General features: G+C 51.5%; 4 protein-coding genes, 1 long non-coding RNA gene, 1 other non-coding gene and 1 pseudogene across 14 annotated transcripts; 2 read left to right on the top strand and 5 right to left on the bottom strand.

The window, feature by feature from the left end:
* Window positions 1-4,920: 4,920 nt before the first annotated feature.
* On the bottom strand, window positions 4,921-17,511 carry C19h16orf95 (similar to human chromosome 16 open reading frame 95). Of its 5 annotated transcripts, none has more exons than XM_087595144.1 (9): window positions 17,446-17,511; window positions 17,165-17,317; window positions 15,369-15,420; window positions 13,620-13,671; window positions 12,924-13,064; window positions 10,069-10,215; window positions 9,381-9,417; window positions 5,908-6,127; window positions 4,921-5,187 (listed from the first exon to the last, which is right to left on the bottom strand). In XM_087595144.1, exons 2-9 carry the CDS (start codon window positions 17,196-17,198, stop codon window positions 5,169-5,171), a joined length of 702 nt encoding a protein of 233 aa, XP_087451270.1. In that variant the 5' UTR covers window positions 17,199-17,317; window positions 17,446-17,511; the 3' UTR covers window positions 4,921-5,168. The 5 variants fall into 5 exon arrangements, with proteins under 5 accessions (XP_087451270.1, XP_087451271.1, XP_087451269.1 ...); XM_087595145.1 differs by having other exon boundaries at window positions 17,165-17,284; window positions 17,446-17,509; XM_087595143.1 differs by having other exon boundaries at window positions 17,442-17,507.
* Window positions 17,512-17,523: 12 nt separating this feature from the next.
* LOC120098534 (uncharacterized) lies at window positions 17,524-21,983 on the top strand. The gene is made up of 3 exons (XR_015643646.1): window positions 17,524-17,637; window positions 18,129-18,330; window positions 21,559-21,983. It is a non-coding gene; the product is annotated as an uncharacterized LOC120098534 (long non-coding RNA).
* A 988-nt stretch (window positions 21,984-22,971) lies between these two features.
* Window positions 22,972-23,054, bottom strand: LOC120098740 (U4 spliceosomal RNA; annotated as a pseudogene).
* Window positions 23,055-23,907: 853 nt separating this feature from the next.
* Fbxo31 (F-box protein 31) lies at window positions 23,908-55,148 on the bottom strand. Of its 3 annotated transcripts, NM_001414926.1 has the most exons (10): window positions 54,801-55,148; window positions 41,486-41,557; window positions 39,648-39,734; window positions 35,614-35,690; window positions 35,046-35,213; window positions 33,771-33,845; window positions 30,326-30,435; window positions 29,555-29,708; window positions 28,436-28,782; window positions 23,908-27,207 (listed from the first exon to the last, which is right to left on the bottom strand). In NM_001414926.1, exons 1-10 carry the CDS (start codon window positions 55,096-55,098, stop codon window positions 26,985-26,987), a joined length of 1,611 nt encoding a protein of 536 aa, NP_001401855.1. In that variant the 5' UTR covers window positions 55,099-55,148; the 3' UTR covers window positions 23,908-26,984. The 3 variants fall into 3 exon arrangements, with proteins under 3 accessions (NP_001401855.1, NP_001037724.2, XP_087451172.1); NM_001044259.3 differs by lacking the exon at window positions 39,648-39,734; XM_087595046.1 differs by lacking the exons at window positions 39,648-39,734; window positions 41,486-41,557 and having other exon boundaries at window positions 26,778-27,207; window positions 54,801-55,127.
* A 451-nt stretch (window positions 55,149-55,599) lies between these two features.
* Window positions 55,600-55,672, bottom strand: Trnam-cau13 (transfer RNA methionine (anticodon CAU) 13). Its single transcript has one exon. It is a non-coding gene; the product is annotated as a tRNA-Met (tRNA).
* Window positions 55,673-65,064: 9,392 nt separating this feature from the next.
* On the top strand, window positions 65,065-72,740 carry Map1lc3b (microtubule-associated protein 1 light chain 3 beta). Of its 2 annotated transcripts, none has more exons than NM_022867.2 (4): window positions 65,065-65,180; window positions 68,450-68,505; window positions 70,579-70,685; window positions 71,271-72,735. In NM_022867.2, the coding sequence occupies exons 1-4, from the start codon at window positions 65,141-65,143 to the stop codon at window positions 71,443-71,445; spliced, it is 378 nt and encodes a 125-aa protein (NP_074058.2). In that variant the 5' UTR covers window positions 65,065-65,140; the 3' UTR covers window positions 71,446-72,735. The 2 variants fall into 2 exon arrangements, with proteins under 2 accessions (NP_074058.2, XP_087451231.1); XM_087595105.1 differs by having other exon boundaries at window positions 65,082-65,180; window positions 68,450-69,605; window positions 71,271-72,740.
* A 529-nt stretch (window positions 72,741-73,269) lies between these two features.
* Zcchc14 (zinc finger CCHC-type containing 14) lies at window positions 73,270-117,605 on the bottom strand. Of its 2 annotated transcripts, none has more exons than NM_001427306.1 (13): window positions 116,430-117,605; window positions 96,107-96,230; window positions 90,709-90,782; window positions 85,520-85,591; window positions 84,232-84,341; window positions 83,371-83,465; window positions 83,115-83,169; window positions 82,384-82,666; window positions 81,050-81,141; window positions 80,448-80,575; window positions 79,423-79,563; window positions 77,895-79,340; window positions 73,270-76,839 (listed from the first exon to the last, which is right to left on the bottom strand). In NM_001427306.1, exons 1-13 carry the CDS (start codon window positions 117,015-117,017, stop codon window positions 76,784-76,786), a joined length of 3,264 nt encoding a protein of 1,087 aa, NP_001414235.1. In that variant the 5' UTR covers window positions 117,018-117,605; the 3' UTR covers window positions 73,270-76,783. The 2 variants fall into 2 exon arrangements, with proteins under 2 accessions (NP_001414235.1, XP_087451100.1); XM_087594974.1 differs by having other exon boundaries at window positions 73,273-76,757.
* Between the last annotated feature and the right edge of the window lie 23,593 nt (window positions 117,606-141,198).

Below are 141,198 nucleotides of genomic sequence, written 5' to 3' on the forward strand. Positions count from 1 at the left end.
TCACACACAGACCAAGGGCTCGGTGGCCTTGAGACTGACAACTATACCCCCTCAACAATGGAGGAGAAAGTTGAGTTCTCAGGACCTGAAACCCCGAGGCCCTGGTCCCAGACCATCCTTGAACTTGCCAAGTACCTTCCTGGATTTAGAAGACGGACTATGCTCCTTCTCCAAACATCAGGGCCTGAGGGAAAGTCCCGGACCAGCCTGACCCTCTACAAATGAGTAAATCTCTGGGCCCTCATCTGAGAAGCCTCTTTCAATAGATGGTGATCAGCACAGAGACCTACAATAGGTCGGGGTACAGAGTTAGACGCTGTGGGATGCTTGGCTATGAATGAGACCAAACACACACACACACACACACACACACACACACACACACACACCTACCTCAGGGTTGGGGTATCATGGTGGAACTGAGGGGACAGAAAGCAGAAAGACTGGACGAGCCAGAGGGAGTAGGCACCTGCCCCAAAGCCTACACAAGTTGACACTGACTGTAACTGTGTGCACAGGGCCTGGACCAGATGAGGCCAGCCAACATCCCAGCAAGGATGTGGGAGGGGACCATGGATTCCCGCCCACCTGTATTGAAGGAGCTCTTAACAGATGGCTACAAAAGGAAGGCAGTTTTCTTCAGGGATGCAGCCCCTGAGAGACTGCCCATGATTGCGTAGCTAGCCCCATGCCGATGCACACACAGGCATGGACTCAGTGGGTTTGGGGGTGCGCATAGGATGTTGGGAGGGGAAAGTGTTGATGGAATATGGAAGAAATTAAATGGTTAGGAATGGGGTTAGATTTAATAAAAACATATGTCATCAAGAAATAAAATATTCGGGCTGGAGAGGTGGCTCAGTGGTTAAGAGCACTGAACTGCTCTTCCAGAGGTCCTGAGTTCAATTCCCAGCAACCACATGGTGGCTCACAACCATCTGTAATGGGATCTGATGCCCTCTTCTGGTGTGCCTGAAGACAGTGACAGTGTACTTATATATAATAAATAAATAAATCTTTAAAAAATAATAAAAACATAGACAAGAAAATGTTCTCTGAAGGAATGGGGAGCAGGTACCTTGGAAGGGAGCAGGAGAAGGGGCAGACACTGTGGGACAAAGAAGGAGCCTTTTGTGGGCAAGATGGTGGCTGGGCATTGTGGGTCAGAGCCGGGGACTGTCAAGGGATTGATCGATGTGGAGGCCAAGGCCATAGCTCAAGCAAGAGGCTTCACTTCACAATTATCTCTCATGGGCAGTTCTGCCTGGCCCTGACAAGGCACTCGGAGCTCAGAGCCCCTCTGCCCTACTCCAGGCCACATGCCCTTGGCGAAACCTGAGGGTAAACCCTGCAGCTGAGGCCACTCACAGCTCTGCAGTCCCCGCCAGCTCCCCCGAGTCTGAGCGGAGGGCCGGGATGGCTGGTATTTCCTCCTTCCATGTGGGATGTCTGGAAAGGGCTGGCTTGCTTGGCAGTGCTCGCACACTCAGGAATGCCAGTTTTGGCCTCCTCCAGAATTCCAGCACCTTCCAGAACTCCTGGATCAGCCTGGGGTTTGCCGTTTCAACACACACACACACACACACACACACACACAAATGGTGTCTTAGAAACAGGGCTTTCTCTTAGAAATGGCAGAGGAGAAAACAGGAAGCTCCCATTGCTCCAGGGGGCTCTCAGGACCCCTATCCCAGAGCTCAATAACAGCAGTGAAAGTGCCAGGATCCTTATACGGCAGAGACCCAGCCTGGGCTTGAAGCAGACATCATCAATCGATTGAAGAACTTCCATTTCCCCATCAAGCATCAAGCCAGGCTCCCTAAAATAAACTCACCTGCCATTCCTTTGGCAAGGAGTCTCTAGAGGGGTGGAGGAGGTGTGAGGTGGACAGGAAGCAGAGACTGCAATCAGGCCTTCAGCTGCCAGCAGCTGTGTGACTGTGGATGGGGACAATGTCCTCTCCGGGCCCAGCATCCCTGTGTGTGAATGAGTTGGTTGGGGCTGAAGGTCCCCCAATGGTCCCTTCCAGTCCCTAGTGACTAGGTTACCCTAGCCAGACATATATATATGACCAAACATATACACACATATACACATATGTAAACATATACACATATACACATATATACATATATACACACACACACATACATACATATACATATACAAATGAATTCTGGGAACTAGGCAGTGTATGTCACCCCTGCCACAGCCAGGGTGGTGCAGTCACACACTTCCATGAGTCTACTGGTAAGATTGTTAATATGGAATATACAATATATAATTATATATTATATGGAATATATAATATATTACAGAATATATAATTTATATTATGGAATATATAATATTTATGAAATATATAATATATAATGAATATATACTATTATATATTATAAATAATATACATATACATACATGTATACACACATGAATGAATGAATGAATGAATGAATGAATGTATGTTGGAATCCAGGTCCTGTGTAGTCACATTTGATGCGATCTGGAACTAGGAAGTCACCAGCTGTCAACCTTGGGATTCAGACGCTGTTTCTGACTCAGACCAGCTGTGCTCAGAGAACAAGCCAAGATCCTTCTATCTGCAGATTTCCTCCTTCCCTAAAGGAGATGAGGAGTCAGCAAGGCTCAGTGTCCAGGGTCCTCAGCTGTTCTGTCCTTAGCAGCACGGTGCAAGAGGACCTCCGAATGCTCCCAACCCCTCACTAAGGGCAGCCAGGGACCCAGGATTAAGGGTGTTTTCCAGGGGGCTGGAAAGATGGCTCAGTGGTTAAGAACACTGACTGCTCTTCCAGAGGTCCCGAGTTCAATTCCCAGCAACCACATGGTGACTCACAACCATCTGTAATGGGATCTGATGCCCTCTTCTAGTGTGCATGAAGATAGCTACAGTGTACTTATATTCATAAAATAAATTTAAAGATTGTTTTCCATAAGATGTCTGCATATAAATGCACTATTCAGAACTTAGAACATGGGCGACTAGGAGGGAGTACATCCAGAAGAATGATCACTACCATTCCGCAAAGCTGAGGTCGTGGTGACTCTGAGACCCAGGGAAGGTGGCCACTGGGCAAGTCCTGGGGAAGTTGTGGGTGAGCATCAAGCTCTGGGGAGATTCCCCCATGGGGAGCCTGTGGTGGCACTGCTTGCCTTTGAGCAGCAACTCTGCTATGTTGGGAGCTAGGCGCCATCGACTTGTGCAGTCAAGTACAGTCGGGTAGCATCTGGAGTCTGCGGGAGCCCAACAGCTGCAGACTTGGCAGCTCTTGACCGACCCTCTGCAGGAAGACGGCCCCACTCAAAGACTCCTTCAGCTCTTGGCCCGGAGAACTTTGTTGCCTTCAAGCACAAAAGCTGCCATTGACCTCTGGCCCTGCTGTCTCAGGACAGAAGTCTTACAGCTGCTGTGCACAGCACAGGCTTGGAGGCTGATGCTCCAACCAGCTGCCACCTGCTGAGAGGTAAGGCGGGTCCCCCCCACCCCCGCACACCCCTGATACCAGTGGGGCAGTTGTGTGAGGACCACGAGACGCTGGTATGGTGTGGAAATCTCACCCAGCAGGAAGGTTGGGATCTGGGGCCCTGAGGTCAAAGAGGATTGATTTCCCAGACTTCCGGGACTTTGGCTGGAAGGGGTCCTTGGGTTGAGCGTCTCTTGCAGGAAGCTATGGAACGGCCCCAGGGAGATGACTCGGAGAGGAAAGTGCTTGCATGCAAGCGCTGGGACCTAAGTTCAGATCCCAGCTTTCCCACAAACATTGTGGTACACCAGTGCATGATGGTAGCCACAGCGGTGGGGATGGTGATGGGTGGATCCCCAGAGCCAAATCCTGAGTCCGGGTTCAGTGGATGAATGAACTTTGAGATGCTGACTTTCACATCATGCAAATGATGTCCCCATCCAGATTTCTGTTCATGCATGGTCGGGTGTCATTCACCTGTAAATCCAGCACTTGGGAGGGGGAGGCAGGAGGATCAGGGTTTGAAGCCAGCCTGGTCTACATGCAAACTTTGTCTCAAAAACAAAACAAAAACAACAAAAAAAAATCCTCAAGAGGCTGGAGATGTGAGCAGTTAGAGCCCTGTACGACTCTTGCACATATTTTTTTAAATACACCTTTAATCCCAGCACTCAGAAATCAGAGGTTCAAGGCTAGCCTAGTCTACACAGTGAGTAGGACCCCAGGACAGCCAGGGTCATGTAGAAACCCTGTGTCAAAGATAGATAGATTGATAGATAGATAGATAGATAGATAGATAGATAGATAGATAGATAGATAGCTACATACATACATACATACATACATACATACATACATAGGTACATACATAGGTACATACATACATACGATAGCTAGATACATAGATGATAGATAGGTACATACATACATAAGATAGATAGATACATAGATAGATAGATGATAGATAGGTACATACATACATACATACATAAGATAGATAGATACATAGATACATAGATACATAGATAGATACATAGATACATAGATACATAGATACAGATACATAGATACATAGATAGAAAATAGATACGATAGGTGGGTGGATAGATAGATTGATTCAAATTAACAACAATAAAACTAAATAAAACCTTTTTAATCCTTGAGCAGAGAACAGAGATGTAGAAATGAGTCTCCTCCAGGGACACAGAGGGCAAGATCCTCTGAAAACCATGGGTCACCCTTTAAATGTGGCTACTTGGAGAACAGTGGTTAAGAGCACTGACTCCTCTTCCAAGAGGACCCAGGTTCAATTCCTAGCACCCACACGGTGGTTCACGACCATCTGTAACTCCAGTGCTTCTGGCCCCTGTGCAGCCAGGCATGCATACAGCGCACAGCCACGCAGGCAGGGCACAAAAGTGGTTCCGTAAGCGTCTGGTTTAGAGTTTCACAAATAACATTTATTGGCTGCATTCACAACAGACTCGTGCGGACATTCGTACCAGCCCCCCTTCAACTAGCAGTCACGTGACGGTTCCTAGCTCAGATTGGACCATAGGCGCAGATCTTATCTTGTGTGGAAACAGCAAGTGTCACAGATCCTCCCGAGCTGAGGGCTTCCCTTGAGGACCATGATTTGGACTGACGTTCTTGCGGAGGATCTTGACAGTAGCTGAAGACTTCAATTCAGTCCCAGAACAAATGACTAGAAGCCAAGAGGAAGGCAAGGTCTGAGAGCTATGTCCCAGGCTGAGCCCCTGCTGTGCCCCAGGCTGAGCCCTCACTGTCCCTGGCATGGGCTTGCCAGGAGCCTCCACAGTAAGGATGGCATACAGCAGGGTCAGGAGATTGAAGCTAACGGGCAGGAGGAGACCTCAGTCGTGGAGTCTCCCACTACACCCAGGAACTGAGCAAGTGGACCTGGGTCAGGGCTGCGTCCGATTCCCAGCCGTGAGACCTGGTGAGCCTCTGATGTTCAGTCCTCACTCTCAGGAAGGGAGGGAACACCTAGTTCTGTAGAGCTGCCTAGGCAGTGAAACTGGAGCTACACAGGACGCCAAGGCAAGCGCAGGATAATGGGGTTGGGGGAGGGCACTCCATTGCACCATCATCCCAGGGAAGGCTCTGAGCCGGACTCACTGCCAGCAAGTGTCCACTAGCCCAAAGGGGCAGCCAGGCTGTGATGAGAAGGTTCACGGGGCTTCCCACATCCCAGCTGGACATGGGGACTGGGCCAGCACTGCTGACCCAGAGCAAGCACTTCGAAGTCAGGGGCAGCTCTGGGAAGAGTGCTGCCACCATGGTGTCTAGGGCTTAATGGCCTTTCAGTAAAGGACATAAGACAAGTCTAGGGTAAGGTGCTGGTGGCAGGGACTCTAAGGTAATGAGTGAGTGCGGAGTCCAGGCTCCCCCCTCCTCAACTCACCGAATGGCCATGATGGCCCTCAGGACCGCCTGCAGCAGGGTCAGGAGATTGAAGCTAACGGGTAGGAGGAGACCTAAGCGGCCAGCGTGCGGCTCATCCACCTGAAGAGCAGGCAGCTCCTCTTGATAAAGGGCCTGGAGCCGCTGCCACTTGAGGAGCAGGTGCTGGTCCCCACAGACCCGCCAACAGCCATACCATCTGCTTGAGTCCTGGGGGCAATCTGGAAGCAAGAGGAACATTGAGGAGAGGGTGGGACACCAGCTGGCCCCCAGAGGGTTCTGATCAACAATTTCCTTCCTTCCTTCCTTCCTTCCTTCCTTCCTTCCTTCCTTCCTTCCTTCCTTCCTTCCTTTATTTTTGCAGGGGGGGATTTTGCAGGAGGTTCAAGACAGGGTTTCTCTGTGTACCCCCTGGCCGACCTGAAACTCGCTGTGTAGACCAGACTGGCCTCGAACTCACAGAGATCTGCCTGCATCTGCGTCCACACTACCGGGACTAAAGGCTTGGGCCACCGACACCAAACATCATCACCTAGTTTCTGAGTCTTTACTCTTCAAAGTGGATAACTGGGACATGCAGCCTCGTTTGTTTGTTTGTTAGTTAGTATTTGTCTAGAAAAGAGAGTCCAGTGGAGATGGGTCCTAATTGGGATACCCCAGTCGAGTTACGGGAGCATCGCTGAGTTAACGGTCTCCCCTCCTCCAGCATAGTAGTCAAGCATTGCTTAAGGACTTCCCTACCATGGCTGGAGAAGTGCTCAATGGCTGAGAATACTGGCTGTCCTTTGAGAGGACCTGGGTTCGACTCCCAAAGTGCGTGCGCGTGCGCGCGCGCGCGCACACACACACACACACACACACACACACACACACACACACACAGAGTAGCTAGCAAACAACCCTCTGTACAGCTCCAGGGTCTACACCTCCCCCTTGTGGCTCTCACAGGCACTGCAAGCACAAGGCAGACATACATGCTGGCAAAGCATCCCTGACACTGACACATGCGTACACACATGTACCCACACTCGGAACACTCACACACGTGTGTGCCACGCTCTGCCAGCAGTCTCCAGCATGCAGTGGAGCTTACTGTGCTCCTCCCCCATGCAGACTCGTCTCCTGATCTTTCTTTCTCCTGCCCTGGGAGCGCCCGCACCCTAGAGTACCACACTGTGGGACCTGAGCGTGCGCGTGGCTGGAACAGTGACTATCATGTAAGCCTACCACGCCACTCAGGCTGACTCTGAGCACCTTCTATAACAAAGGCTCCCAACGGGACTTCCTGAACCCCGTTAGTATCTCTCAGGTAAGCTTCAGTCAATGCTGGATCCCCTTGATGCATTTTCCCCACACTATGGATGCACTATTGAGAGAAATATGAGCCCTAATCATATCAATGTGAAAGACACTTAATACGTAGCATAATAAATACAGTTTCCTTCTGAAAAATCCCACCACCAAAGAATGGAATGGGAAAACATGGAAACATCTTTTGCAAGAAAAATGTAAGATCAAAAATGCGTCTGAGGTTGTAACCGGCATGCAAAAGGTACACTGAGCTGGAAGGGGACAGGGAAGGGGACAGAAGAGGGGACAAGCTGTCCTCCTGACCCTGTCTCTGGCCTCCTAGCACAAAGAGGTGAGAGTCTTGCCCAATGGATTCTGTAAGTCATCTGAATTGAGGGCCACAGTGAAGCACCAGCCGTCCCTACTACAGGGAGGCTGAGGAGGGCACAGTTTGAGCCTGAGAGTTCACGCACAGCCGGAGCAACACAGTAAGGTCTTATCTTGAAAACAAGACAAATAAATCAAATAAAACCTCAACTACAAAGGGGTTGGGGATTTAGCTCAGTGGTAGAGTGCTTGCCTAGCAAGCGCAAGGCCCTGGGTTCGGTCCCCAGCTCCGGGGGGGGGGGGGGAAGAACCAAAAAAAAACAAAAACAAGGGGTTGGGGATTTAGCTCAGTGGTAGAGCGCTTACCTAGGAAGCGCAAGGCCCTGGGTTCGGTCCCCAGCTCCGAAAAAAAGAACCAAAAAAAAAAAAAAAAAAAAAAAAAAAAAAAAAAAAAAAAAAAAACAAAAACCTCAACTACAGAGTATGATTGGAGGGGGTGGAGAGACAGCTCAGAGGCGCAAGAGGACCAGGGTTCGAATCTACACTCCAGGTAACAGTGCTGCTTCTGTGGGAATGGGGCATTTTTACGCATTTAAGAATATGTCCGTTGTTGGCTACCCATTTCCCAAGCACTTCTCATCCTTTCCCAGAAAGCCGTCCCCACAGGGGATTTTCTGTGCAGAGCAGGCACAGTGAGGCCCAGAAGAACCTGACACCAGACCAGAGCCTGGAAGCATCTTCAAGATCAAGCCCAGGACACTGGGTACAAAACCATAAGTAATGTAGGAAGTCTTATTCAGAAAATCTGAGCCACACACAGAGTGTGTGTGTGTGTGTGTGTGTGTGTGTATGTGTGTGTGTTTGTATCTGTGTGTGTGTATGTTTCTGTCTGTGTGTGTATGTGTGTGTGAGTGTGTGTGTGTATGTTTGTGTCTGTGTGTGTGTATGTGTCTCTGAGTGTGTGTGTGTGTGTATGTTTGTGTCTGTGTATGTGTGTGTATGTTTGTATCTGTGTGTGTGTATGTTTCTGTCTGTGTGTGTATGTGTATATGTATGTTTGTATCTGTGTGTGTATGTTTGTGTCTGTGTGTGTGTGTATGTGTATGTTTGTATCTGTGTGTGTGTATGTTTGTGTCTGTGTGTGTATGTGTATGTGTATGTTTGTATCTGTGTGTGTGTATGTTTGTGTCTGTGTGTGTATGTGTATGTGTATGTTTGTATCTGTGTGTGTATGTTTGTGTCTGTGCGTGTATGTGTGTGAGTGTGTGTGTGTCTGTATGTATGTGTGTGAGTGTGTGTGTATGTTTGTATCTGTGTGTGTGTATATTTGTGTCTGTGTGTGTATATTTGTGTATGTGTGTGTATGTGTGTCTGAGTGTGTGTGTGTGTGTGTATGTTTGTATCTGTGTGTGTGTGTGCTGCCTGACACGTATGTGCATACAATAAATACATGTTGTCCACCATGAATACAGGAATGCATACATACCAGGTCACATGCATGAGCATCTCAACATACTGTGCAGCACACACAAACACAGGATTGTATCGTATAATGCGCACACAGCAATCGCGTGTTGCAGGTTTATGATTCAGGAGCCATCACACCAGAAATACACACCAGTTCAGAAGTGAACACCTACGTACACCCCAGACTACAAATAACAGAAGCTCATAGCCTAAATAAAACCACTTTAGGTATCATCGGCCCCGGCTTGCCACTGCTAAGACTGGTGACTGGTCTGTCTGGGTCATTTGTAAAAAGGCAGCAGGCAGCTGGTGATGCCTGGCTGGGGGTGGGAGTGGCTGTGTCACCTGTGTGGCCTTGTCCCACCCCCTTCCCACATGGTGTGGAGTTACCTGGAGTGTCTTTCACATTCTCCAGCCTCTTCGCTACCTAGAAGATGACAAAGTAGGTCAGTATGTCACCTAAAAGATGACAAAGTGGGTCAATATGTCATCTAGTGACCCATGTCTGTCTGTGGTGTGTGTGTCTGTTGGGGAGTAATCAGGACTTGAGACCTCAGGGCAGGGGTGCTGTGGCTCCCAACTCAGGACAGAGTTCTTTGTGCTGGAGACAGCTTGCTGCTCAGGGATGGAGAACCCCAAAGTGGAAGGCAGGAGGAGGGGAAGACAAGACTTCTAACTAGTCCCAAACACTGGAAAGGTCCTCTAGGCTGCAAGAAGGCTGGATATGGACAATCCAGGCCTCCTGGTCTGGAACTACCACTGTGGGGATGCAGGTGGTTCTAGAGGAAGGAAACCCAGAGTCACAGCCCCTCTGAGACATCACTGAAGGACCGGACAGGGGCAGAGGAATGGGTACAGGGCATGAAAGAAAGAGGGAGGGAGGGACAGCAAGGAGGAAAAGATGCAGCACCCTGGGTACCAGATGCCTCTCACCCATCCTCAGAGAATGAGGCCCACACTTCCCAGCAGCCTCTAGGAGATACGACCCTCCACTGCCATCATGGTTGTCAGGGAAAAGGCTCTTGGATTCCTTCCCTCTCATTCAACCCTGTCTCTCACACACACACCCACTTCTTACCTTCTTCTGTGACCTCAGCCCCTGGGGCACCCAGTAGGGCATGACGGCCCTGTCCCTGGGCATTGGAAGGCGGCCCCCAAAGCAGTGGCAGGAACACCGGCACGACCTCATGGCTCTGGGGACATAACACCGCATCATCTTCGAGACCTACCAGTGGACAGTGGGAAAGGGTCGAGGGGGCACCAGGTGTGACAGCCCACACCCGTAGTTACAGGACTCGGAAGGCAGGTGGATCTTCGAGAGTTCAAGGACAACCTGGTCTACAAAGCAAGACTGAGTCTTTAGGTGTGTGGGGAAGGGGCGGCTATAGCCCAGCTATTGCAGTCCTGTCCTCGCACACACAAGGACCTGAGTTCTATCTCCAGCACCATCAGGCGTAGGGGCCAGCAGGATGGCTCAGCTGGTAGGGGCACCTGTTGCCTTGCCTGCATACCTGTGATCAAGCCCTGGGACTCACAGTGGAGAGAGAGAAACGACCCCTGTAAACGTTCCTCTCATTTCCACACATGCCCTTGACCTATGTGTGTGCACGCACACACACGCACACACACACACACACACATACACACATATGCACACATACACATACCCAGAAAGAAAGAAAGAAAGAAAGAAAGAAAGAAAGAAAGAAAGAGAGAGAGAGAGAAAGAGAGAGAGAAAGAAAAGAAAGAGAGAAAGAAAGAGATTTCAAAAGAAGCATGGTATTTGTGGTCGTTTGAATGAGAACAGTCTTTACAGGTTCTTCTGTTTGAATGCTTGGTCTGTAGCTGCTGGAACTCTTTGAGAAGAATTAAGGGATGTGTGATCTTTTCCCTTTCTTTCTTTATATTTTATTTGATTTTTTTTTTTGAGACAGAGTCTCTATGTCTCTATGGCTGGCCTTGACCTGCCTTGGCACATTGTCAGTGGTAGTGAACTGTCTAGGAGCCTGTGGCAAGGGTGACTGCCCTTGTTTGGCTCTTTCTGAGTTCCTGTTGCCTTGGAGGAGGAGGATGTGGGCTGATTCAAGGGTGTCAAGGCCCTGTCACTCGGCCAGCTGCTCCCGGTGACCATGATCCCCACAGGAGAGAGGCAGGTACAAGGGATCTTGGAGAACACTCCAGACTTAGCACACAGATCACATAAGTGAAACTCAAAAGACCTATGCAAGCCAAAGCAATGGTTTAGCAGGTCAGGGTACACAGCCACAAAGCCCGATGACATGAGTTTGAATACCTGGTCCTCATGGGATGGAGGGAGAACCAACCCCAGATGTGGTCTTCTGATGGTCACAACTATACTGTGGTACCGCATGTATACACACACATGTATACACACAAGCACACATGCATGCATTCACACACACATATACACACAGACACACATGCACACATGCACCAAAAAATATGTAGAAGAGGAAGGAGGAGGAGGAGGAGGAGGAAGAGGAGGGCAGGAAGAAGAAGAAGGAGCAGGAAGAGGAGGAGTAAGAGGAAGAGGAGGTGGAGGAAGAAGAAGAGGAAGAAGAGGAGGAGGAGGAGGTGGAGGAGGAAGAAGAGGAAGGAGAGGAGGAGGAGGTGGAGGAGGAGGAAGAGGAAGAGGAGGAGGAGGAAGAGGAAGAGGAGAGAGGAGCTAGGGAGCTGGTGGGTCGGTGGGTGAGAACACCTACTGTGTGCCTCTGAGGACCTGCGTTTGGATCCACAACAACCTCACGAAGACAGGCATGGCTGTCTGACTGTAAGCCCAGCATTGGGGTGGAGACCGGCAGGTCCCAGGAGCTTGCGGACAGCTAGCCTAGCAGGAACAGCAAACATCAGGTTCAGGGAGAGGCTGTCTTAAGGGAACAGGACAGAAGACACCTGACAACATGCTCGGCCTCCAGATCTATCTGTGTGGGTGCATGTGTTCCCCCAACACACACAAACAAGCATACAACACATACACTGTACATGAGCACACACACACTACACACACACACACATACTGCACACACACATACTGCACATACACATACACTGCACGCACACACACATACACACACCCTGCACACACATACTGCACACACACATACTGCACACACACATACTGCACACACACATACACATACTGCACACACATATACTGCACACACACATATACTGCACACACACATACACTGCATACACACATATACTGCACACACACACATACTGCACACACATATATATACTGCACATGCACATACTGCACACACACAAAGTGCACACATATATATATACTGCACATACACATACTGCACACACACAAAATGCACACACATATATATACTGCACATACACATACTGCACACCCACATATACATACTGCACACACACTGCACACACACATACACTGCACATACACACATACTGTACACACACATACACTGCACACACACATACTGCACACACACATACTGCACACACATACACATACTGCACACACACATATACTGCACACACACATACTGCACACACACATACTGCACACACATACTGCACACACACATAATGCGCACATACACACTGCACAAACACATATACACTGCATGCACACGCACGTGTGTGCACACACTTTAAAAGAAACAAAGGGGGGTAGAGAGAAGAGGAAGAACGTGGGCGGGGACTGTCACTCAGAGGAGAACACTTGCCTAGTTTGTTCAAGCCCCAGCATAAAATCAATCAATCAATAAAACCAAAACCATATCCCAGAAACGTGGTCATAGAGTGACTGTGACTTTGATGGGCTCTGGACCAGGCCAGAAACTTCAGTCATAGAGTGCCTGTGACTTCGATGGCTGTGGCTCTGGACTGGGACAAGTGTCCTGGCCCTAAGTGACGGCAGTCAAGTCGCTCACTCACCTGCTTTCGTGGTCTCAGGGACAGAGGCACCCAGTAGGGCAGCAGTGCATCAGCCCGGGGCACAGGCAGGTGGCCCCCAAACTTGGCATAGCATTGGCAGCACACGCACTCCTGGAGAACAGTGCGGAGGCCAGGGTACACCTGAGCAAGACACACAGAGTGCACAACTTAGCGGGGTACACCTGACCGAGACACAGACAGAGCAGAACTAAGCAGGGGCACCCGAGAAAGACAACTGAGTGTGACAGGAGTTGGGGGCAGCACCGAGAGGAAGGGGCAGGCACTCAGATCTGCCTGTGACTCAGACCTGTGGCTACACAGCTGTTTGCAGGCATGAATCTGCAAGCCAGGTTGCGGGCAATCCTGGCCACTCACTGTGAGCAAGTCTGTCTATGGAAGACTGAAGCACCTCGAGGCAGGGGGCATCTCCTCCCTGGCAAACCTGTGGTTTTCTGCACGGACCACGTGTTAGGACCACCACCCCCTCTAGGGGCAGAGGAAGATGCTGATGACCGGGGGCAAGTCACTGAAGGGGCTCCTGGAGGGACTAGTTGGGAAGATGTGAGACTACACAGATATCTGGGGACAGAGAAATGACCCATATAACCACATGCTTCTGGGCGGGACCCAGCCTGAGACTCTCCTCTCCCTCCTCTCACCCATAGGAGGGGCAAGAGGCTGAGGGCATTTCCTCACCGACTGACCCGTGATGCACACATCCTTCCCAAAGGTCTGAAACGAACTCTTCCTAGAAAAGACAAACGCGTGGCTGTGAAGGTTCTGAGCTCCGTGCAAACTGCAGGCTGGGCACTGCTGGCCCTTGGCACTACGCTCAGGGTGGAGAGGTCGTCCTTCTGAGCCCGGGAGGTGTTTCAGGGAGACAGAAGGGCAGGCTCGCACACATTATAACTTTCCAACTGACGTGGGACCCTGTGTTCCCAAGCCAACCTGTTTCTTTTTTTTTTTTTTTTTTTTAGGAGCTGGGGACCGAACCCAGGGCCTTGCGCTTGCTAGGCAAGCGCTCTACCACTGAGCTAAATCCCCAGCCCCTCCAACCTGTTTCAATACACTCCAGCTAGAGCCTGGCTTGGCTCTCAGGAGGGTACAAAGGCCTGAACCTCATTGGGTTCAAGGGCTCAAGCCTCAAGGGCTCCATTGATCCCCGTGAGGCTTTGTTGGTTATAGACAGACTTACTGCATTAAGAGGGAGCTCATGTCAAAACTGTCAAAAAAAAAAAAAAAAAAAAAAAACTCAGTAGACCTGGTGACTCTGCCTCAAGGAGGACAGGGCAAGACACAGGGGCACAGAGAATAGATTGGGGGGAGGGAGCGCAGCAAAATAAAGGGGGGCAGAGAGGGCAGAGTGGAACAAAAGGGGACAGAAACGGGGAGGGGGGGAGACACAGCAGGACAGTGTGCTCAGAGTGGCAGTTACTCTTCCCAGCCACATGCTGCCAGAATATTGGCTGTGTGAGAGTCTCTGACACGCAGATGTCAAATGCTGGGCAAAACAGACTTTCTGCAGCAGGTGCCAGTTTGCTCCACGTCAGAAAGTGCTGCCCCCTAGTGGTTTGATACAATAATCCCAATCATTATTGTCCACTTTGTTATCTTGAGGTAACCACAGCAATCCTCCTGCCTCATCCCCCTATGTGCGGGGATCCCAGGAGCGTGCTTGGTGTGCCTTTGCACTCAGTGCTCATGGCTGATAACTGAACATAAGTCAAGGGGGCTGATCGGCCCAACATCTGGTCTGCCCACAGTAGCCCAGCCTGGAGGTGAGGTCCAGCTGGTCTCCGAGTTTAGTCACTACAGTGTCAGAACCCTTGGAACTGCCTGCTGGGACTAGCGAGCGCAGTTGGTCTCCTTCTTTGCTGAAAGAGCTACCCTAGTTACCACAGGAAGTCTGGGTGGTCACCTGGCCTGGGAGAGAAGCCCCCACAAAGGAAAGGAGAGGGCTGAGGGAAACCCATCAGGGACCGCAGTTCGTGCACACCTGGATACAGCCATGCCTGAAGGCCTGCTCCTGACATTTCCAGGGATGGAAAGTGTAGGTCGCCACTGCGCTACCGCTGGACCTGGCAGCCTCGGGGCTCCGGGCACTCACAGGTGAACTCCGAGGTCACCTGTGCAGACTCTGGGATGACCTGATCTGTCATGATGCACTGTGCTGGGCATGTGCTATCCAGCCAGGTCGGACCAGAGCCAGGCGAGGTCCAAGGTCCTCCCTAAGACCGGAGGGTTGCGCTGCTTCCCAACAGCTTCCCGCTTGACCGGCTGATTGGCCCTCGATCAGCCAATCAGAAGCTGTCATATTTGGGTGTGCACTGAGCTGACAGCTGATTGGTTACTGATGGGGGCAGTAGGACAGAGAGGACATTTGTCTCGCGCTCCCTATCCTCTCATCGCCTGGGTGAACTTGAAGACCAGCCCGAGGGCACTCACCATTTCCTGTGGATGGGTCTGTGCGCGCGTGGGACAACCCGGTCCCGATCCCCTGAAAAGAGACAGAGGGAAGTGGGACAAAGCCTAAGGGGTCCCCATGGGCTAAATTCCTTCTGTGGGTCCCAGATACCACCCAGGATCCCCCAAGCCACTCGTTATCAAGTAAAGTAACAGCTTGGAGAACCTGAACGTTGCGCACACGCCTGTCAGACGTGCATGAGTTGTAACTTTAAAAGAAAGGTTTCCATCCAAGACTTTGGTCAGACTAGACTTAGTGTTTGGGGCCCGGTGAGACGGCTTAGCAGGAGAGTGCTTCTGCTGCCTAGCCTGACAACATGAGTTCGATCCCAGGACCCACATGGTGGAAGGCGAGTACTCCCACATATCTCACCTAGCAGTTCCGGAAACAGCCCTCAGCATGGGAGAAAATCCAGCCATACTTCAGGCAGGGGATTAAATTCCGAATTTACAGAGAACTGTGAAAGTTGACTACCAAGGGAACACAGCTGCCAATCAACAAACGGGCTGGTGAAGGGAACAGACTTCTTTCTGCCTCATCCTGGGACTGCCCTTAGCAGAGGAGGGGGATGTGGATACCTGCCCCTGCCATGGCAACACTCCAGATCACATCCCTAGGGCATACCTTCTCATCTGTTTCCTAAGTCACCTCCCTGTGACTACTTTGGATTCCTGTCTTGGGGTCTGCCCCTGGAGGATCCTAAATTGAGGCAAGTTCTTTCCATCACCCCGCTGACAGTCAACACCCACCAAGGGGAACCCCTCTCCCCAGTCCCTGGACCTCATGCAGTTGCAGCTGTGCATGGACAGCAACGGCTCAGAGACCTGGTGGGCTGGGGCGGGCACACCAGTCCCCCTGCACGCAGGGGTGGTGGCTGATGTGGCAGGGTGCTGGACCCCTACTAATAAACAACAGGAACAACTCAATAAATGGAAAGACGAAGAATTGCCACCATGGCCGTGCTGGGAAGCACAGCAAGCCCGCAGCTGAGGTGTCCGCGCTGCAGGAAAGATGCATTCTGGCTGAGCACGGAAACCATTTCAGAGCATAAGGATTGTCAAGACGTCCAGGCCAGCCTAGACTACAGAGTAACCCTGACTCAAAACGCAAAAATAAAATAAAATAAAAAAATAATAAGGGGCTGGAGAGATGGCTCAGCAGTTAAGAGCACTGGCTGCCCTTCTAGAGGTCATGAGTTCAATTCCCAGCAACCACATGGTGGCTCACAACCATCTGTGATGGGATCTGATGCCCTCTTCTGGTGTGTCCGAAGACAGCTACAGTGTACTTAGATAAATAAATCTTTAAAAGAAATAAAAATATAAAATAAAAAAATCAGGCAGGCAGGGGTGGCACAACGCCTTTAGTCCCAGCACTCAGAGAGGCAGAGGCAGGTGGATCTCTTTGAGTTGGAGGTCAGCCTGGTCTACAGGGTATGGTCCAAGGTGGACCAGGCTACACGGAAAAAACATGTCTTGAACAACAACAAAACACACACACACACACACACACACACACACACACACAAACAAACAAACAAAAAAGGAAATTAAAATGCTAAGAACATATTCCCTCCTGGGGACACTTCCCAGGTCTGTCTATCAGACTGGATGTTGGAGGGTTCTAGGACAAGGTCACCCCAGTTACTCCAACTAGAGCCAGTTACATCTCATTCCCTGATTCCCTGGCTACAGGGCTCTTAGCATCTTGCCCAACGGTGGTATTGTGAGCGTCCCCGGGGTAGGCACTCTGTGTGCTCTACCAACTTAGCCGTTACCTTTTCCTCGTAGGCTCGCCGGTATCATGGCCATCCCTTCCCTCTGCCTCCAATGGTGGCACGCCCCAGTTCTTCCTCAGTGGTTGTGCCTGGTCTTCCTTCACTCTGCCCTCCAGGGTGCTGTGGGAGACGGTGTCACCATCATCATCCTCACTGACATCAGAGCGGGAAAGGGAGAAGGCCCACACGGATTCTAATGGCTTGCTACTCCCCAAACGCCTCTGTCAGCCCGCTTCCCCATGGTCCTAGGGCTCCCTGCAAGGAAGCAGCCACCTACTTGCCTGTGCACCGTCTGTGTCCCCCACAACCATGGTACTCCGTGAGAGCCGGACTTCCAATGGAACTATGGAATGCTGGGAACAGAAGCTCCACGGTGATGGTGGGACAGCCATCCCTCTCAGGCAGCCCTTGTCCCCTGCTGGCTCCAGAAGGGTAGCATAGGCCCAGGAGCTGCAGACATGGACAGAAACGAGGTCCACCGGGCTCAGGGTGTGGGAAGCTCTGTGGTAACTTCCTGAGTGGTTGTCTTCAAATGGCCCAGGAAGCGCAGGATCCCAGTGTATGCAGCAGCTGTCCCGACCTGGTGTCCAGAGTGACCCAGCAGCTCCATGCAGCAGGCTCCAGAGTTTAGCCACAGAGTTTAGACCGGTGGGCCCCAGGCAGCGGTTGCATCAGCCTCACTGGTGCACAGGCAAATGGAGTCAGACCCAACACCCAACTGTTCTCTCAGCTCCGCCCCACCTCTGACCCTCCCTAGCTCCTCATCCGTACCTAGACACCCAGGAACCCACATCTTCAACCCTCACAGCAGCTGTTTCAACGCCCTGTAGGCCATTCTTAGCAAGGCAGCCCAAGTATATCCTTGGTCCCTTCAGGAGCTTCTGTGACACTCAGAGAACCACAGTCCTTATCACGGCCTCTGGGGCAGTACTTAATGTGGGCCTGTGTGTCCTTGTCCAAACAGACACACTGACAGACTCCATCCACTCTGCGAGTCAGCCTCCTTCCCTGACACGATGCTCCTTGCTGCTCCACAGTGCCATGTGCTTCCTTTATTAAGCCACCTGTGCCCTCCACCCATAATGCCCTGCCGTCACCAGCCACCCGTAGGCTTCACTACTTGGGTCCACAGAACAGGCTGTACTAAGCAGACTGAGCAAGGCAAGGTGAGTTTCAGATGACAAGATGATACCAGCTAAGCCAGGGTTTGGCAGTGCCGGACTCATGTACTTTCAGCATTTCTTTCCACAGTCACCTCTTCAGGTGACACTGGGGGACAGAGACTTGTAGTCAGGTACGTGAGCTCTCAGCACTCAGGAAGTCCAGCCAGGGACCCATCTGAGGGACCGAGTTTGTGACCAGGTTACTGGGTACATTCTCTGCAGAATGGCAGGGCAATAACCAGCTCTGGCCAGCCACTGGCCCAGATGGACTCGTCCCCAGTCTCCAGCCCAGGTGTCCCCTCCCCAGACGGCTGCTCGTGTCCTTTCTCCCTCCCACGTTTCTCCCCTGGCATTTTCTGCAGGGACAGTGCAGAGACCTTGCACATCTTGTTGTGCATGGCCAGCATCCCGGCGTGCAGACAGAAAGAGGCCACCCTGGCCATTAAGGAGTGGGCATCACTGTGGCCTGTAAGGATGGATGGCTAGGGTAGATATGCCCCGGGACAATGAGGGGCTTCCAGCATACTCTTCATCCTGCGCAGGGGGGAAAGCAAGACGGGGCAGCCACTGTCAAGCCTAAGCAGGGCTGGGTTTGCGTGTTTATGAGTACACGTGTTTGCCTGCATGCTGGGTTTGTGCAGAACATCTGTACAGCACCCACAGTGCCAGAAGAGGGCTCCGGAGCCCCTGTGACTGGAGTTGTAAGATGGTTGTGAGCTGTCGCATGGGCTCTGGAAACAAAACCCAAGTCCTCTGGAAGAGCAGCCAGTTCTCCTACCCAGTGAGTCGTCTCGCCAGCCCCGGGCAGGTTCTAAAGGCCCAGCACACACACACACACACACACACACACACACACACACACACACACACACACACACACACACGGCGTCTCTCTGTACTCTAAAGACCCCATCCACACACAAGATATGCCAGGGTGTGTAGAACTACTCACAAGGCGCCCAACCGCAAACAATCCAAGATCTAGTAGCAGGAGAGAGACGAGCACTAGCCAGCCAGCCAGCCATGCAGGAGTGTGACTGACAGGTGCTGAGGGGTGGGGGAGCCCCAGCATGGGCAGACACATAGTCTCAACAGGGAAATGACCCCCATGGATGGCTGGCTCTATGTGAGCAGCCCAAGTTTGAAGTATAAAACGCAGACGGAAAACAGCAATGTACTATGAGATTCTTTTTTTTTTTTTTTTTTCCAGAGCTGGGGACCGAACCCAGGGCCTTGCACTTGCTAGGCAAGCGCTCTACCACTGAGCTAAATCCCCAACCCCACTATGAGATTCTTGTAGGGTGTGCAGCTGTAGTACCCCCAGCTTGTAATCCCAACACTTGAGAGCCTGAAGCAGCAGGAGCAGGGGCTTCAAGCCAGCCTCATCTAGTTAGAGATACTCAGTCTCTCTTTCTCTCATGTGTGCATGTGCGTGTGCGTGTGCATAATGTATGATGTGTGTGATACGTGTGTGTTGTGTGTGCTGTGTGTTTGTGTGATATGTATGATATGCATATGTGTGTGATGTGTGCATGTGTGTGATGTGTGTGTCATGTATGATATGTGATGTGTGTGTTTGTGTGTGCTTGTGTGATGCATGTGTCATGTATGTGTGATATGTGTGATGGGTGTGTTTGTGTGATGTGTGTGTCACGTATGGTATGTGTGATATTTGTGATGTGTGAGACATGTGTGTGTTTGTGATGTGTGTGTGATGTATGATATGTTTGTGATGTGTGTGTGATGTATGATATGTTTGTGATGTGTGTGATGTGTGTGTGACATGTGTGTGATGCATGTGTGATGTGTACTTGTGATATGTGTGCGTGATGTGTATATATGTGTGATATGTGTGTGATGAGATGTGTGTATGTTTGTGATGTGTATATGATATGTGTGATGTGTGTATATGTGTGTGATGTGAGTGATGTGTGTATGTGTGAGTGTGTGGGATGTTTGTTTGTGTGTGTGTGTGTGTGTGTGTGTGTGTGTGATGAGTATGGGATGTATGTGAAAAGAAGCATTTGAAAAGAGTCTTGAAAGAGACAGTATGGAAACAAGTTGAGAAATGGTCTGAGCTCCCTACTGTGTGCACAGGCGGAACACTCTGGAAGGGGGAAAGGAGTGAACCGTGGGTCAGTTTAGAAAATCTGGAAGGGTGACATCATTCTGTCCCCACTGTGGGGCTTAAGTGGTCCTCAACCCAAAAAGTCCCATGCAGCCACTGGAAACAATACCTCAATGAGTGCCAAAACAGTTGCCCAGTATATTCAAGATCCTGGGTTCAATCCCCAGCACCGCCTGTAAATAAAGCCATTTCTAGCAGGGCAGAAGTGGTTGCACAATGCTGCACTCAAAAGGCAGCAGCAAGAAAGTAAGGAGTCTGGCTGGATGTGGGGGCCCACCACTTTAATCCTAGCACTTGGAAGGCAGAGGCAGGTGGCTCTCTGAGAGTTCAAGACTAGCCTGGTCTACAGAATGAGTACCAAGACAGTTGGGGTTGTTACACAGAAAAACAAATACAAAAAACAAAAAACCCTGTCTTTAAAACAAAAGTACTCACGAGCATGCAGATAATCTTACTATCCAAAAATGTCTGGTTTGACTTGTCTTTTTCTAAGTGTCTCTATCTCTATGGCCTTGGGCAAATGACTCATCCCCTGGGATTCTGCCTCCTCTTCTACCTATATCCACACCCCGCATTGTTAAAGGGGTTTCCTCTACCAAGGATGGGGCTGCAGGGGGGCCTCTCCCCTGGCCAGAGCAACTTCCAGGAGCCCACTGCTTGGAGGACTGCAGACAGACACACCGAGTTACCGGGCAGGAGGTGACAGCTAAGCCACAGGTTGTACCTTCACTTTCCAGATCAAGGAGAAGCAGGACAAGACAAGAGATCTTCCCTATTGGAAGAGCGTTTATGAAGGAATTGTGGGCTGCAGTAACCCTGAGTACCCACTAGAGGTCACACCACAACCTCTTTAAAAGGAATGGTTGGGTGGTCAGCTTGACAAGACTTGGAGACTGGAGGCTACATTGGGGCCAGGTGACAGATCATGACCCTTCCACCAGGCCCCATCTGTAATCTCAGCTCCAGAAAGCATTCACCCCGCCCTCATGGCTGGCTGGCTGCTGTTTCCCATGGGACGAAAAAAAAAAAAAAAAGCCCAAGTTCAGAAAGGAAAGGGAAAAATCTAGTGGGACCCCCTGATATTTTGCTTTAAAATATTTCAGGCCTGGAGCTGCACCTCAGAAGTACTCATCTGCCTGGTGCTGCCCCCAACCATGTGAAAATGAAACTGTCTCAGAGACCTGTGTGGAGACACATCAGTCCATCAGCAGACACACCTTCCCCCTCTGGACCCCAGTGTCTCAATCTGACAGGAAGCCAATGCGCCGCTGGCCACCCTGGGGGAGGGCAGAAGCCCAATGGCGGCCTCAAAGCCTCAGCGTTAACTGCATGCTTTTTAAGTTTTATGTGCTGCATCTGTGTGTGTGTGTGTGTGTGTGTGTGTGTGTGTGTGTGTGTGTCCCTGTGATGTATGCATGCATGGCTATACACGTTTGTGGAGGCCTGAGGTTGACACTGTCTTCTTCAATTGCTCCCCACTTTTTTTATTTAATAATATTATTAATAAATATTATTATTTGTAATAGTATTATAAATATTATTTTATTAATATGAGTACACTGCTGCTCTCTTCAGACACACCAGAAGAGGACATCGGATCCCATTACAGATGGTTGTGAGCCACCATGTGGTTGCTGGGAATTGAACTCAGGACCTCTGGAAGAACAGTTGGTGCTCTTAACCGCTGAGCCATCTCTCCAGCCTGCTCTCCACTTTTTAAAAAAAAAAAAAAAAAAAAAAAGATTTTGAAGACTACTTTGTACGTGTCACAACTGACACATGGTTAAAGGGTCAGATGGTCAGACAGCAGGCACCTTGGCTGAGTAGGTTCTTCCTTTCCACTGCACACGTGAGCTTCCGGCCGATTCTCCCATCAGATGCAATGCCGGGATTCGACTCAAACCATGGCATCTGGGTTTTAAGATGGATTCCAGGAATCAGAACTCAGGTCTCTGACTGCACCAGCCCCCCTATCCACTGAGCCGCCTTCCTGACCCTTCCGCATTACTTAAGTCACTTATCTTGTTGAGCTGACTCACTCACCAGAAGGCCCCTGGGACCGACCCTGCTATTGCCTCCCCAGTCCTGGCATTACCGGCACTTGAGTGCCAGGGATCTGAACTTAAGAGTCTCCTGCTTGCAAAGCAAGAAGCTTATGTGTGCATTGATCAAGTATAGCTCTTCTATTCTTACGTTTTACATAAACATAATACTGTACCTCTTCCAGCATCCCATGGTGCAACACTGATTCGTGCACATTGGCCCCGCTTGCCTGTGCCCTCACTGTAGCTGGACTGGGGCCCTCTGGGCTTCGCTGAGACCCCCAGATAGACATCCGAGTTCTCAAATCTGCCACCTTTGCTGTGGACACCTGGCAGAACGCACACCCATTTCTGTCCTATAGCTGCACAATTGCCCTCCAACACATTGCCATTGTCTCTCGGGGGTGCTGGATGGGGACAAGGACACAAGCCAACACTTTCTTGGGCACTAAGGAGTCACCTTGATCCCTCCTCAACATTTGGGAAAAGTTTTCAATTAGCAATAATAGTGCCTTGGATAAACTTCATTGGCTACGATACTGCAACTGCGCAAAGCTCTCATCCACACTGGGAAAAGCTGAAGGTTCTCTTTGGATCATACAAGGAATGGAGAGATTAGCTCTGCAGCTAAGAGTATGGCAGCTCTTGCAAAGGACCCGAATTTGGGTGCATCTGGAACTCCAGTGCCAGGGAATCTGACATCTTTTGAATTCTCCAGGCACTGGGCATATGTATATGATGCACACGTGCAAGCAAACATACATATAACATGTTAGGGGTGTATGTGGGGTGTGTGTGTGTGTGTGTGTGTGTGTGTGTGTGTGTGTGTGTAGTATGTGGTGTGTAGTGTATGTGTGTGTATATGTATGTGTGTATATGTGTATGTGTATGTACATGTATGTATGTGTGTATGTGTGGTGTGTGGGTGTGGTATGTGTGGTGTGTGTATGTGTGGTGTGTAGATGTGTGGGTGTAGTATGTGTGGTGTGTGTGGTGTGTATATGTGTGGTGTGTGGGTGTGTGGGTGTGGTATGTGTGGTGTATGGGTGTGTGGGTGTGTGGATGTGGTATGTGTGTGTGATGTGTTTGTGTGTGTGGTGTGTGTGTATATGTGTGTATGTGTGTGTATGTGTGTATATGTGTGTGTAGTGTGTGGTGTGTATGTGTGTGTATGTGTGTGTGTGTAGTGTGTGTGGTATGTATGTGTGTAGTGTGTGTGGTATGTATGTGTGTATATGTGTACATGTATGTGTGTATGTGTATATGTATATGTATGTGTGTATATGTGTGGTGTGTGTATGTGTGTATGTGTGTGTGCGCGCGTGTGTGTGTGTGAGACACACAGCCCCAGCCACGCATGCTGGGGACCCTATCTTCATCTTAAGAACATCAGAGAAACAAACCAACAACAAGGCTTCAAAAACAGGTTTACTGAGAACTGAAAGGAGAACCACACACGTCCTGGCGAGAGACACAGGTGACGTCAGGCACCAGGCAAACAGCAGCTACAGTTCCAGGGTCCTTCCCTGACCCTTGGGCAAAGCAGAGCTGACCTGAGAGAGCTTCTAAGAGCCACCCTCTTAAGGGGTTGGGGATTTAGCTCAGTGGTAGAGCGTTTGCCTAGGAAGCGCAAGGCCCTGGGTTCGGTCCCCAGCTCCGAAAAAAAGAACCAAAAAAAAAAAAAAAAAAAAAAAGAGCCACCCTCTGTCCAGAGTTGGGGGGTGGGAGGGCATGCTCCAGACAAACCCCATTCTCCCAACAGGCTCCCGAGCACAAGAAACAGGTTAGAAGAGCACATCTTGTCACTTCGTGCTGGTCTCCGTGCAAACGGAGGATCCAGCCACAGAGAAGCACCCAGCAGGTTCCTTCAGTGTCACTACCCCAGCATTAAACCCTTCTTGGGAGCTAGGCCGGGGGCTGCGACCGCCAGTGCCTCACAGAGTTCTAAACCGTGCCCTACTCCCACCCCATTTACAGTTTCTCCAGGGAGCTAGTCCACTCTCCCCCAGAACCAGACTTGGTCTTCCACAGCCAATGGGAGATGGTGACCTGGGGAGGTGGACCAGGTGAGGGTTACACAGGACACTTCCCCGTCAGGACAAAGGCGGGGAGCAGCGCAAGGGGTGCTGCACAGGCAGCTGTTCCGCCCAGCATCCCATTACAGGCCAAGTGCTTGGTGCTGTCTGCACCCCACTGTCTTGAGAAAAAGACAGTCCCAAACTAGGAAGTGTAGCTGTCCTGGGGTTCACGAAGTCCTGACAGCTGAGCGGGATAGGTCCGCGCCACTAATGGCCACAGGTACCGAAAGGTGAACATACACAAAGGCGGTACACCATTCACAGCGAGCCGGGCAGAGAGAACCGCTGGAGGGCTGGGGTAGGAGTCCCAGCTGGCCAGGCCACAGCATGCTCAGCTCCAAGTTCTCAGTGGAGGAAGAAGGCTAACAGGCGAGTGTACCACCACATGATGTGAGGGGGGCCTGACTGGTACAGCATCTGGACAGAAGCCACTGCCAAGCCCCCAGGTAGACATGCGGGGACAGGGAGGTCCCAAGGGGAAATATAAGAAATGTGCAGTGGGAACGGCCCAGAGTCTGAACTCACAACACAAGGAGCCAGACAGCTGATCTCTAAGGGACACAAGGTGAGTCGGGACCAAGACATGGAGTCCAGCTCTCCCACCACTGACAGACCGTTGATGTCTGAGGTCTGGGTAACAGCAGCCAATGGCCTGACGCGGCCAGGCCTAAACAAATCAGGACATAAACAGACATCAGCGATCACTCAAAAGAATTCAGTCCCCGCTAGAAACTTCCTGAGGCTTGCCTCTGACCTTACCCACACCATCTCCGCACACAGGGCAGGCCGAGTGTGCAAAGCCACAAGGCGCCTTCTCTCCAAAAATCCATGGGCTAGCTATGCAGCCTGAGGAGCAAAATGAGGACCAACCAACGGTGCTGACCTGGTGAGGCCCAGGGACAATGACGTCCACTTGCCTCAGTGGAGTAACAGGACCTAGCTGTTCTCTACACGAGGCCGCACTACATCCAACGGCGATGTTGGCCCTCATCAACCTGCGGCAAACGGGCCCCGTGTTTAGGAAAGCCGGTGTGTGTTTGGCTAATACGGAGTGACTGCCCTGACTTAACTGGCAGCGGCCGAGGACACTTAAGAAAACCCTGAACTAGATGGAGCCTCCCCAAAGCAAGGCTCCGCTTCTGAGTAACACATACTTTTGCTTTTCCCCAGTGACACCTGACGAGAGCCACCTGCGTGCCCAACTGCCTGGACTCCACTGGCCCTGTGGCTTCAGTCACACTCACCACTGTCCAAAGCCTCTCCTGACTAACAGGGGAAGTAACACAAGGCCTGGAGCCCAATTCTACAAAAGAAACTAGAAGTCAGGACCTGTCCTGGCAGCTCACAGCAGGTCTGTTACATACAGCTCCTGACAAATCCTAAAGCTTCCTACACCACACCACCTTTCCTGAGTCTACCAGCCCTTCCAGCTATCAGAATATAGCCATCCTCACATGCCTGTCATCTTCCTAAGGTCCCTCACCAGTAGGATGAGTTCTTAAAACCAGGGCTTGCCGAAGCCACAGAGGATGAACAGCCATAGGGAAAGGGCAGCCTAGAAGCCTGCTAACACTGGAAGCGCTGGCAGACACTCCGAAAGGTCTGAGCTCTTAGCCTCTGCCCTTAGAAGACACTAATGCTGGGCTCAGGTTTCCCAAACACAGATGCTAGCATGGCCCAGCCCTCAGGGTCTGCGAACAGGTAAGCCCTCAGTCAGTAATGCTCTGAATTAATAATGCACACAGAAGTGCAACCGTCTACAGGACTGTCTCTCATTCACCTCCGAAGGGCTTCACAGCGTCCTCCGCTGACACCGTCAACACTGTGGAAGGCACCAGCACAGCTATGAAAGAAAAGCATCAGGAACATGGTGTCCAGCAGGGCAGGCCCTCCAGATAAACACAGAGAGAGGACCAAGGGAGAGCATGTGGCTGCTGGGGACAAGCAAGTAGCTGGCCTCACAGCCTGGCTCTACTGCTAGCGGAGGTGTGGCCCAGAGACCACTAGGGGCCAGAGTAGAGACTCCCTTGCAGTCCTTGGTGGCCCCTAGCAACCAGAACCAGGTCATGGTCGAATGCCCTCGTAAAATCTAAGCAAGCCAGTGAGGAGATGGAAACCCATCAGGGTCCCTGAGCCCGACGCCACCATCCCACGCATCCGTTTGATTCTCTGTGCCACAGGCACCAACCATTCAGATTCATCCTTGCTCAACTCCGTTTATTTTCCCACAGTGCTTCACGTTCACCTTCATAGCTACCAACAAATCAAATGTACAAGAGTATGTTACACACTATACAAGGGCGTCTCAGGGCGACCAGGACCCCGGTGAGGAGGTGTGCGTTCATTTCTAAAGTGCATGCTTCCCCCACCCGGGCGCCGGCGCGGCCTCTCCGCCCGCCCACGAGGAGGTCAGGAGGTGAGAGACTGGATGTTCCTGAGCATCTCATCGAAGGCCTGTGGCGATGGTGCGTCGGCGTTCTGGAAGGTGGCCTGGACTCGGCTGTACAGACTGAAGGACTTCAGTTCCAGCCAGAGAAACCCAAAGCGGTCCTCATCGAACAGGACGAAGACGCCGGGGGTACGCTCGGGGCTCGTAAAGCCATGGCCAGCGATGAGGCCTGTGCCATAGAAACTACAGAGAAGAGAGAGAGCGCCATCAGAAGGGGCCCAGACAGACAGTGCAAGCCCACACCGTACAGGGAATACGCAGTGCACACATCCACAGTGCACGCAGCCATTTCTATAGCTCCCAGCCACACCACAGCAATTCGCAGGTAGGCAGCACCCCAGGAGGGCCTCACCTTACAGGGTCAGGGTTAGGCTCCAAGTTCCTGACTGAATTCGCTAACAAGCACACGGGAGCCCTGGACACAGGTCAGGGCCCTGAGCCACTTAGGTAGTCTGTGCACAGAGCCCAAGGGTTGCCTATCTGTGGCCGAGAAGATAATTGTGGCAACTGAGGTAGGCGTGACAGGCAGGCCCACCAGGGACACTCCCAGGACCCTCCCTGCACCCAGTCACGTATTCATCTATGCAGGACAGCCTGAATGTCAAAGGGAATGGCCAACATAGGCTGAAGGCAGTGGCCAGGGCTAAAGAGGCGAAGGTCAAAAGGGCATGAGCTGGCGCTCCGTATGTCTGGTTGCCCTCCACATGCAGGGGTGGACAGGGGAGGCAGATGGCACCTCTCCCTCAGCAGCCCCATGAACCAAACCCACCAGTGTGAGATGTGTACAGTGACGCCACCCACGGGACACCCAGGCACACTGTAGCACTGGAACCCTCCCCTGCTCCCCTTACTTGCCACATCTGTAGGGCAGTTTCCTTGTCTCTCTCTCTCACCTGGCTAACCAGGTGAGTTATCTGCCGAAGCTTTGCCATCTGCGCCACCTGAAGTGGCCAGTGTCCTGGAACTCCTGGAAATCCCACTGTAGGTCCATCTAGGACCGGGTGTTGTGTTTGGTCTGCAATGGTGTGTGCCCCGCCCCACCCACAGGCTCAGGGTTCGAATGCTGCTGGTACTGCTCTGGAAGACCGGAGCCCTTGGCAGGTGGGGCTGTGCAGCAGGAAGGCATTCACTGGGGACAGCCTCTCACGTGTTAGCTGCATCTGCCGCACACTTAAGGCAGGAGCACAGTCCAGCCCCCACCACCACCACAAAGAGCTGAAACCATGAGCCCAAAACAGACCTTGAGGCAGTGAGGTGGCCCAGTGGGTTAGGGTAACAGCTCTGTGACCTGCCGGCCGCCCTGAAACCAGGCCATGCATGCGCCCTCCTCCCTCCAGGGATCCCTCCACCCTCCTGGGAGTGCTGGAAACTGTGCTGGCTTAGAGCTGGTCCCCGCCCCCAGGGTCCTCACCATAACCGGCAGGTGCGGGGGTAATCCTCATTCCTCGAGCTGACACCCGCAGGAAGCACAAACGGCTGTCCCTGCCCAGACGTGGATGACTGCTCAGCGGCCTCAGCTCCAGGGCCGGCCTCTTTGCTGGCCTTAGCAGGTGGCCCTTCAGGGTCCTTGACTGCAGGCTCCCGGTGTGGAGCGGGGCCCTCGCCAGCCTCCTGCTCCTGCCGCACCTGCTCCCGGACCTCCAGGACGATCCTGGAGAGCTCATTGAAGTTTCGGAGGTTCTCCACGTCTGGCAGCTGGATGCGGCGCTGCAGGTCAATCTCCACAGTCTGCTGCCCCGCGGGGATGTTGGGGTCGCCCTGTGGAAAGGGCATTTGGCAAGAGTCAGGAGGGCCGGGAGACCACAGAGGCCCCCGTGGAGCATGCTCAGGTAGCAGCATCTCACAAGACACGAGAGTCTGAAGACTCTCTCCAGCTCCCAGGACTGGCCAGTGAGTGACAGGGGCGGCCGGCTGGAGCGCAGGCGCACACAGGTGCTCCTGTGCCTAGAGGCCCCCATTTGTGAAGTATGTGGGCCTCCCAGGGCCTGGCTGTTAGCAGCCCGGATGCTCAGCCCGTGCTGGTGGGGTGCTAAAACCCCAAGGGAGGGGCTAGGGGCTGTGCGGCCGCCACACAGCTGAGATCCTGATCTGGATCCTACCAGCATTGCGTGTGGAGGCTCTCCCAGAGCAGAGGGACGTGAAGCCCCGACAGAGACCTAAGACCCTCCTCTCAGAACTCAGTGATGGGAATATGGTGGCAAAGAGGCCTTGGCAAGGAGCAGCCACCTGTGTAGCCAGATACCCAGAGCTCGGAAGAGGGGCTTTATCTGAGGCTCGAGCCCAGCCCAGCCCGCAACAGTAGCCACACCATGAGACACTGCACAAGGGCGTTTGCCAGCCTTGGGCCCCTTAACCCATCCGCAGCTCAGCAGAATCTAGGAAGTCTGGGATATCGGCGCTGGAGAGGGCCTAAAAACCAGCACGCCCAGCAGGACAGGGTGGCTATCCGCTGAAGCCTGTGCCTTTGGAGCACGGTGGACTCATGCCTGCCCACCCACCGGGTGGCCACCGAGGGACTGGGATGGCTCACCGTGATCTTGGTGCCCCTGGCACGAGAGCCGTGGAAGCTAAGCATCACGATTTCCAGCCCATGGCTGCCGTAGGTGCCCTTAAAGAGGCCAGGCTTGATGAGGTCATCGGGGTGGCTGGGAGGGAGGTAGATCCGCCGGTAGGTCAGGCAGTTGCTGTGCGGGGAGGCAGAAGCAGCAAGGGGCTCAACCTGGCTGCACAGGCATCTTCCATGGCTGAGCAGGACTTGGCTAAACCGCTTGCCCCAGACCTTGGGCACAGCCCTCCCACACCCATGTGCATCCCCAGGGCCTAGGAGGGCAAGCCCATGAGCGCAGCACGGCTCAGCATGACCCTCAGAAACAGAGCCCGTTCCCATGGCACTGAGGGGGCACGGCTAGGCATGAAGCCAGAGGCTAAGAAGAGGGACACTTGGCTTCAGCACACACTGGCCACTTGATGGCTGTGCTGGGTGACAACTACCACAAGACAACTACCACAGCAGGGGTGAGAGATGGGGCTGTGCACACAGCACCCACAAAGGGGACCCACACCCACAAAACCCACACTTTCAGAAAGGGGGGACTAAGTCCACAGTACCCACACAGGAAAGGAAGAACGGCATCCAAAAAAGGGGCACAACTGTGTTCATGGTACCCAGAGAGGGGAAAACTGTATTCATAGTTCACATCACCCGGAGAATGGGGACAGCATGGTCCCATAGCCAGGCGTCACTCTCCCACAGAGAGGGGCTGTACTCACAGCTACAGTGAGGTGACCACTTGGCACTCACTCGTACTGACTGGTGTAGATGAACTTCATCAGAATCAGCTCCTGCATGTGCTCGTGGAAGATGTCTTCCAGCGTGCGGCCCCACTCCTCCCTCAGCCACGTCCGAAACTCCTTCAGAGAACAAGGGCATGGGAGTCACCAAGATGAAGGGCAGAGGTTGCTGTGCGGCGCTGAACAGACAAACACTTCCAAGCTGAACGAGCTTCCGGGTGGGCAGGCGTGAGCAGGAGCTGTGAGCCCTTGGGGTTTGGGTCTGAGGGCGGCCCAGCTGGGAAAAACCAGTCCCCCCACCAGGGCGCACAGCCTCAGACTCCCAAGAGGGCTTCTGTCAGGCAAGGCCAGGGCCAGAACCTCTGTCCCAGGCTGCAGCAAGTTGGCCTTGCTATGCCCATGTGGGAAGCAGTGATCCACACTGATCCAGCTCCACCCTGCACAGCCTAGGAGACCTCAGGTACCTGGAAGAGCTCAGGCACAGCAGGGCCCTGCCAACCTAGCCAGTGGGGCCAACCCAGCCAGTGGGGCCAACCCAGCCAGTGGGGCCAATGTCTGGGGCTGCCAATGAGGAACATAGTGGGACCTAGCCTGACAGATGGGTGGATCCTCCTTTCCCACAGCACTTACGAAGCCTGCTGAGCCCATTCAAGGAATATATATAGAGGAAGGGCCTTCGTGAACGCTGCATATGTGAGACACAGTAACTCATGTGTCCTATGCTGTCATGTCCTCAAAGTCCTGCTCACTCTGGACAGCCTCTGATCATGGAGAACAGGTTAATCTACTGATCAGGAACCCAGGAGCCATTGTGGGGGCCCAAAGGAAGCCAGAGAGAGTGCAGAGCAGAACGGGACACAAAATCTTGCAGATTTCTGTTTCCAGGAGCCTGAGAACACAGTGTGTACAGGGCCCACTACTGTGCGAGCCACAGAATGACCGGCGCTGGCTCAAGAAAGGGCATGAAGGGCTACAACCACATGAGTGCTCCACTCCGTAAAGACAAAGATCCTCTGCAAACTGACATGGAGGTCCAACGCCTCACACACACGCTCACCACACACCACATGGAGGAGAGCCCATGCTGGAATGCAGAGTCCAGACGTACGGGTGAAATGGGAAGACGCCACGAGCTCTCTCTACCAACCAGACGCGGTCAGACAGCCACGACGGGAGGACCAGCGGGTGGGTCCCTGGAGCCATAAGACGGACAAAACCAAGACCCGGCCCACTTTCAGCAAGGGTGCCCAAGCCCTGACTGAAGAGAGTCTCCAACCAACAGAGCCATCCCTTACTCACACAACACACACAGCCCACAGACATGACCATGAAGCAAAATCTTTTCTACCCCAATACTGAGGGGAGGAGTCAAGGCACTAACAGGAGACCACCACACCTCTGCTTAAAGGGGGAAGGGAAGGCAGTCTGCAAACTGGAGATGAGGCTTTATAAAACACAGAGTGACCCAAAAGAAAAATGTTTTTTTGTTTTAAAATTAGGCTCCAGGGGCTGGAGAGATGGCTCAGTGGTTAAGAGCACTGACTGCTCTTCTAAAGGTCCTGAGTTCAAATCCCAGCAACCACGTGGTGGCTCACAACCATCTGTAATGGGATCAGATGTCCTCTTCTGGTGTGTGACAGAGTGTGTGTGTGTGTATGTATGTATATATATATATATATATACATATATATATATATATATACACACACACACACATATACACACACACATATATATGGCTCACACACATACATATATACACACACACATATATAATCTTTAAAATAAATCTTTAAAAATAAATAAAATAAAATTAGGCTCTACTTATAAACCCCTCATGCTAACAAGATGGTTCAGTGGCTAAGAGTACTGCTCTTCAGATGACCTGAGTTCCATTCCCAGCATCCACATCTAGCAGCTCACAATGACCGTAACTCCAGCTCCAGGTGATTGGACTCCTCTGACAAATACTCACACAAACACACACACACACACACACACACACACACACACACACACGTATGGACGCATGCAAACACACGCGCACACACACACACATGCACACACACAATTTTAAAAAGGCAGAGGCAGGCATATCATCTGTCCTGGGGTCCAGCCTGATCTACACAGTCAGCTCCAGGACAGCAGCCAAGCCGGCCTAGTGAACTCCACCCCACCCTCAAAATTAGACCTTTCCCAACAGTGGCTGTTCTTGTGGAAGAACACAAGAGCATGTTTTTATTTTAAAAGAACATATTTTTATAAGACTCAAATAGGTAACAGGTGAAATGAAACCAATTGAGAGGGAGAAAGGAAGACTTCAGCATCACGCCGCCAAGCTAACTGGAGCTAACATCACCGGGAGGCTGCCCTGGGGGCGGGTATGTCATTAGGAAGTCTCCAGCAGACCCCTCAGAGTCAAGGTCTGAAGCATTGTAATCACCAGGGCGAGTCCCAGCTACATGAGGACAGCATCCTGGCCTGGAACCCAGCTCAGGAGTGACTTTCATGTCCATCCAGGGGACACACTGTGCCTGGCACTGGGCAACCACCATCATGCACTCCCTACAACCCTGGGAGACGGCCAGTGGTGAGGACAGGGCTGTGCTTCCTCTCCCCCCAACTTACTCCTAAGCAGACACCCAGTCCCCATGAAGTACCCGCTCCTCATTTCAGCCAGGAGCATGCTTCGTGTCAAAGCCCGACAGCCAGGAAGAATCCTCTATCACACCAGGCATCTCCGGAAACTGAGCCCAGGGCCTCCGTCTGAGGTCTAACAGCCGAGGGCCACGAAGGAAAGCCATGAGAACCTCACAGGGCACCAAGTGGAGACTGCAGGAAACCTAAGTTAAACGGCAGTGTCAGAGCCGGGACTCTGCCAGTGCAAGCGTTGTTCACCAGGACACTCCTGTGGGTCTCTCTACAGGCCCTGGAAACTGAGAACGTCGCTACAATGGGGCCATCATACGCAGCTCCCACAGACACCCACACTCGACAATTCCAAGTTCTTCTTCAGATGCTCACAAATCAGACCTCAAAGGCAACGTACTTGTGCAAATGGCCGGAGGCTCAGCACACCCTCATCCACTGTGCTGTCCTGTCCTTTCTAGGCCACCCAGGCCACCAGGTCCCCTGAGTGAAGAGAGCAGCTCTGAACACCCCTCAGAGGCCCCTGACTGCACATGGAGAAGCAGCTTCCCGAAGTTGGAGTGGGAAGGCCCCCAGCGGACAGTGCGGGAAAGCACAGTGCACAACGTCAGCCTGGTCGGAGAACTTAAGTGGTGGACGTTTCTGTAAGGTGGACGGCAGGCACACTGCAGAGACAGAGTTGGGGAGACAGTGCAGCGACTCCAAACGCTGGGCCCTCACAGGAGGCCAGGCCGGTGCCCATAAGAAAAGACAACCAGTCACGCAAATGTCTTTCCCCATCCTCCCTCCCAGACTCCGGGACTCACCTCCTGCCTCCCACCAGACATCCTGTGGTGATCTGTCTGGTTACACTTGGTGGAGAACTCATCCCTCTTCACAATCTTCAGTATGACCATGGAGGGAAAAGGACCAGAAGGAACAATGAGTCCCAGTGTCCACCAAACCCACTGAGACCCAAACGTGCCCAGTCTGGTGGTGCAGGCCTGCAATTCCAGCTACCTGGTGAGCCTCCCAGGACACCCCAGGTTCTGCCTGAGTAAGAGGGTGAACTCCAGGCCAGGCTAGGCAACCCAGTGAACTGCCTCAAAATAAAAGGAGGGCTGGGATACAGAACTCGGCCTCAGTGTTGACAGCACTGACATGCTTGTGGTGACCTGTAAGGACCTGAGTGGTAGTGTGGGGACGCAGGCTTGTGATCTCAGAGCTGGGGAAGTAAAGATGGGCAGATTCCTACGGCTCACTGGCCAGCCTAGCCTAACTGGCCAGCCCAGGTCACAGCAAGAGACCCCAACTCAGGACACAAGAGGATCATGGGTAACAAAGAACACCTGAGGCTGGCCCCACCTCCACGTGGATGCACACACAAACCCGCAAGTATCCAGACACAGGTGAATACATGCACACCTGCATCTTCAAGCAAGCATGCTCACACAGTGAATGCTCGCCCACAGGCACCCTCACAGGTGGGGGCACGCACACCTGCCCGCCCAAATAAATTTTTTTTTCTTTTTTCTTTTTTTTGGAGCTGGGGACTAAACCCAGGGCCTTGCGCTTGCTAGGCAAGCGCTCTACCACTGAGCTAAATCCCCAACCCCAATAAATTTTTTAAGGGGCCAGTAAGATGGCTTGGAAGGTTGAGGCACTTGTCACAATCAACCAAGCCTGAAGATGTGAATTTGATCCCCAAACCTGTCCAGCCAACGGGAAGGAAAGAAGCTACCCTGAGGGGAGAGCAGCAAAGCTCCGAGAGAGAGAGAGAGAGACAGAGAGACAGAGAGACAGAGAGAGAGAGAGAGACAGAGAGACAGAGAGACAGAGACAGAGACAGAGACAATGTTCCCGTGGGCTCTGGCAAACCCCATTTTCACACAGCCTCACACAGTGTGGGGAAGACCCTTCCTCCACCCCACTGAGCTGGACAACCCACAGCCTGCAGCCACAGGATCATGGGAGAGCTGTGACAGGCTGCTGCTGACGGTGCCTGGCACCCAGCAGGATGGCACTAGGGCTGTGACAGCCAAAGGGAGGCAGCCCTTCACCACACATGCACGTCACGCCACAGCGACCCAGCTTTCCTCTACCTGGATATGGCCATTGTGGGGCCCTTTGTGGCCGTACATACACTCCACCGTGGCCGACTTCCTCTCCATCAGATGGATCCTAAATAGGGGCTTGAATCGCATGGGGTCGCCAACGTGGGGGTCATGAGGAGGCAGGTACATCCACCCGATGATGAAGAGTCCATCCACCTGCAGCAGGGAGACAGCTGTCAGGTCAGGAAGGGTGCTCTCTCAGTCAACAAGTGTACATCAAAGCCTGTGTCCTCACACATGAGCCTGCAGCTTCTTCATACAGGAGCTGAGGGCCCCGTGGCTCTTAAACAGACCAGGGGCACAGACAGAAGCCCAGAAGCCTGCTTACAATAAATCTCTGTTCACTTGGAAAGTAATATCTGGCCCTGAAAGGAAACCCTGTCTCCACTGTGGGCACTTCCTTCCTACATAAGAACCACCTCGAGGGGTTGGGTATTTAGCTCAGTGGTAGAGCACTTGCCTAGCAAGCGCAAGGCCCTGGGTTCGGTCCCCAGCTCCAAAAAAAAAGAAAAAGAAAAAAAAAAAAAAAAAGAACCACCGTGAGGTTCCCACTCACCACGACGTTCAGCAATCCTCCATACGGCCCAATATCTGGCTGCCACAGCCCCAAAATGTGTCTGTACCGGTGAAGCACTGTTGGGAGAGGAGGGACACAGTTACCCAGCATGCTCCTGGGGCAGAGGAAACACTTCCACCATGAGCCTGACAGTCCAGCCTGTGCCTGTCACCACGGCCACTGTTTCTGTTTACAGAGTGGCAGATAGGTGAAGCAGGGTGCTCCTGAAGGCCGTGGGGTCACAGACAGGGGCTGAGCACAGCTCACACTCAGGTTAACGAGGCAGGACCACAGAGGGATAGGGACCAGAGGCCTAGGCGTGGGATTCAGGCAGAAGGACAGCACAGCCTTTGGAGACCCTTAAAGAACTGCCACCATCACCCCCAGGTCCAGCCAAAGACCATCACAGGGGTTCTAAAGACAAGGCGTGGGTCACCGGCTCAGGCACAGGCTCTCAGACTTTTAGACACAGTGAAACAGCCGTGACTGATGCTCACACCTGAGCTACTGACAAGCAGCTCGGGGACACGCACAGAACTCACACAGACGACAGCGTAGGGGAGGGCCAGGTGCAAGGAACGCTAATGTGGACATCTTACTCTGAATGCATCAGACACCAGTCACTTTCTCACAGCTCCAGTAAGTGTGGAGCTGGTTTAGCCTGTGATGCCACCAGCCGTTTCCAAAGAACTACAAGGACACACACACACACTGTAGGTGCACTGACCTCAGGGACCACAGCTTCTTAATGCCAGCAATTCCGGTTGAAAAATAATGTAAAAGAGAAACACTGGCGAAATCACCCATCTCAGAATCATTTGAGGAAAAAAAAAAAAACTGCAATCACAAACATTAGTGACTGAGTGTTTCGGGAAGAGGGATGACCTGTAGTGGACGACTCCATCTGGTGAGGCATTAAGTTACCCATAAACCCTGGGAGGAAGAAGCCAGCCCCCTCCCTTCAGCTCACACCAGTGAGAGAGCTAGACACCCAGACAAGAAACAAGCCGCTTCTCCCAGCAGTCAGTCTATAGCCTACAAAGTCCACTGAACCAACCTGCCTCCCAGGGCAAGTCCTGTGCTGTCCAGAGTGTCAGCCCGGGCTCACCCGGAACAAGGCCAGTTCAGCAATATTCAGAAAACCAGCACAACTCCAAAACACGGCTCCCACCCGTGATGGAAAAGACATGAGTTGGGCTGGAGGGATGGCTCAGTGGCTAAGAGCACTGACTGCTCTTCCAGAGGTCCTGAGTTCAATTCCCAGTAACCACATGGTGGCTCACAGCCATCTGTAATGAAATCCAGTGCCCTCTTTCTGGTGTGTCTGAAGATGGTTACAGTGTGCTCACGTTTAAAAAAAAAAAAAAGAACTGAGTGAGCTGTCTTCAGGTCTCTCTGCAGACCCTGGGCGAGCCTGGGAGTGGCCCCACGCTTCCCTCCTGTCCAAAGGAAAAATGTAACCAATAGTCCTGCCTTGTCCTAGTCACTGAGTGGCAGCCAGCAGTCCGTGGTGCACAGAGAGCTCACCCTGAGCGTCTGCAGGCGGCAGTGTTAGTGGCTCCTTGGGGGAGGGGAGGGTCTGGAGCTCTGTAGGGGATTCCCACCACACTCCAATGGGCAGCCCAGGGATCTCCGGGGCCATCACGTCCCATTACCGAGTCCCTCCCTGTCCTCCGTCCGGCCCCTGCCTCAGACCTCTGGAGCATCATCTGACACCCACAGTCACCCCAAGTGACCACAAGGAAGGACAGACAACAGCTCCATCCAAAGATAGAGGTGTCCCTGAATACTCTATTACACCGCCATTCCACAGACCTGTCCTACCCTGAGTCTGCCTGGGACACTCCTAACCTCAGGGCACGTCTCAGTTCTTTTCAACCCATCCAGCTCAGAGGTCTGGGGCCCATAGGCCTGTACGCACAAGTCCCACCTCAGGCAGCAGCCCCTGTGTGTGATGAGAACCCAGGTAGGGCCAGGTCCCAAAGCCTTCCTGTGGCAGGCTGGTGAGAGAGCTCACTGAAAGCCCAGATGCTGTGATGTGCCTGGAAGCCAGAGGTGAGAGGGCAAAGGTCAGGTGTGGGCCTTGTTTTCTTCTTTTCTGGCACGCCATGGGCTACCAGAGGCTCACCACCAGGGATGCCCCTACCACGTGCTTCGTGACTCAAATGTACTCAAACCTTGGCTGGACAGCCACTGCCACCCTGCCACTGACAAGTAACAGGGCCCGCCAAACAGGAGGCTGAAAATCCAGGCACTCGGCACACCTCCCAGTAATGAGGGAGAAGGCTCTACGATCTTCACAGACCCCTGAGAGGGCTGGGTGTCCAGGCAGTTCCAGAAGAATCCCGTGTGGCCCTGCGTGGGGCCCATTGTTCATGGGGCTGGCAGGACCTGCTGCTCTCTGCTCAGAAGGGAGAGCTGCTGCGCCCAGGACACGGTGTTCTAGAAACCCTGCCCAACACCGTGTAGGAAGTGCTCCACTCTGCAAACCACCAGCACTCCCAAGCTCAAGCCATGCCCGGGTCTTCCCGTACCCTGTCATGACCTTGGCAGTCAGTCCATCTGTGTGCCAGCCAGTGTAAGCAAAGGTGCGTGTTAGCAGTTACTCAGAGTGCCCACACACCGCCCTGGAGCACACCAGACAAAGGCAACATGTCACAAAGCTGGGACTGTCCCCATGGGGAGCTGAAACCTGGTGTCCAGACCTTGACAGCGCTCTGGGAAATGTCACGAGTTTGTCATTGCTTTTGTTGGACAGATAGGAAAAGGTCACTCACAACTTGTTTGTTTGGGGGTTGTGGGAAACAGGACTCGTCTCACACTTACGATATAGCCAAAGCCGGCCTTGAACGCAATTCTCCTGCCTCCACCAAGAGCTGGGACGGCAGGCAAGGCCATTCCAGCTCTGATCTTTCTTAACAGCTGAAATCCTCTCTCCCATCCTCACGGCATCAAAGAAAGCCTCTCACTGTCAGAGAGGGAAGGCAGGTGGCTTTTTAAAACTCCATTATTTTTTTACTTGTTTGTGTGCACACACGCCACAATCGGAACCTGGAGGGGACATGACTGGATGGAGTCAGTTCAGGTAACCAAGTGAGTGCAGCGTGGTCATCCACCCCTCATCTGACAGGGGGATGGGGAGGGGAGGCACGGCACACCACACAGGAATTTTCTGTGCGCTCACATAATGAACTGGCAAATGTAGAGATTGGTTTACATTTCTTCTGGGGGTCTTTTCTTGGGGGGGGGTAGATCTTTTTTTGTTTTTGACGGTAGTTCTACTCTATTCCTCAAGCTATCCCAGAACTCACAGCAATCCTCCTGCCTCAGCCTCTTGAGTGCTAGGCTGACAGGCACGTGGCACTGAACCCAGTCACGTGTCCTTTTAAATGGAGGAGCCTTAGAGGCCTCTGCACGGCCTTCTGCTCTCTGCTCTACCTGACTTTTACAGCAAATGCGCTGTGGTGAGAGAGAGAGCACCTTGCAGGTGATGTATGGATGCATCACCTGTCAATCAAAAACCCTACGGCCTAAGGCTTAGGCGGGAAATAAAACTGGAACATCCGGGAGGCAGAAAGGATTCTGGGATAGAGCCAGGCTGAGGAGATTTGTCCTGGAAGATGTGAAGAGACAGACACGCAGTACCTGAGCACAGGTAACCGGCCTCATGACAGAACACAGATCAAAATAAATGGGTTACCCTAAGTTATGATTCTAGTCACAGAAAAGCCTAGCTCTATGCCAAGGTATTTGAAAATATACTTTGAGTCTGGGTCTTATTTCTGGGAGCATGGGGCTGGGGGGCAGAAAGAGCCAGGCCTAACTTCTACAGTGTTGCCCAAGATCCTAGAAGCTACTGTGGAAACGCAGCCCACACACAGAGAGCCTAGGCTACCACTCAGCACGACCACCACAGCTGCAGCAGAGTAAAGAAAAGGCTGGGGACAGCACCTCCCAGGGCTGGGAAGCGAGCTTGCGCACGCTCGCCCATGCAGCGACAGCAGCAGCCATGGCGCAGGGCGTGAGGTACGTACGGCAGGTGTACACATCTCTGTACTCCATGTGTTCGTAATCAGGAAGAATTTTCATGAAGCGTCCTGACTTCACACGAGGGTTTATACCTGAATGGACACAGCAGGAAAGGCTGAGGGTCCCCTCACGTGTGAGCGGTTGCCATGTGACCCGCTGTCCTTGTCCTCCTCCTACTTCTGGGGTCAGCCTGCGCCGGACTGACCAAGGTGGCTGCAGAGCACACTGTGGGGCAAGTCTCCCTGTTTACTGCAGCCATAAACTCAGGTGGCCGCTGGGGCTCCCTCATTCCCTTGTCACAGCTCGCTGGGATCCAGAAGTAGGAAGGCAGTGTGGCTGACAGGCCCCTAGGGTCCTGCAGGGTTCTGTCCCTCCAGAGCCACGGCCTCATGATGTCTATTTTAAGGCATCACAGCTGTCACTGCTGACTTCAGATTGGCCGGCTCACCCACCTGTTCAGGGACTAAGGCTGACTCTCCTCGGCCATCAGTCCCAGGTTTAAGAGTGTTTGCAGACTTTCAAAATCTCAGCTCCCATACTTCAACGAGACTCACCACTGAGGTATGCTCTGGCCAATGCAAAACAAACACCCAGGTGCTAAGAAGCAGGTTCTGCAGCCGCAGCAGTCACAGAGCCAAACACAGAACTCCACTGCCCTCACCGGTCTGCCTCTACCACACGACACCGTCCCCAGGCACTGTAACCAGGGCGGTTCTCCCACAGGACGGAGGTGCACTATCCGTGTGTACTCCGTGAGCTGTCGCAGGACACCTGGCCAATGTCCACAGCTATGTCCCTGTGAGGACGAGGCTGCTGGCGCTCCTAAGGGGCAAGCTGTGCTGTTGGCTTGTAATGACAAGGGTCAGGCAGCCACCTGACCACAGGGTGGGACAATATGAGCCCCACAGGTTCTGGAGAGAGGCTAACAGGGACAAGGATTCTGAGTGCTTGGAGGACAAGACTCTGGGAAGTGAAGGAGCTAACGGGAACCAAGACCAGGGTTGACGATCACAGAAGAGGGAATGGGAACTGCAGAAGGATGGGGAGGGTAAGCAGAGGCAGCCACTCTGTGAACTGAGGGAGCTGATGGGAGAATTCAACCAACTTCTCCATTCCTGCAGGCCCAGCTCAACTCCAGAAGGTGGGCGTGTTCCTACCCAGCCCACACTCTCAGCTCGTCTCTGTAACAGGGGCCGGCTGCCAGTGGGCAGGAGTTACAGCACAGCAGACAACTGTTCACACTGACACAGAACCGCAAATGCTCCCAGCAGGATATAAATGTTTGGGGTAATGGATACGCCGTTCACCCTGACCTGGTCAGTGTACGTTGTGTACGTGTACTGAGGTTGTTGTGTCCCACAGATTCACACAATTGTCATATATGTTACAACAGAATATATGGGCTGGGATGTGGGTCACAAAGAGAGCATTTGCCTAGCACCGAATCCCCGGCAGCACCCAAGTAAAACAGAGGTTAAATAGAAATGCAGGCCCTGGATGCCTTTAACCATTATGAACTTAAAAGGAGCTGGAGAGATGGCTCAGTGGTTAAGAGCACTGACTGCTCTTCCAGAGGTCCTGAGTTCAATTCCCAGCAACCACATGGTGGCTCACACCCATCTTGTAATGGGACCCGATGCCCTCTTCTGGCACACAGGTGTACTTGCAGATACTCATATATTAAATTAAAAAGACAAACAAACAAACAAACTTTAAAGAATGAACTTGAAAGGAGTGTGTCCAGGACAGCAGCAAGCATCAGCCTCACCGACAGTCATGGCTGCTGCCACCTGCTGAGCCCTGGTACTAAGGCAAGGGTGCAGAAGACAGAGGACGGACTCACGCTTGGCATAGACGTCCCGGCAAGACACGCCTGTGATCTCCAGCTTCCGCAGGTTCTCACAAACGCCATACTCTGCAACAAGAAACACACTAGATGTACAACCAAGAAGTCACAAAGCAGCAGAGATGACGACTGTGACAGGTGGGGGACTCGCCGGGCTGACACACCCTCATCAGTAGGAGTCTGCCTCCACTGTGTGACCTCTCCGCTGGCTCACAAATGATGCCCCTACTGGGCTTCAGTGAGGGCCGCCCACCGCTCCCGTGCGCTCTGCTGTGGTCCAGCAACCTAACTGTACAATGAGATGAGGACTCGGAACTCTGGAGACGGTGCCCATTCACACCTTTATGAGGTCTGCGACACTGGTGTTAGGTCCCAGATGGCCAGAGGCCTACTTAATACCTAGTATGGCTGGACCTGTCCTTACCACAGACTCTGGAGAGCAGCCCCCAATGTCCCTCGTCCCACTGAGGGAAGTGCAAGTGGAATGCACTGTCCTTTCTGTCAGGGGGTTACAAAGGTCGTCCCATCTTCAGGGAACTCTGTAAAGAGGTATCTGGCAGAAATCCCTCCCCAGTCTGCACTTTGATCAAAGCAGAGCCAAGGCTGCAGAAGGGCCAGGGAAGGGTGTTCTGCTAATAGATGTCCCTTTAAGTTAGCCAATGGTGTGAGAGGGTGAGGCCGAGCTCTGACCACTCAGAGTGAGAGGTAGGATCTTTCTTTGACTTAGGAATAAAAGCCAAGTGCTACCTACAAACACTTCTGCAGAAGGGAATCTTCGTCCATCTCTGGGTACTTTGCACAATATGGTGATTTTCTTGACACTGAAGACCCATTTCTAACACCACATCCACACAAAGGCGCTTAGCACCCTCTTACCTCCTCCACCACCCCCAGCGGTCACCAACCCCCTGGTGCGTGTCACCTTCATCCAGTCACAGCCCCACCCCACACCCAACACACCTCAACCAAGTGCCAGCCAGCCCCCGGCCCCGGGTCTCAGGTTGGGGGAAAGGGGGACAACCAGCAGTTAACTGAAACAGCCCTCACCACTGAGCAGGCTCCATCCACAGTGCCATCCCAAGGGTGAGCCAGGACCCTCGGCCAGGACATCTTGGAAAACCCAAGTCCTCTCTGTTAGCACTGAGGCACAGAGGTCATGTGACCGGAACAAAGGACCATGAGCCAACAGTGGGACCCAGGACCAAAGCGAAGCCGGTGCCCCTTAGTAGTGAGCACAGGGTATAAGAAAGCCATGGAGGGCTGGAGAGATGGCTCAGTGGTTAAGAGCATTGTCTGCTCTTCCAGAGGTCCTGAGTTCAAATCCCAGCAACCACATGGGGGCTCACAACCCTCTGTAATGGGATCTGATGCCCTCTTCTGGTATGTTTGTGGACAGCTATAGTGTACTCATAAAAATAAATCTTTAAAAAAAAAAAAAAAAAAAAAAGAAAGCCATGGACCCCGGAGACAGCTCTTGAGAGCTCACACTTCCAGTGTCCCGCCACAGGCAGGTTCATAGCACAACCTTATCAGATGTTCACAGTGACCTACCTCCCTGTCAGGACTCCAGCCTTGCCTTGAGGCAGGAAACTGGCTGCCTAGAACAGGAAGTGGTACAGTGGTGCACCGGAAAGGGGTCTCCAATACCAAACTCTCAGTTCTGAAATCCCGAGACTGGTCTTTCCCCCTCGGTCACAGATGCCCCTAGCCCCATGCTCTGGATGGAGGGATCCTGCTGGGACTCATGGGCTGTCTGAGGCTTGCATCCAGGAGGTTCTCTGGGCAGCTCTGGCGGAGACAGGGGCTCCACAAGCTTCCTCCCTCCACCCCAGGTCCCAGAGTGCAATACCACTAAGCATCCTCTCTCAGCTGTGTCTGGCCGTCCCCTCCAGGGGGAAGATTCAGGCAAGGTCCCAGCACTGGAGGGCGTGTGTGTGAATAAACTTGGAGACTGAGTCACACGGGGGTCACAGTCTGGCTCCAAAGCCACTCACCTTGGCACATGCCACCGGTGAGCTCATCTCTCCAGCACAGCACAGGGATTGGGCCGCTGTCTGTAAGGCCCGGCCTACTCAGCAGTTCCAACTGGAGGGAAGGATGCTTGTAGACCAATGTACAGGAGAGGCAGGAAGTGGCCCTGGGTCAGCAGGGTCAGGACATGGGCATCTCAGCCGTGTGTCTCTGGCTCACCACCTTCCGGACAGCCATCCTACCTCCACAGCCCAATTACAACCTCAGATGTGCTGAGCCAGCAGTCTACCCTTGTGATTGATTGCTGCAGCTGAGTGATTCCTGTTAAGTCAGCTGAGGAGGGAGGGACTGAGACGAAGGTTTCGACGTGGGTCCAGAGAAACCTGGAACTTGACTGCCTTGGAGGCGTCCTTGCCAACCGTGCCAGGAAGAACCGGAACTGACTACCAGACACAGCTGTGCTGGGTCTCGCTGCAAAGCAGGTTCGCACAGTGCGGGCAGCGCCAGTTCTTCACGCTGTCTAACCTGAGCCCCTGAAGCTGCCTGGGCTCAGTTCCTCAGGCCTACAACTTATCTGTAGGAACTGCCTTCCAAAGCCGGAGAGCTCCAATGTCCAAGCTACCCTATATGGGGTAACCACAGGCTGGGGGACATTTAGATGCCCACCTGATTATCACAGAGAAACACTATGTGACTCAGCCCTTTGTAAAGAAACGCCAACAGATTTGATCCAGGCACCAGCCAAACCTCAAAGAGGAAATCTGATCACTACCAACCATGATTTAAGTTTGCGAACTAAACGTAGGAAATCGTTATTGTGGGATGGCAGCAAGACTGTCCTATAAGATTGTGAAGCTCACAGTAATAGTTGAATACCCCTGGGAAAACGACACGAAAGACCTTTCTGCCAATCACCACTAAGCCAGAGCCCCAGGACACCAAACACTGTGACATTTGTTTTACTTTGTCCTTTATTTCTGTGAGATAGCCTCACTCTGTAGTAGACCAGGGCAGCCCCAGACACTTACATCCAGCTCTCTGCTTTTTACTGGTGCTTTCTTTACTCTCAAAAAAGTGTAATTTGTGCTAGGGATGTAGCTCAGTTAGAGGAGCCTGGCATATCCAAGGCCCAGGATTCAATTCCCAGCAGGGCACAAACCAAGCGATGTAGCTATCCCAGCACTTGGAAGACAAAGGCAAAAGGATCAGAAGTTCAAAGTCATCCTGAGCTGCATGCACATGGAGTCAGGGGCCAGCCTGGGCTAAAGAGTGAATTCCAAGCTAGCCTGGGCCACAGTATAAGATGTCTCAAAAATAAAAAGAAGCTAGGCTGAAACAGGAAAGTAGCCATCCCTAACTCAGCAAAAGCTGTAAGGGTAAAAATAACTGCCCATGCAGCCATCCCCCAAGCCTGGGGCAGCCAGACTGGGGGGTTGGGGTCCTGACCAATGGTGGTGGCTGTAGGGACTGGGAGTGGGTTCTGAGGCACACCACGCAGCGAGCAGGGCTGGATCAGAGCAGCATTTAGCAGCATGTGGGTCAGCTGGAGCATATCTAGACGAGAGGGCAGCACGCAGGCGGCCTGATGAATGCTCCCGGGTCTGCCCACCGCAGCGTTGCCTGGGTGACGTCATCTCGCGTGTTCTGAAGTTCTGAGCATGAGCAGCTGCCCCTCAGTAACACTGACTCTCAGACTGGGCCGAGCGTGGTCAAGCCCAGGCGAAGGCTACAACCAGAGCTCCCCATCCACCTTCAGAGACCCCAGGTCTGCTCCAGAGACCAGCGGGCTGGGACTGCTTTCCTCCTGCACCATCTGACTGATGCAGTTCCGCACCGTGCTCCCATCACAAGCAGTCTCTTCGTTCACGTCACTGAAGAGCAGTGACTCAGTCTGATTCTTCCACAGCCTAACCGCGTCAGAACTGAGAGCTGCCGGTCTGTGCTGCGCTACTGGAAGGCACTGAGCCACTGTGGGTTTTTCCTTCTTACCCACCGTCAGTGAAAAAGCGGAGTCATTCTGACCCCACCGCTCCTCCTGTCCACAGAGGGCGAAGAACAACCAATCCCACATCCTGGCACTGTTGTGCAACCTGCCCACAAATCATCAAAACAAGATGCCCTTAGCTTAGCTCCCGTACCAGACCCTGGACAGCAGCTAGGTGGTCCCCTCTCCCGCTTCCAGAAAAGCTAACAAGCGCTCGCTGTCGTTCTGAGTCAAGCTCAGCCAAGAGGGCTGAAGGTAGCACGCCAACCTGGTTTGGGTTTTTGTTTTTGCACGGAGCTAGGGATGGAACCCTGAGCCATCCCAGCCCCGTGCACAGTGCTCCTTAAGGAATGTATTTAGCACTGCAGGTTGGTGGTTTCTCTCGCTGTAGTGAAGTGGTATAAGTAATTCTCTTTGAGCAGCGCCTACCCCACAAATGGCAGCACAGCAAGGGACAAACCCCGAGAGGGTGTGTGCATGAGCGGAGAGCAGGCAAACTACAAACCTGCAGTGTGGCGGGCCCACAGGAAATTCAACTTAGACTCACCCTGGCCCAGCACTCTGCAGCCAGGCTCAGGCCCGGGGAACTGACAGCAGGATCTCCAGAGATGCCATGTTCCTTGTGTATATGCCCCTCACAGCAGCAGAACACTGAGGATCTGGATCTGTGAGAGGTCGGTAAATCCTGGCACAGACATGCAGAGAAATTTCTCTGACCTACACTACGTGGACAGTCTTTGAGGACCTGACACCGTGTAAACCGATGGGCTACAAACACCATGAGATTCTGCTTCTGAACCCTGGAGCATCACTTTCATAGACACGAGCAAAATGAGGGGGGGCTGCGGGGGCAACACTGAACACTCCCCCCCCACTGCCTGTGGTTTGCATTTGCTCCGCCCAGGGAGTGGCACTATTAGGAGGTGTGGCCTTGTTGGGGTGGGCGTGACCTTGTTGGGGTGGGTGTGGCCTTTGGGGTGGGTGTGTCTCTGTGGGCCTAGGCTTTAAGACCCTCCTCCTAGCTGCCTGGAAACCAGTATTCTGCTAGCAGCCTTCAGATGAAGATGTAGAACTCTCAGCTCCTCCTCAACCATACCTTCCCAGATGCTACCATGTTTCCGACAAAAGGCAACACAGCAAGAGACAAACCCTGGGAGGGTGTGTGCATGAGCTCTGGACTGAACCTCTGAACCTGTAAGCCAGTCCCCCATTAAATGTCCTTATAAGAGTTGCCTTGGTCATGGTGTCTGCTCACAGCAGTTAAACCCTAAGACACTGCCTCAGTTTGCAGGGACAGTTCTGGGGAGGACAAGCTGACAAATGTACTTCAAGGATGGGCCTGCCATCCCGGAACTGAGCGCAGACACCCAAGGGAAACTGGACTTAGAGATGAACATGTGTGGGTTTCTGGAGGCATGGCCTTACAATCAGCAGACTGGCCTCAAACCTCCGTCCCCTTAGCGTTCTGATCTCAAGAAGGTGCCTCCATGCCCAAGCTGTTACGTATATTTTTACTCCAATAAATAAAAAGCAAAGCAAAATAAAACCTGTCAGTTCACTTCAAATACTACAGAAAGTTTAAATGGTTAAAAAAAAATAGGGCTGGAGAGATGGCTCAGTGGTTAGGAGCACTGACTGCTCTTCCAGAGGTCCTGAGTTCAAATCCCAGCAACCACATGGTGGCTCACAACCATCGATAATGGGCTCCGATGCCCTCTTCTGGTGTGTGTTGGAAGACAGCTGCAATGTACTCATATAAATAAAATAAATAAATCTTTAAAAAAAGAAAAAGAAAAATTAAAAAAAAACAAAAACAAAAAGGCCAGGCAGTGGTGGCGCACACCTTTAATCCCAGTACTGTGGAGGCAGAGGCAGTCAGAGCTCTGTGAGTTCAAGGCCAGCCTGGTCTACAGAGCTAGGTCCAGGACAGCCAGGAATACACAAAAGAGAAGGCAGGCCAGGCCAGGTGTGATGGTGAACACCTTTGATCCCAGCCCTTGGGACAGAGACCAGAGAACAGAGCTCTATGAGCTTGAGGCCGGGGACAACCAGAAACACATGGCTGAGCCCTATTGGGGGGTGGGGGTAGGGACAGGAAAGAAAAGAGTTGCTAGGCAGGGAGCCAGTGGGTGGGAGAGCACCCTCACAGAAGCAGGGGTGGGGGGAAGGGATAGCGGGTTTCTGGAGGGGAAACTGGGAAAGGGGATAGCATTTGAAATGTAAATAAAAATATCCAATTTAAAAAAAAAAAGAAAAGAAAAGAGAGATGCTAGCACTGCTGTAATCCTAGTATGTTGGCTCTGAGGCAGGAGGATAACCTACAGATCCGAGGTCAACATACGGCTACATAGTGACTTAAGCAAGCCTGGGTTCGCCTACAAGAAAAAAGGGAGATACATCAAAGGGGGCTAGAGGTGTTAAGGGGGAAAAAGATTCCTCATATTTTAACAGGTGTGGCTGCTCACACCTTGGATTCCAGTACTCGGAAGACAGGGGCAAGTGACCCCTGTGAGTTCCAGGCCAGCCTGGTCTACAGAGCGAGTTCCAGGCCAGCCAGGACTACAGGCAATTCACTGGGTTCCACCCGTCACGGTTCTATCGCAGGGCTGTAGCCTCGGGTCACAGACTTCCACCCAGTAAGGCCAGCCTGCAACACAGCTGCTGGCTGCAGATGGCCCCATCTTGCAGCCACTGGGGACTTAGTGTCACTGTCCCCAAATGTCTCTCTCCCTTGATGTGTGTCCCAGAGGAAGTCCCACACAGACAGCAGAGTTGGCCCTGGGCACAGACAAGGGGCCAGCAAGTGAAACTGGACACCCACAAGGGCCTCAGGGGCAGATTCGTAGTCTAGTCACAGGACCAGGCCATGAGCTTGGTGATGACAGATGAACTCTGGACACTCAGGTCACCCCTCCACCCATGCACACGTGGTTTCAGATTCAGGCACAGACGCCTGTCTGTCCAGGCGGGCCCTGGACTCAGCCACTGCGGTGTGGTGACTGCAGGAAACACCTGTCTGCCCAACCCCCCTTTTTAGATTCATTTATTTTAATGTGTACAGTGTCTTGCCTGCATGTAGATCTGTGCACCATGACTGTGCCTGATGAGACCACACATTGGATCCCCTGAGACAGGAGCCGCTGAAGGTGGTGAGGCACCACGCGGGCACTGAGAATCAAGCCTGGGTTCTCAGCAAGAGCGAGCACTGCTCTTAGCTGTTAGGCCAGCTCTTGTTTCTTTTTTAAAACGTTTATTCATCTGCTTTTATGTCATGTTTACCAGTGTTTTGTTTGCTTGCATGTATGTGCATCATAAGCATGCAGTACAATGTGGGGGCCAGAAGAGGACACTGATCCCCTGGAACCGGGGTTACAGTTGGTTGTGCAGACCATGTGACAACAAGGAATTGAACCCAGAGCCTCTGGAAGAGCAGGCAGTTCTCTAACCACTGCGCCATCTCCCCATCCTGGACACTCAATCTCAGACACACCAGCTGAGATGCACGCATGATCGATATGGCGCCTCAAGCAGCCGGCAAGCAATCTTCAACTCCAGGAGTGTCTCTGGAAGCCCGTTCTACCCTCTAGTGAGTACTACTGGTAATCCCCAAGACACCGGCACAGCAGGGGCAGAGCCCCCATTCATCTGCAGTCTGAATCTGAGAGGAGGCTGCCCTGGACCCTTCAGAGGTTTGGGACATGGGACATTCCCGAACACCGGTGCCAGGCTCATGAGTCCCGGCCAGCCCTTCCCTCATCACTGGGGACAGCTGGGCAGCTGTCAGAAGACAGTGACTCACAGTGGCCCAGGCGTCTCTGAAGGGGGTGTGGGGGGAGTGTGAGCTTCAGGAGGCGACAGTCTCCTCTGCATAGCTGTTTACTCTTTGCCCAGAAGGAAGACACACCCAGTTCTTCCAATACCCTGTGGCCGGCTCAGACAGCCAATCGCCCAGGTCCACCCATTCACTGTGGCAAAGCCAGCCTTCCCTTATGCCTACAGAGGCAGACTCACACCCAGCCTGTTCTCCTACGGTGAAGCAGCCCTAAAAAGACCCCAGCGCACGGTCCTCCTGCCTCTGCAGCCAAGTGAAAGGCCACACAGGTTGTGTATGGAAGTTAACTTTTAAATGCCTCAACTGGGCTGTGATGGTTACCCCTGTCATCCCAGTTCAAATGGGGAGGTTCAAATCCAGCCTGGACGACCAAATGAGACCTGTCTCGAAAAATACAAAACAGGTTTAAATCTGACGTACACACAAGCACTGTGGAGGTCAAGGCCAACTAGGGCCACAAACCAAGAATTTGTCTCAAAAAAACAAAAAATAAATAAATAAATAAATAAAAAATCAAAAGCAATCAGTCAGGAAGAACTGGGAACCAAGCCCAAAGCCCGATGGGAGAGAACTCACCTACCAGGTACAAGGTCCGGGTTTGATCCTTAAGCGCCACCCACCAACAAAAACTTGAAGCTGGCCTGGTGGCTCACATCTGTAATCTCAACACCAAGGAAACTGAGGCAGGAGAATCTGTCCAAGTTCGAGGACACCCTAGACTACAGACTTCGTGGGATCATGCCTCACAAGAAACCAACTGAAAATGAAAACAGGAAAAAAAAAAAAAAAACCAACTCTGTGGGCTGGAGAGATGGCTCAGTGGTTAAGAGCACTGGCTGCTCTTCCAGAGGTCCTGAGTTCAATTCCCAGCAACCACACGGTGGGTGACTCACAGCGCTCATTCTGACAGTGAAGTTGGGAAGGGCAGGGGCATTTGCCTCTCTTCAGAGCGTGAGGGGCTCAACAAGCAAACCCATAGTAGACTCCCCAGTCACATGACCTAGAGGAGCTACGGGTGTCACACACCACCCTAGAGGAACTACGGGTGCCACACACCACCCTAGAGGAAGTACAGAACTACCGGTGTCACTGCAGTCAGGGGACAGCCTGCAGGACTCCCGCTGGGTGAGAGCCAGGGAGTGAACTCATCAGGTTTGTGCTATATTGACAGAGCCATCTTACCAGCCCCTCTATGAACAAGCAGTTTGATCTAGAATCAGAACCTGAGATGTCTAAACTCCATAGCCCTGCACTGGCTTTAAGGAAGCACACTCAGAGAACCAGATATGGATGTCTCCTGAGAGGTTCTGCCAGAGCCCAACCGATACAGATGAGGGTTCTTGCAGCTCACCATTGGACTGAACAAGAGGACCCCAATGGAGGAAAAGACTGAAGGAGCTGAAGGGGTTTGCAACCCCATAGGAAGAACAACAATATCAACCAACCAGACCTCACCAGAGCTCCCAGGGACTAAACCACCAACCAATGAGTACACATGGAGGGACCCATGACTCCAGCCACATCTGTGGCAGAGGATGGCATTGTCCAGCAACAATAGGAGGGAAAGCTCTTGGTCCTGTGAAGGCTCGTTTCCCCGATGTAGGGTAATGCCAGGGCAATGAAGTTAGAGAGGGTGGGAGTGGGAGCATCCTCATAGAAATAGGGGGAGGTTGGAGGGGGTATGGGAGAGGGGGGAAAGAGGATAACATTTGAAATGTAAATACATAAAATAACCAAGAAAAATAAAATTATAAAAAAAAAAAGGAAAAAAAGGAAGCACACTCACTCAGCCAGGAGGCACTGGAGCTGACCAGCAGCCAGTAGTAGCTCTGGGCGCAGCATTAACCAGTGTCCGGTCAGGCAAGGGCAGGTACCTGAGGCTCCTGCCCTCGCTGCTCTGGAGGGTAGGATATATTTACAGCCCTTCCTTCCCACAGGACACAAATATAGTTGGCTTTTGGCCAAGGGAGTGATGCATCCAAAAAGAAAAAAGAAAAAGTTTATGCCCAGGTGACTGGGTGCTAGGTCTGTCCCTCTCCTCTGGAGAGAGAATTACCACCTATGGCACAAGCCCCAGAGACAGGTCAGAATCACAGGCAGTCTTTGACCTGCCCAGAGAAAGTCTTCCATCACTGCTCAGCTGCCCCAAGTCCCTCGACATCCTGACCAGCAGAGCAGGGGGACCAAGGCAGCGACCGTCCATCCGCTCATGTCACTATTGGGACGCAGGTTCTGAGACTCTATCGGTAGTTTAACCGCTGATGACACCATCCCAGGGTCCTAGTGACTTCCCAGTCTGAGACCACGCTACCGGGTAGAAAGAACGGGTTTGCTACACCCAGGCTCCTTTCCCTATGAGATAAGAGCTAACCCTGAACTCATTCTATAGCCGGAGCCAGCCTTGAATTTTTAATCCCTCTGCCTCAGCTTCCTGAAAGCTGTATTAGAAACCTGGCCTCCAAGGCCCGCTTACAAACTTAATAAAGTAAAGCTGTCCACACCTTGATGGTCAGTCCTGGCCCAAGTCTCAGCAAGAATAAATCCCAGCGATAAACTCATAAGCACTTAAAGCAGCCTCACCTACTCCCCTAGGACACACCACAAACGGAGCCAACCCAACATCACAGCCCTGCCAGGAAACCGCAGACCGGCTCGAGGGGAGGGGCTGCGTGCTGTTTTTCACATAAATCTTGGAGTCCAAGAAAGAAGATGCGGGGGGGGGGGGGGCTCAGAGAAATACGAGTGAGATTGTCTCACACGCAGCAATTCCTCAGGAAGTCAGGCACAAGGAGGCTGCCCCAGTGAGACCCACAAACCCCAGACCCCCAGTCAAGCTGCACCTGGCCCAATTAGAGTTCACACTTCCTGATTAGCCAGGTGGCCCGGCATGGCTGTGACCCAGTGTGAGGGTGGTCAAAACAGGAGAATGAAGAGTTCAAAGCCAGCCTCCTCAACATTGGGAGATCTTGTCTCACCAAGGGCTGCCAGGAACCCAGTCAGCACAGTCAGAGCCATGCTCAGCGTCTTAGGGTGCCCGAGAGAGACCAAGCGAGCACAAACTTCTAAGGCCAGTAACTACCACAAGAGTTCAAAAACAGGGGCTGGAGAGATGGCTCAGCGGTTAAGAGCACTGACTGCTCTTCCAGAGGTCCGGAGTTCAATTCCCAGCAACCACATGGTGGCTCACAACCATCTGTGATGAGATCTGGTGCCCTCTTCTGGCCTGCAGTCACATATGCAGGCAGAATGCTGTATAGAAAATAAATAAATCTTAAAAAAAAAAAAAAAAAAAGAGAGTTCAAAAAAAGGGGTTGGGGCGGTAGAGCACTTGCCTAGCAAGCTCAAGGCCCTGGGTTTGGTCCTCAGCTCCGAAAAAAAGAAAAGAAAAAAAAAAGAGTTCAAAAACAAGTGAGAACAAAAGAAATATCAAATGGAAATTCTTCCAGATTACCTGAATAAAAACCACAGACCAAAGGGAAGAATGCTGAGTGAGGGCTAAAGAGATTGCTCAGCAGTTAAGAGCATGAACTGATCTCTTCGGGGACCGAGTTTGGTTCCCAGCATCCTCGGGGTGGTCCACATGGGGGTGGTTCACAACCATTTGCAACTCTAGTTCTAGAGGATCTTATCCCTTCTTCTGGAGCCAGTAGGTACCTGCAATCACATGTGCGGGCATGCACGCACACACACACACACACACACACACACACACACACACACACACATGCACACATAAAAATAATAATAAATCTTTTCTATGCTAGGTGTGGCGGCTCACACCTATAACACCAATATTTGGCAGACTTGGTTCTTGAGCCTTTAATTTCTCAAAATTGGAATTCTGGTGGTGTTGGCGAGATGATTTACTCTGTACTCATGGCTCTGGAGTCCCACCAAACTGTGCAGATCTGTAGCAGTGGAAGTGGGGGCTAGAAGAGACCCCTTCAAGCTTCCCTCACCACTTTCTACACTGGCAAGGGGACTCTATACATTTCTGTTCACAACTCTGAGTGTGTCCCAAGCTCCAGTTCCGCTAGCATAGCCAGAGCACCCCTTTGAAATCTCTAGTTTCACAAAAGTCTGTGATCCTGGCCTTAGCAATGACCTACCCCGACCTCCCACAATTCCCCCAAGATCAGCACAAGCTCAGCCAGGCAATGGAGAGCACTTCTGGAGTGTCACAAGTGCACACACGAAGCATCGGGTGAACACCAGCCAGCTTGGCAGGTAAAAGAAAGCCCTTGTTGCACAGGCCAACAACCTGGGCTCCATCACCTGAACCCATAGAGGAGATTGAGTGAGCCTTTTACAGGGGATATCAAAGACCACTGGAAAACACAGATATTTACCTTACAATTCATAACAGTAGCAAAGTTACAGTTATGAAGTAGCAACAAAATAATTAATTGTATGGTTGGGATCAGCACAACATGTATTAAAGGGTTGTAGCATTAGGAAGTTTGAGGATCACTGCCATAGAAGAAGCAGATGTCTTCTAACCTCCACAGACATGCATGCCCCCCCCCCCCCCCCGCACGCACACATATACACACACACAAGTCACACAGGTCACAGGGCAGTGCTCAGGGAGAAACTGAAACAAACTTCACCTATCCTGTGCGACTAAAGGTTACTTACTACTGAGAATCCTCACAAGAGAAAGTAAGACAAAAGACAAACAGGGCATAACATGGGCCAACAGATATGCCAAACAGCCATGTTCAGGACTGAGGGCTTTGCAAGCTTCTCCTTATAAAAGCCGGGACCCAAGTCGCCCCTCAGGAGGGGCATTGCCATCAAACGCTCCCACTCAGATTTGGGGTAAAATTACCCCAACTTCCCACATTGGCTAAGTGGAGACAAGCCAGATCTCTGATGTCAACCGTGAAATTACACAAGAACCCTGCTGCGGGGAGGACCTGGGAAACCCCACACAGCCTGCCATCCCACAATCCCACTTTGGGAAGTGCAGGACCACGAAGATCAACCACCTGAGATTTTCCAGAAGACGGACGTAAAACCCCTGGATTTCTACAAAATGCACAAAGCAGTCTCCGGTGTACTGTGGCGAGAAGACAGAAAATGCCGAAGTCCACAGTCCGGTCACTAGTCTGTGTGGCATGCAGACAGTGGAATCCCTGAAGTTCCCTTCACCAGCAAGGCTCCAGGACACACACACACACACCAACAAAACACTCAGGCTGAGTACCGTGCTGCGTGTACATGGACTTCCAAATGGGACTGTGACCGCTTTGCGTCCTCATTCTTGCTGCACCGGGAGGGTGGGCTGTAAGTTTGTGGGGTTTGTGGGGTTTGGGGGTGGGGTGGGGGGCTGGGATTTTTAAAGACAGGGTCTCTCACTCTGCAGCCCAAGCCTTTCGACTGGTTTTCTAAGACAGGGTCTCACGCTGCAGCCCAGGCCTGCTGGCTGTCTGGTTTTCTTACTCTGCAGCAGGCCTGGTTTGGAACTCGCACCATGCTCCTGCCTCGGCCGAGTGCCGGCGACATGGGATGCCCCCGCTCACCCTCGCGGCAGCGCCTTCTCCAGATGGTGTCGGTGTGCAGGATGCGACGGAACCTGCTGCAGACCTGCGCCAGGCTGGGCAGGTCGGTGCCGGGCAGCGACGCGAAGATCTCCACTAGCAGCTCGGGAGGCAGCTCCAGCAGGGAGCAACGCGCCGGCCCCGCCTCGATGCGCTCCTCCTCGGGGTCCGTGTCCGCCTCACTGTCCGCCGCCGCAGTCTCGGCCGGGCCGCGGCGCTGCTGGCGGCGGCGGCACCCACGCGCGGGGCCCACGCCGCAGAGCCGAGCACACACCGCCATGCCCGTCACTACCGCGGACGCGCGCACGCGAGCGAGCGCGCACGCACAGCGCTCTGCGCAGGCGGCGAGGCGGCCGCAGTCCGGCTGCAGGAGCCTCAAGCTCCACCCCAAAGCGTAACCACGCCCTCCGACTCCCCCTAGACCCCCACACCCACAAAGATTCCGCCCCAAGAGGAAAGTAGGCCCCGCCCCTAGACGCGCCCACACCCTTCAAGCCCCACCCAGATTCTTCGCACCGCCTCCCACATTAGCCCCGCCCTATGTGTGGGCGCGCCCTCTCTTAGGGCCACGCCCTTGCATGGCGCTGCAGCCTATTTCCAGGCTCCGCCCCTAGAACGTTGGACCGGAAATCTAGGTGTCCAGCTGCTCCCTAAAAGAGGGTTGATGAGTTCGGGTCCGGAAAGCCACGCCGCTAGCATGACCACACCCCTCCCACAAGTCCCACCTCTGACCCCGTTTGCTGCGAATGAAGTTTTGCCCTAAGCAAAAAGTAATGCAGGATGCCCCGTGTGAGGATCGAACTCACGACCTTCAGATTATGAGACTGACGCGCTACCTACTGCGCTAACGAGGCTCCTTAGCAACCACCCCGCGCCAGGGCCTTTGCACAGGTGGTGGCCCCGCCACGAACAAAATCTGGCAAGGGAAACCACAAACCAAAGCTACTGTTGCCTAGCAACACTACATCTAAACTAACTTGCCACGGTTGCTGCCTTGGTTGCAAAGGAAAGGTCTGGTGTTCAGTGAGGTGGGAGTTCTGGTGTCCCCAACCTGCTCTCCAGCTCACGTTTCCGGAGCAACACAAGGCATCTAGAAACTTCCCTCTCAGGAAAGGAGTAGTCTGGTATATTCTCCGCAGCTCTGCGCTTCATGACCCTATATAACAATATCTTTTATTATGATTATGATTATGATTATTCAAATTAGCCGTTTGAGTGCCGGTCTCTAATCTCAACTTGGGGCTGGGGGATCGAAGCAGGGGGATCAGAATTGCAAGGTCACTCTTGGCTACTTAGTGACTTCGTGACCAACCTGGGCTACATGAGACCCTGTGTCCCCTAGAAATCCACTCAGTAAATTCTCCCAACAGGCAAGCAGATATTACCTAATTCATTCGTTGATTGATCAACAATAACATTAAGCAAAGGCTCCACGGTGGCCTGAAATTCTAGACCTTAGGAAGATGAGTCAGGAAGATGGGGACTTTCAGGACAGCCTGAGCTACGCGGCAAGATTTCAAGTTTTTTTTTTTTAAAAAAAGGCTTAAATTACACGATAATATTACCATCCTATAAAAGTGTAGCAGAGCATACGCTGCCTCTTTTTCCCGTGTGTTAAGACGCTGGGGGAGGGTAAGCTCCTTGTGGGCATGCGGCTGTGTCCCTGGGCTGCTGTGCGCTCCAAGCTGAACCCCTCTGGTATGGGCTGTGTGTGTGTGTGTGTGTGTGTGTGTGTGTGTGTGTGTGTGTGTGTGTGTGTGTGTGTGTGTGTGTGTCTGCTGACGCTGGTCCTTTGCCTGGCAACGTAAACAAAATGCCGGCGAGTTCCTGCTGGAAGGTATCCCCGACCCCCTTGACCTCACTGACTCCTCCTGCCCAGGTCACATTCCTCACATTCTAGCCCTAGCTTCTGCCTCACCTCCATTCTAGTCCATCTCCTCACTGGCTTCCAGGGCGTGGGGAGGGAGTAGGGGTGTCCCCTGGAGTACACAGTTCCCAATCTATGGGGACTCCGCACCTTTCTCCCCAGCATCATAATCATGACCGCCCCTTCTATGCAGAGTCCCATGTTGTCCCTCAGAGGACACACTATTCCAGGGCAAAGGTTATGGTTTATTATTAACACCGTTCGGATGTGGCAAGCAGCACGCGGGGGTGGGGCGGGGTGTGTTTACTCTCCGAGTCTGTGAAATAAAAACAAACAAGGCGTCACGCGGAAGAACGAGGAACTTGAAGCTGAGAGGGAACGCAAGGGACTGGCGGCTGCATCAGCAGCAACCTCGACAGCTGCGGGCTAGGCTGGGCACTACTGCGCATGTTTCCATTCCAGAGAGTGACACTCGCTCTGTTTACATCTTGGTCTATCGCAAATCAAAAACAAAGCCGGCCGTGACCGCATGCTCCTGCAATCTCAGCCGCGGGGATGAAAGGCGGTTAACGCTACACTTAAAGGAGAGGCTTAACTCAGTTTGAAAGACCAAAAAGCAAAACTGTATAAGCCCCCAGCTTGCCCAGGCTCTGTATCCCAGCAGCTCACTTCCCTTAAATCCCCAGACACCGAACACTATTCTTTTTGTTTGGCTGGCCTGTTTGGGTTTTGTGTCAGGGTTTCTGTGGAGCTCCGGGCTGCCTTGGAACTTACTGTGTAGACCAGGCTGACCTGCAAGTCAGAGATCCACCTGCCTCTGACTCCAGAGTGCTGGGATCAAAGGCATGTGCCCCCACTGCCGGGGAAAGAGTATTCTTAAATTGTCTGCTCTTATAAAACATTCCTTTCCAGCAAGATAGTTGGTCATAGCCGGGTGTTGTGGCGCACGCCTTCAATCCCAGCACTCGGGAGGAAGAGGCAGGTGGATCTCTATGAGTTTGAAAATCTGGTCTACACAGTGAGTTACAGGACAGTCAGGGCTCTACACAGGGGGGGAAAAAAACCCTGCCTCAGAAAAATAACAAACAAGGGGGAGGGGGAGGTGATCAGAAAATATCCAATAAAAAAGAAAAAGAAAAAAACAAAAGACGCAAACAACAACAATGAAAACATAGTTGGTCATAATACTTAACAGCTGCTTCTGTTTTTGTAATCAAACTGGCTTACTCTGCTCAAAAGGAAGACTGCAAGACATATATGTTAGATTTACACCCTGTGTACACAAATACATGTAACTTATGGTGTTTGCCTCTATAAGCCTCAGGTTCAGACCCCAATCGGTCCAGATGCCAGAAATAAAAAGCCTCCTCCCATAATTTATTCATGGTTGTGGCTAATCTCTGAGTGACTCCAAACCAAACCAAAAACTTTGGCAACCAATTCCCTGGGATACAGGTCACAGCCTGCCTCAAAAAAGAACAAATCTGCCTGCCCATTGCCAAAATGTTGGGGAGGAAAGGGTTTATTCCGTTTGTACTTCCAGATCATAGTTCCTTATTGGAGGAAGTCAGGACAGGAACTCAAACGGGGTAGGATCCTGCAGGCAAGAGCTGACACAGAGGCCATGGAGAATGATGCTTTGGGCTTGATTTTTTTTTTTTTTTTTTTTTTATAGAATTCAGGACCAGTCATCTAAGGAATGGCATCACCCACTATGGGCTCTGTCCTCCCTCGATGATACTGAGAAAATGCCTTTACAGTTTGATGTCATGGAAACATTTTCTCAACTGAGGTTCTGTCCTCTCTGATGACTCTAGCTTGTATAAAGGTGACACACACAACCGGCCATTACACCCTGTTTTAAAAAGGAGGAGGAAGAGGAGGAAGAAGAGGAAGAGGAGGAGGAGGAGGAGGAAGAGAGAAAAAAAGGAGGAAAAATTACAAGGAAGAAAGAAGAATATATGCATATATAAAGAAGTAAAGTTACGGGGTTGGGGATTTAGCTCAGTGGTAGAGTTCTTGCCTAGGAAGCACAAGGCCCTGGGTTCGGTCCCCAGCTCCGAAAAAAAGAACCAAAAAAAAAAAAAAAAAAAGAAGTGAAGTTACCTAGGAGAAAAACACAGGAGGTAGAATGTCCTGGAAAGAGGAGGCAGGTAATTGCTAAGTACTAACTTAGCAAAATAAGCCGGTAGCAGACAATGGCATACACCAAATTTAGGGCAGCAAAGACCTGCCAGGAAGCAGGGACTGAGCAGGGAGAGAGGCTGGCTCAGGCCAGACGCAGAAGCCAGGAGCAGAAGATGAATCAGGAGACAGAGCCAGGACCTCGGAGGATGACGCAATCCTGAAAGTGGTGTTTTGGGAAGCCGACTCAGGCTTCCAGAGCAGCGTGGGATGCAGTTGAGTATGCACAAACACACTCCGATTAGGCCTAGCATTTGACACACAAAATGAAAACTAAATAGTACATAAAATGTATACATCTCTAGTGCCTGGATACCTCTACATAAAACCAAGTTTTCTCCAAACCTTCAGATAAAAATTGGGGTATTTGAAAGAAATGGTGGCACTCTGCACAGGGCTATTGGAAATGGAAATTAGATGCTATGGGAGTCAGTCTCTGAGTCCCTCAAAAATCTAAAAGCAGAACTATCTGTATGTAGCTACGACACTCCAGGATGCAGACCTGAGGACTCCTGAGTCCACAGGACACAGGGATAGATACTCACACACCACACCGAGTCCGGAACACCTCTGTTCACAACAGCCCCAAGAGGGAAACTGAGAAACAGGTGCAAAAAATGTGCGTGTACACAACGGAATTCTACTTAGCTATAACGAGTAATGGAATTACGGTGTCTGTGGGAAAATGATGGAACTGGAGGAAATTCTATTATGTGACGTAAGCCAGATTCAGAAAGATGAATACCACATATTTTCTCTCACATGTGGACCCTAGGTTTAAGTAGTGTGTGTGTGTGTGTGTGTGTGTGTGTGTGTGTGTGTGTAAGCAGAGAGGGACGCCTGAAAAAGAGACACCGAAAAGGAAAGGAGAGGGAAAAGGGAAAAGTAAGGGAAGTGCGAGCATGGGAAAAGTAGAACGCCGGCATGCAGGGTTGTGTACCAATGGGTCCTGGCTAGGGAGGAGAAGAGTAATGTAGACTCTTGGCACAGACTGTAGGGGGAAGCCAGGAGACCCCACCGGTGGCCACAGGTCCCCTCCAGATTGGTGCGTTGTTCTTACGATACTTTTTCAGCCTTGCACTCCTGCTAAAAGCAGAAAAATTACACGGAAGAGTTAACCAAGCTTACAACAGTGAGGTGTTAGTGACAGGAAATGGGAAAATAGGACTGTATTTTTCAGTGGGTTTCCTCTAAAGCTATCCAGAGCAGTATCAAGTAGTATTGTGTGTGTGTGGTAGCTGCAATCCCAACACTTGGAAGATGGGGACTGATGAATCAGGAGTTCACCCTTGGCTACACTGGAAGTTGAGCCTAGGGTGCTTAAAACCCAGGCTCAAAAACCAAGTAAGTGTTGATTTTGGATAATCGTGGTGGCTGAGGTAGCAGGAGAGAGGCGAGTTCGAGACCAACGTGATCTACAGTATGAGACCTTTGGAATAAAGAAAAACATAGTGAAAAGAAGCGTCTATTTGCCCACTTGTGTCAGATGCACAAGTGGAGTGGCACGAAGTGCGGGAAAGGCCCTGCACAAGGCTCCGGGATGGAATGAAGGTGCAGCCATCTTGCTAGCCTGAGGGGCCCCGCAGGGTGTATGGACCGGACAACGCCGAAGCCCCGACCCAGTGGCCCCGAGGCCGCCGTCCCCACGGGACAAGACGTCCCGCTCCCCACGACATCTTGAGCAATTCTTGTTTACTTGTTCTGAAGAGCAGGTGACGCGGAGATTGCCTGCACAGCTAGCCAATAGTTTCCAAGACAACAAAGCCGACTGTCTGTTTCTTCCAATCAAAAAGAGGCAGGGGCGGGGCGAGTCGTGCGCAGGCCCCCGCAGCCCTGAGCACGTTTGGGGGCCTACGTTCTCCATGTTGAGTGTGGCGCTCCGCTCTGCGCTGTGGCCGGAAGTGCCCGCCCGACTTCCGGCGTCCTGGCTTCCGGCTCTCGGCGTTCCGGAATGCCCAGGTTCCAGCCCGGGCTCTTTCCTGGGAATGAGCGTCGGATTTTAGGAGTCATCGTACGAACTAGCACTGGGGTGGGAACTTTTAAAGTGCCACTGCCTGGGCTCAAGAATGAGCAGTTTGGTTGATGTGCTTGTTTTTACTTGTTATTTACTTTTTAGACACAGGCGCATTATGTAGACCAGGATGGCAAGGAACTCAAAGAAACCCTCCAGCGTCTGCATCCAGAGTGCTTAGATGAACAGTGTGCCCACCACGCCCAGTCAGTAGCTAAATTTAAAAGCACCAGAAATTCTCTGAATAAACAGAATAAGTCTGTAGAAACGCTGCGTTCTCGCATTTCTACTACTGTAGATGAACTATCTAGGGGTGGGAGTGGGAATAATATCACTTACTAAAAAGAAGTTATACTATGGGGCTGAAGCGATGTCTTAGGGGTTATGATTGCCCAGAGGAGCTCGGTTCTGTTCCCAGAACCCCCATGGCAGCTCGTAGTCTGTAACTCCAGTTCCAGAGGACCCAATGTTCGCTTCTGTGGGCACTACACACATGGTGTACAGAAATGCATCCAGCAGAACCTCACAAACCATATTCATAAAACTGCATGTATCATTAAAAACCATGCATCTTTCATTCGGGTTTTGGTTGGGGATGGAGCTCGGGGTCTTTTGGAAACTGGGCAGGCACTCCACTACTGAGGGTGTTGGGACTGTTGATAAGACAGAGAAGCCTGGGATTCTGGGGTTGCCAGGTGAAGGCAAGTCTCCTCCTTCCCTTTCCCTACTTCCACAAAGCATGTCCACAAACACTGCCTTTCCTGCCTTTTGTACAATTCGACAACACAAAAAGCCCATTTATTTATTTATTTATTTATTTATTTATTTATTTATTTATTTATTTATTTATTTTTCCTTTCTTCTTTTTCCTTCCTTTTTCTTTCTTTCCTTTATACTTTTTTCCTTCCTTTCTTTTTCTTTCTCTTCCTCTCTTCTCCTTTCCTCTCTCTCTCTCTCTCTCTCTCTCTCTCTCTCTCTCTCTCTCTCTCTCTCTCTCTCTCTCTCTCTCTCTCTCTCTTTTGGTTTGTCCAGACAAGGTTTCTCTGGGTTGCCCTGACTGTCCTGGAACTTACTCTGTAGACCAGGACCAGGCTGGACTTGAATTCAGAAACCATGTGCCTCCGAAGTGCTGGAATTAAAGTCAAATGTGAGACGAAACAAACAAAACAAACCAGAATCCTTGCACAGTAGCAGTTGCTAAGACTGTGAGCAGGCTCATCAGACCACCTGGAACAGCAAGTTGCTCCTTTGACTGTTGTTATAGACTAAAGCTACAACTTGAAAGGCTACACCTTTCTCTTGTTCCTTTTTAGGGCTCAAATCCTGAGTCTTTTTTTTTTTTTTTTTTTTTGGTTCTTTTTTTCCGGAGCTGGGGACCGAACCCAGGGCCTTGCCCTTCCTAGGCAAGCGCTCTACCACTGAGCTAAATCCCCAACCCAAATCCTGAGTCTTGCACAGACCAGGACCCCGCCATACCACTTGGCTACGTTCCCCGGGGGCCCTGAAGATTTTAATTGGCTTTAGTTTTTGTTCTGAGGTCAGGCAACAGTTCATCCCACACATCAGGACCGGGCTTTCCTGAGCCAGGTGCAGGAGGTGCGTACAGGACAGGAGAAAGGCATCAAAACCAAGCAAACATGACACTAGGCCAGCAGTGCTACACAGGACATTTCAAAGTCACTTTCCTTCCCAAGTGGGGACAGACATTAGAAAACCAACTGACAGGCATCAGACTATCTTGGAAACTGTTAAAGGTAAAAGAACCTTCTGTGCTAGCCGGAGCAGCCTGCTGAGTGACGTGGCTCTATACACCCTACTTTTGTCTGCCTGTCTGTCTGCCTGCCTGTCTGTCTGTCTGTCTGTCTGTCTGTCTGTCTGGGGTGGTGTTTTGTTTGAGACCTGTTACATAGGGTAAAACCCTGGCTATCCTGGAATTTACTATTTAGACTGGATCTGCCTGCTTCTGCATCCCAGGTGCTGGATTAAGGGTGTGGGCCACTACACCCAGCTTCTCCCAGTTTTCATTTATGCATGGACCATACATTTGAGAGTATCCATTCTTGGGGTTGGGGATTTGGGTCAGTGGTAGAGCGCGCTTGCCTAGCAACTGCAAGGCCCTGGGTTCGGTCCCCAGCTCCGAAAAAAAAAGAAAAAAAGAAAACGAAAAAAAAGAGAGTATCCATTCTTTTATCTTTTGAGATAAGGTTACAGTGGGTGTGGTGGCTTGGAGTTTTCATTCCAGCACTCTAGAGCCAGAGCAGGTCTACAGAGAGATCCAGGACAGTCCCAAAGAGAGACCCTATCTCAAAAGAAGGAATTATCATGTAGCTGAGGGTGACCTTGGACTTTTGTTGCCTTTTTTTTTTTAAGATTTTTATTTCATGTTTGAGTGTTTGCCTGTATGTGTACATATGTACTATGTGGGTGCCTGAAGGCCAGAAGAGGGTGTCAGATCCCTGGGAGCTAGAGTTCCAGTGGGTTCTGAGAACCAAATCCAGGTCCTCAACTAGAGCAGCCAGTGTTCTTAACCACTGGACCATCCCACCAGCACTTCCCCCCCCTCCCCCCACGACTCACTCCTCCCCTGCTTGAGACAGGTTCTTACAATGTAGGAATGTGCTGTACAGAACAGGCTGCCTCAGACTCAGACCAGACTGCCTCTCCCTTCTGGGCACTGAGATTAAAAGCCTAGGCACCGTGTCCCATTTGGCCTTGGACTTTTGATACTCCTGCTTCAGCCTCCAGTGTGCTAGGCTGACAGCCCTCGTGCGCCACCAGATCTGGCTTCCATTTTGACTTTTAGCCTGGTCTCTCGCCCCTCAGGCCAGAGGCTTCATACAAAACAATAGTCCTCAGGTCAATAAGAAAGCAAAGCAAGCAGGCCCTCTGTGGTTCCCTTCAGTAATATGTTTTGAACGTTTCCTGCTCACATAGGTGTATAAGGAGATAGATCTCTTGGACAAACATCATGTGAAGAATGTTGTTTCCAGTTAAAGGAGGAAGTCTGGGCTGTAGGGACAGTACAGTGTCAGTAAAAACACAAGGCTGGCTCAAATGTGCCATCACAGTGGGGGTGGGGGTGGCTGTTCCATACTGTCGGTTGGCTTGAACTTTAGACCTGTCACCTGCTCTTACAAACGGAAGGTGGGAGGCAGCATGGCCTCACAGGCAGCTTGGGTCTCAGAGAAAGTGTGAAAGGGTGGCTGATGGGACCTTGGTCTTGGCCTTGTCTGATGAGACTGAAACCTGTCCTAGGCTGTAATCAGCTAAGGCTGATGGAGTCGGGGGGCCTGCAGGAGTCAAAGTAGGGACATGCCTGTGGTAAAGCCACCCAGGGGTCAGCTGAGGTAGAAGGATCTGTCTGTGAAGGGACAGCTGAGATAAAGGTCTCCGGACAGAACTGTCCTCTGGGACTTTCCAAGGTGGATCCTGGATGGATCAGGCCTCTGCTGGAGTTCCTGGACAAAGTCTGATTGCCCACCCACCAAAAAATGTATGAGAGGTGGTGGGAAGTTAATGAGAATACATATGGGCTAGCACCCTGGGAAGTCTAGGTGAGCCTTGTCCCTCAGACTCCACAATCAGCAGCTCAGATACACTAAAGGGCTTTTATGGGGAGAGTGACAGGCTAGACACTTAAGTAGGACCCGTCATTGAACTTGCCCTCCGGGTCTGTAGTTCCTCAGACCTTGCTTCTCTTAGGGATACATACTCGTGATAGTGGCTGCACAAGACTCACAAGGAAGGCGCTGCAAGTTCAGATCCAACCATAAGTTTCCAGACGTCTTAGAGTCCATAAACGTAAGGATTTGGCAGACGAGAATCAAGTCAGTTTTTTGCTTTTAGATTTTTTTGGGGGGAAGACCGAGGCCTGAATTTAGGAATGTCAAATACATCAGCAAGGGGGCGGGCACTGGAACACCAGCTGGGCCATGCAAGGATTGAGGGGGAATAAGGTGTGCAGGGCTCCGCTGCACCAACACCCGACCAGGGGAAATGGCTAATAGATGCTCGACCAGCGAGTGCCCAGCGCAGCCGGCGCAGGCGCAGGCGCAGGCGCAGGACCAAGTCTTGGACGCTTGTACGCATGCGGGCCGCCGAGCTTCCGCCACGCCTGTCATGGCCTCTCTCCGGGCCGCTCTCGGCCCCACCCTCGCTGATGCGCCGTGAGTCACCTGACTCGGCTGCGGGTTGAGGAGACACACAAGGGAAGTGATCGTCGCGGGAACCAGATCGTCTGACCCAGGACCCCCGCGCGCCATGCCGTCCGAGAAGACCTTCAAACAGCGCCGGAGCTTCGGTGCGCGCCGCGGGCCCGGGAGTGGGAGATCTGGGTGCCGGGAGGGGTGGAGGAAGGGTCTCCCTGGTGGTGTCGTGCGGGGCTGGGACGCAGCGGGAGCGGGGGTCCGGAGGGGTCTGGGTCCCTGGCGGCTCAGTCCCCGGGGTAGCCCGGGCGCGCAGCGTCGCCCTGGCCGTCGGTCACCAGTGAGCTCGGCATTCCCTGCGGGACTGGAGACCCGACCCCACTGGCGGAGGACACCGCAGGCGGGGCGCGCTCGGCTGTGTCCTTAGTGGGTCCCAGGTCTGGGCGCCCTGCGATCCCCGGGGCAGCACCCAGCCCGCCTCTACTCCCGCAGTCGCCTGGGAACGTGTGTGTGGGAGAGGTGGCCTTTGTCTCATAACGGAAACTTAACAGCTGTTTTGTTTGTTTGTAGTGATCTTAAGTTATTCTGGAACAGTCTTCAAGAGAGGAGTGTGGGTGGGAAAAATAAGGCATGCACATTAGCTAGGACACGGGTCCCCAGAGTGGCCGGGGGTAATCTCTCCAAAGTTCCACCTGGCTTGCGATGTTTTTCCCTAGATTGCCTTTGCTCTCTCCCTACCCCAGCCATTCTGAAGAAAGCACCGGCGTCTGATGGCTGCTGCTTTCCTTGCTTCTGACTTTATTGGTCCTGACGGTGGGCACTGACAGTTTAGAGGTTTGCCACACAGGCGTTGTTTTAGCGGCCTCTTTGAGGAGGCCAAGGCTGGTTTTGCTCTTTTCCAGTGAGTTTGGAGTGATTTAGGTTGGAGCTCTGGAGTTTGCAATATCCAGATCGAGGGGATGCTGACTGGGTGGATGGATTTAGGGCTCACCCCCAAACCGACCCTTTGTAGCTGAAGCACCTGGGTGGGGCCTGGGGCGGTGAAGCTTAGGGTCCGCCTAGTGGCAGAGTCCCATTAGCTTTCTGTCATAAATTCTTATACTTCCAGTAAGTAGCAATCATCCCCAGTGATGGAAGGAGACTGAGGCAGCCAGGAGGCGTGTGGGTTTGCAGATTCTTAGTGCGGACTCTCTTGGCGTGTTTGCTCTCTGGACTCCTGGTTTCCAGAGGTTGAAGTGAAGGCATCTAAGCTCGGACACTGCTGGGCCCCTTCAGCGGGTCCCTGCCGTGTTGTGGCTTCTACTTGGTCGTTTGTCATCTTCTGTACAAGCCTGGGTGGGGGCTCTTGTGGGACGAGGAGATGCTGAAGCTGTCTCAGGTTGCTTGGCCCAGTGTGAGCAGAGAGACGATGAGTAAGTGTGCCATTCAGTTAGAGCTGGGCTTCAGTACAAGCTGTTGGCTCTGCACAGCTGTCTGCCCCGAGTGTCTCAGCTCTTGCAGGCCTCCTCCTGGTTCCCTGTCCCTGCGGCCAGCCAGGGCTGGCAGGTCCTATAGGCCACCAGTTTTGGCCGTTAGCTTTAGTAAAGACGACTATTCCTGCATTTCCCTTTGGGACAAATCAGAATGACATGGTAGTCTGTGGTGGTGGAGCCTTGCGGCCTGCATTTCTCCTCTTACCTGTGTTAACTGTTTCTGCCCTTAAAGCTCTGACCCTGCCCTCATCTCACTGTGTACCTAGGTTAAGGGTTTCTGCTGTCAGTGGTTGGTTGATTTAAACAGGGTCTCATTGTGTAGCCTGGGCTGGCCTTGAACCCTTGTGTCTTTCTCCTGAGCGCTGGGATTCAAGGTATGCTGCTGTGCCTGGCTTTTTGTTTGTCTGTGTTTTAAGACAGGGTTTTTCCATGTAGCCCCGATCAGGCTGGCCTCAGATTTGGATAGGGACCAGCCCGATGTGCAGGGATTAAATAAGGACCTGTGCCACACTGTTGCTCAAGCTGGCCTAGAACTTGCCAAGCGGGGCACCTTTTAAATTTTATTTTATCTGTGTGGGTCTTCGCCTACATATATGTCTGCACCATGTGCATGCCTTGTGCCCGTGGATGTCAGAAAAGGGAGTTACAGATGACTGTGAGTCCCTGAGGGTGGTGGGAGCTGAGCCCAGGTCCTCTTAGGGAGAGGCTGCTCTGAACTACTGAGCCCTCTCTGAAGCCTGAGGCGTAGAGCATGCCAGGTGCGTGCGTAGCTGTTTGTTTGCTAGAGTGAACTCAGTGCAGTGACTAAACCCTGGAGTAGTCAGTAGGCATACAGTGGAGGGTTGGTTCTTATGGAAAGTGGCCGGAAGCCGTGTGAAGAGATGGTGCCATCCCCTCTGTGGGGTGATGGAGAAATGGTGAGGAGAGATCAGCTAGTGCTTCAGAAGGGAGAAGGGCAAGTCCAGCTCCTGTGACATGGCTGGCTCCTTGCACCCTGCAGTGCAGAAAGCTTGGTACAGTGTTGAAAATGAAGATTAGACTGGCTGAAGAGCTCCCGACACGGGAGGAGTTCAAGGTCATCCTTAGCTGCCAAGCCGTGAGACAGGAGAGCCTGTCGCTAACAAGCAGTGGGAAGCAGGCGTTCTCAGAAGAACGCAGTGAGCTTTTTGGTGTTTTTTTTTGTTTGTTTGTTTGTTTGTTTGTTTGTTTTCTTTTCTTTTTTTCAGAGCTGGGGACTGAAACCAGGGCCTTGCGCTTGCTAGGCAAGCGCTCTACCACTGAACCAAATCCCCAACCCGCTTTTTGGTGTTTTGACTGGGGCAGTGTGTGTTTTGAGAGAGCGCCCCACACTAGCCCAGGCGCACGCTATAATTTCGGTACTGGGAAGATTCAGACATGAGGGTCTGAGTTGAGGCCAGCCCGGGACACATCGACCATCTCAGAAAATAAATAAAACCAGTCCTCCCCCCTTTTTAAGATTTACTTATTTATTATATATAAGTACACACCAGAAGAGGGCGTCAGATCCCATTACAGATGGTTGTGAGCCACCATGTGGGTGCTGGGAATTGAACTCAGGACCTCCAGAAGAGCAGTCAGCGCTCTTAACCACTGAGCCATCTCTCCACCCCAATCCTTCTTTTTCTTAGCTGGTGCTCAGCAAAAACTGCATTAGTCCTTGGTTTACCAGGACTGAAAAATTAACAAGACTTAACAGCAAAGGTAGAAATCGTCAGGGGCGACAATGAGATCGAGAGACCCCCACCTTCCCCGGGTGACACGGGAACCCTGTTCTGTGTGGCTGTCCATCTGGGTTTGCAGCCCCTGGCAATGAGGACTTTATCCCTTGGGCCATGTTGGAAGGTTCCACTGACTGCCCTGCCTCAACACAAGACAGTCACAGCAGACCGTGGCAGCATGGCCCCTGAAATCAATGTGTCTCTTTCTTGCAGAACAAAGAGTGGAAGATGTCCGGCTCATCCGGGAGCAGCACCCCACCAAGATCCCAGTAGGTTCTACAGCAATGGTGCTTCTGGGCAGAGGGGACCCCAGCCCCATTAGAGCCCCAGAAGCCCTTGGGCCTACAGACTTTGTGTGCCCACTAACCACTGCCTCTCAACCTGAGCTGCTCTTGGGATGTCAAAGGGGAAAGGGCAGGTGGGCCAGAGCGGTTTGCTTTTCCTCGGTGGTGCCAGGGATTGAACCCAGGGTCTGAGCTTTTGACTGACTGATAGTCTGCACTCCAGCTGTCACTAAGGAAGCAGTCGCACTCAGGGTGGCATGGCAGCCTTATAGGACATAAAGGACTGACTCTCAGCCCCTACTGTATCCCATATGCCCCAGTTCTAGACCTTACACAGTTGCATGCAGAGTCAGGCATGGGCAGGCCACTGCTTAAGATGCCTGTTCTCCAGCTAGTCCGCACATCCTGGGAGGGACTCTGGTATCGGGCCCCTTTCATAGTGGAAGTATGTCGGTTTTCCCAGGGTTAAAAAACCCCAGTGCCAAGTCCTGCACGTGTGTCCCTGTGCAGCCCTCTTCACAGCCTTGGAACCGTTCTGAAAGAGGAGCATTGATAAGGAGAGGCTGAGACTCCTGCATCAGGGTGGGGGTGTGGGCCTGCTGTTCTAGCTGGCTGGACACTTCCCAGGCTCTCCTCACCTAGGGGCCGGGCTTCCTGCGAGCTGTGGTCTCAGCACAGCCAGTGGCTTCTACAGTAGCTAGGGATCTCTGCAGAAACTCAGCTGCCATCTTCTGCGCATGACACCAAGCAAACATGAGAGCAAGGCTCTGTGCTGCCCCATTGAAAACAGGGTGGCCACGGTGGTGACCCCCAGTCCTTCCGGGCTGGAAACCTCAAAGACAGCCCATTTCAGTCCAGCCAATCCTTCTTCCCAAACTCGAGACTAGAGTAGAAGTTGGGGGGTGGGGAGGGAGCCAGGCATGTTCACATGAATGTGGGGCTTCCCAACAAGGGCTGGGACCTGCTCACAGCCTGTCTCAGGACAGCCCTCCAGTGTCCCCATGCTTCTGGTGTTGTGGAAGAATGCCTTGGACCTGCTAGCCTCCTTCTCTACTCCGTTCTCTCGAGAGTCCGCCTCGACCCAGGTGTGTAGTGCCTATAGCTGGCATCTCCTGTGGGTGCTTCAAGCTTCACTTGGAGCTTGGAGTTGCGGTGCTTGGAGACAAGCACTTTCCCTCCAGAAGTAGCACGTGGCGGTGTCCCCCTCTGGCATGCTGTGACTGGGCTTGAATCTCTGGTGTCCGGGTAAACGTCCATGGCGTCTAGACACCATGGTGGACTGTGACTCCAGCCCATCAATGCTCAGATCTTTTAGCAACGTTTCGGTTTGGTTTGATTTTTGAGGCTGGTCTTATCCAGGCTAGCCTTGAAGGCAGTTCACTCCTGAGCCTTCAGATACTGAGATTGTAAATGTGCTCTTATAGCCATGCCTGGCTTAACATTTATTTTGGTTAAGATTTATTTTTGGTGTAGGGTCCCACTATGTAGCTCTGGCTGTCTTGGAACTTGCTATGTAGACAGACTATCCTCAGACACAGATCTGCCTTCCAAGTGGTGGGATTGAAGGCATGCACCACCATACCAAGCTGCTTTTAACATTTCTTATTTTGGGGGCCAGAGAGATGGCTCAGTGGCTTAGAGCACTTGTTGCCCTCACAGAGGACCTGGGTTTGATTTCCAGCACCCACATGGCAGCTCACCACCATGTGGTCCATAAGAAACTTGGGTGGAATATATTGCTGGCTGTGAGGCTCACGTCTGTGATCCTAGCACAGGAGGCTGGTGCAGGTGGAGGGCCCTGATTAAGGACATCCTGGGCTACAGTGAAACAATAGCTGGGTGTGACGTGCATCTTTACTCCTAGCACAGTTCAGACAACAGAGGTGCCTGGTGGCCATGTCACGGTTTTGCCAGGGACAGTGGCAGAGCTGTGAACGAGCACTGGTCACAGCAGCACCGTGGGCAGCCAGGAGGGCTGGGTGAGACGACTGCATGGCATGTGCCAGGCTCAGCGTGGGGAGTGTTGTGTGCTGCTGAGTGTCTGGCCTCTCTCTGCAGGTGATTATAGAGCGATACAAGGGTGAGAAGCAGCTGCCCGTCCTGGACAAGACCAAGTTCCTTGTACCTGATCACGTGAATATGAGCGAACTCATCAAGATAATTAGGTATCTGGCCGCTTCTTGTCCTGTTTCCTTGAGTGTCCTTTAACCATCTCCGTGCCAGCCCTAGGTCCCTCCTGCTTCTTTTGTGTCCTTTTTTTTTTTTTTTTTTTTTTTCCGGAGCTGGGGACCGAACCCAGGGCCTTGCGCTTCCTAGGCAAGCGCTCTACCACTGAGCTAAATCCCCAACCCCTTTTGTGTCCTTCTAAGGCAGGCCGGTCTAGCTTTCAGCTGCGTGTATCTCAGGTCAGCCGTGGATGTGTGCTAGCATGAAGGCATCACATCTGAGGGACTAAGGGGAGGACATACCTCCTGGATGACGACTCTTTTAAGTGTGCTAGACGCAGTAGAGTGCTGCTGGCCCTAGTTCGAGATCCTCCCCTTCTAGTAAACTTAAGTTGCACAGGGGGCGTTCATAAGGTCTCAGCTGCAGCAGCCCAAAGGCCATGAACACTGATGGCCACGTGGATGCTAGTCCCTGATTAGCAGGGGCTGGGGACCAGGGCGTGCTTGGTCTTGTTGGTCAGTGTGCTTTTTCCGGGCCTAAGTTGTGGAGACCTCAACGAGCCCCCTTCTCTCTCCTCTCCACAGAAGGCGCCTGCAGCTCAATGCTAACCAAGCCTTCTTCCTCCTGGTGAATGGGCACAGCATGGTGAGTGTGTCCACACCCATCTCTGAAGTGTACGAGAGCGAGAGAGATGAAGACGGCTTCCTGTACATGGTCTATGCCTCCCAGGAGACGTTCGGGACAGCACTGGCTGTGTAAGACTAGAACAATACCTAATGTTTGTTAAGCCCCTACCAAGGCAAAAAGGGACGTTACCAGCGGAAGCTGGTCAGCTCACCACCCCACAGATCAGAACGTAGGCACCCACGTAGGGGATTAGAAACTATCTCAGCCAGAAACTGAGTGCCATGCAAGTGCATTTGGCTTGGAAACTCATCTAAACTAGACTATCCTGTGTTCAAACTTTAGTTTAAAAATAAAATACTTTGCATCCTAAGTTGCCAATAAAAAGACCAAGTTATTTTGACATTTTCTCCCTAGTAGGGACTTGAAATAGAAGAGCAGTGTCAGGGGCGGCCTCTTCCTGGGACCTGCTGCCTTCTCTAAAAGGGCTTCTACTCAGAGAAGTCCCTGGAAACAGTCCCTCGCCCAGGTTGCCTAGCAGAGGTCTCCAGAGGGCTCTGGCTTTGCCCGAAACAGGTCAGGTGTATAGGACATAGCTCTAAGGACCCACATGGGCCCTGGTCCTGAACCCCAGCCATTTCACCTCAGCAGTGTGGGACGCTCACCCGCTGCTGTGTAGACATTACCACATGCACCACTGCTCAGAGGCCAGTTCCAACCCTGTCCAGGGGTTGCTTGGTCCAGCTTCTTAAGAAACTGCAAGGTGTTTTTCTCCTGGTTTGGACTTCTCTGGTCCATGCCTGCTTCAGGTGTGCAATGCTGGCCTTCCCGTGCAGCTGTCCAGTGGAAGGCTGAAGTCCAAGTGCACTCGCCTTGTACGTGGTTCACACCTACTTGTCAGTGCACACCCACAGTCTTTGTAAGGGCGGTTCTGACAGCTGTTGGGGTTTCCCCATTTCATGCCAGTACATACATGTCAGCTCTGAAGGCAACAGCAACAGGAAGAGAGCCATGCTTGTGACAGACATACAGCCACTTCCAACTAAAGCAAGCCTCTGCTTCCTGCTACCTGCATGGAGCCCACTGTGACACTCAGACCATCCCCGGTCACTCACTCGTGTCTGAGAATCTCAGTGAGAGCTGCCTCTGTCACGGACGGAAGCCAACACAGCCACCTCTCGACCTGGCTCCCCACAGCACCCACCCTCCCTGCATGCAGCTGTCCCTGCTAACCCCCAATGTTATGTTACACTGTGTAAATCCCCACTGCTGCCGTGTGTGGGTTGTGTACGTCGTCATGTCCCTGGTTTATAACTATGGTGCGGTCGGGAAGGATTCCTGTAATGCTGCTCTAAGATGCTGCTCAGGCAGCCATTGTAGGACACCTGTACTCTGATGCACTAAGTCAATAAAGGCACAACTGGACCTGTCCTGAGTGTTCTCTCATGGTGTCAGCATGGGAGCCGCATCCTGCAGTATGCCCACACTGCTCTTGCTGGGGAGGGGAAGACAACCTTTCCTTGGTGAACGGCTTGCCGCCAGCTCCTGCCTTTAATTCTCTGAATAGCTGACTGACCTGCCATCCGTCAGGTGCACAGTGGTGCTGTGGGAACACATGGTGACCTTGCTACCAGAACACACACACCAAAGGACTTACTCCTGGGGACAGCTGCTGGTGCTTGGGGGACATTGTAATCAACTTCAGCTTAGAGCAGACGACAGGCTCTGCAAAGCTGTTGCAAGTCCCCTCAGCCCGGAAGCTGGGTGGTAGACGCCTGTGGGGTACAGCACTGCCTTGGCAGCGCTCAGTGAGAACATCATCCAGGTCCGTCTCCAGCAGTGCTGTTAGCAGGCCCTGTCCTGGAAGGGCGGGTGGGCAAGTAGGCCACATTCTAGAGCTCTAGGTGACAATGTTTACGAAGGACCTGCCTCACTGACAAAAGATCTAAGAAGGTTGAGTACTTTTGAGTTTTTTTAAATTTTTATTTTCCGTACATTAAATTTACTCATAAAAACAGTCTAAAAATGTACAATTTTTCCTTTTAACAAAGTATAATAAAACATAAAAACCCCAAAAACAATACTTGACATTTACAATTCAAAATCAAATTAGCAGAATATTAAATATTTACAAAACTATATCTTTTAAAAATATTTATAAAGTTACATGCAATTTTGTAGAATTGACAAAAGAATGGCTCAAAAATGGGAGAATTGTCCTTCATTCCTAACAAGAAAATATGCCCAATAGAATCTGAAGGTTTCAGTCCTGGTACCAACACCTGTGTGTGTGAGAACTGACCTGGAGGCGGGGCCACTGCCCCCTGTGGCAGCGCAGTGCCCTGGCCCTGGCCCTGGCCCTGCCAGTACAGTATGTGGTTTGCTGAAGTATTGCCAAGTGTAGACTACAGGTGCCTGCCTTTTCAGAGAAACCCTGGGACGGGTCAGCGGTCAGTCCCATCTCTGGACTGATGGTTTCTTGGGCCACCTGATTGGCTCTACAGGAGTCACCTGTACTTTGGAAAGGACAGCTGTCCCCCTGCTCAAGTTCCCCAAGACTCCTTGGGGATGAGGTTGAACAGATAGACCAAGTCCCTGCAACCTTTTAAGACTTCGGCAAGTGATGCCACCCATTAGCCGGCTGTAAAACTAGCTCGTCAGACCAAATGCCAGAAGCAGAGAAACGGGGACGGAGTGAGGAGGGTGAGACCCAATTCCCATTGGGCTGTCCTCACGGGACTGTCATGGCACACGTGCATGTGGTACAAGCGAGGCTGACCTGCAGAAATGACTGGAAGCCTAATGAGTCCCACACGGGAACTGCTGAGTACTGTGTAACAGGCCAGCTGCTGCCATCTTTAGAGATGAGTGTGCCTGCCGCTGGTTTCCGGATACCCAGCCACATACACTCAACAACTTGTCTTCACTGCGAGCGCTAGATCCCATCCCCCGGTGCCCTTCAGCAGTTAGGAGTTTTCAGCATTAAAACACTTTCCAATTTTCACTACTGACCGTGAAATAAAAACTGGAAAGGAAGGTAAAAAACGGAGTATTTTGCTACAACAACAAAAAGGTCACATAGCTGTTTTGTCCCAACATTGTGCCCTCCTTCCTGTCTGAATATCCCACTTTGTACCCGAGATGTTAACACAGGGCTAGAATCCGACATGAGTCTGGGGCCGTCGCACCTGGGCACCACTGCCACCTGACTGAGCAGTTTTAGAGAAATGACAGGAAAGGGCTGGTCTGTTAGGTGTGTAACGATGAAGTCTGGTGAGGAGGTGCCTGCTGGCCAGGCTGCACGCGCTCCTCGCTCCTCCTCACCAGCCGGCTTCACAGAGATGCCACACCACACAAGCGCTTCCAAAGGCAGCCGGCGGCTTCCAGACACAGACATCTGCTGCCTGGACAGCTGCAATGAATGGTGCTGGAGCTCGCTCACCTCCTCAATGCCACAAGGTAACGTGGAATTGCCACAGCAGATCAACAGCCGTAAGACACTGCATTCCCTATACTGACCACAGAACAGAAAACTTAAATATGATTTTTTCTTTTGTTATGAGACAGTTTTCAACAACAACTGTGTTGAAATAGGATTTATTTAAAATATTTCTTTGTTTAAAAAAAACCAAAAAATTTAAAAGTTTGGCTTTCAGCACATACCCAGGCCACTGTGATGGCCTTCAGAAATATTAAAATCGTAAACATCAGTGAACACTCTAGGTCTTCCTTATTAACACAATGCGACCAATCCCAGTCTGGTGCTCTTTAAGGCAAAGTTGTGTCAGTTCTTGTGTTGACATTTGTAGTGTTTCTGAGTGAGAGATCAACAGAGCATCCCCTAGTGCCTCATCACCATCACCTCAGAACAGAGGATACTGTGTGCCATGGACAGAACAGAGGTCTATCGGTCCTGCATTGCATAGAATCCACACCACTCAAGCCTTCCGTGGGTCTCCACAGACACAAAGCCCATCTGAGAGCATGAAGCCTTATGTCACAACGCCTCCAGTTCTAGGGTATTTAGATTTACACTAATTCTGCATAAGGGTGATTGTCCCATCTGAAGAATGGTTTAAGTACTGTGATTCTTCTTCTCTGTAAATAGGAAGCTGGAAAATCCTTGGCAAGATCTTACCATCGATTTTTAATACCGAAGGCTTTAGCATTATAAATAATGTTATCTGAGCATAAAATTCCCTTTAACCTCGGAGGTCTAAGTCCCTTATGCCTCCGCTGTGTGGGTTGAAACGTTCACGCCCTGTTGAGGAGTGAGGACCCACCCCCACCCCTGGTCTGGTAGGTAACTGGTGAGCGGTTTCGAGGAGTCTTGCGTCTCTCTACTGAAGTTTTCCAGGCAATTTTAACGGAATTAACAATCAACACACAGCCTATACAAAAGAAGCCGACAGTTTCCAGTCTTTGTTCATGAAATCACAGAACTGTATTACTGCTGGATGTCTGTGTCAAGTGTGAATTCATCAGCAGTGAGCTCTGGGGCTGGGGTCCTGGGAAAGCCATCTGAGACACACATAGCTTGCTAGCTTCCTGAAGAATGAGGCGCGGCAGTCACACCCAACTCACAAAGCAGAGTCATTCCCATGTCCTTGAGAGTTGGTTCTTGTTTGGAGAGAGCAGGCTCAAAGCCTCCAATGGGAGGGCTGGTCTCAGGCCTCGGTGACTGGATTCCCTGGGACTTGGACCCTTCGGAATGAAGCTGTCGAGAGTGAGCTACGTCTTATTTACTAATATAGTGTAAATCTGTTTACAGAAAAAAAATATTAAAAACCTGGAACTGCTCCAAGTGTCTACAGAACACCCTGCGATCGGTTTCTGGGTGTACCTGGCGGAGCAGCCTGCTGGTGCCAACCCCAATGCCCACCGATGGAGCTCCTACATGGCCCGTCCCAGCAGAGGCTGCCTCCCAGACTGCAGAGGCCCTCGTCAGGTAGTGCAATCCTCAAGAAGCCAGACACGAGGCTCCCACTCTAGGAAACAGCAAAGTCCAGCTGGCTCTTCCTAGCCCAAAAAGGGGTCCTGGATCCGACTGGGGAACTTGAGAGAACTCTGACCTGCAGTCTTGACTCAGGTCGTGCATAGCTGCCCTGGAATTACGTGTGAGCCTAGAAGGACCATCGATCTTCAGGAGACAGGTCTTCATGCTGCAGCAATGGTATGACGGCCATGTTACTGCCAAAGCGATGTCCACTAGGCAATCCTTGGATCAAGCTCCAAAACTAGGAATTTGGCAATGAAATCGAGTTTGACGTACTTGTACGCTAGATTCTCTATCCAGTATAGTGAAGTAAAGCACCTTTGGGTTAAAAATATTAAGCGCCACAGCAACTCGACTTCCGCTCTCTATGTGGTTTTCCTTAGGTCTCCATGGTTCCACAGCAACTTGACTTCAGTTCTCTATGTGATTTTTCATGGCTTAATAAAATGTTCTGTTGCCAAAAAAAAAAAAAAAGGATCAGTCCGTGGAGTCCAGACTTTCTGCTGGAGGGGCGTATTTCAACCTAAAAGTTCCTGGAGAGAAAGAGAGAGAGAGAAGGAGAGAGAGAGAAAGAGAGAGAGAGGAGAGGGTGAAGCCTGAGTCAGTTATAGAAGTGCACACACCACCCACCTGCTCTGAGATGCCACTCAGGACTGACCGCACCCATGCACAGCCGCAGTCATGCGCAAAAGAGCACCACCGCCCATGTCTCAGTGCCTTGGGTCTTTCTCTGGGCATGGGACTTACACTCAAACCGGCTGCACACATGGGCAGGGAAGGCCTGGACTGAGCAGACGCAGGACAGCTCTGGGAAGGGAGGTGGCACCCTGCACACTACTGCCTTTCTCGAGCCACAGGTATTGACTAGGCTTCAAAAAGTTCTGCAGGTGGTGAGGATCAATGGAAACTGCACACCAGAGATGGAGGTGCTGGGGACCCAGAGCTGGATAAAGTGGGACCAATTTTCCTAACAATACTGAAATTTTCCCAAAACAAATAGGAGTGAACCTTGGTGAGCCTGGCATGTGTTAATCATCCCAGCATTCTGGAGGCTGAGAGCAGACAGGACACCAAAAGACTAAACCTGGCATATTGCAGTAGACACTTCGATGTGAAGAACACAGATAACAGGAAATAAACAACGGGGAGGAGGGAGGCAGCTGCCACACAGCTGCACCGAGCAGACAGACCAGCAGAGGGGGCTACGGGGGCAAGGGACTCCTTAAGTGACTGCTCAGTCCTTCATTTTTACAACTCTCCCAGGAGGTGGCAGCAACCCCTGGCTGCACATCCAGCTCATTCTGTTAAGGTAAAAAGGCTCTGAGGTTCTTGTTGCTTTGGGGCAGGGATGTGTGTAGGTGTGTTCATGTGTACAAGTGACAACAGAGGCCAGAAGAGGGGAGTGGACTCCCTAGATCTGAAATCACAGGCAGTTGTGAAGGGCCCAGGAACTAGCCTGGGTTTCATTAAATACACTGCCTCTAAAAACAAGTTTACTGTTTTCAACAAGCCAAGCAGCCATGGGCACTTGTCCCAGGAGCCACAAGCAACAGAGCAAGGAGGCCGAGGCTCCTCCTGGTGTGTTTACCTTGCCGGTTGAAGTCCATGGACGGTTGCTTGCAGTCCTGTGCACGGTGGCCAGTGGCCCCACAGTTGTAACAGGACAAATTCCCACTCTTTTTGTGACTGGAGCCATTGCTGCTGCCCACTAGGCCTTGGGCTTGGTGCACCCCCGCTGTCCCCGTCATGAAGTGCTGCATGGGTGGCACTGCGAACGTGGACTGCCCACCTAGGACAGGGTCTGGAGTCACACTGCCATTGTAGGCTGTGTGTACCACAGGGAAGGCAGAGCCACCACCGTACTGCTGGGTACTGACATAGCCATTGCCACACATGGGACTGAAGGGCAGGAAAGGGAAGGTGAACATGGACGGCCCCGAGAATGGGTGCTGGAAGTAGTTGGCGTAGCTGACCGTCAGGCCGTTGGAGCCACAGCTGCCGCTGCACCCACAGGACGTGCAGACAATGCAGCCAGGTGGGGGGGGTGCGGGGGGCTGCTGATGGTGGTGGTGGTGGTGGTGGCTCTGACTGGAGGCAGGAATGTTTCCTGGGGAGCTGCTGCCAGCACCGCCACTGTAGAAGCTGCTCTCTGGGACAGAAGAGAGGGCAGGGCTGGAGCTGGGGGCTGGGCAGCTGGGTAGAGTGGCCATGCTGGCAAAAGAGGTGGAGGGGTGGCTGCTGGGGGAGGCAGTGTTGCTATTGGCGCAGAAGCTGCCCTGCAGTGGGCCCACGGGCACACTGCTCACTGCAGAGAAGGCAACTTTGGTGTTGGCTGTGTACAGAGCATTCCGGGGGTTCAGTATTGCAGGGGGCACGCTGATCTGCCCGTTGTTGGGACAAGAAGTCTGCCCAGAGATGGCGGTGTCAGCAGGAACAGAAGACGACAGCAGCAGCTTGATGGGCGGCCGGGCCACATGCAGGACGGTGCTCGGTGTCCCTGTGGCGGCTGAGCTGGTCTCCACAGTCAAGGCCGGCTGCTGTGCTGTCTTCAGCACCCTGTCCAGTGTGGCTGCATGCACAACTTTGGCCCGGGGACCAAAGGAGACATTGGGTGACACAGAGGTGTTCTCTACCAGGCCCGAGAGGCCCTGCACTGGCGGGTGAGGTGCTGCTGAGGGCAGTGTGTCCAGCACAGCCCCGCCGAAACTCTTGTCCACTTTCGTGCCACTTCTAGGAGCAGGTCCCTTTCCCCTCTCCTCCAGAGACAGAAGGGAGTGGACAGAAGACGAGAGGAGCTTCACGTCCGTGCTGCCTCTGTCTGACTTGTGCACCGAGTTCAGCATGCGGACAGGCGCCAGGTGTGGAGCTGCAGGCATGAGCTGTGCGGGCAGAGGGTGGTGGCCCGCAGGGCTGGAGCCGGTCTCGTTCTGCACAGGCAGAACCTGGGCTGTGGGTCTTGCTGAGCTGGATGGGAAGTGAGCCAGAAGCATCACGGGCTTCTCCTTCTCAGTACCCTCAACATGGATGTCCACACCTGAGGACGGGGAAGACCATTAGCAGGGTAACTGCAGGCTTGGTAGGTGGGGAGGACACAGATCACAACACAGGAGTCTTACGTCTATCGCTCTCCTCGGCGCTGTCCGAGCTCTCCTCTCGAGCCTGCACACCCATGGGGCTAGAGGAGGAACTGGAATACTCGGAGGAGCTGCCTTCTCGGGGCAGCTGGTGAGCCGGTGGCTCCACCTCCACCCGCAGCTCTGTGGAGAAGGCAGGTAGAGGTCAACAGCTGCGTAGCCCGTGCCCACAGGCAGAAGAATCCCGCCTGCCATGACACCAGGAAGCAGGGCTCCAGCCAAAGTCAGACCAAGCTCCAAGAATCTTGAAAACTGCACCAAGCACTCAAGGCCGTATGTTAGGTGACACATCAAAGGGGGGTAGTGCTTCTTTTTAAATATATTTTCATTTCACTCACATTTGTTTTTCCTACATTTACACCTGTTCAAGGACACTGGATCCTCTGGAGCTGGAGTCACAGGCAGTTGTAAGCTGCCATGTGGGTGCTGGGAATTGAACCTGGGTCCTCTGGAAGAGCAGCCAGTGCTCTAACCATTGAACCATCTCTCCAGCACCAAAGGGGAACTTGTGACTCAGGCTAATACACTCAGTGTGGAGGGCCAGTGTGGGGGCACCCTGTTCCATGCTGTAGAGGAGAGAGCACGGCCCCCCTAGGGTCCAAGGCACTGTCCAGTGCAAACTGACTCCTTCCCAGTTTGCACTGCACTGCTCATCTCACGGCGCTTCCTGCATGGCACTTACGGCTCACGCAAGGTGGGCGCCTGCCCAGTGGAGGGGAGCCATTCCTCTCTCTGGACTGAATCTCGCTCCCCCTACAGGATAAGCGTTCAGATCTAACACTGCTACCCAAATAGCCTTCAGCCAAGCACCGTGTCTGGTGTCCAGGGCCACCTACGCAGTTACTCGCCTGTACTAGACACTACTGAGTCAGAATAAAGAAAGTTACCTTTTGAAACCTGTAAATATAAAACAAGAGTGACCGGAAGCCTAAATTCTTCCAAGGTCAAAACGCACGACATCACGCCTGTACACATGCCACACACCTCAATTACAAGGTCTCACACACCTGAAGCGTGGCTGCTCCGCCCAGGCTGCACAGGCCCCACATGGCTGGTGGGGGTGACTCGAGCCACTCCACTGCTGGTGACCAAGGATGGGGCTGAGGAGTTGAGGCACCGTCTCTCTGACTTCTCCCTGTAAACGACAAGCACAGTGGTGTCCAGACAGGTGCACCCTTGTGATGCTGACTCTCACCCGAGAACTGGGGAAGGAGTAAGGTAACCTGGACACCGATGTTTTAAAACCTGCAGGTGCTAACACCGCTTGGCACACGAGAAACTAAAATGAACACAGTTCGTTCTGTGTTGATTTGATGATTTGAGACACAGTCTCACTATGTAGCCTAGGCTACCTCAAATCCAATCCCCAAGCTCCAGCCTAAGTACTAGGATTGCACTGTGGCCACGCCCAGCAAAGCACACATCAAAGGATTTCTTTCTTTCTTCCTTTTTTTGTTTTTCAAGACAGGGTTTCTCTGTATAGTCCAGGCTATCCTAAAACTCACTCTGTAGACCAGGCTGACCTCAAACAAGAGATCCGCTTCCTCCTGAGTGCTGGGATAAAGGTGTTCACCCCACCCCAACATACGTCAAATGACATCATGCTTACTTCTCCAGCTCCAACTGAGTCTTGAGCTTTTTCTTTGCTCCCATGGTGAGGGACTCAAATTTATTCAGATCTTCTTCAGTAAGGCTCAGAAACTTGCATAAGAGAAACAAAAAGGCAGTTACGGAGATGACCACAAGAACTCTGGAAATGGCGGGAAGCTGAGAGAGTAACAGACTAAAGGGATAGCAAACAGAAGCCTGAGGCCCTGACAGCACTTCCCAAGGCTCTCAGAGTATAGCTAACAGGCACCCTGCAGCCCAGTCACTAGGCAGGGACACACAGCTTTAACCTCTAAACATTTACAACTCAAGGCTGCCCCTGCCCTCTGCAGATGGTCTTGCTGGCATCTAGTCTCTGGGTGGCTGATACACTCGGTGTGGAGGACAGCCAGAGTGGGGCACCCTGCTCCATGCTGCACACTGGAACAGAGTACAGTTACTTGGCCTAAGCTGGAAGATTTTTTTCCCCCAGCAAATCCCAGGATCGTGGTGAGGATCCAAGAAATCTAGAAACAGGGCACTCTCCAGATGAAATGATCTCACAGGCCTGACGCCCTAGGACAAGGCCATACACCTGGCTTACCACATCAGAGCCTGCGTGGGGTCCAGTCCCCTCACAGTAACTCTGAGTAGAAAATCCAAACTGATTCGGACAAATGGTAGGAAAGTCTTCTGTCCTTAAGATTTATGGACCCTCAGCAGCAGCATCACAGGCACAGATGCTGCGCTTTCCACTGTCCACAAAGCTCCATCTCCAGGGTTAACAAGTGGAGTTTGAGACGGGTGGAACTGTTAAGAGTCATCCTGTCCAGCAGGGGGAGTGAGACCTCAAATACCTTGTGCAGGAATCATTTGACTTAGAAAACGTGAAAACGCCAACACACATGCATCCTGACAAAACTGTCCACCACAGCATGGCTCCTGAGCAGCTGCTCTGCCACACCCTCAGGGCCGACCACTAAATGTGGCCTTGGCTGCCTGACCCCACTGTTGTGTCCCTGTAGGCAGGCCACACTGACACGAGCTGTATTGGAGCTGCTTTAAAGAGGTGGGAACGGTATCTGAATGAGCCCTGGCCTACAGCACCTTGAGGGAGGGAGCCATTTCAACTCGGAGTTCCTGGTTTGTCAAGACCTGAAACACCTAGAAAAGCTGCTTGTTTGTTCTGCTTTGCTTTGTTCTGGCTGCAGTCTGGGAGTGAAATGCTGGTCCTCTCTGCCGTCACCTCCATGTCCTTCCATGCTATGGAGTCTAAAGCCTACTTGACCCACTGGGAATAAGGACGGGGCACAGGCTACTAGAGTCACACCACACACATCGGAGTAGCCATCTTACCTTCTCCATGGTGAGCTGTTTAAAGACGGGGTAATACTTGTGCAAACGCAGTTTCCTAAGCCAGTCTAAAATCCCATTCTGCTCCTGGGGCTGGGGGGCCTGCAGACCAGAGGGCATCAGGATGGTGGGCGAGTTGTCCACTTGGGTCCGGTACGCCAGCGCTGGGCCTGCACCTCCTGTGTGGGAGCAGTGGGGCAGGGAAGCGGAAGAACTGGCCGAGTGTTGCAGGTGGTGCTGGGTGCTGCTCTGCGAGGATGGGATGCCAGCCACGCCACACACAGGCCTGCAGGACAGGGAACAGTGGAGTGCAGGCGCTGCTTTACAAAGCTGCCGGGTGGCAACCAGGAGGTTAGAGGACTCCCACACTGGCACCTGGTGTTCAGCTCACAGTACACCCCGGGTCCTGTCCCACCACCACCACCACGACGTCCGTCCCTCCTCACAGCACAGAGCCCACAGGGACACTCCTGTGCCTGTCTGCTGTGTGTGTTTGTGTGCACCAGAGACCCAACTGAGCTACCTGGTTCTGCCACCTCCAAGGAACAAAATGAAATCAGTAGACTGTGAGTTAAAACAAGCTACTTGGTAGGCAATGAGAAAACTGTAAAACCGGGAAGCCAAACACTGGATCCCTGCTACCCAATTCCTCTCCTGGCGTTAATCGAGATGTAGGTCAAGCAGCTCCAGGAGCAGCTGCTCACACACAATGCCGGCTAAAGAGGGCCACTAACCTTCCAGACACGCCCATCATGGCGCCCACTTTAGGAGGGGAGGGGTTGCCAGGACCTACAAAGTAGAAGGAAAGAATCACAGAAACTTACAGACAATAATAATGTAACTTTATTTACTTTTTTTTTTTTTTTTTGGTTCTTTTTTTCGGAGCTGGGGACCGAACCCAGGGCCTTGCGCTTCCTAGGTAAGCGCTCTACCACTGAGCTAAATCCCCAGCCCCGTATTTACTTATTTTTAACCATTCCACAAACTTACTTGGACTTTGGAGCTGTTGGGAGGGAGATGAAGCACTGAAGAACTTCCTGACGTGGTCGTGCTTCAGTGTGTGGGCCGGGATTGAAGCCAAGAACCTGGAGAGCAGCACAGCAGCGTCAGCAATGAAATGACACCCGAAACACCAAACAATCAACACTGAGAGACTGAAAACTTCATGCAAGAGAATGAGATATTACAGAAAGACAAGTCCCACAGCCTGGCACTTCTTGCTTTCATTCAATTTGAAAAGTTCTTCTCGTGTCCCTTTGCTGCCTTCTGTAGTGAGTGACAAGCACTGGAACCTTAGAGTCCCTGAGTCTGCTGGAACCAAGTCACAACATGAAGACATTGGTGACAGAGCCCAGACAGGACCATGGCTACTTAAATACAAGAGAACCAGCCCAGGCCACAGCTGTGACGTGGGTGGCAGAATGTTTATCCAATATACACAGCCCCAGGTTCCACCCTAATACAGCATAAACGAAGTGAGCACACCTGTGACCCCAGCCTTGGGAGACAGAAGCAAGGTTACAAATGCAAGGCCTTCCTCAGTCTCAAAAAACTCCAACGAAACAGAACCAGAGAATCTCAGCACGGCATGTGCCACTGTGTGGGGCATGGTGAAGACCCAGGGAGCCTCTCTTCACTCTGACACAGAACAGCGTTTAACCCTTCAACACAGCTGACTGCATACATCTCACAGAAAGGCTCCACAACATGCACGGCATTTGATTCCGTCACCCCATCCTCAGCTTACTCTAAGGTTGTCCACATCCTTCAAACCCTCATGACAGATAGTCTGGGGTAGGGGACGGGCCCACACCAAAGAGCCGCAGCCGCCTGGCCAAGAGCCTTCTGTACCTTAGGCCTGCTTCCAAATCAACGTGGTTGCGCTCCACATAGAAGGAATCTGGGCCAGCCAAGCAAGGAATGAGTTTGTCCAAGTTCTCTTCAGGGCAGAGTTGGGATAACTGAAAGGAAGGACAAGGGAGGTTAGTTTCTGCAGCACACCAGCAGCAGCCTGCCTTGTTTCAAGAGGCATGGCAATGGGCCTCAGGAACATCTGTAGCAGGACAGTTTGGACCTTTTCAGCTGGTTCTACATGCACCTTAGCATGCACGACACCCATCCCACCACAGGCAAGCGAAGCCCCACAGTCTACTCAACTTCCCCTGAGTCTAACATAATGTGAGTCACAGAGCCAGGTCCTGACCACAGTGTAAATAAGGACCAGGCCCCCAAGGAAAGCACAGGCTCTTCGATGCTGTGGTAGGCATAGACGGAGTAAGACGGATGTGTCCCCTGGGCCATAACGACCACCATACAGAGGCAGAGAGGGTGGCACAAGTACCTGGGGACAGATCTAAATTCCCAGGGCTTTGTCTCCAAGGCAAAGGTCCTTAACCTTTAGGGGAGACTATTCATGGCTCAGTGTATAAAAAAGGCCCCCGATTTCTTAGGCAGGCAATGCTCTGGAAGAGAAGAGTAAACATCTTCTGGCCCAGGAGCAAGGACACGGAACTCCCATGTATGCAGGACCCTTTATCACCAGGAAGGGGCTGGGGTTCTGACAAAGCCTCGTCTCCAAAACCCAGGCCTGACAGCCCTGTGTCTAGGACCACGAGCAGGACAGGATAGTGGAGAACCCTGCTCTGTCCCTTACCAAAAGTCTAGCACCAGGTAATGGGCACTGGTGACCATCAGAGAGGGGGCACAAATAGGAAGAAAGCCCTGTGCTTCCGGTACTGACACTGTTGAGAGCTGCGTGGTAAGCAAGGCTCTGCAAAGACCTCCAGTCGTTAGAGAATCAGGAAACAGCAGCCCTTCAGAGAAGAGGTCTCAGCACCAGCCATGCCTGCCTAGACTGACCCAAGGACCTCACCACTGGCCCAGGGGGAGAGGAGTTCCCACTGTAGACATGACCACCGTTTCCTCAGATTCTATCGCCTTCCAAAGATAATGCCTAAGATCCAATAAACACCTCAAAGACACGAGAAAATACAGGTCAGGGAGACAATTGCCAGTGTTGTGAGGAGACATCTACAGGTGGCTCATGCTTGTGACCCCAGAGCCTCTCTGCTGACAGTCATGGCTAGCAGGAGGGACAACACTGCACTTTTCACTGCTTGAGAGATCTTGATCACCTTACCTTTGAAATAAATTCTGTCACTTCTGAAGAAGACTTAGTTACTGAAGTTACTGAAGAATCAGACCATAAGACCTTAAAGACAAATAAACAAGCCTTAAAAAACAGATGCCACAGATTCAGAGTCTAAGTGTCCAGGGTTCACAGCTAGTACCTACTGCCTGGGGAAGGGTACAGTCACACTCCTGATGTGCTATGAAGACAACGCTCATATAACTCAAGTGGCCCCGGGGGTCACTCCTAGGATGTCACCAGCCATCTGGGTGGATGCCCATGTGCACTGAGTATGTGTTTTCCTCTTCATAGAGCATGTGATGCTGGACACAGCATCAAGTCACAGAAATCAGCCTCTTCATCTGAGCAGGTGTCTGTACCACACAGGTACTGTGTCTACATAAAAACCTGAGCCCAAGGCTGGCTTGGGCCCTCAGAGTCTGGGAGGTGAACAGGACTTAACGGCAGAAGCTGCACATGCCTGTGGACTTGGCACTTGCTCTAAGCCATGGCACTGTGGGCAGCATGGTCTTCTGACGTCATCCAGTTGCTGGCCCTGGCTGAGCTCTCCAGTCAATCCTGACTACAGCATGCCTATGTTCACAACAGTGCTATGCAGCCTGAATGAAGCTACTGCTGCAGGTGTGTGTGGGGTGGCGCTGGGGGTGGTCTGTGTAAAAAACCTGTATCCACTTAGAAAGGCAAGCACAGAAGGTTTGAGGAGCAGGCTGATTGGGAGATACAAAACACAAATTTTGCCTAAAAGCCACAAGTCACTGCCCAAAAGAGACATATCACATTCAACCTGGTACAGAAGCAAGAGCTCAAGATGCCAAGCCTCCAATCCCATCTCCTATGTATTCCTGAGACCTTCACCCCTGACCTAAGAGGGCCACAGTAAATGGAGAGAGACCCAGTGACTTCACAGGTGGAGGACTCCAGTCTGAGACAGTTGCTACCAGAAGCATGGCTTCTATCCTGACTCGTGTGCACTTGGTAGGAAGACCCCTCAGTGTGTCTTGTCCTCTAACAATCTACAAAGCTGGGGTCCCTGAGTGTGGCCCATATCCACCCTGAACATTCCAGATTTGAGGTGAAAACTTGAGCCACCCAAAGTCTTTTTTTTTTTTTTTTTTTTTTTTTTCGGAGCTGGGGACCGAACCCAGGGCCTTGCACTCAATAGGCAAGCGCTCTGCCACTGAGCTACATCCCCAACCCCGAGTCACCCAAAGTCTTAAGTTGAGACGATTGGCGACCTGTTTCTAGCAGGAGTCTTTTCTTCCACATCCATCCCACAGGATGCATCAAACCCGAGGAAAGCACAAAGCCTACAGGCAAACAAGGTCAGCAGGACAGCCATGCTGAAAGCGCACGACAACCTGCTGTGATACTGCTGTGCTGTGTGTGTTCTGGGCTCCTCACTGCAGCCAAGACACAGGCTGGAGTCCCAGGCAGGCCCAGAGACCCACTGGGGTTAATTTCCAAACTGCCCGACTTCAGTTGGCCAAGGACCAACACTGCTCTGGCCCCACACTCACGCTCCACCCACTCAACACAGGGGTTGAGGAAGACAGCCACACAGAGGCAGGAGACGTAAGAGGACCTATATGCAGTTCGCACCCAATCAGAGCTGGCATCTGCCATCCACCTCCTGGAACCCATCCCTCCCAATCCATCAGCAGGCGCTCCAGGAGGGTCGAGGCACACAGCACCGACTACTTCCTCCAAGAGCTGCAGAGTGGTGCTGAGACGGACTTGACTCTTTCGTCACTCAAGAAAGACAAAGCAAGCGACCACACGGGCGCAGGCCAGCCCCACATGCAGCTCCACCTGTCTGGAGCCACCAAAATGCCACGTGCTTCCTTCCATACCAGCAAGGTGCTGTGTGTGTGCTAGGCAGAAGGCCCCGGCCAGCCCACAAGGTACCTGGGAACAGGCACAGCCTAAGACCCCCTACTCTACCAACCTCCCAGACATCTTAATGAAAACGCAGCATGGAGGATGAAGGCTGCAGCCCACACTCTCAGGGGCTGATGCCAAGAGCACAAGGAAGCTGAGGCAATGGGGGCAGGTAATGGTCTGTCACAGAAGAGAGCACAGGCCCCAGTAAACCTCCAGACAGACAAACCAGAAAGCAGAAAAGCTGCGTAGAGACATGACAGCATACTCCTGTAATGCCAGCACGTGGGAGGCAGTGGTAAGAGGACTTCTGTGAGTTTAAGGCCAGCTGGTCTATGCAGAGACTTCCAGGACAGTTGACACAATAGAGACGCTGTCTCAGGAAGCATCAAATGGTACAGCCTGGCTAGCCCGTAAGACCCTGCCGGACACTGTTAAAAATGGATGACTTGCCAGGCACTGGCGGCACACACCAGTACTCACGAGGCAAAGGCAAGTAAGTGATCTCTGAGTTCAAGGCCAGCCTGGTCTAGGATGCAAGTTCCAAGGCTACACAGAGGAATCCTGTCTGGAGGGAGGATAGCACACAATGACAACAACTACAACCCTGGGAGGGCAGACCTGGATGATCCAGGAAGGCAGCCAGCTCAGCACTGGCTGCTGTTGTCAGTCACCCTACGGTCAGGTACAGGCTGCACCACCCTGCCTGGATACTTAGAAATGGCCTCAAGCTGGGACAGTGGTGACAAACACCTTTAACTGTCCTGAGTAAGAGGGGTGCCAAAACATCTGACCACACACTTGTGCGTCGACAGCTGAGCACATCACCTCTAGGCCCTCAGCAGACTCTCATCCTTTCCACAGAAGCTTCTGGTAAGCTCCTTCCCCATGTAGTGGTTTGCATTTTCTAGAGTTGTATGTAGAGTCTGAGCCACTGTGCCTCTCTGCACCCCTCCCTCCCTTGGGTAATGCCGTCAGGTTCCCAGGACAGATGCACATCATTCACCCTGCATCACACCTGAGCATCACAAATCTGCCGTGGAGCATATTAGCAAACAAGGCTCTGTAGCAGGCGTGGACTCAGAAGGTCTCACGGAGGAGTTTCTTTGCCTTTTGAAAGCTGTCAGTTGCTCACTATGCCTAAGTCACTCCCGACTCCCAGGAGCAAATGCACACAGAACTCCAGTTCTACAAAATCAAGTGTGGCCAGCCTTCTTCATAGCAGCTCTTTCCACGGCGAGAGCTCTTTAACACTGTGCACCAGCACTCAGGCTGCCGGCACACCTTTCCTTTCCACACATGCTCGCCGCCAGCCATGCCGCCTTCTTGGTATTGTCTATTCAAATCTTTTGCCCATTTTTTTCTTTTACATACCCCCCACCCTCCCGTTTTATCTGAGACAGTGTCTCACTATAGCCTTGGCTGGCCTGCAACTATGTAGGCCAGGCTAGCCTTGAATTCATATAGATCCACTGCAGCCTCCCCCTGCCCCCGACAAGGCTGGGACTAAAGGCGTGTGTTACTAAGTCTGGTCCTATTGTTGACCAAATGTTCTCATTACTGAGCTCTGAGAGCTCTTTGTAGACTTTGGATGTCAACTCTTCACTCTTTTCAGAGCCCTGGACAGCAGCAATGGTCCTGCCTACAAGCTGCAGCTTGGAGAAAGCACATTTGAGCACTGGACTCAGAAGCCTTTCACTGCTGGCTTCTCAAAGCTTTCTCAGCTCTCTTCTGGAAACCTTTCAGTATCTGACTCCCAGAGAAGTCTCTGGTCCTTTCCAAGTTAACACTTGTGAGCGAGATCTAGGGCAGATGTCTGTTCCCAGACAGCCTATCTTCCTTGATCCTCTGTCCTCTATGGAGCCGACCAGTTCAGTCCTCTGGAGCAGAAAGCATCTCTGTGGTCTTGTCCACTGGTCAGTCACCAACGGACACCAAGCATGTCTGCTCTGCAAGCTGCACTTCACCTCTGGGACCTCAGCTCACAGCAGCAGCTACTCCTGTCCTCTGTGCTGAGAGCTCCTCCTTCCAGAAGAGGTCAGGTGGCCACACTACACGGAGAGCTGTGGGCAGTCCTGGGCACCACGTTACCAAAGCCCAGACCCACTGCCACAGTAGCTGCCCTGAGGACCAGGGTAATCCAGGCCTGTGTCCGACTAGCAGAAGCAAGACCGCCTCCCAAGATGGCTCCACGGGCATTCTTATCTCTGCAAATAGTCCCTGCTGGGCTGAGAACATCTCTCTCAGATGTACCAGAGCAAAACAGGACAGATGGAAGCAATGACACAGATCACCTCTTCAAATACCACAAGACACCCAAGTTTCCAAATAGACTATGACCACAGCATGTCCCGGGTCCCTTAGAACCTGCTGCCCATACCACCTTCAACACTAGGGCTTGGCGGATTCATGGTGCTGCAGTGTTAGCACAGTCAACAGCCTCCAAAACCTGCACCAAGGGCTCTCCCTGGGTTCAGAATAGACCCATCTACAACACAACAGGTTCTACCACACCGCACCTCCTGAAAGATAGGTCTGGCTCACACACGGTCTGAACACTGAACAGGAGTCTCCTGTGTGCTCACCATTACTGCTGGGGCAGAGTCTCATGATCTGCCCACGTCTGAAGACAGGGTCTGAGAAATGTCTACCCTGCCATGCCAGGTAAGTAACAGAATCATGAATACAAGCAAGTGATACATTCCCAGCTTCCCATGCAGCTAAGTAAGACCAAAACACCGAATTCTTGTCAACAAAATGTAAGCAGAACTCTTGCGGTTGCTCCCGAGCACACGCTCCCCAGTAAGGACGGAAGTGCGAGCACTAGAGCCCCGGCTACCATCTCGGACCACAAGGCCATAACTGTACAGCCTGCAGCCACGCAGGGCTCTGACAGAGGCCTGGGCCTGCCTTCTTGAACTCCGTTGACAGGAAATAGAAGGAACTTTTGGACTGTCTCAGCCACGTCCATGGTGCACCACTTTGGAGCACATCCTCAGTGTCAGACCAAGGGCCATGGTCACACAACCCTCTCTCTCCTCCCCGGGAAGAAGGCCAGTTCAGCCACTGTCCCATACATGTGGCCAGGACTAAATTCATGGGCCCTAGAGCTCAGCCTCTCTATGAAAAGGTGGGTATCCTCTAACACCCTAGCCCATCCTAGAGACACCTGCCCCAGCCAGGCTCGAAGCCCACCTCAGCACCACTGCTATCCAGGAAGCATAGCTTTTACTGTGCTATGTGAAGTGACATGTGTGCCTCTAGATACCTCCAACGAGACGGGGAAAACAGCATCTTACCTCAAAGGAGCACTCAACGCCTCTGTCGCTTTTCGTGTGTGACAATCCCTTCAGGTCTATCTTTTCAACACTCACTGTAAAAACAAATACAGAAGTATAAGAAGGAAGGAAGCCTTTGAGATATACATGGGTGCTGGGCATGTAACACGTGGCTATCCCATACAAGACTGCCAGAACCAGGCCTGAGGAGTGCCTCCATCAGCCTTACAAGACCAAGGGATACCAATGAGATCCCAGGAAAGGAAGTGTAGGGGCTTGAGTGGGACCACTCGTTTGTGAGTCCTTTAAGATGGTCATGAACTGGGTCCACCTGGGAAGAGCATGACTGTGTCCTCCATGGTGAATGGGCTGTATGAAAAGCCCAGTGCTCTCTTTTAGAGGGTCTCTCTACAAGCCCGCCCACTGTTACCCAGCTTCGCTGCAAAGGCACACACATGAAAGCTCTGTACAGCAAGGTCTGGGAGGAATCACACTGCTTCCCACACAGCGTGGCATGATTACAAGGCTGGGAACAGACGATGCTTTAAAAAGTCTAAAGGAGACTTTCTGTCACCACAGAGTCCTGAAGTATCACTACTTCCTGTTCCAAATCCTTCTCTTCAGAAATGAAATGATGCTATTAAACTATAAGCACTGTTTCCAGGTAAGTTCAAATACACGCTCACAACCAAGCTTTCTGCCTGGGCACACTCTTCCTCCTCCAGACAAACACACGCTCGCAACCAAGCTGTCTACCTGGGCACACTCCTCCTCCTCCTCCAGACAACAGTCTTGCTGCTGGATCCACCCAGCGACTCAGCCTCTTCCAGGCAATCACTTTCCACAGGCTGACAGTCACACAACCCACTGTGTTAGGTAACCAGGAAGAGCACAGCCACCTCCTCCATATAGTGCAGATTTCAGCACCCCATGAGTCCTAGTAACACGTGGTGGAACTCGGCAGGCTTTATACCCCCTGCAGGTGCAGCCTTCTGGTCAGCAGAGCAGTGCCCTCCAGAATGCCAGTCGTGTATGATGCTGAGGGACAACTCACAAGTCTCACAGACAAAAGACCTAGAGGGGGAAAGGCCTCAGCAGTGAAACCTGCTCTGTGTGGCTGCACTGTGAGCGTTCCTGTCTGGACAGGCGCTGTACCACAGTAGAGCACTCAGCCCCAGGTCAGCTGCAGGGACCCACAGGGAAAAGAGCTGTGCCACTATCCTAATGGCCAGCGTGGTGCCCTGGCCATTCCAGCCCCTCCTTCAGCTAGAGACCGGCAGGAAACAACCCTCGGCACAGACTCGGTAACAGCAGTCTAAACCACCTCCTTCTTTAAGCAACTGCAGGACCCGGGCCTGCCCTACCCAGAGAATCAGTGTGAACCCAGTGTTCCCAGACCAAAGAGCATCAGGGTGCATGAGAAAGGAAAAAGGAAAAGCCCATCTGGACAAGGGAAGTGACTCAGAGCTGGACAGGAAATGGGCAAAGTAGATAAATACAATTTTGCTGTCTGAACATAAACGCATTCTGGAGCCAGCCAAGGACTCAGCCAGTGACTGACCATGAAATACGTTTTAAAGCTAAGTACGAATCTCATGCCCTACTGCTGGCAGCCTCGGCACCCGGCAGCCTCGGCACTATATTAGGGGCACAAAGTGCACAACATTTGAGACTGTGGTACATGTGGCAGCTCTGCACAGGGCATGCAGAGAACCACAGCAACTCTGAGCACTTCACTCGGAGCGTCTGCCACTGCCAGAATCATTAACGCTGCCACCTGAACTTTAGCACTGACCTCCACCTCAAGAGCTGGTAATGCACACACGGGTGTCAATCTTAGATTTATGCTTTTTAAAATTTACTTAATTTTATGTGTATGAATATTTTGTCTGCATTTATATATATATACCACATGTATGCCCGTTGTCCATAAAGGTCAGAGGAGAGCACAGTACTGCCTGCAGTTGGAATTAGGATGGTTTTGAGCCATCATCTGATGGGGGTTCTCCCAAAGAGCAGCCTTGGACTCTGGCCCCTGAGCCATCTTCCTAACCCAGACTCTTACACTGTGAAGTGGTGAGATGTTCGCTCAGAGTGGAGTCCAAAAAGTGAGAGGTGCACACTACCCGCCCTTGCACACGATGTGTACTCCGCTGACTCACCTACCTTCTATAGAAACTCTGAGGGGAGGGGTTGGGGATTTAGCTCAGTGGCAGAGCACTTGCCTAGCAAGCACAAGGCCCTGGGTTCAGTCCCCAGCTCCGAAAAAAAAAAAGAAAAAAGAAAAAGAAAAAAAAAAAAAAAAGAAAAGAAACTCTGAGGGGAATGTCCCTCAATCCCAAATCCCAGCCTCATGTTTTTTAGGGAAACTGAGGAAGCAGCCATTCAATTACTGTCGTATGTCCTATGGTTCAAAGGAGAATTGCTGAGGAAGGCTGAGACCAGCTAGCTCAGCAATGGGACAGCACTGACCTAAGAGACAATGTGCCCAGGGTTTGATCTCCAGCACCGCACAACAACAACTTAAAAGCCAAGCAGTGCAGTGACACAAGCCTGTGGGCCAGGCACAGGCACGCACTGCAAAGCTCTCGACCATGGCCTCTGTCCTCACACTGAGACTGAACACAGAACCAGGAGTGTCTGGAGCACTAAGACTTCTTATCCGTTCCACACTGTGGTCCCAGAGCAACTCAGGAGAGAACACCACTATGTGTCAGGAGTCAGCTTTCACCCTTAACTCCCTGCTTGTTAAAACTCATGCTTTTATTCCGCGTTTCATTTTTATTAAAAGCCCAAGACTCTCCTGGTTGGTTCAGTCTCTTAGCTGCTCTTCACCATGACATTATATAAGGAAGCTGTAAACCGAAGTGGTGCAGAACCAGACACTGCCCAGGCTGGGAGCCTCCTCTCTGTCTAATGGTGTACATTTCCTACAGACCTGATCCATGTAAACAAGCCCATCATTTTTAAGTGTACGAAGAACCTGAGTTCTGAGATATTGCAGATCTGCAGTTTAATCAAGGCAACAGAAGCAGCCTACCTTCACTCTTGTCAGAAACAGATGAGCTGGGGTTGGGGATTTAGCTCAGTGGTAGAGCGCTTGCCTAGCAAGCGCAAGGCCCTGGGTTCGATCCCCAGCTCCGAAAAAAAGAAAAAAAAAAAAAAAAAAAAAAAAAAAAAAAAAAAAAAGAAACAGATGAGCTACTCCTACCCTGTGCAGGTACACAGGCACAGAACCCGCCCCCACTGCCAGAAGTGAATCACCAGGGGTGTCTCCTTTTCCACCTGTACTTGGGTAGGCCCCTAACCCCTTGGTGCTTGTAACAACGGGCACAGGGACTGGGATCTGAGATGAGCTCTCTGTATAATGGTTCCCAACCATAGTCAGTGGGGAAAGAGGAATGGAGCTGGGAGGGAGGGAGGGCAACCACTGGCCAGGCCTGTACCTCTGCTCCTACACAGAAAGGTAAGAAATAGCACTGGGAGAGAGACTGCACTGCTACCATTAACCCTTCCTTCTCTTCATCTCGGCAGGCTCTCAGACACAGCTCATGTCTGTACCCCAGGAGCTTACCCGTGGCTTAAGTCTCATCTGCAAAGTGGGGTGTATTACTGCAGAGATAAGGGCTTCGGTTCCATGCTCCCAGGTTACTGAGAGCACTGAGAGACTGGGAACACAAGATGCTTTAGGAATGCTGCCCAATGCCTGACCATTCCCTGAGTTCCATCATACTGCTCTCAGACTCCTAGACAGCAGAGAAGCCCAGGACAGAGGACAGGACCATGAGAAAGGGACTGAGAACTGAGCTAGCTTGCCTGCCTATGCTGAACAGAAGAAACTCCTGGTGTTGGTTGATGATGGCTGATGCTAGGCTGGCTCCACTCTGGTCTTAGAGGACAGCCCGCAGTGTGCTCCACTCTGGTCTTAGAGGACGGCCCACAGTGTGCTCCACCACTGCTCAGTCTTCTCCTCCTTGGCATTTAAGCATGACAATCAGGGAGAAGTAGGTAACAGCCACATTTTAAATTATACCCAGAGGCTGGAGAGGTTTCTCAGTAGTTAGCACACAGACTGTTCTTCTAGAGGACCTGGGTTCAGTTCCCAGCCCCCCGTGTAAAGGGGTCTACACTCCAGTCCCAGGGTGCCAATGCCCTGTTCTCCACAAGCAGTACACATACACACATCACACAGGCACACATGCTGGCAAAATATGCATATCCATGAAATAAGATAAACCTTAAAGGAGAGAGGGTGAGACAGGGAGAGAGAAGAGAAGAGAGAAATCACACCTCCTTGGTTATGTCTCAAGAAAAAGCACTGTGTGTGGCACAGGTGGATGCCCTGCATGGTCTGGAGGGGACAGCACAGGGGAAGCAGCCTTCATGGCAAGGCAGCCCTGCACTCCAGGTGCAAACTCCATTCTGGGTTAGCAGTGCTGAGAAGACCTTGTGGGACAGAGGAATGCAGTCTCCTGGGAACCTGCACCATGTATACTGTCACCTTGCAGCCAGTGTTGGGTGGGAAAACGGCTTTACAGGACCTGTCACCCACTGCTCTCCACTGTGCCATGGTCTTAAGACACACGTGTGACACAGTGGCAAGAAGGCAAACTGCCCTGAGCTTTGACCGAGCCAAGTCGAGCAGAGACAGCACTGTACAGAGCGCAGGCCATTAGAACTGCAGCACAGGACACAGCTGTGAGATAGGAGACGGTGCCTGGGACACCAGCACTGGACCCTCCCACTCTGAGCTAGGAGTGAGTGAGGCTTCGGCATGGGCAGTCTCCCAGGAGTCTCAAAGTGTATGACCAGTCAGGACAGGCCTCCCTGACTAACTCTGCTAAGGTTTGGTCTCACCAATACTCTCATCCAGTTTAAATTATCCCCGGCTGCCCTGGTGCTTCCTGAGCCGATCTGGACATTAAGTTAGAAGGACCCGCGCCTGTCTGTGGTGAGACTCCGTCAGCTGCAGATCCACACTGAGCAGCCCACGTTCCAATTACGTTTTTTAAAAATGGGTTCAGCAGCATGGGCAGTGTGGGACTTCACTTCAGACGGTGGCAGGCACCGGGAGAGTGAGGACAAGAGTACCTGTCACCACATCAGCATGGAGGAAGACGTAGGAGCCCATTTGGTTGGGAAAGACGTGTTCTACGGCCCAGCTGCTTGTTTTACCTTGTTTTACCTTGTTCTGGTGTGAGGGGCGGAAGATATTTAAACCCTTTTTCCTCCCTTAATAAACACTAGAGTTTAAGTTCACATTGCTGACGTGTGATCACGAGTTCCTTGGGAGAATCAGAAGCACAGCCTGAGTGAGGACACCTGAAGACCCTGTCGCAACAGCGCACACCTTTGTGGAGTGCACGCCCCTGACCCCCCACCTGGGCTTTCCCACTACTGTCCAGCATAACTCACCCACCTTTGCCATGTTTTCCCAAAGGCCTTTTGGGCAGGGCCTCCTCCGTGGAATGTGCTGACGTATGCAATGCGTTCTCCAGACTGTTGCTGATGCTGCTGACGGGGGTCTCAGTTCTGGGAGCCATCTGAAGAGGTAAGAATATCATCTTCTTATTTTTTTTTCCTGAACAATTGTCTCTTGTTGAAAGTCACACACACAAACATGGCTCCAAGTTTCCCTACCATAACACGGCATACTTCCTGAGGAGGACAGGCTTCACAGCCTACTCCTCTCCCCACCCATCACAGATCTTGGGCTTCTGTCTACCTAGAGTCATTAACCATCCAGAATGGCAGTCCTTAGCCACGGTGGCATGCATCGAATGCTTTCATCTAAGGCAAAACCCTGTTTTTACAGCTTCAAATTAAATGTTTCCCTATGACAAATTCCACAGAGCTCTGAAAGCCACAGAAAAGCAGAGAATGGCACATGTGGCCAGATACAATTTGAACAGCTCAAAGAGAATTCCACAATTCCACTTCTAAGGACTGTTCTGTAATATCTTCCTCCTAGACTGAAACATTCCATCCTGAGAGGAAGCTCTTTGAACAGTAAGGTAAACAACTCAAGATAGCTTCAGGAAGTCCCTGAAACTGAGCAGATTTCACTAGACCCAGCCCTCTCTGCCAGAGTAAACAATAAGCTGAAAGTCCTTTTAGAAGGAAGAAAGCCAAGCAGGAAATTCTCTCAAAGGAGCAGACCATAGCAGTGAAGCTGGGCAGGAAAAACCGCTCTCAAGAGAACAAGTTGCAAAGACCCCCTAGACCAAGCTGCCTGGAAGAGGTTTAAACCAACTGAGTCACTTGGAAAGGACACTCCCCAGCCTTCTGAGCTGCCTGCAGGCCATGAAGTGTGCTCCAGGTTCCGAGGTTTGTGAGCTGTCACCTATGCTGGGGTGGGCCTTGGTGATGGAACTGTCTTTGAGTCATTTATGTTTCTGTAAGTGACCCCCAAAAAACTCAAGTTGGACTTGGTGGTATCTGTACTTGGTCTGTCATAAGCTGCCTATCTGGGGTGAGCAAATATGCTCCGCACTCCCCCCCCCCACCACGTTCTGTCATACAGGAGGATTCACCACATCAAAGCTTTACACAGGAAGAGAAACTGACACCGACAACTTCATTATCCCGACTGAGACCGGCCCCATGGCTGAACCTAAGGAGAAGTTTCTCATGTTCCACAAGCCCTGGTCAGCTGACTTGGGAAGGAGATGGACTGCAGTACCCTCAATCCCCCAACCCCCCATCAGTTTTGGAAAACTTTATAGCACAAATAGACTAGATGTAAAATATGAAAATAGCAGTGCTTTCATTCAGTCTTAAGGTCTCAAATTTTCTAATATTAGGAAAAGGCTCAACATTTTAAATCTTGGCAAAAGACTTGTAGGTTCCATGACTGAGTGACTATAGTGTGTGCACCATGGGTGTGTGGTGCCAGGTACTTCTCCTTGTGTGGTGCCAGGTACGGTACGGAGACCCATGCTGAGATAAGGACCACTTCACAAAGTATCAGTGTGCCCCCTGGGGACTCTAGTGACAACAACAGGAAGTACTTCCTGTGTCCATGCAGAGTCAGCCCAGAGCTGAGGGTGCTGTCCCCAGGCCAGCAGCACTTGGCCGGGCTGAGAGCTGCCTGATGAAAACACAGGCAGGGAAAAAATGCTTAAAAGTGAGGACTGGAGGCCAAGTGCCCGTCTGTCTGCCCGCCCTGTCTTCCTCCTCTCACTTCTTGCTTTTCTGTTTATACTGGATGCTGTCTTCCACTGTAATTCCCAGAAATGCTGTTTTAGGTTATTTTTGGTTAGGTTAATTTGTCCACATGACCCACAGTTCGACTCAGATGCTCTCTGACTCACTTCAGCAGAGTTCCAATGGCCCCATGTGCATAGGTCCCCCTCCCATTCTGTGCAAGGCCTGTAGACTAAGCCAAGGTACCCCCTTCTCCACCTCCTCCTGAGTTCAAATCCTCTCTGAGCAAACCTAACTTTACTTTCATGGAAAGGTCAGAGGTTCTGCTGTCTGGCTAACTCCTTTCATCATCATGGTTTAAACCAACAGGGCCTGCGGCACAGCCCAGAGACTCAGGCAGATACCCCAGCCCATTTACCTAGCCCTACTCCTCACCCCAGCCCAGTGGACACAGTCCCTTCTAGAGGACCTGGACTCTGCTCCTTGTCCACACGGCTCCTTCAGTGTCTTACCTCTATGGACCGTTCTGTTCATTGAAGGATCCCCTTCTTCCGCTTAGACATTAGATCTATCTGTATGATATCCAGCTACAGCCAGAGTTCCCATGGCCCCAGCGGCACTGATTTCCAGGTGATGAGCTGTACCCCCATCTTGCCTGGGTGGTATCACTAGCACCTCAGCTGCTCTGCTTGGGTGCCATGGCTACAGGCAGATCTGATGCTCAGCACCTACTCCAAGACCAGGACATACTCCTCTCCAGTGCTGCTGCCTGTTCAGAAGTGCCCTGCTGGAGTGCAGTTTAAGTGCCTGGTCCCAAGCAGCAGCATATCCCACTTCTTGAGGTATAACTTCCGGATATACAGATTCGAGCTAGTGCATCCAGACCAAATATGTAAAGACCTTTAGGTCTCATCTAGGGGCACAGGCATCTAACCTCAGAGAATCAGGAGACTACAAGAGGATGGACGCTTCAAACTAGAGACTAAGTTCAAGGCCAGCCTGGGTGACTTAGTGACAGCCAGCCAGTCTCAAAAAGTGAAAAGGGGCAGAGTGTCCCCAGTTCACTCAGAGCCTCACCTGGAACATGCAAGGCCTAGACTTGATGCCTAGGGCCATGTAAAACAAGACAAGAGTTTCTAGACCATGGTACGTGTGTGTTCTGACTCAGGTCCCAGGTAGACTCTGAGATTCTGCATTTCAAAATAAAGGATTACACTTGGGTCAGACCAAAGGCCTGCCTCATAAGAGGGGACGTGAACAGAAGCCTGGGGCATGTAGACAATCAGACCAATCAGCCATGTAACCCTTCTGGGTAAGTCATGGGGGTCATGTGGCTTCATGACCAATGTGGATTCCATCACAATAACTAATAATTGCTCCTCAGATTGTATGTCTATGAAAAACTTTACACAGGCTTTTTTAAAGCTGCATGTAATTCACTTTTAATAGTCATGGGTCAGGAACACAATTCTTAGAAATTTAATTTTTAAACACAATTCTACCTTCAAGGAGGACATGCTCATATACAATCAGACTTCTGGAAATAGAGCACAGACTGCTACAGACGAACCGACCAGAAGAAGCCTGGGCCTCCCATAGCCCAGCGCCATTGCTCCAAAAGGGAACGGTAGTGAGCTGCCAGAGTAGTCCACCATCAGCCCACAGAACAGATTAAGTTGCCCCCCCACTACAGATAAACCTCAAGCTCCCAACATTGTGTCTAGGGCCACATGCCCAGCTGGGAAGGAAAGAGTGGGACATGGCAGGCGCTGATGGCGAGGGACCAGTGGGCATGGGGCACACACATCTGTGATCCTAGCACTCAAGGAGGCTGAAGCAGGAGAGTCGCAAGTTCTAGGTCAGCCTGGGCTACATAAGGAGACCCTGTCTCAGGAGAGAAGGAAGGGAAGATGGAAGAAAAGAGTGTGCAGAGAACACGGCCATGGGTATAGCGCAGGCCTTGCTCACTGATGAGCCTGCTCAGGAGATTTCATGTTGTTCTATCCCAGCCTCTTTAGTCACAACATGGAAATGATAGCAGGGAGCTCCAGGGGCTTCAGTGGTATTTAAAATGCACTTACTGAGCTTACCAAGCTGGAAGACAGAAACTGGACACTCATGCTAACACTGTGGCACTCAGTGTGGCTGCTGAGGTACCCCAGTGGCCTACAGTGCTGCCATGGTCAGCACAGTGAAAAAACATGGCCACACAGAAAGACTGCACGGCGGGGGTTCTACAGAGCTTCCTGCCCTCTTGGGTATCCCCTTGGCACTGGACAGAATGTCTAACAGCCAGTCAACGTCCACATCCTGTGCTAGAATCCAGAGGATAACCAGGGGGGGTCTCTCCTCCTTCCATCATGACAGGCCATCACCTCTTCTGAAACTAGCAATGACAGTGTAAAAAGTCGTTTCATCATCTGAACTTCAGTAGAACAAAATCATCACTTCAAGACAAGCAGCAATCAGCCTCGGCTGGCAAGTGTCAACTAGTGTCAGTGCTGGACTGCCAGGAGGCAGAGCACAGCTATCCATGACACCTCTGCACCTTCTGAGTGTCTAAAGCTACCTGGAGGACTCAACAGATTCTAAAGCTGTCACCAACCAGTGACAAAGTCAAGGACTTGTATGCAGGAAGACACAACTCACCTTCACAGGGTGAAAACCAATGTCATCAACACACACCAAATTCACAAGTGACACAGACAAGTCACAGCCATCTGACTGAAGACCAAGAGTCCTTTAAACTGAATTGGAGGAAAACAATGTTCCTCCAGTATACAGAATGTTCACAGGTAGTGAAAAGAGGAAAGTGGGTCTACAAGCAGATAGGCACCAGAAAGAGAGAAGAAAAACTCAAAAGGAGTTTAAGGCATTTATATAGGTGACGACTACTACTGTGGCATTTATATAGGTGACGACTACTACTATGGCATTTATATAGGTGATGACTATTTGTTTAGCGAGGTTTAGATAGACTTTAATGTTATAAGGAGACTCCATCCAGCAGAGCCTATAAATGTGGTCTCAGTTGTCACCATGGAGACATCAAGATGTCATGATCCCAGGGAAGGCCAGTCATGACTACAGGAGACAGGATAAGGAAGAGCTGGCAAAGGTGTTCTGGTCACAGGACACTGGGAGAACAGTCCCACCTCTCTCCTGATTCTTGTAATTCTTCAGCCATGACAGGGTACCCAGCTCACAGGCAGGAGGCAACACAGGAGCAGGAAGTGAGCCCTACCTTCCAGGTGCTCCTGCAGCAGCCTGGAATGGAACTAACTGGGCATGAGCACCCCAGCCACAGGGTGGAGCTGGTCAAGCCCCTTAGTAGCAGTAGCATCAGAACAGATGTGACAGTGCGAAGAGGCCAGACTAGTTAAGGGCCTCAAATGCACAGTGAGCCTCCAGCCTCAGGATCCTCTTGAGTACTGAGGTTACAGGCACACACCAACCAACATGTCTGACTTTATTTTCCAGTTTTCCATTTTCCAACTTTTCTTCAAAGAGCAGACATTACTTTTTAGAAGAAGCTGAAGATACAGTAAATACAGATGTACCCCCCTACCAACTATGAGCAGCAGCTCAGGAAGGCACACAGAGCTGCGGTCTTTCTACTTCATCCCTACCCTCCACAAGCGAGGTCCCCAGGGCACTACCCAGAGCTGTGGGAGGGACAGACACCCAATCAAGACCCCAGAAGCCATTCCTCACTGGGAAGTTGACAACTTCAAGGTGATCAAGTGGAAAGGATGAGGTGGTGGTCCAGAAATCACCATGGGCCTAACTGGCTGGAAGAGCTTCCAAATCCTGGGAATGGGCCTTTAGGCATGACAGTGTGTAGAGCCAAAGCAACAAGAGCTGGCACTACAACCCAAACACAGTCTAGTCAGGCACAGCCAGGCCTAGCAGGAAAGAGTAACATCTGCTATATGCTTTCAAGTCAATGTAAAAAAAACAAAAGAAAAAGAAAACTGATTTGTAAGCACTTTACTAAAATAGTCATTATGTGTCTCTAAACCAGAACAAGAAAATAGTTTAATAGTGAAAGCTATTTGCTGACTCAGGCCAAATGAAAGCCAATGCTAACCAAAAACCACTTTCCACACCAAACATTGCTTTTACTAGATAGATAGAGAAAATGGAGACAGAGAGACAGATGAGAGAAAGAAGACACAGTCTGCTTAATTATGGCAGAGGTACTGCGAGGGATTCCTAAGGGGTCAGGAGAGCAGGTTTTTTCCACAGCCAGCAAGGTCTGCTAGGTAGGACATGCAGACACCCATCACAAACTGGTCCCACAGTGCAGCCAGCAAAAACTCCCAGGCCTGCTGGGAGAACCCTGCAGCACCAGACAGAGGCTGAACTGAGAGAGTAGGCTCCTCCTGGTGACCATGCACGGCTTTATGGTGCGCCACAGATGTAGGTGACTGACGACTGAGCTTGGTGCACAGACGATGCCCCTCAAAGTAATAACCTGCTTCTTGTCACCTTGCCTGTCACAGTCTGAGGCAGGTCCAAGGGACACCCCAGCTCTCTTATTGACTGGAGCTGGCTACTGCCTCATTGCTTCTGTGGCAACATCACTGCCCAGCACTCTCTCCCAGGTCTCCACAGTGAGCCCAGGCACTAGAGACAGAGATGAAGAAGGTGGTGGACCCCATCGACCTCCTATAGTCAAGGGCCATGGCCTGCACTCTTGCCCTGGGGAACTCACGCACTGGTTGTGCATTCAGCTGGAGGGCACAGGTAGCCTCTAACATCGTATGAACCTCAAGACTAAAGCTGCTGGCTCTCGGGAGCAGCCCAGAATGGGGCTGTCATACACAGTCCGTGAGCTGCCCTACAGCCCTACCAGAAGACATGGACAGGCACAGGGATTCTGAGTAGTACGCCTCAGTCCCAGGCTCTAGCTTCAGCGTCTGCTCTATGATGGTGGATGGTAAGGGCTGCCTGGCTAGGGTGGTGGAAGTAGGAAGCCGCAGCTGCCAAGAGAAAGAGCCACTGTTAATGAGCAGTGAGGTGATCATGGCCATGAAGGTGAGGGACCCGCAGCGGTCAAGTTTAGTTTTAAACTCTGTGTATGGGTGTGCACACAGAGTGCAGGTGCCTGCAGAGATCAGAGTCAGCTTTCTCCTGGAGTCGGTTACACATGGTTGGTGAACTGCTTGATGTGGGGCACTGCCAATCGAACTCAGATCCTCTGGAAGAACAGTACGTACTCCTAACTCCCGAGTCACCTCTCCAGACCATAAATTTTGTTGGTTATTGTTTGAAGCAAGGTCTCTCTATGTAGCCTTGGCTGGCCTAGAGCCTTCTGTGTGGACCAGACCAGGCCTTGAAATCACAGAGATCTACCTGCCGTTGCCTCCTAAGTGCTGGGATTAAAGGTGTGAATCACCATGCTTAGTGATTTATTATTTTTATTGTATTCATAAGTGTTTCATCTGTGTATAGACCTGTGGATCACATGTGTGCAAGGCCCCCAGAGCACAAGAGGTGTGAGATCTCCTGTAACTGGGATTACAGACATTTTGTGAGCTACTTATAGGTGCTGAAGTTCAAACCCAGGTCCTGGGTTCTCTGGAAGATCAGCCAGTGTTCCTAATTGATGAACCCTGGTACAAGAAGCTCATTCCAGTGCACCAATATCTGCCATCTAAAGTAAAGCAGCAAGCCATTACCTCAGTTCTCTCCCCTCGAAAACCCAATACCTAAACTCAAGCAGCACGTGTTGTCCCTCTGCTGGGCACCACAAGTGGGAGTCAGGTCCACGACCCCTCAACCAAGGGACAGGAGAGAGGCACTAGTTGTGAGTGTTTATGAAGGACTGCTGACATTGAAGACAAACCACACACATTCTGGCTAGGAATGTTTCCTTTAAACATGGGGAGGGGTCTTATAACCTTGTCCAGGCTGTCCCCAAGTCCCCCAAGTCTTGGGCTCAAGCAATGTTCCCACATCAGGCTCCCAGGTGGCTGGCTCAGAAGCATGTTTCCACCTTGGAGTTTTATGAGAAACTGGCTGAATCACAGTAAATCCACTAATGACTCAGCTGCCTAAGATGGACCCCCCGCAACAGACAGAGTGCTAAGGAAACTGCTGTGTAGCCTAGACATGGGCTCCACAGCATTAAAACTATGATCAGTAGCCAGCCCAAACCTTCTACAAACACTGATGAGCCGAACAGTGAGTGCCAAAGGCAGCAGATGAGTGAGACGATCATAGGACGAGGGGTAGGATTTTATCCTGTGAGCTGTGCTCTGTGCTCATCAGGGAAGGCCAGAGGGAACCCATGAGCTGATCCAGGGTGTAGTCTAGTGGTAGAGTTCCAGTACAGGGGACAGAGAACCCCTCCCCCCACACACACTGTAAGAGTCACACCTAAGCCCTACCTATCCATTGTGCCACACTTCAGAAAGAGTTCTGAGAAACCCAGGTATGGGGTTGGTTCTGCTCTGTGTCCTGATGTCAAAGCAAGCCCCTGGGTGTAACCAGCAAAGCCCTAGGGACTGCCAACAACCAAAAGTGGAGACCAAAAAGGCGCTGAAGAGCTCTAAGAACCAAAGCTCACATCAGATCAGAAGACACTGGTCTCCATCAGACCTCAACTCAACACACATGAGCCACGTACACTAGCAACAAGGACCCTTTCAGTGACCACACTGCCACCAGGACCTCCTGCCTCTGGCTTGGCTCTGACTTTAGTGATTATTGAATGTCCAGCACCCTAGGTGACCAGGATCAGCACAACCGAGAGCCTCTGTCACTCTCCGGGAGCACCTTATGCAGAGCCAGCTCCCACTCACCATCCTTTCTCCATAAGAAGATGTAAACAGTGGCTTACTGTGCACTGCTCATTCAGACCTGCGACTGGACCTGCTTGGACCACCTCTACCCAACCACCATGTGTGAACCTCCCTCTGATACTGGGGCCTGACTTAGAACCAGGTTGTCAGGTTATTAGGTTCCTTCCCTATCCCTGGTGAATGAACAACAAACCATGTGCATTTGAAAAAGACCCCTGACTGACAGACAACACAGCAGCAAGAATTGCTGAGATCACAGCTCATCATGGACTAAAAGGAGAAACATGTGGTCCTCCCAGCCACCCTGAGCACCCTCATTCTCCAGAACCAAATCCACAGTTCCTACAGTATCTCCCTCACAGAATTCAAGAAACAACCATAACCAACAGACATCAAGAAAAACAAAAATAGGACCATGGCAGAGTAAAAGGTTCCTGGCAAAGACCACGCTGGCTAAGAGTCTCAGGCAGAAACAGCAGGCAAGCATTACTAAGCAATACAACGGGGGAACAGAGTGAAGAACTACCAGCACCATGAGAAAACGACATAGTGGGAGAGGGTTTGGTTGTTTATTGGTTGGTTGGTTTTTTGAAGCAGGATCTCACTAACTCTAGTTGTCCTAGAACTTACAGAGATCCACTTGCCGCTGCAGTCGGAGTGCTGAGATGAAAGGTGTGTGCTTTGTACCAAACCCCTCAAGAAAAAGAAGCTTTAAAAGTGGAAATTTCATAACCAGAAGATGCTCTTTCTGAACTAAAAATCCATTGGAGGGCTTAGCATCAGGCTGGAGATGGCGACACGCTGTGGCTTTGAACATGGATCCGTGGAAAGTGTCCCCACAGCTGAAGAGGAGAGAGATCTGAGATGACATCTATGGGGAACAACAGGCGGCATGCCTGTGATTGCATCATAGGAAACACACGTGGCTGGAATGTGTTACTAAACCCCCAAATCCAGCAAAAGACATAGATTCACAGCTCCAAAATGTCCAGAGAACACCCAGCAGGCAAGCTCAGGAAAGCACACAGGCATACCATCAATACCACAAGAAAAGCCTGAGCCCAGCCAGAGGGTGACAAAGGAAGTGAGAACAGTCCATATGCTCTGCTTTTCAAAGCCAGAAGAGGAAAAAAGCTATCAGTCGAGGGTGCTGAACTCCGTGACAATGTCCTCTGATGAGACAGGTAAAAGCAAAGCTGTGTGCAGCACAGCACACACTGAAAGAATGTGGCACCAAGCTGGAGCTTCTATGGGAAGGAAAACCACAAAATGGTAAGAACATGGGCAAACGTAAAGGACTGTGCATGCACGCACGCACGCACGCACGCACGCACTCAGATGGTTTTGTTCTGGAGCCGAAGCCAGCCTTGAACTTGGGGCCTTCCTGCTTCAGTCTTCTAAATGTTGGGTTTACTGGTAAGTACCACCACTTCCTGCCTCCTCTTCTCTCCCTCCCCCTGTGTATTTGTATGCTGAACTAAGGTGTGAGGACCTTGTACACACTAGGCAAGCACTCTGCCCCTGAGCTTCAGACCAGCCTCTATCTTCATTTTGATTTTAAAATAGAACAAAAACTCCTCCCACTGAAGCAAACTACTACACTGTACTATGGGACTTCGGCCTCTGTTGTTGATATAAGAACCTGCTCGTGTGTGTGTGTGTGTGTGTGTATGTGTGTGTGTGTGTGTGTGTGTTCATGAAACCCCACAGTGGGAAGAAGACAGAGAAAACAGAAGTCTATGACTGGTTAAAAGAAGTCTTCAGATATACAAAACCAACCAGGGGAAGAAAAGTAGCAGCTAGAACAAAGATGACAGGCAGAAAGACATGAGGAGGTCAGGAGATGAAGGTAGCAATGGAGAAGAAGAGCCCCTATATACCAGGACGGGCTTAGACTGCGTGGGCTCACACAGCTCACACAGTCCAAACAGCACAGGGAAGACCATTGTAAGTTTTGTCTTTAAATCAATCACTGCAAAGTACTGGTGTGAGGGACTGAGAACACTAGGCCTGCAGGTCCCAATGCAGCCCTGGGAGAGGACTATAGATCCCAAGACAGAGCCCTGCAGGTAGCCCCATTCTGCTGAATGGCTCTGCCCACCTCTGCAGCCTCCCAGACCAAAGCTGCCTTCACATCTCATTCTCTGGAAATTCCCTTCATTTCTAACAATGAACTAAAACAAATGTCGTCACTTTGTCTCCACATAATAAAAATAGCCACTAGCTGATGCCACCTTTGCAAACTGCTAAGGCTTACCTATTTTCTTGGTGCCAAAAGAGGAACATAGATCAACTAACTCTGTGGTGACAATTCAACTATCCCTGGGCTGCACTGGAGGCAGTGCTGAGCAAGGCAGGTGTGAGCTACCATCATCGCCTTTCTCAGATCCTTGCTCTCTGTCTCACATCTCACTTGACCCTGAGGGAGAAGCCAGGGTGGTCAGAGCCTCCCTGCCCACCCCTGATGGCTCCCATCACTCCTGCTCTCTCTACAGTCCAGACACCCCCTCCCAACCCCACCACACACTATCAGAGGACTCCCTCCCTGTGTGCTATGCCTACTGCTGGCCTTCGGCACCCTGCACAGAAGCCTCTACCCCACCTCAAAAAGCCTGGCATTTGGCAATACATGGGTGTACCATGTCAACCTTCCCACAGCTGCCATTGACACCTCGAACATCCCTTCCACTTTACCAAACCACGAGGTGGCCCAGCATCATTCCTGAGTATCAGAGCGATAGGGTACAGGGTTAGGCCTCTGTTTCATACACTAAGTCTGAACTGCAACCTGCAGAATCTCGGGTGACTATACTTGGCACACGTAGAACTTCCCACCACACATGCTTTAATGAGGCTCACCTCCGTCAGTACAGGCCGAGGACATACTAATTACAACAACCAGAAAATGATTCCATGGCTTTCCCTTCTGATGGTAACCTATTGTCGCCAGTTAGGCTAAGAGAAGCAGGCTGGCCACTCAGGCCATTAGCATTAGCAACCACAGCACCCAGCCTGCCACACTCAAGCTGCATGAACACGAAGGAACACAGCTCATAGGCCTTTCTCCAGAACAACAGCTATTCTGCAAAACTGTAGAGTGGCATAGGAGAACAGTCTGCTAAAGGGTGACGGCATGCCTCCCAGGGCCCTCACCACTGGGCGCACTTTCTCAGGATCCTGTGGGTTCTATATGTTGGCAGTGAAGGCAGCACAAAGCCAAAGGCCACATCGCAGTGTTTTTCCCTCAGAGATGCACAGCCAGCGTTGGGGGACACCAAGTCAAAGACCATTACGTAGGACACAGAGCATGAAGCTCCCTGGGAAGGGCCCACAGTACTTGAGAAAAACAGTTCCTGCCATGCCCCTGATCACACCAGGAATTGGCCACAGCACCAGCCCCTGCACCTTCCCACAGGCTAGAACAGATGTCTCTTGGAGCTGGCAGTGCTCCAAGACGCTGGGTGATCACCATCTCTGTGCTCCAGCAAGTACCCTTGTTTCCAGTGTCTTCCAACAGAAACACAGAGACACCTATGGTCTTGCCGGGCAGACAAATCTAAGAGCGTAAGGAAAAGGTGAGTGTGTGTGTGAGCCATGAAGTGGCAATGAGGCAGTCACACTGGCACAGGCAAGGTCAGGAGCAGCAGGAATGGCACAAGAAGATGGCATGCAGAGACAGCCACGCCACGCCACACGACACCACACCACGCCACACTGACAACTGTAGGCCAGGCCGAGGAAACCACAGCACCTTTCCAAGACCAAATGAATGCAGGCACCACCACAGTACCTGCCATTAGAAACCAGACCCAGGGCAAGGTCACAAGTCAGGCATTCTGCTGTGATTTCTAAGGAAAGTTAAGGGACAAAACTTTCTAGTGATTTAACTTTAAAAAAAAAAAGTCAAGAAGCTGGGAAGGAGTCCCCTGTTCAGGGTGAACAGTGGATAATGACACCAGGGTGTGAAGAAAGGTGCTGTGTATGTGCCACACACGTGCCTCTTGACGTGTACACACAGCAAACACCCCAGGTGTGCTCTGTGTCCATCTGTGCCCTATGCATAGACATTGTGCTATGTATCTGTCCCTGTAAGTGTTGCTGGGAGCAAGAGGAGATGGGAGGGAGTGAGGAAGAGAGAAGCAGGCTAGGATGCTACACACACTACCCCAGGCTAGGATGCTACACACACTACCCCAGGCTAGGATGCTATACACACTACCCCAGGCTAGGATGCTATACACACTACCCCAGGCTAGGATGCCATGCAGGACTTGCCAAGCAGCCCTCAGCGGGACAAGGACACCTCGAAGGCCTGGGTGACTAGGGACGCCCACTGGGAGCTCCACCCTCTTTGGGGATGGGCTGGGGAGGGGGCTGCACAGTCATCAGTGGGAATGGCAAAATCAAAGAGGAAAATACCATGAATTATACAGAAGAAAGAAAGAAAGAAAGAAAGAAAGAAAGAAAGAAAGAGGAAGGAAGGAAGAAAGGAAGGAAGGAAAGAAGGAAGGAAGCCAGGAAGGAAGGAAGGAAGGAAGGAAAGAAGGAAGGAAAAGCCAGTCTCCACACACAAGTGTGGTGCAGCCAGCTTAGGCCCCACCCCACAAACCACCATGTGGGAACTGCTCAACAGCCATGTTTGCTTAAAACTAAAACCGAAAAGCTGGCATTCCCTGAACAAGGAAGGAGTGGCTGGGGGCCAGAGGCTTAGACTCAACTTAAGGCCACCAGGAGTACACCCTGGGAAGGACAGCACAGGAGCCTGCCTGCTGGTACACAACTCTAGAGTCCTAGCCCTAGGGAGGCTGAAGTAGGGGGATCATGAGTTCCAGGACAGCCTAGGCCATAGAGTCAGACTCCATCTCAAAGTAAGTAAATTAATTAAAAACTGAACAACAACCATGATGACAATACCCTCCCACATACCCACAAAACCATCCAGACAGTTCAGAAGCAAATCCGAACAGTACTGGGTGTGTGACGAGAGAGCAGTTCCACTCAGGGTTTAAGGCCACCATCCAGGAGCTGAGAAAGACACTAGCACATGCATGTCACCCTCATACCAAATCAATTCCGATTGAGGCAAGTCAATAGACAAAAGACTCAGGTTCTGGCCAGAAGATACAGGGAAGCATCCTCACTTAAGTGGTGTCATGCTTAACATGCATGCATCACATATGTGCCCTTCTCAGTACATGTGATCTACTAGACCACAACACCAAAAGTCACATGTGGTATAACCAGTCAACCCTCTTGGAAAGCCAAAGATGGGGGAAAAAAACCACAGCTCCTCCTACATTCAGCGTTCTCAAAGGTCAGCTGCCTCTACATCACAGAGCCCCTTGCCTGATGGGAAAAGCAGTGACAAACTGCTAACGTGGTCACCTGAGGAGATGTGCAACAATGTGACCTAGAGAAAGCCGCAAGGATGGTTCTCTATGAATGTGACCAAGGTCTGCTGCTACACTGGCAGGTCCAGGGAAAGAAGCACCTAGACACACTGCGGCAGCCTTAAAGAGCACAGATATCACACATACACACCCGTGCACACACACACACTGCAGTGCCTGTCAGTACTCAGCAAGATGCATCACGGGGATGGTGAGGCTCAACTCAAGGCAGGTAAACAGCCACGTTCACAAGAGCAAGGTGAACAATTCAGTCATGCTCATATACTAGGGTCACATGAGGAGCAAGGGACAAGTGTATGAGGAAGAAACATGCAAGTACATACAATCTTTCCCAAAAGTTCTAAAACGAACTGTTCTATAAAAGGGATGGGTGGCTGGGGAAAAGGCAAAATTGTGGTTTGGGGGTTTTTTTGAGGGTTTTTTCGTTTGTTTTAAGGCAGACTCTTGCTATGTAGCATTTGCCTCTGGAGTGCTGGCTGGAGGGCCTGTCAGCAAGCACCTTAAATGCAAACCTAAGGGATCCAAGCCCCAGGGAAAGAAGAGAATGCCAGCTGGCCCTTGTGAGGGGACTTCGCATTCAGGGTTCTTTTGTACCATTTTGGCCACCTGTCTGATTATGAAACCAATTTAAAACATCTCTTAATTTAAACAACTACTGAATTCCCATCAAGAAAAACTATCTTAGCTGAAGACAAGAGCTGTCAAAGGGAATGACCACAGGCTGGTGTATCTGAGGATGAGGGCAGACACCATGGGCATGTGGCAGGGTGGCCCGGTTCCTAGTCAACATGCATGTATTTACTGCAATGTGTATGTGTGTCAAGACACACATGGGCAGGTCCAGAAGAAGTGCTGACCTCACCAGAAGGTGGAGCCATGCTCAGGACAAAGAGTAGCTTAGGGGCCAAGCACAGAAACACTGGAGTTTGTCAAAGGTGCTGATGGGGAAGAAGAGAGACAGGAAGCAGTGAAGTTCAGACGCATGGCCCTGTAAAGTCCCCAAGGAAACAAGATGGTTAAAGCCAGGACATCAAGAGAAGCCTGTACCTTTCTATCTGTGGCCAAGGAGAGGCAGGCAAACCGGCTGGTGTAAAACTAGCCAAGTGCCCTGTAGGCTATCAGAGAACCAACCACTGCCAGTGGATGTGTGCTTCCACCCTGGCCTCACGTTAAACAACTTCAAGTCTTTCAACCCACAACAAATCCAGCGTTACTGCTTTACAAATGCTGACAGCTGTTTTGCTTTTTTGTCTAGAACAGATCTCACTGTGAGTTCAACTGTGACCTTGAACAGTGTTCCTTCTTGCCTTGCTAACACTGCCTCAGAAAGTCAAAGCCTACAGCCATCTCACTAGTGAGCTCACCCTCCCAGGTCCCAGCTCTTCTGAAATCTGACCCTGCTAAGGAAGAGGCAAGACTAATGTAAAAATTATTTCTCCCAGGCAAAAAATAATTTATAAAAATGTGGGGTTGGGGCTGGAGAGATGGCTCAGCGGTTAAGAGCACCCGACTACTCTTCCAGAGGTCCTGAGTTCAATTCCCAGCAACCACATGGTGGCTCATAACCATCTGTAAGGAGATCCAATGCCCTCTTCTGGTGTATCTGAAGACAGCTACAGTGTACTTATATATAATAAATGAATAAATTAAAAAAAAATGTGGGGCTCAGCAGTTAAGAGCACTGGCTAATCTTCCAGAAGACCTGGGTTCAATTCCTAGCACCCACATGGTAGTAATTCCAGGCCCATGGACCTGATGTCTTTTTGGTCATCCACTGGCATCAGGTCTGTATGTGGTACAGACATACAGGCAAAATACTCATACACATAACATAAAAATAGATCTTTTTTAAAAAAATTTACTGTGATCTTCACTTAGCCTCCCAGAAGCCACCAGTCATCCAAGTCAACAGACGCACGCAGCACATATAGATAGCACTTCTAGCAGTGTGCACGCCAATGTTCTAGAAACTATATATCTTAAGTGTGCTCTCAACCTAAAGGCAAAGTGGGCATGGTATACAGAACCGAGGCCAATAAACAGAATGAACTTCAGTAAAAATGGCTTCAGAAAAGGAGCAAGACTTGCCTCTGTGTGTTCCTGGTCACTTGCTAGCTACCTGTGCATGCAGTGCACTGTGCTATGCATCAGACCTGCTGTGACAGGTTCCAGGTTCTGAAGCACCACGTTCCAGCACACAGCTCAGATGGCTGCAAATGGTGAAGGAGCAGTGGGCTGGCTATCGTGAAAGCAACAGCCTTAGGGCTCCATGTGTGGGGAAAAGACAGTCCCTTCAGAGCCACATTGTCACACCAGTGGTTCAAAGGGGCCTGCTATAACTCAAGACATGACACGGCGTCTGCTTGCTGTTGGAATATGCCACTAAGAAGGCCATCACACAGAGTCTGAGGGTGCTGCGTTGGAATACCCTCCCTTACACAGAAACACGGAGGAATGACTACAGACAGACAGCAGACTCAGTGCAGGGACTCAGAGGAGCTCCGGTTGCCCTATAGAAAAAAACAGCACCCTCAGTCAGGTCACTGATGACGCTGTAATCTGTTCTAGCTCCTCTGGAACGCTAGGGGCTTTTGACAACTGTGTGCAGGGGTCAGGTTTAAAAGAGAAATCAAGCAAAGACATCTATTCCTCACATGATACCCGCAGGACAAGAATGCCTCAAAACCTGACCTTTGAACTGTAATGACTTGCAAGAGCTTACCAGAGCCACTTACCAGCAGCCAAGTGGAACTGTGGTCCATCTCAGACGAGAGCTTACAAGCAGCTTTATACATAGTCTGTGGACATTGTTGAAAGTCTACACAAGGCTAACCCTAAGGCATACATGGCCAAACTCAGGTGGACAGCTCTGGAACTGTACAGACATCCACCAAAAATAAGACCAGAACCTCAATCTACCCCATAGGCAGCACGCCATTTCAAACCCCCTAAAAGGAAAAAAAAAAAAAAAAAAAAAAAAAAAAAAAAAACCAACAATAACAACAAAACTAGCCCACACAGGACACTGGACTATGTTCCGGCACATAGAGGACAGAACCACAGCTGGCTCTAGCTGTCACTGTAACCACAGAACCCAGAGGGCCTGACAACTAGGCAGCACCATTAAGCACCCCTAAGGCAGCAGCCCGTCCTAAGAATGAAGCCCCTTAGGACAGCCATTCGCTAATAATGTGCCAAGGAGCATGTGTGCTCCTTGCATTGCCAGGCATTCAGGAGTTCACCATGAAGAATAATCTCAACTAAGCCTCAATCCAAACCTCCACCCCATGGTAAGCAGATAAACTGTGATGAATGAATATTACTCAGCCATAAAAAAAGAGCACAGTGCTGTGCACTCTTACAAGAGAAGCCTGAAAAGCATGCCGAGAGAAAGCAGCCCAGCACAAAAGGGCAAGTATTCATGAATCTGTTTACACCACAGGATCAGAGAAAACAAACTCATGGAGACAGGCAGACATTTGATCCTGAGTGTCTGCTGAGGGGAGGGATTACGCACAGGCACTGGTGTTTTGAAGGACTAACCAAATGATCTGAAATTCAACATCAACCAATGGTCACACAGCTCTGCACAACACCCCTGACCACCACAATTCAGAGTGAGCCCCCTTCTTCAGCCTCCCGAGTGCTGGAGTTGATTACAAGTTGGTACCTCATAGCCAGTTAAAGGTCTTGATTTAGGGTTGGGGATTTAGCTCAGTGGTAGAGCGCTTGCCTAGGAAGCGCAAGGCCCTGGGTTCGGTCCCCAGCTACAAAAAAAAGAACCAAAAAAAAAAGTTCTTGATTTAACCTGCTTCCAAAACCAAGGCTTTCTATTTAAATAAAACACATACACTGTTCACAGCATCCTGAGACACACCTAAGGGACGGGAAGCATTCAGTAGATCAAGCCCCGCAGCCCCTCATGTTCCCCTGCCAGTAGATACAGCACATGGTTTTCTGAAGTAAGCCATGCATAAACTATGTCCATGGCTGGGCTTGGTGCATAACTAACCTCTCGACTCTCCAGAGGTAGGAGGACAGCAACTCCCAGACCAGGGAGAGCCACACAATAAAACCTTGGTCTTTATTTCATTTATTTATATCCCAAACACTGTCCCCTTACAGAGCCCCTCCCCACACTCCCCAAACCTTGGTCTTTAAAACAAATAAGCCACACTTTTCTTTTAACCTTCGGAGCTCCTCTGAACACCGTGCACTTTAAAATGAAAGGGGATGAGGGCTGAGCGAACTGCAATAACAAGCTCTCCAGAAAACTCCGTCAGGAGAAATAAAAACTGGAATCAGACGCCATCCCAACACCTTCACTTCTGAGAGCCAAGTATCAGTCCTAAGTTCAAGACCAAACAAGTGACACCGCTCAGGAAGCGATGCAAGAGTCACCTTCTTCTGAGGATGCAGAGGCCCAAGTCAGCCCAGTGCTGAGCAGGCTCTCAGCTGGGCATCCGCAAGCACAGCACAAATGAGCCCAAGGTCCAGCCTGGGAGTACAGTCCCTTTAGGAGTGACTTAGAGCCAGGCAAAAGCAAGAGACCTGAGCAAATGGGACCCAGCCTTTATTGCTAAGGCCAAGCAATGTCCCTAACTTTCCAAAGAGGACCCCGACCCTGTCAGGCCCACAGGATTCCTGAAAACTGCAACAGCTGCGACACTCAGGGCAGACAGACATTCAAGCCAGACAATGCACGCCTCTACAAAATGCAGACAGCCAACGTGGCCGGGAAGCACATTGAGAGCACAGCTGCCAGCTGTCCTGTCACCTCTGGAGGACTTCCGCCCAGCCTGCTACAGCACAGGAGACAAAGGCTAGTGACCAGTGCCCAGACCCTCAGGACCAGATTAACTCCATCTCTCAATGGGGAGACTTTCGCCTGAGACAAAGGCTATCTGATACAACTTACTGTGAGGGCTGGCTGTAGTGGGGTGGGGCTCAGTGGCAGAGACCTGCCTGGTATGCACTAGGCTCCATCCCTAGTACTGTGTAGGTGGGAGAGGACCCAAGACATTTGTTCTAGGCACTTCTATTCTGAATTCACTGCCCTGCTAAAAGACACAGACTGACACAGACCCCTGACGTGCATAGCTTCACTCAACACAGTGAGTGGTCTGGCCGCACGGGGTGGGAGATAAGCTCCCGGTCTTGGATGAAACTAACTGCAGCTGATGAGACCACAGACAGGTGACAGGTGAGGAACTGAACTCTCCTTGGCCCTGCCTCTCTTTGCTGACAGCTGTCTGACACACGGGGAAGTGAGGTGGGAGAGTATGTATGTACTGAAAAAGAAGAAGGAGCCAAAGAGCAAACCGCAGTTTCAGAGGCCAATGTCGGTGACAAGATAAGATGCCACAGAAACCCATTCAGGAACCACAGCCGCCTCTTAGAGGAAGACATCAAAAAGGAAAAGCCACAACCCAAGGTTCAAAGAGAGCGAAAGAAAAACGACCAAAGCCTGAGCCTGACTCCCTGACGACCTCACCTTGCTCACCTTGGGCAGGGGAAGCGAAGTAAGAGTTTTAACTTCAAAAAACTCAGACTGCAGAGCATCTGGGCAGGAGGCCCAAACGTGGCCTCCTACAACCAAGGACACGGTGTGGGGCCTCAATGGTCCCTGGCACTGGAGAGCCTTTCTCTCACAACAAACCTGCGTGGCGGGCTCCAGGGCTGCTGACTACTGACGACCTCCAAAGGCCCAAATGCACACCGACTGTACCATCCACAACTATGGGCTGCAACTAAGAGGGCTGGCTACCCAGGAGATGAATTCCATCTTCTCTTCACTGTGTGAAGAGCCTTCAGCTTCCACAGAACCACGTGCTTCGCCAGTCCTCAAACATTTCTGAATGGATGGTCAGGTTGCCCTTCCTGCCCAGCAAGCCGACATCATCCTAAGACCAGATCCCACCTCAGTGAGCTTTGGTTCTCCCCGATGGTGGATCACCAGTGACAGCTACACGCAGACCTGCTGAGGCTGCGAAGCCCCCGTCAGGCTCTCCAGACAGACACGCTTACCAGCCTGCACAACCCTCACGAACACACACGCATTCACTCGAACCTGTACATCCGACCCCTGCCATGCACGCCCGGGGACACCTGTATCAGACAGGCAGGGCCCCCACCTAGGTCCAGGTTCCAGCACCACATCTGCTCAGTGCAAGTCGACAAATTGTTGAATGCACTGTCACCTAAGAGCTGAGCCTGACAGGACAAAGGCCTTATCCTGTCTCCAGCCTGGGCTGGGACACAGAACACACAAAGAGGCCGCGCGCTGACGCCAGCCACCTGGTCCCTAGTGGGTCCTCTTCCAGGCTGGCCAGTAAAGGACCCCAGCCGCGCTGTCTCACCGCGCGCGTGCGCTCACCTTGTGACAGGCCGAGCAGGTGGGCAGCGCGCCGCTGGGCCCGGGCGCGCTCTTGCCACCGCCACCACCGCCGCCGCCGCCGCCACCGCCACCGTTCAGGCTGCTCTGGATCTGCGTGAGCTCCTGGCGCAGCACCTGCTTCTGGTGGAAGCTGAAGGCCGGGTGGTTGGAGGCCATGGTGAAGAGCAGAAGGAACTCATCGCCCGTGCGGCCCTCGTTGAGCTGTAGCCCGTAGTTGTGGATGATGGAGTCGGTGTGCGTGAGCGTGCGGTACAACACGCCCGCAGCCTCGCGCTGCTCCGAGCCCAGCAGCGCCAGCGACACCAACAGCTTGCTGCGCACCACCTCGTCCGTCAGGTTGGTGAGGCTGCCCAGGTCCGCCGGATTGTTGGCCTTAATCTCGGAGTCGCGCAGCGAATGGTAGTCCTTGCGTGCCAAGTCCTCCAGGCACGAGCCGAGGAAGCGCAACTCGAGCGGGATGCACAAGTCCAGCAGGCCGCACAGGAACTCCACGCGCTGCGGTGACGGCAGTTCGGAGAACCAGCGGTACACGCCGTCCCTCTGCAGCGGGCAACGCTTCTCCACCATGCTGCCGCCCGCGCCGCGCCCGCCGCCGGGCCCGGGAGCCGCGCGCGGGCGGCCGGGGGGCGCGCAGAGCCGCGGCCGGGCGCCGGGGCCGGGCGAGGCCGCGCGCGCGCGAACCGGGCGCGGGCGCGGGCCGGGCGCGCGCGGGCCGGGGGAGCCGCCCGCCAGGGGCCCCGCGGCGGCCGGAGCCGGGGCCGCGGCCGGGGCGGCCGGGGACGGCGAGCGGCCTCGGGGCCGCCGCTCACGGGGAGGCGCCCTGCCCGCGCCCGTCCCCAGCGGCGGCCGGTGCGCGGCAGTGGCGGCGGCCGCTCCTCGTCGTCGTCGTCGTCGCCCGGGAGGCGGCCGCCCCCATCTCCCCGCGCGCCGCAGGGTCTGTCAGTGTGGGCCGCCCCCCGACGGAGCCGCCCCGGCCATGCCGCCTCCTGCGCTTGCGCCCAGGCCGGCCGTTACCCGCTGCGAGGCTGGGCGCGGCGCCCGGACGGGCCTGGCGCGGCGGAAGGATCCAGCGGGACCCGCGGACGGATCGCGGCCCGGGCCGTCGGAGCTGAGCAGAGCGCGCTCGCGAGCACGGGCGGCCGCGGCCAGCGGAGTGGGCGGGGTGGCCGCCTCTCGCGACAGCCCGGGCTGGCCGGGCCCGCCCCTCCACGCCGATTGGCCAGGCTGCCTGTCCTGCGTGCCGGCTCGTTTCAGCACCTCCGCAGGATTGGTTAAAGCCTAGGCCCCGCCTCTGAAAGGGACTGTCGATCACGCCGGGTCCGCCTGCACCCGCCCCCTACCGACCGGCGCTAGCGGATTGGTCGGTGGGAATCGGCATGGTGGAAAACCCGGGATGGAATTTTGGGCGCTTTTGTTCCCTCAGATTAGCCCGGAGCCTTGTTTTTTGGGCAAAGCCGGGCGTTGGGCCTCGGTGCTTTATTCACAAATGTGACGGCAAGGAGGCGGCGATGGGCCCAGAAGAACTACTGGCGCCGGACTTCCTTCTGATCTGCCCGAGCCGAGCTGTGTGACCTTGGGCGAGTCGCGATTTCTCTCTGAGTCCCTTTTGCCTCCCGGGAAGATGCGGGTAATAATACCCTCCCGGGGGGTTGCTGCTGGAAGGCAGTGAGCTCACAGTGGGCGAGCACCTGCGTTTTTGAGGCGGCGGGCCCGCCTAAAGGCGAGGATGATGGAAGGAGCAAGCCTTCTCCCCAGTATCTGCTAGCCAGGTCTGTCAGCTCGCCCTGTCAGCGGGCACCTCGGGCCCTGGATCCGAGAAAATGCAAACCCGCGGGCAGAGGCAGGGCTCTAGGACTGCCACCACCCTGGCTTTTGGTTGGCACCGGGATGCAGTTGGGGGAGGGGCAGGCGGGCACCTATCCCCTTCCAATGCTTTGGATACAGGGCCCGCCCGGTACAGACAGAGAAACTGAGGTCCGGAACAAGAAGCCCCACTCCCATTCCTAGATGGCGTCCTCTGACATCCTGTAGGTATAGGCTGACTGTCCCTAGGCATCGAGTGTAGGACACCTGGGCTAAACTGAGCTCCCATACAGAGCCTGCAGCCTGGCCTGTGGAGCCAGTAAATAGATCCTTCCAGTCTGGTCCAAGGTGCTGAAAAATCTCTAGGCAGAACATTCCTGGCCTTGGATTTCCCACCCTGAGCGAACATTGCGGCCAAGAGACCAAGAGACTGTTCCCCTGGTCCTACCCACCTTCTTGGGCACATTTCTCTGGCTACACCAGTGTACTGGGTGGCTTAGAGGGAAAGTTCACCAACCCCAACCCCTTTACCCAGAGCAGGCTACTGAATGAACCATAATTATCTGCAGTTTGGGGGAAACATCCATTCCTAAACCTAAGAGCCAGGAAGCAAGGAGCTGACCTGGAACACAGCACACCCCTACTGCCCGCAGGAGTGCCCTAGAACCCACGGACCCTTGGATTCCTTGCCCAGACTTCAACTGGCTGTGACCTGGGCCATCTTCTCAGCCCTTCCGAGCCTCAGTGTTCTCATCTGTAAAGACAGCCTAAAGCCCAGCCAGACACATGCTACTGGTGGTCGTGGGTGTTGCCCAAGGCCCTTTCTAGCTGGGAAGCAGAGGACTGGAACCATAAAAGGCCCCAGGCTGAGCTCCTTCTGCTCTTCCAGCTCTTGCTGGGTGTGGTATTTAAGGCCATCCTGGATTAAATAACAGCCCCTGAATGTTCAAGTCCACCTGGACCCTCTACGCGTAGCCTTGTCTAGAAATAGACGCATGTGCCGGGTTAAGGAGAGGCTCCAAATTCAATGTCCTAATAGAAAAACTGTATCTTCCTTGGAGTCAAGGGCAGAAAGGTCGTGTAAAGACAGACCCTAGGTCAAGCAACGGCACTTCCGAGGAGGCTAGACCGATCCTCCCCCGTGCCCTAGGGACATGGCCACCACAACTTGACTCTAAATGAAGGCCTCCAGTGAGGAGGATCGAAGTCAGTCCTAAGAGCAACCACAGGAAACCAGGGGAAGGTTGTGTCCCCTTTGCTTCGGCTGTAGAACCCTATAGACCAACCTCAATTGGGGTTTGGGGTCATGGAGATGAGAGACACAAGTCCACACACCCAAGCTTTAGAGATCTCTCATCTCTAGCTTGTCTTCCCAGGCTCAGCTCAGTCCTGAGCACGCTCTGTCCCTGTCACTGTTGCCGGACCTCCTTGAGCTCCAGGCCTCCTGTTGGTTTGCAAAGTTCCAGGTGTCTGTGGCAGGTCTAGGACTCCTTCCTTGGCACAGCCTTGGCCGTGGGCTCCTGGGCCTTCCACTCCAGTGCTTGCATAGGTCTGAGGGACTGCAGACTGCATGCCAGTTCCAACCTTCATCCTCTCCTCACCTAGCCTGTCCACTCCTTCCAAAGTATGGGAGCCCAGGATATTAGGAAGGACTGGGGGACACCTAGGGAGTGCTGGGAACCGACCCTGGGGCTCAGGCTGAACCAGAAGGGCTGCTGAGCTTCTGAGGGATCAGTGCAGGAGAAGGCCTGCTGTAGATGGAAATGGCTGTCATTCAGGCCCCGAGGCCCCCTGCCTGGAAGCGCATCTGAGGGGATGCTGCTGATACACACAGACCTGAAGCCATCCAGAGCCTTATCCAGCCTTGGGCAACTCAGCCTGCCCGCCTGCCTGCATTTATGTTTGTTCCAAACGGGCTTCCATTGGGAGTAAGCTGGGAAGAGGGGACTCCCTCCCAGAGAACCGAGCACAGCACAGATTACTTGAGACAGAAATGTGGTAGTCATCCCTCAAGCCCCAGAACAGGCCACCCCAATGATGTGAAGTGCCTGTATTTGTCTCCGGCCATTCTAGTAATCCAGACTCCAGGACTGCACATCACCCTCCTCCCCAAGGGCCCTTCCCACCCAGTGCCAGGGTCCTGCTTTTTCCTCTGCCTCCCCATCCAGCCATGGAGAAGGATTAACACGGAGGGCCCAGTAGCCATGAACCAAGACATGATCAGGACAGGGAACCCCGTGTGAACTGGGTGTTGAGTAGAAGGAGCAATCTCCAGCAGCCCAAGCCCGCTCTCCCAGCATTTAAACCCCTAAGCGGGGCCCAGACCTCAAGCAGACCCTCACCCGCTGGTTCAGTTCTTTATTTTGTTTAACTTTACGTGTGCGAACGCTTTTGTCTGCCTCTCTGCGTGTTCACACATTATCCCCGTGCCTGCAGAACTCAAAAGAGCGCACTGGATCACCTGGAACTGGAGTTACCACAGGTGGGTTGTCAGCCACACGTGTGAGTGTTGGGAATCGAACCCAGGCCTTCTGCCACGGCAGCAAATACTCAATTCTATGCCATCGGTGGGATTCTTACACCAGGCCCAGGTTCCCAGCATCACCACTTCAGCAGTGGGTCCTAAGGCTGTCATCCAAATCACAGTTCCCAGCTGCGGGATCGGTTCAGACAGCAGCCTGGCGGGGCAGCTTGTCTGTGCGGGGAATCAGGGAATCGGGATCTGACATGTTAATCACCTACTGAGGACACCCTGCTCGGGGTAGAACTGTAGGCAGCACAGGTAGTCGACTCGATGTTTTGCCAGCCCAAGGTGACAAGGCTGTCTATTAAACCCTAGCTTCCACCTGAGACTTGGGACTGAGGCCAGCCGTGGCCATAAGCAGGTGTCTGTCCCCAGAACCCCTGGACCTGGTATCTGCACAGCCAAGATTGGTCTAGAGCGGAACTGTTCTCCTAGGGGTCTGACGTGGGGCCACATGTTCTATTAGTCTGAGCACCCCAGAGCAAGATGGGAGGGGGTGGAGATGAGACTCTCCCAGAGGCTCGGAACCGACTGGCCTGGGAATGCACAACACTTCAGAAACATCAAGTGAGGAGTTGGGGATTTAGCTCAGTGGTAGAGCTCTTGCCTAGCAGGCGCCAAAGCCCTGGGTTCAGTCCCCAGCTCCGGAAAAAGAAAAAAAAGAGAAAAAAAGAAAAAAAATGCAAAAACAAGAAACATCAAGAGACCCTGCCTTAAAAAAGGGGGTGGGGGGCTGGCAGGATGGCTCAGTAGGCAGTGGCACCTGATAATCCAGCTGTCCTCTGACCTCTACATGGGTGCCATGAAGCACTCTCCCGCACACGCGCACACACACACACACACACACACACACACACACACACACTGTGGAGGTGTTCCTGGGATGTGGGGTTTCTGCTCCCAGCCCCCTTAGAGGCTTTCCCTTTGGTGTTTGTTTGTTTGTTTGTTTTTTCCAGAGCTGGGGACCAAACCCGGGATCTTGAAGCTTGCTAGGCAAATGCCCTACCACCAAGCTAAATCCCCAACTGTTTTTAATCATTGCTTACAAGATACTTATTTAAAAATAGAAAATAGGGGTTGGGGATTTAGCTCAGTGGTAGAGCGCTTGCTAGGGCCCTGGGTTCAGTCCCCAGCTCAAAAAAAAAAAAAAAGAAAAAAAAGAAAAAAAATAGAAAATATGTTATTTTGATATTTATCCGATACTTTGAAGCAGAGTCAAGCCGAAATGAAGACGTTGTAAAACTCTCTTGTGTGTGCATCCTCACATCATCATAAACTGTTAACCCAAGGGGCAGAAGGAAATGCCGGCGAGATGGTGTAAAAGAAACCTGAGGTGCTGAGATTTCCAAGAAGCCGGGGTTTCAGATATGCCGGGGTTTTAATTTTTTGTTTTTATTTTAAATTTCTGACTTTGTCTTAGTGGCCTTGAAAAGGACATTGAATGTTAGAGAATTATGAATGAAGATTTTCTTTTTCTTTTTTACCATTTACCAAGTACTTTTAAAAACAAAAGTCGCAACTGTTTTTCCCTTCCTAGGGACTTTTCTGCATAAACTCTTTGTTGAGTGGAGTGACTCACACAGGTTATCTCAGCGTTCAGGAGGCTCGGGTGAAAGAATTGCTAGCCTGGGCTACATAGAGAGTTCATCTTCAACCCAGAATACATGGTCTAAAAAGGTCAAAAAGTGCAGCAAAGATGATTGGAGTTTTAAACACACACCACTTGGCAGAGACACGTAGGGGAAAAACTGAGTCTTGAATAGTACATCCCTCAGTCCATGGCTTCAGGGTCCTCTCCTGGATCTGCCCCTCCCCACTCTGTGCGTGTGCGTGTGCGGGTGCGTGTGTGTGTGTGTGTGTGTGTGTGTGGTGTGTTCCTTCTATGTGCTTCAAGGCCAGCAACTGCCTCACTCCCCTCCCAAGGTGCTGGCTCCTGATGTTTTCACTGTATCAGTGGCATTAGGGGGACGTCAAACCGCACAAAGCTGCAGGAGGAATACAGCATCTCCTCACACCTTTACCTTCCAGTTCCACCCGGGATGGATTTGTTCTTAAAGACTTTGGTATAGTAAAAATGGTGTGTGTGTGTGTGTGTGTGTGTGTGTGTGTGTGTGTGTGTGTGGTGCGTGTGCGCATTATTTTATTTTTAGTTATGTTTATGTGAGGAAGTATGTGCACATGAGTGAGGGTGTCCATGGAAGTCAGGCTTCCAATCCTCTGGAGCCAGAGTTATAGGAGGTTGTGAGCACACTATTACATGGATACTGAAAATGAAACACAGGTTCCCTGGAAGAGCAGTAAGCACTCTAACAATTGAGCCCTATACACACACACATATACACGTACATGCATACACACATACATGCACACATACATTCATACATATACCCATTTACACATACATACACATATACACACATACATTCATACATGCACACACATACACATTCATACATACATACATCATACACATATACATACATGTATACTTCATACACATATACATACATGCATAGATCTACATATATATTCATACATACATACACACATACACACATATATTCATTCATACATGCACACATACATGCATGCATGCATACATCATGCACCTATATATACATGCATACATCATACACCTGTACATACATGCATACACATACATATATTCATACATACATACACATATACACACACATACATATATACATTCATACATACACCCATTCACACATACATACATACATGCACATACATACATATATGTATACATTTTGGTTTGGGGTTTTGTTGTTTTTGTTTTTTGTGTTTTTGAGACAGGGTTTCTCTATGTAACCCTAGCTGTCCAGGAACTCTCTGTAGACCAGGCTGGCCTCAAAGTCACAGAGATCTGCCTGCCTCTAGCTCCCAAGTGCTGGTGTAAAGGCGTGCACCACCACTGGCAGGCAATGCTTGGCCCCCTGACATGACCAAGCCAGTGCTGTTGTCAGCCGTGATATAACGGCAGCATGGGGCCTTGCTGCACCTTAACCAGTTGCACACATCTCCCAGTTCTGGGCACTCAAGTCTATGCTAAGGAAACACGGAGGACAGTCTTACCTACCTGGACTTTGTCCCCTCTGGGTTGAGCCGGGGTTCATAGAAGGATCACATTCCAGACAACCTGCCTCCAAGTTAAGCCTTCCTGTGTCCATTGCTGCTGTGTTAGAAGTCTCAGAGGACACACTCAGACTGAAACATAGTAAGGAAGACATTCCACCGGACAAGAAAGCACTGGATGGGTGATGGAGCGTACCCCTGAAAAACTGGAGGAGAGACAGGTGTAGTCTTGCAAACACATTTGCAATCCAAGCACCCAGAAGGCTGAGGCAGGAGGATGAAGAGTTTGAGAGCAGCCTGGAGTAACCGTAACCAGCAAGTTCAAGGCCAGCCTGAGTTTCAAAGGGTGACCTTGCTCAGCAAATAAAGCAAACGGCAAGCAAGATGGCCATCGTGGTAAGGATACTTGCTGTCCAGGGCTGCCACCTGAGTTTGAATTCCTTGGGTCCCAAATAAAGGGGAAAAGGAAAATTGTCCGCAAGCCTCATGTGGCTGTACCATGGACTGTCTGAATCTTCCTATGACAATAAATTAGGCTAAGCGCGAACTCAGTATTTGCCCCAAATGGCTTTGACCTTCTGACCTGCCTGGTGTGTGCCACCGTGCCCAGTTTATGAGGTGCTGGGATTTGAACCAAGGGCTTCATGCGCGCTAGACACTACCAACTGAGCTGAAGCCCCCTAATCAAAAATGCATAAAATCCATTTTTAAATTTATTTTGAAAGCGTTTCTTATTTTAAATTATTTAAACCTACTTTTAAAAATGTCCGTGTATTTGGTTGTCTTGTCTGCATGTGTGTCTGAGCACCATGACTGTCCCCAGTACTGGAGGAGGCCAGAAGAAAGCATCAGATCTCTGGAATTAAGGTTACAGTCGTGAGTTGCCATGGGGGCGCTGGGAACTGAACCCACGTCCTCTGCCAGAACAGCCAGTGCTCTTCACAGCTGAGTCATTTTTCCAGCCTCTTAACACCAGATTTAACCCAGCTTCCTAAGGTGGCTATCAAGGGTCACAAGCTTGGTGGCTACAACATAAAAGAGTGAAATTATACGCCTTGCTGACTCTGTAGGCCAGAGGTCTGCCATTAAATCGGACAAGCTGCTTCCTTCTGCGGCTCTGGGCCCATCAGCTTTTGGTGCCTGAGGGCCTTTCTGTTATCACTTGGCTTGGGAATACACCGTCCCTCCTCCTCTTCCCTTATCAGGACCACTCCACAGCAGTCCAATCCACAGCTAGCAGTTCATCCTGGCCTCAGTCCTGTCTTCCCGCAAAATAGAGAGAAGCAGCCCAGGCCTCCGCTGAGAACTGGGAGGAGCAGGGATAGCAAAGTGTGGTAGCATTTGACAGTAGCTGTGGATTGGCTGCCAGGATTCACAAGCACCTCTCACCTCACCGTGTGTGTGTGTGTGTGTGTGTGTGTGTGTGTGTGTGTGTGTGTGTGTGTGTGTGTAGGCAGACACTCCAACATGAATTGGTAATTCCCTATGGGCTAATGCTATTGCACCACAGTTCTGAGTATCATGAGAGGCCATGTCGCTCAGGGAGGACCCACAGCAAATGGCAGAGCTACGTCTTAAGGCTGGCACCCTTCTTATGCCTCCTGCCAAGCCTACCAGAGTAAAGGTTTTGGCATCCAGGACAGGAAGGAAAGCAGCGCCAGCAGACAGAGCACCTTCACGGCTCATTTCCCCCTTGTGGTACACTTTGAAGTCAGTATATCATCGTCCCCACGTGCAGAGGAAGTCAGGCAGCAGGCACGGCGTGTGGTCCTGAACCCACTGCCCTGTCCCCAAGACGGGCTGTAGACAGAGGCTGGGTCCTGACAGCATCGGTGTGGGAGAGGAGTCCACAGTGGCAGTCAGTCCTCAGCTGCCGTGGAGGAGCCAGGTGGATGCCTCAGCCCTGCTCATGCGACTCATCTCAGTGATGCTTCGATTTATAGTGTTAGCAGTACTCTCTCACCTCTTACAGAGAAACTGAAACTGAGGAGCCAGGAGCCCAGCGTAGACAGGAAGGACAGATCAGTATGCTGGTTACAACGCTGTTCGTTCTCCCTTCTGTGTAATCCCACTGTCTCCTATGTTTGACTCGCAGTGGCTCTGGGAGGTGTGTGCGCGTGCATGCATGTGTGTGTGTGTGTGTGTGTGTGTGTGTGAGAGAGAGAGAGAGAGAGAGAGAGAGAGAGAGAGAGAGAGAGAGAGCTCCAGCTCCAACTCATTTGGGATAGTAGTTTGGGGTCTGTATTTTCTTTTGTGTGTGTTTATATGTTCATGTGCACATGTAACATGTATGTGCACACGGAGACCAGAAGACATTTGCAACCTCGTCTGCCCTTCCCCTGGCAACATCTACTTTGTTTGTTACAACAGTCTGTCTCTTGCCTGGACTCACTCATTAGGCTAGGCTGTCTGGCTGATTAGGGAACCCCACAGATCTACTTGTCTCCAATGTTGCGATGAGAAGCCCAAGTCATCAGGTCTGCTCTTTTTGCATGCACTCAGGGGATTGAACTTGGACTCTCTTGCTTGCAGGACAAGTGCTTTGCTAATGGAGCCATGGGTCCGAATTTCTTTTAAACCTGCATATCCACGTCACCCCCACAGCCCCTTTCAACCCTTTGATCCTCCTTGATATCCCAACAGGTTGTTTTCCCCAGGGATGACTTCTGCGACACCTGTACAGACCGTCAGGATGGACATCAGTGTGATCAAACGCCACATGGCTTGTAGTATCCTGACAGGTCAGCCCCGCCGACACATGACACAGTATCCAACGACGGCAGAAGCTCCTAAAGAGTGTAAACACCACCTAAGACCCCATCACTGCGGACTTCCCGCTCTCGGTGGGTCCTGTGTATACAGTAGGTGCTCATTCAGACTTGTCAGTGGTCGGTCTGACTTCCTGCATAAGTCTTGGCGATGTGTCTTCCAAACAAAGTCCATTTTTGTGCAGATCATGGACTTTGCCCGTTCCTTCCGTTGATGGTCTTATCCGTCAATTAGGGCTAGTCACATGTGTCTCTGGCTTCTCTTGGAATGCTTGCAGAATGGAAGCTTTCCAAAATAGTGTTAGTATTTCCTTATCTTTGGGCAACAATCCCGGGATGGAAAAGATCTGTGCTGGAAGCATATTCCCAGGGCCGCCAAGGTTAACCCGTTAGGAGTCAGCAAATGAGAAAAGTGAATTCCCCCAGATGCAGCTTGGGCTCAGTTGGTAGGGTCCCTGCCCGCTGTGAGAAAAGCCATAGGTTCCACTGTGAGCTCTGCATAAATCAGAAACGGTGGCACAAGGCCCTGGTCCCAGTACTTAGGAGCAGGATGGTTAGAAGTCCAGGGTCATTCTTAGCAAGCAGTGAGCGACTCTCCTCCGTGTTCTCCACACCCTGACAGACTACACTCCTGAAGGATGAGCCCAAATAAATCTATTAAGTCATTTAAGTCACTGTAGCCAAGCATTTTGTCACAATAACAGCCACAATGTTACAATGTCATTGGCTACAATGAATAGTGACATAAACAGGGCGTTTGTTTTCTCAAAGGACTGGAAACCCTGCATCGGTCAGTTACTTCAGGGATAGTGTTCACAAGTCTTTGGATGTTTTCTCACAATACCAATATGGTTGCCATAGCACAAATAAGTTGTGATGTCAGCGCCAGACCAGGGACAAAGTCGTAATGCCTCATTATGGAGGTAAAAACAAACCTATTTTTCTTCTCCTGAGAGACGATCTCACAGATTTCTGCTTAAATCTCATTTGCTGACTGTGAGGGCTAGTATCAGGAGTGTCAACTTGACAGAATCTAGAACCACTTTGGAGGTAGGCCTCTGTGGGATTGTGGCGTACCTGTGTGGGATCATCATGATTATATTAATTAATGTAGGAAGTCCCTTCTTGACTATGGGCAGGACTATTCCCTGAGCAGGGATCCTGGACTGTCTAAGAAGGAAGAAGCCAGCTGAATCAGCATTCACCTCTTTCTTCTTCTGGATGGGGTGGGACCAGCTGCCCCACACCCCTGCTACCTTGTCTTCCGGAATAGCTTGTACACTTTACCTACAAGTCAGGATAAACTCCCTTAGGTTGCTTTGTCAGAGATCAATTACAGCATTAGAAAACCACACACACACACACACACACACACACAGAGAGAGAGAGAGAGAGAGAGAGAGAGAGAGAGAGAGAGAGAAACCACATGCTACAACAAAACCCTAAGACACAGACATTGCACAGATAGACCCCACAGCTGAGGCAGCCCCATCTGGTTCTCCTAGGGGACCCAAGAGACACATAAGCCATAGAGCAGAGGCACCCAAGTCACCAAGTCAGCCTGGAGGTTCATCAAGAAGCTGTCAGAGAGACAAGCAGAGTTCACAGGACTTCAGCCCAGCTGGAGAGGGCCGAGTGTTGTGGGGATCTCTGGCCAGCCCTCTGTGGTAGGGCTGCAGGTGAGGCAGACAGTTCCCTGAGGCTCATGGTGAGTCAGGGGAAGAGCCCTGGAGCCAGCACAGGGGTCACTTGCCGGGCTTCTTTTGAGGATGCTGGCTCTACACTAGGGAGCATAAGGAAATATATTCATGGAGTCAGTGTCCCCCTGGCTTCCGACATCATGCACACACTGTCCCCTCATGCTACAAAAGCTAATATGTGCTAGGCAGGGTAGCATATACCTGTGTGTGTGTGCATGCATGTGTCTGCACATGTGCGTGTGTGCGTGTCTGTGTGTATCTTTGTAGGGAGAGGGTGGAGAGACAGAAAACCCAGCATGGAAAAACTCACAACTACGTGTGTAGTCACTGTTGAGAAAACCCAAATCAAACTGATTGTGGACACTCCTGAGTGACCCGCTGCACTTTGTCACAGCGAGCCATCGTGGCATTCCTACAATAAACTGAAAATGGGCCCAATGCACCGGATCTGCTAGACAGCTGGGCAAACATAGCACATCTAAAATGCTGGCTTCTCCAATTTGGTCCCTGCCCAGGACCACCAGACAGGATCATCCCAGGGTGGTGTGGCACTCCCCTTGGAGAAAGTCAAGGGTAAAATGAGAGGAGCAGCTCCCATGAAGTGGGGCTTGCTCGAGTCACAGTGAGGTGACCTTCCTGTAGGCAGGAGACCCCATTTGCATGCAATGTGTTGTGAGGCAAACAAAGAACACACAGAGGCTGACAGGAGACTCGGAGCTTGGTGTTGGCTTTATTTAGTCTTAGGAGTGCATTTAGGAACACAGCCATGATTCCTTCCCTCGATTATCTCCCCCTTCTGGGCAGTTAGCAGGCATCAAAAGTAGCTGTAGGGATCTTCAGCTTCCAAAATCCAGACACTACTACGCAGCAGGCGTGGCCCCTGCCTCTCCTTAGAATTCTGGTCCTAAATTCGCCATCAGAAAAGGTATGGTTCTGGGTCATTCTAAAGAGAGTGGTGGAAACAAGGTATCTGCTGCATGGCTGTTAGACCGTCGGCCATGCTTTGAATAATCTACTGGCATTTTCTTGCAATAATGGTCACATGTTCTGTATAGTTAACTTGGATAATTTAAGGCCTTGCCCTTTACACACACACACACACACACACACACACACACACACACACACACACATCCCAAGGCATCTGACCTACCAAGACCTACAAAGCACTGTTTTGACCATGGCTCCAAACTCTGCCTTTCCATGGCAAATGAAGAAATGTATTGAGTGTGCTGCATAAAGCCAAAGGCTTTTGGAATTAACAGTTGTTACAGGATACAACTATTAAGAAGCTATTAAAAATGGTTACTATATATTCCCTTGGGTCAGCAGAGAGAAGGGCTATGATCGTACATAAAAACAAAAACTTAATTTGACTTATGACAACAGAAAAGTTTGATCCAAGTTACAGCACAGATTGTCCCTGAGAAGAAGAGGATTTTACACATCTTTTGAGATTCTAAAAATAATGTTTTTAAAAAGATTCACAGGCCCTGGCTGGCCACAGACACAGGACAAGTGAGTGTTAGGGGTTTTTTTTTGTTTGTTTGTTTTTGTTTTGTTTTGTTTTTTGTTTTTGAGTGGATGGGCATTCCTGATGTCCAGACAAAAACCTCTGTGAATATTTATACATCTGCACCCAGTAAAGACCTCTGTTTTGTGTGTGTGTGTGTGTGTGTTTCTGTCTGTCTGTCTGTCTATCTGTCTGTCTTCTGGAGACTACAGGCTAACTATTCCTCAGGCACCTTCCAGACTTTTGTGTTGTTGTTGAGACAGGGATCCATTTATTTCTGCCACCCCCGAGCCCCTCAGTGTTAGGATTACAAGTGTAAGCCACTCTACTCAGCTCGCTCTTTCTCTCTCTCTCTTTCTTTCTTTCTTTCTTTCTTTCTTTCTCTCTTTCTTTCTTTCTTCACTTATTCATTTATTGTGGTTCTGGAAATAAAACTCAGGTACTCAGGCTTGATGGAGAGAGTCACCTAAGCCCCAGCCTGCATGCCTTAGCTCATGGGTCGGTAACCCTCACAAGATGCTGAAGGGCCAGGAGACTTTAAAGAACAAATGTGAGAGTCTGTGTTCACCGTGGTACAAGCTATGGATCCCAGTGGCCCAGCCCCTGAGTCCTCTGTGGTTGGGATGGACCTGCCAGCACGTGGGCTGTGTGTTGCACAGAGCCTAGACTCCAGGAGCCAGCTGCTAGCCACAGAGCCCACAGCCCATAATCCCAGGATCCCAGGAACCACTGACTTCCTCCTACTCCCCAGGGCTGCGCCAGCCTCCCTGACCTCCTGGCCAGCAGTTTCCCAGCAGCCTTTTGTTTATTTGGACAACGTCTGGGGTCTCCTAGAGAAAGAGGCTCAGCTGAGTTCCAGGAAGTGAGTCCACACTGCCTGCTCTTGGAAGGCTCCCAGCTGTCGGTCCATGGCTCCTTTGGGCAAAAGCTGTTCCGCCCGCAGCCCTGGTGTACACTGTACCCACCCCTCCTCTACCTTGCTCTGCCACAGTGCCAGACCTCTGTGTCCAATGCTCCATGCTTGGTGTTTCTGGGGCTCTGCTCAAGTCACAGGGACTGTTTTATGTTACAAAGCACATCACAGCATCATGGCTGACAGCAGGCATGTCAACAGTCTTCTCTGCTCTTAGGAAACAACCTTCTGCCAGGTGGTGATGGTGCACCCCCTTTAGTCCCAGCACTCAGGAAGCAGAGGCAGGCGGATCTCTGTGAGTTCGAGACCGGCCTCGTCTACAGAGTGAGTTCTAGGACAGCAAAGGCTACACAGAGAAACCTTGTCTGGAGACAGAGAGACAGAGACAGAGACAGACAGACAGACAGACAGACAGACACACACACACACACACACACACACACATATATATATACATATATATATATATCCGTTACCCATGGACTTTTCATAGTTTAATATTTACGAGACAAAGATGCGTTTGTTGATAGTTTTTATTTTTTTAAATTAAAACAGATCCTTGTTGTGTAGTCAAGGATGACCTTGAACTCCTGACCTCTGGAGCCCTGTGATTAACAGGCAAGAAACAACCTCGAACTGCTTTGTCATAGGTTTTGGGGGGTCATTGTTTTCATTTGAGAACTGCCTTGGTGCTCACCACATAACCCGGACTAGCCTTGAACTCACCCTCCTCCTGCCTCGTCCCCCAAGTTCTGGGGGCATAAACACGGATGTTTTAAAATGAATCTCAGGAGACACATCCCGGCCATTTATTCTCCTCCCCCTACAATGGGGTTACCAACTCAGTGCATGAATGACATGTGACAGTGTCTAAGATGAGACAAAGAAGAGACCTCCAGAGACTTTGACGTCCTCGAGCTTTGAGTTTCCAACATATATATATATATATATATATATATATATATATATATATATATATATATATATATATCTCACTTACAGAAGTCTGATTCCCAAGTGTTGAGATTAAAGGTGTGTGCCACCAAGTCTGGCTCTTCTGCTAGTCTTTTTATTTTTTCTAAGTCTAAATTATTTTGTGTGTATTGCACGTTGGCTCTAATTGTACATCTCTGAATTGTGTGTGTGCCATAACTTTGAAGACCAGGAAAGGGCATTGAATTCCCCTAGTACTGGAGTGACTGACAGCTGTGAGCCACGCCGTGTGGGTGCTGGGAATCGAACCCCGTCCTCTGCAAGAGCAGCCAGTGCTGTACCCACTGAGGCATCTCTCCCGTTATTTTCAACGAGGCCAACAAGACATGTGGTCAGAGAGGGTTCCAGGACCAAAGGGTGGGACAGAGGTAGAGGTGTAAGAACTGCAAGCCGTCTGCTTACAGCCAGGCTCCCTCCATCCTCTCTCTCTTGCCAAGGCTGAGCCCAGTGGGATATGGAGGGCCCTGGAGAGAAAAGAGTATCCCTGGAAAGACAGAAGCAGAGCCAGGTGCCTGGACCATAAGTGGAAGCCCGCCGGTGGCTTTCCCTCTGTTTAGAGCAGTGGGTGAAGGCAGGCCCTCAGCTCAGCTCAGCTCCAGGGTGGGCAGCTCATGAATGGCTTGCGCCAAGGCACAAGGGGGAGGCCGTCTCCTCTGGTGGAGTTTGCCTCAGGCCTCCATTTCAGGCAGGCTGCTATTTTTAGGGGGCTGGCACCTTGGATAAACGCTGGGTAGGGCGCAGAGGGGACCTGACGCGCAGAGACTGGGCCTGCTGCAACAGGGTGGGGCGAAGGAAAGGGGCTGCGGGAACAATGGGCTTGGGGGCTGGCAGGCAGGACGGCTGTCACACCCACTGCGACGTTAATCACATCCTGCCTGGCATCTCGGCAGCTCTGACACATGTAGCCCCACCCCGCTCACCAGCACCCTCCCTGCCGACTGCACAGGGTGCTGCCTCCCTTGCAGGATCCCTCCGATGTGGACTTCTTTTGTCTGTACTGGCACCAGAGGAGGAAGGGCCCTTTCTGAGAAGGCCCGATGGCCAAGGGTACCGCCCGCTCCTTTCTTGAACCTTGGCAGTTGTGGACTGGTGAACAGGAGCTTCTACTGATATTCCAGGCAGGACTTTGGGGGTTGTAATAACAGAAGCAGATCCCGGCTAGCCAGGAAGAGGCTTCGACAGTTGCTTCAGGGATATGAGGGTGTTTATCAACGGAACGGTGACCATTAGGTCGCAAGAAAGGGTCGCAAGGAAGTGGCTCTGGAATGGGGGATGGGGCATGCCAGTCTTGGGAGAGGGGGGAATTCTGCTTTCTCCTGGCTTTTCCACTGTACAAGGAACTCAGTCTTATGTATAGACCTCTGTCGTCTAGAGAGGACCAGGTTCCTATCCCTGCATACCCTGATCAGGGCTCCCTCCCAGATCCTGCAACCTCAAACACACATTGTTTCTTTGGATCATGAGACTGAGGACCAGGCAGAAGGGGGGCCAGGCAGGCACGGGGGAGTGTGACTCATTTGTGGCCACCCAGCCAAGAGACCGGCGGGGGGGGGGGGGGGGGAGGGAGGACAGTCTGCAGCCACTCGACCCCAGCTCAGCTGGCTGGGCTGGACTTACCAGAAGCCAAGCCCCTACCCTCCTCACACTGAGCACCCCCTCCCACTGTACCTCCCCACCCACCCCTTGCATTTCTCTCCCCTACCTGCCATTCCCCATGTCCCTTCAGGCTCCCCGGGGCCTGCACATGGCCAGCTTCACAGCTTCTCAGCTGTGGCTCTTGGATATGTCATGCTACTTTTTTTTTTTTTTTTTTTTTTTTTTGGGTTCTTTTTTTTTCCGGAGCTGGGGACCGAACCCAGGGCTTTGCGCTTCCTAGGCAAGCGCTCTACCACTGAGCTAAATCCCCAACCCCATCGTGCTACTTTTGTCTGCCTCTCCGTATTCTGTTTTGTCAGTGATAAATACCATGACCAGAAAGCAGCTTGGGGAGGAAAGGGCTTACATGGGTACCTTCAGCTTACACAGTACAGTTCATCATCAGAAGAGATCAAGGCAAAAACCCAATACGGCAGAAGCTTGAAACAGAGGCCACAGAGGACTGCTGCTTCCTGGCTTGCTCTCTCTGGCCTGCTCAGCTATTTTTTTTCTTTTTTACACAGCTCAGGCCCACCCGCCTAGGGCTCGTATCACCTATAGGGAGCTGAGCTCTCCTAGATCATCAAGAAACCGTCTCACAAATATTTATGCCCACAGGCCAACAAGATAGAGCCAATTCCTCAGTCCAGGGTCCCCATCACAGGCGGACAGCCACGATGATGAGCTATGAGCCGCCACCACCCTGGTTTCTTCCTCGGTGACACAGACTGCTGTCAGTTACCAGGCGGGTGTCAGACATGGGATGGAGGTCAGCCCTGTGAACTTTCTGTTCTTCCCGGCCTAGAGTTGCCCACCCCTGGACCAGGCCACTTCACAGCACCATCCAGGGGCTGTAGATGGATGCTGTGTTGCCCTCAGGAAAAGTAGGGAATGTTCTGGGTACTAAAAACCTAATGAGGGGCTGGAGAAATGGCTCAGTGGTTAAGAGCACCCGACTGCTCTTCCAGAGGTCATGAGTTCAAGTCCCAGCAACCGCATGGTGGCTCACAACCATCTGTAAAGAGATCCAATGCCCTCTTCTGGTGTATCTGAAGACAGCTACAGTGTACTCATAGATAATAAATGAATAAATCTTTGAAAAAAAAAAAAAAACCTAATGAAAGGCTAGCAAGACGGCCCAGCAGGTAAAAGCACTTCCCGCCGAGGTTGACAATCTCAGTTACATTTCTGAAACCTGCATGTGTGGGAGGGAGGAACCGATACCCTCAGGTTGCCCTCTGACCTCCACACGTGCACCATGGCATGTGCGTGCCACTCCCCCCACATAACGGACAAATACATAGGTGAACGAATCAAATAAAAGTGAAACCTGACTGACTGAAAGCTTGTCGCATCCATAGAGAGTGACAGCTCACCCCAGGGAGGCTCCTGCTAGTCAGGGACAGAGGAAAACTGTCCCTTCGAAGCACCAGCTAGTCTAGGCATCTATCTATAATTAGGCAGTTGAGACAGACAGATCACAGGTCGGAGGCCAATCTGGGCTGCATAATGCATTTAAGGCCAACCTGGGCTACAATAAACCTGTCTCAAAAAAAAAATCCACAAATTAAGGGAAGTTTACAGCACTAGACAATGCCCCATATTAACTGGGCACCTCTGTGGTCTTAATCAGGATTCTCCTGGTCTTAATCAGGATTCTCTTCAATGCCAGGGGCAGAAGGTCAGCTGTTACTACTAAGTATGTATGTGCTTGGGCATGTGTGTGTGCACCTGTGTGTGTGTGTGTGTGTGTGTGTGTGTGTGTGTGTGTGTGTGTGTGTGTGTAATTTAGGACTAAGGAACTTGTACCATCTACATTAACTCTGCCAGTGAGCTACACCCACAACCCTGAATTCTCTCTCTCTCTCTCTCTCTCTCTCTCTCTCTCTCTCTCTCTCTCTCCTCCCGTGTGTGTGTGTGTGTGTGTGTGTGTGTGTGTGTGTGTGTGTGTGTGTGGTCTCAAGCCCTGGGTGATCTCAAACTCCACATATCTGTGTCTGGAGGAATGGCTTGGTTTTAAGACAGGTCCTCACTGTGTAGCCCTGGCTATCCTGGAACTCTTGTAGACCAGGCTGGCCTTGAATTTGCAGAGATCTGCCTGCCTCTGCCTCCTGAGTGCTGGGATTAAAATAAAAACTATCTATTTTGTGTGTATGGGCATTTCGCCTGCATGTATGTCTGTGTATCACATGGGTACCTGGTGCCATAGAAGGTAGAAGGTGTCAGATCCCCTGGACCTGGAGGAGTCGGTTCTGAGCTGCCATGTGAATTCTGAGCTTCGAACCTGGGTCCTCTGAAGGAATAGTTAGTGCTCTTAACTGCTGGGCCATCTTTCCAGCACTGGGTTCTCTTCCCTAGGACTTGGGTTCTGTTCCTGGCACCCACACGACAGCTCACAACTTCATATAACTCTAGTTCCAGGGAATGAGTTTCCTTTCCTGCTTCTGTGGGTACCAGGCACACACAGTGACCAGACATACATTTAGACAAAGCACCAATGCACACAAAATAAAATAAGAATTAAAAAAAAACCACAACAGTTCTGTGTATCTGAGGATGACCTCAAGCTTCTGAGTCTCCCGTTTCACCTCCTAAGAGTCCTGGGACTGCAGGCATTCACCTTCACACAGTTTCCTGAGCTGTTGGGCACTGAACCCAGGGCATCATGTACCCCAGACAGGTTCTCCATTGATTGACCCACAATAGAAACCCTTCACTGGCTTTTTTTAAATAAAGGTTTATTTATTTTATTTATATGAGTACACTGAATACACTGTAGCTGTCCTCAGACACACCAGAAGAGGGCATCAGATCTCATTACAGATGGTTGTGAGCCACCATGTGGTTGCTGGGAATTGAACTCGGGACCTCTGGAAGAACAGTCAGTGCTCTTAACCTCTGAGCCATCTCTCCAGCCCTTCATTGGCTTTTTAAATGGAAAAGAAACCCATAGATGTGTCAGGACCCAGGGACTAGGATGGAGCGCATACCCTTGCTTTTGCTCTGTGTGTTGGGGTCGTTTCGTAGACAGACATGTCTGTTTGAGAAGGAAAGATGGCGGCCTTACAGTTCATAGAACGTTACATGTTCTGAATTTGGTGTCTAACTTAATGCCTATCCAAACGTCCTTACAATGTGAGCAAGCATCCTTCAGGCCTCTCCTCCTGACCTTGTCTCTGGAATGATAGAATGGACATGTGACCTCCAAGATTGGGTGTGAAAGGGTACCATGACTTCTGCCTAATTCTCTTGCTCTAGTGACAAGTAGCCTTTGGAACCAGCAGTGCTGCCCTGAGACATGGGTGTGGGTCGGGGATAGGGTGTGAGCCCACATTAGGGTCTGCAGTGAGTCCACAGGAGGGGACCTGGTGACTCCCTTGGGCAGCTGGTACCAACTGCAGGGTGCACAGGACACTAACTCAATTTAGACAGTCCCAGCCTTGAGGGCTATGTCCTCCTGTTCCCACCCCTATGTTGCTGAGCAAAAGGTCACAACACTGTTTCATCGTGACTAGGGGTCAGGACTGTCCTAAGTTACAAGGAATTGAGGTAATTTGTCATGCAGCCATCAGGACTGTGACATCTCCCTCGGATGCTCGAAATCTACAGATTGCCTGTAGCCACAAACCAGAGCCTAGTAAAATTTCCTTCTGCCTTACGGCCTTTGATGGTTGATCTTGACTGTGCACGTGGCTGGGCTGAGAAAGACTGAGGAGGGTAGTGTCACACCAGTGTGTCTTAGGAGAGGGTGAGGAGCCCTGAGACATTGGTGGCACCATCCCGTAGACCAAGAGCCTGGACGGAATATGAGAAGAGAGGGAGACCACCAGGAACTGTGGGTGCACACCCTCTCCCTCCCTCTCCCTGTCCCTCTGCTCCCCCTCACCCCTTTCACACACTCTCTCTCATCCACAGTATGAGCCAAACTTACACGACCCTCCCCATCGTGGCAGACTGAAGCCTCTAAGACAAGAAACCAACCCACGTGTCACGTTACAATTACCTGCCCGTGCTGGGTCACAAGTGGCCCTCTGTCCTGACGAAGGGTGGCGACAAAGAGAGGCCACCTCGTTAGGCTTGTGAGGAGCCCCTTGTGGAGCAGCAGGGAGGTCTTGTTAGGCTAAGGGAGGAGGCACTAATTAGTCAAGGCCCATTGCACCATCAGAAGCCATGTCTGGGGCTGCCCATGAATGCTGTCAATCAAAGAGACATGCTATCCACTGGGGACGTAGGTATCGGGAGGGACATCCAGTAGAGTGAGTTTTGCTTTTTCCTGCCATTGCCAGACAGGGTGCTGAAGTCCAGGCTTGAGGCTCAGCCTTGAGTAGGCACTTGATCCACATCTCGGTGGAGTCAGCACGCTGCCCTCAGAAGACAGGGACAGCTCCCAGGGTGGCGTGAGCCAGAAAGGTGTGGGTTGATCAGCAGCGGGAGCAGAGGCCAAACTAACACTGCCTTATAGACAAGAGCAGACTGTTTCCTATGAAACAGCTGAGGATTAAGCGACCCTCTCCAATGCTGGGTCTCGTTTTTGTGCTCATCCTTCTGACTGCCGACCCTGAACATGTGGAGTCTACCCTGAGACCGATGCTGGAGGCTTCTGCTCCAATCAACACATCTACATTCCAAAAACACAAAGGGAAGGGGAAATGAATGGGGAGTTTTCTTCCTTATAAAGCATGATGCTCAGAAGGGCTTCCCCCTCTTCTGATTATTTCCAATTGGTTAGAACCTTATCACGTGGCCACATGTACTGCAAAGGAGGCTGGGACATGTAGTTTTTTTTTACCGAGCGCTCATGTGCCCCACTAAGAATTAAAGGTTCAAATGTTAAAAGAGGGTGGGCAGAAGGGAGCCTTCGAAGCAGTAGCTGGCACTGCCTAAGTCAGTGAGGGCTGGATTGCTGGCAAGCTCCCTGGAAGTATCAACCATGCTGATACACGCAGGTGTAGGGGGTCGTATTAGCTCTCCCTCAGAATTAGCTTCACACTCCTAACCCAGGGCACAGATCTCCTCAACCCTAAGACTGCACTCTAACATCGTGAGAGTTAAGGTGTGTTTACAAGCAATGACATGTTTAAAGGACAGTTTCAGTCATTCTTAAAGAGTCTATACCAGTGCACCTTGCGGATTTCGGTACCTGATATTCAGTGATCTACAATGCAGTCGTTTGGAGAATAACTTCTTTGGTGGAGCTCACATCTCACATGCCGTGATAAAGTTATTGACTCAGAGGCTTAGACAGCTCAGCAGTTAAGAGTGATTCCTCTTCTCGAAGAGGACCTGATTTCAGTGCTTAGCGCCTATATCAGGTGACTCACATGCAAATTAACTCCAACTCAAGGATCAGATGCCCTCTTTTGGCCTCTTAAGGCACTGCACTTATGTGTGCGGATGCACGAATACATTTAAAAAAAAAAAAAAAAAAAAGACAAGGTTTCTCTGTGTAGCAGCCCTGGCTGTCCTGGAATTTGCTCTGTAGACCAGGCTGCCCTCAAACTCAGAAATCTGCCTGCCTCTGCTTTCTGAGATTTTCCAGGATTGAAGATGTGCACCACCACCACCCGGCTTTAAAAATAAGTCTTGAAGGGGTTGGGGATTTAGCTCAGCGGTAGAGCACTTGCCTAGCAAGCGCAAGGCCCTGGGTTCGGTTCCCAGCTCCGAAAGAAAAAAAAAAAGAAGTCTTGAAAAGTTATTAATGCAACAGATAGAATACGGACTGTTTGCATTTGTCTGTGCTCTCTTGGAGAGTGACAGGAGAGCACAAAGAACTCCATGTGTGGGGTTGGGGATTTAGCTCAGTGGTAGAGCGCTTGCCTAGGAAGCGCAAGGCCCTGGGTTCGGTCCCCAGCTCCGGAAAAAAAAAAAAAAAAAAGAACTCCATGTGTGTCATTTATTGTTAACGTCACCAACTATACCTATGGGAGAAAGGAGGAGGCTTAACTTAGCAGGTGCTAATAAGTGCCCAGGTCTCGGAGAGCCCGTGGACTCCCCAAAGGACAGAGAGGCAGGTCGACCCCACCCCCACATTCTGCTCTCACTCTGAAATCAGATTCTGCTCTTGTTGGCTAGATAGAGGGACAGCGTGGAAACGGGACGGGACCGCAAACAGCGCACACATTTCTTCCCTCAGACGCCTTGGGTGAGCTCCCCATGGCTGTCATGACAGATGGCAGGAACCTACAGAGAGGAGGAATCTGACAAGACTGAGCCTCCCCCCACCCGTCTGACAGCTCCAGGCAGAACTTGCCTTGGTTTCCCAGATCCTGTTTGGCTCCTGAAGTCCTTGGCATCCCTTAGCTTTTCCCCGCATGGCTCCAGCCTCTGCCCCTGCATGCCTTTCCCCGTGTGTCCCTCTGTCCTCTGCTCTTCTTACAAAGGCACCCCTGTCATGTTCAGGGTCCCCAGATCCAGCCTGACTTTATCACAGCTAACTCCATCGGCAGAGACCGGGTTACGGGTGCCTGCGGAGTTTGGGAGGACACTGCAGCCCTGAGCCTCCCTTGCCGTGGGACTGGCTCTGTTTGGGTGAAGCCTCCTTTTCCCCACGCTTGCTCCCCCGCCCCCTGGCACATCTGTGGGTTCTGCAAGGCATCTCTGACACCAGCCGTCGTGAACGCTCTGTTCCTCACCAAGGGAAAGGCGGCGCCCAGCCAGCCCTTTCGGGCTGCTGTCACGCGGCTCGAACTGCATGCGCACGTGGCAATTTGTTACCAGACACTGCCTTGGAGCCCCGGCTCTTCCTATTTTAAATTTCCTTCCAGGAAAACAACATTGACAAAACATTCCAGTCAGGCATTTAACTTGTTACGGCACTAAGATTGCCTCAGAAAGACTTTCAGTTTGGGCTATCAGCCTCACCCCTCCCTTCTGAAGGGAAAAGAAAATAAACCAGGCAGACATGTTGCAGCTGGAGGTCACGTGTGAAGATGTGTGGCAAGGGGACTTGTATTGAGTCTTCAAAGGCAGGTGTGACAGTGTTCTTCTGTCACACTCCAGCGTTCAGGGGGTAGAGATGAGGATTGTGGGTTCCAGGCCAACCAAGGCTACCTAGGGACTCCCTGTCTTAAAAAAACAAACACCGGACCAGACATAGTGGCTCATGCCCTTAATCCCAGCACTCAAGAGGCAAAGGCAGGCAGGACCTTATCGAGTTCAAGGCTATCCACAGTGAGACCTGAAAGAAAAGGAAACCCAACAGGAACAGAGTCCTCGGGGCCAGAGACGCTGGTCAGCTGTGAGACTCCATTTGCACTTCCTTAGAGGGACATAAACTTCAAGGACACTGCACACTTTGCTCTATTTAAATCGAGGAAAACATTTTGTTTGTTTGTTTGTTTGGTTGGTTGCTTTGTAGTCCAGTTTCATTATTTTTTGGAGAGCTGGAAAAGACATTACCTATCTCAACAGCTCCTGGAACCACACTGACCCAATGACATTAAAGGTTTGTTTTTTTTTTAAGATTTATTTATTTATTTAATGCGTATGAGTACACTGTAGCTGTCTTCAGACACACCAGAAGAAGGCATCCGATCCCATTACAGATGGCTGTGAGCCACCATGTGGTTGCTGGGATTTGAACTCAGGACCTCTGGAAGAGCAGTCTCTCCAGCCCCAACATCAAAGTTTTTTAAAGATTTTACACTTGCATTTATTTTAGTGTGTGTGTGTGTGTGGGGGGGGGTATGAGGAAGTCAGAGAACAATTTGGGATAGTCAGGTCTCTCCCTCCATCGAGTGGTTCCCAACGACCGAGCTCGGATTGTCAGGCCTTTACCTACAGAACCATGTCATCGGCTCCCGG

Source organism: Rattus norvegicus, chromosome 19 (genome assembly GCF_021556685.1).
Source record: "Rattus norvegicus strain SHRSP/BbbUtx chromosome 19, alternate assembly SHRSP_T2T, whole genome shotgun sequence".
NCBI lineage: Eukaryota > Metazoa > Chordata > Mammalia > Rodentia > Muridae > Rattus > Rattus norvegicus.

Excerpts from the sequence above, each read along its gene's own strand:
- C19h16orf95 (XM_087595144.1), bottom strand. The coding sequence starts at position 17,198 with ATGGCCATGATACCGGCGAGCCTACGAGGAAAAG. Across the intron at positions 9,418-10,068 it reads GGCTGAGGTCACAGAAGAAG|GTAGCGAAGAGGCTGGAGAA; the intron begins GTAAGAAGTGGG and ends GTCATCTTCTAG. Across the intron at positions 6,128-9,380 it reads GAATGTGAAAGACACTCCAG|ATTGCCCCCAGGACTCAAGC; the intron begins GTAACTCCACAC and ends TCTTGCTTCCAG.
- Fbxo31 (NM_001414926.1), bottom strand. The coding sequence starts at position 55,098 with ATGGCGGTGTGTGCTCGGCTCTGCGGCGTGGGCCCCGCGCGTGGGTGC. Across the intron at positions 39,735-41,485 it reads CCGGGACGTCTATGCCAAGC|GTATAAACCCTCGTGTGAAG; the intron begins GTGAGTCCGTCC and ends GTGTCCATTCAG. Across the intron at positions 28,783-29,554 it reads CCAGGGGCACCAAGATCACG|GGCGACCCCAACATCCCCGC; the intron begins GTGAGCCATCCC and ends CCCTTTCCACAG.
- Map1lc3b (XM_087595105.1), top strand. The coding sequence starts at position 69,453 with ATGTGGGGCTTCCCAACAAGGGCTGGGACCTGCTCACAGCCTGTCTCA. Across the intron at positions 69,606-70,578 it reads GAGAGTCCGCCTCGACCCAG|GTGATTATAGAGCGATACAA; the intron begins GTGTGTAGTGCC and ends CTCTCTCTGCAG. Across the intron at positions 70,686-71,270 it reads GAACTCATCAAGATAATTAG|AAGGCGCCTGCAGCTCAATG; the intron begins GTATCTGGCCGC and ends TCCTCTCCACAG.
- Zcchc14 (NM_001427306.1), bottom strand. The coding sequence starts at position 117,017 with ATGGTGGAGAAGCGTTGCCCGCTGCAGAGGGACGGCGTGTACCGCTGG. Across the intron at positions 96,231-116,429 it reads CCTGCTCGGCCTGTCACAAG|ATGGCTCCCAGAACTGAGAC; the intron begins GTGAGCGCACGC and ends TTACCTCTTCAG. Across the intron at positions 76,840-77,894 it reads CATGGACTTCAACCGGCAAG|GAACTTTTAGGTTGAAATAC; the intron begins GTAAACACACCA and ends CTTTCTCTCCAG.